Here is a 136,404-nt window from a genome sequence, read left to right as displayed (position 1 = left end):
ACAAGAGGGTTTAATTGAGACCACCGGAACTTCCCCAGGGTTTGACCTTGGCTCTCAGCGGAGGAAGCCGGAGCATTTGTTTAAAGGCTTTGTTCGTCTCCGTCGCTCTGAGCGAGCTGAGGGAAGAACTTCCTTTATATTCATCAAAGCCACAGACTCCTCTCCGCCTAGCGTCCTTGAGGTCGCAACATCCTCGCTATTGGTCACTCCCCGATACTCGGGCCAGCCCTCGCCAGTGGTCCCTCCCTCGCTATTACTCCCTTCCACGCCCACAGATCCTGCCCTCATCTATTGGTCCAGCCGTTGCCTACTGATTCAGCCCCCATTCTCTGCACACAGCTACTGCACACTTGCTGTCCTCCGACCGTGCTGTGACGAGGGTATCCTGATTGCTCCGGCTCAGGGAGCTGCGGGCCCTGCGGGCTGCTTTCCTGGATGTTTGACGGGTGGCGGCCGGAGCTGCCCAACATCACCGGAACTGGTGCACACCTTGCCTCTCGCCAGCCTTAGGCGCGGCGACACCCCTGCCTCTCCCGCCTGCACCGCGCCGGGAACCCTCCGCTCACCACGACCCTCCCCAGCCCCGCAGGCTCCTCCCTCTGTCCTCTCCTTTTCTCCAGGCCGGAGCGCCCAGTCTTCTGGCTGCGCTTCCTCACGTTTGCAGAGTGAAGACGCTGCTCCTCTCTAGAAAACCCTACTCCGCCAAAACACCTCCCCTTCGCCTCCCTTATCTCGCTCTAAAGCTGCTGCTGGAAGTAACCCCCTCCCCACTTCCGGGGCTCCGGGCAGATGCAGGTCCAGGTCTTCTGAGGCCCACCTGCCCTGGGCTTCAGGCATTTCCCACATTCTCCGCAATTTCTACATCCTCTGCGTCCTCCAGTTCTCCCACATTCCCTTGTACCCTCCTTCTCCTCAAGTCCAAATATCAGCAGAACCCGAACCCGCCTCCAGAAAGGCTCCCTGGTCTCTCCCTACCCTGGCTTTGCAGATCCCTGCTTCCCACCCTCGGTTCAGCAGCGACGGCTTGCACAGTCCTCCAGCCCTTTCTCACGGCCAAGTCATTTCCTGGATATTCTCCAGGGTCATTCAAAGGCCTTCATGACTTTATTTGCCATAATCTATTAATAATCCACTAACTACTGGTTGTTTCTAATTTTATTACGTTATAAATATCTTTGTATCCAAACTTCTGACATTTCTGATTATCTCCTTTTCTGAAATTTCAAAAAAGGGTCTAGTAAGACAAGTATTTTTAAGGGCTTTTTAAACATGATGCCAAAATTTTCCCCAAGGACGTGCACAAGCTTGGAGTGTGATGTCTGGATTCAAATCCCAGCTCTGGCATTGGCTAACTGTATGACAAGCAATTCCTTTCCCTGTTTGTGCCTCAGTTTTTTCATCTGGTAAGTGGGAATAATAGTGTCACCTCTCCAATGGAGTAATTATGAGAATTCACGGAGTATTGTCATGTGGGTCTTGGGTTCTAACATTCATATTCCTTAGTCCAGCTATTCTCAAACATTTGGTCTCAGAACCCCTTTATTACTTTTTTAAAAAATTTAACTATTTTATTTATTTTGGAGGGTCTTTGATTTTTTTTTTAATGGAGGTACTGGGGATTGAACCCAAAACCTCATACATGTTAAACATGCACTCTACCACTGAGCTATACCCACCCTCCAGAACCCCTTTGAAGAGTGATTACACTCTTTAAATTATTGAACAGCTTAAAGAGCTTTTGTTACATGGGTTACATCTACCAATATTTACAATATTAGAAATCTAAGCATTCAAAATAGCAATAATAAATTCACTGTATAACTATATCTTCAAATTAAAAAGTGAATGAGAAGAGTAGCAGTGTTCTATTTTTAAAAAAATTATTTAATCTGACTGGGTATAGCTCAATGGTAGAGCCCATGCTTAGCATGCATGAATCCTGGGTTCAATCCCTAGAACCTCTATTAAAAGAAAGAGAGAGAGAGTAAAAAGTCTATTTAATATCACATTTGAGAAAAGAGAGCTGGATTCTCATATCTGTGTCTACTTTCACTCTGCTGGGATATGCTGAAGTACATGAAGAAAATTTAGCTCACACAGATAAATAATTGGAAAAGGAAGGAGTATTTTCATAGCTCTTCAGATAACTGAATATTCTTCTTTGATACTACACCAACACTCAACACGTGGTACTTTTTTGAAGGTTAGCTGCAACATGGGATCTGAAATGGTATCAGTACCCTTTTTGTATTCCATTACATTAAAATCCACTGATCTATCTTGCACTTTGAAAGGATCTTTTTACTCACATGTGATTTGGTAACATGTGTTGGTCTTTTTGAAAATATTGGTTCACTGAAAAAAAGTAAGAAAATGTTGGTTCATTGACTTATACAGATATTGCAAATGTTGATACATTTATTAAACAATATGGAAAAATATGTAACATTTATTAATGCTGCCACCAATCTTAACACAGAAATCTGGCAATACTGGGAAGCTGTGAAGCTAAAGGTGGCAGATACAAGTTTTGCAAAATTTTATTTTTTGCCAGAAGGCTAGAATTTTATCATTGGCAACAAATCCTATCAGTTTGGTGTCACTGCCCTGATTCGCACTAAGAACCACCATTGCTTTTGCATCACCAGTGCAAAGCCATCACAGAGAAAAAGGCAAACATTGATTTAGCATGACTATGAAAATAATCATGCACCTCCTGAAAGGGCTCTGGGAACCCCTAGAGGTCACTGGAACACACTTTGAGAAATGCTGCACTATTCATTTTCTATTGAGTTGTTCATCTTTTTCTCACTGATTTAAGAAAGTTTTTATTGAACTGAGATTAACCCTAGCATTCCACATGTGATGGAAATATTATCATTTGCATTGAGGGCGGGAGGAAACTGGGGAAATACGTGTATGTGTTTACATAGCTAAATTTAATGGTCTTTTCCAATTTGCATTTCTTTCTTTCTATAAATTATCCTAAGCAAGTTCTTCCCTTACTGACTTGAATAAATATTGGATAGTTTCTATATTAGTTTGTCAGAGACACTAAACAAAATGTCACAAACTGAGTGGTTTAAACAACAGAAGCTTATTATCTCATAGTTCTGGAAGCCAGAGTTTGAGATCAAGGTGCGGACAGGGCTGGTTCCCTCTGAGGTTTGGGTGGGAGAATCGATTCCAGGCCTCTCTCCTTGGCTTGTGAATGCATCGCCCCGATCTCTGCTCTTATCTTCACATGGTGTTCTCCCTGTGTGCGTTTCTGTGTCCGAATTGCCCCTTTTCATAGGGACACCTGTTATTTGGATTAGGGTCCACCCTAATGACTTCGTCTTAACTCGATCATCTGCAAAGACCCTGTTTCTAAATAAGGTCACATTCACAGGCACTAGGGGTTAGGACTTCAACTTCTCTTTTGTGGGGTACACAATTCAACTCATAGCATTTGTTTTTACTTTCTTCTAGTGGCTTGATAATCGCTCCCTTTCCACTTGATTCTCTCATGTTTTGGAATTTATTTATTCAATAAATATGTGTCCAATAGCTACTATTTATCTGGCACTGTGAACTTGAGAACCTCAGTGAACAAAATAAAAATCCTTTCCTCTGGGAGCCCACATTGTAGGGGCAACGGAAGAGACATAATAAAATAGATATAATAAGTGATCAAGTTATATAGTTTGTATAAATGTAAGCGCTACCTGAGGGAATATTTTGGATAGTGGAAATGTTCCATGCCTTGACTGGGGTGACGGTTATGTTTATATATATGGCCAATATACATTTCCAAAGGGCAAATTTTACTTTATGCCGACTGTACGTCAAGAAAATTGATTTTGTAAAAAGTGAGTGTTTGGAGAAAGAAAGAAAGAAAGAAAGAAAGAAAGAAAGAAAGAAAGAAAGAAAGAAGAGAGAGAGAGAGAGGGAGGGAAGGAAGAAAGGGAAGGAAGGAGGGAAGGAAGAAAGGGAAGGAAGGAAGAGAAGGAAGGAAGAGAAAAAGAAAGAAGGGAGGGAGGGAGACCGAACAGGAGCCTGCACTTAATATTAAGATTTATTTTGGAATTCGGGGTGGAGTATGGATCTTACCCGCATCCTTCGGGTGCCGGTCATCTGCTGGGTCATCACTGAGGAACCCTGCCGGCCCAATCGCCGCCGCCTCGCACCCCTGCAGAAGGCACGTTGAAGGACCCAGGTGGGCGTCCGGCGTCTGCTGAGGCAGACGGCACTCCTGGCGCCCTCACCGCCTGGGAACTGGGGAGTCCGCGCGCGCCCCCTCCCGGCTGCCGGGAACATCAGTCACCAAGTGTCCGTGGATGGGAAACGTGGATGAAGACCGTGAAAAAAAACAGAGGTCGTGTGCAGAAGGCTGAAGGAGGGTTCGGTTTGTCTGGCCTTACCCGTCGCCTCCACCCGATCCCCAGTTACTGAATAATCAGAAGACGTCCTGTTTTTCCTTGTGACACAGTTGTCTCATCGCAATTTCACTCCTTGGCCTATCCTGATGCGACTCGGATTTTGCCTCAAGGGTTTTTGAATTATTTACAACAGTGAGGCAAATATGAACTGACTCAGATGTCCATCGGATGTTGAATAGATGAACAAATGTGTTCTATCCCGACAATACAATATTATTCAGCCAAAATAGGGGACAAAGTACAGATACCCGTTACAACAGGGATGAACCTGGGAGATTCTGCTGGGTAAAAGAAGCCAGACACAAAAGGACAAATATTGCATGATTTTACTTATGTGAAATGCCCAGAATAGGTAAATCCAAAGAGACAGTAGATTAGTGATTGCTGGGGGCCGGAGATTCGGGGAGGAGAAATGGGGAGTGACTGCTAATGGGTCCTGGGTTTGTTCTGGGATAAGGGAAATGTTCTATGATTGGATAATAGTGATGGTTGCAGAATGTTGCAAATATACGAAAAGCCACGAAGTTGTACGCTTTAAAATGATGGATTTTATGGCGTCTGAATTAAATCTCAATGAAAAAAGAAGGGTCAACAAGTGGCAGATATATTAAAATTCCTCCCTCAAAAATGGTTTGAATATCTAGTTTCCTTTATTTTATATAGTTTCATTTTAAATACCAAAAAGTGAAAATAAAATATTTTTGTTCCTTGATTCTAGACATGTACTTTCTGCATATTTTTCTAGCCTCTTTCACATTAAAATCATTAATTGTTTCAGCAATACTTGTGAATATCGCTGATCCTGATCTTGTTACGGTTAGTGGATCCTGGCTCCACCAAATGTACATTTTTCAATCAGATGGTGTAATTGTTGAAAAGTCGTGGCTTTTACATGGGTGAAGAAGGGATGTGTACTCTGGCAGGTATGCCATCAGAATCAGATTACAAATGTGCCTTAAGCCAGGTGCACATATCCACACGAGATGGTTCTCATTTCTAAAGTATTCAGTTTCTGTTTCAATTCTGGGATAAATATGGCTCTAAACTCTCTCCCTCCCTCTCTCCTTTTTAGTAGCTTGAAATTTAAACCAAGCTATTGTTATGTGGAAGCTGGCAGATGAGAACACACATTCAATACCCTGGTTCATTTTTGTTTGCTTGTTTTTGTTTCGGGGGAAGTAATTAGGTTGATTGATTGATTGACTGATTGATGGAGATACTGGGGATTGAACCCAGGACCTCCTACATGCTAAGCACACACACTAACACTGAGCTATACCCTCCCCCACCCTGTTCATATTTTTAAAATAAAATAGGACTGATGAAAATTTGGATCACACATACATTTCAAATTACTAATGTCTTACAAATATTCTAGCTGGCTATCACTGATTGGAGGGGGCTAAGGATGCCTGACATAAATGCATTTGGGATCCTGGATTATATCCTGGACCAGAGAAAGACATTAGTGGAAAATCCAGTGAAATTTGACCAAGTTTGGGAGTTTAAGGGTTTAGATAATGTGATTGTATCAATGTTCATTTCTATGATTAATTACTTGAGTTGAGTAAGATGGTAACATATATTAGAGAAATGTGTGTTTCCCACTTCATCACGGAAATTAACAGATTTGTAGTATGATCTCCCTTGTGTGTAAAAAAATGTATGATTGTGTCCCCCAAAAGATACATTCAAGTCTTAATCCCCAATAGCTGTGAATGTGCATTATTTGGAACTAGGATCTTTGCAGATGTAATTAGTTAAGGATCTCAAAAGACAAAATCATCATAGATTTCAGGTGGGCTCTAAATCCAATGACCAGTGTCTTTAAAAGAGAAAAGAAAGGGAGATGGGGACGCAGATACAGAGACGCAGGGAAGAAGGCATGTGATGATGGAGGCAGAGATTGGAGCGATGTATCCACAAGCCAAGGGACAGTGGAGACACCAGAAGCTGGAAGAGGCAGGAAGGATCCTCCCCTAGAACCTTGAGAGGCAGTGACAATTATAGATTTTGGACTTCTGAACCCCAGAACTGAGAGAGAATAAAATTCTGTTGTTTTAAGACACATAGTTCATGGTAATTTATTACCACAGCCCCAGGGGACAAACGCATCTACTCTGGATTGTCTTTGCACCAAAACATCCAGAGGAAGAAGGTCCAATCTACTAGAAATGAGGATTGTAATTGGGGCCAATGGGATGGAAAGACTGTGCTCTTACTTCATACTTACTTCATAAAATTTCTCTTTTGTGTGGACGGTCTTAGGAACTGAAAATGACAGAGACAGTGAAGGCTGGAAAAGCGGTCACCAGGGGAAGGTGATGCTGGAGGTCCTGCTACCCCACCCCCAGCCAACCCAGGACCTCCCTCGATGCAACCCCAGGCTTGCTCTGACCTTTGTCCAGAAGTAGAAGGCGATCCCGGCAAGCACCACTAATGCAGTGGGCCACACTGCAGATCCTGTGGCCAGTAAACTCAGAGACACATGAGCCTCTGTCTACATGGGAGAAAAATGGGGTGGGGTGACCTGAGTGACCCCAGGGTGACCCTCCAGGATAGACACAGTTAGGGGATTTTAGGGCTCAGGGTCGCAGGTTGACAGGTGGGGGGCAGGAACCAGAGAAAAGACAGGGACGCTAAAGATGCTCCCGTTCCACAAAGCTCAGCAGAATGGATGAGCTCCAAGTCAGATGGCAGCCTTGCTCTGCCCTCTGTGGTGACAATCTGGTGGCCTCAGGGCAGTGACTTGGCGCCTCTGAGCCCTGCCTCCCACAGACCATGAAGATGACACCATCCACCCCCTGGGCTGGTGGGAGGACAGAAGTGGACGTGTGGCAGCATCTCAGGCAGGACTGGCTGGTGGGAGTACTTCCGGATAAGCCAGGTGTGGGCTGCAGGGTCTGGGGGAATGAGGTCCCTCTGACTCCTCAGGCAAGGCTCCAGCCAGGCCTGGACCCCCAGCAGGGGATGCAGGCTGAGGACTCCCTCTCCCTTAGGTCCGCTGAAGCTCCTAGGTGTCCTGGGGTCTCAGTCCGGGGGTACCAGTGCCCCACCTTCCTCCCTCCCCAACCAACACAGGTCCCTGGGGCCTTTGTTTGTCCTGGAAGCAACCAGGGTCCTGCTCCTGTCATGGTAGCTGGTGGCTGGGCCTGGTCAGGCCTGGCTGACGGTAAGGAGTGGGGACTCTCATCTCTTACCAGGGTGATGGCCCTCATGGGTACCTCTCTTGCCACCATCTTCTCAAGGTATTGGAGCTCACCCCTGTGGGGAGAACACCCCAGGTCATCTTCCTTCCCGCACACTTTGATTCCCCCAAGACTCTTGGTATCCCCTCCCCAAAGGCCGAGGCTGGGTCCCAACCTCACAGGGACTCTGCCTGAAGAGGGTCACCTGGACAAGAGACACAAGTGTGCTTGGCCTGGAGTCTATGGGGCTGCCCTGGGCACCTTCTCCATGGGGCTCTGTGGAGGCCTCAGGGCTCTATTGAGGTCTCAGGACTCTGGGCTGGGGGCCCATTGCCTCCTGGGCTCCTCAGGCCTGCTGGAGGCACGGTCCTCTGACACACAGGTACCACACAACAGGGGCCATCATAGCAGCTACTCTCTCCACCCACCCCACACCCTGGTTCTGCCAGGGGCCCTGGGTCTCTGGTGGTTCTGACCAGGGAGGCAGCAGCAGAAGGCTGGAGCTGAAAGGAGGGAGACCAGCCTGTCCTGCCTTGCCCCACTGGGCTGGTGGCTCTCTGCTTCTGTCACCCCTTTCAGCTATATCTCTGGCTGGACTCTTCGCAGGGCCCCTTCAGGCCTGTGGTTGGTGACCGCTCCCCCTGGGGTCAGCCTTCATGGCTACCTGAATCCTGACCCACCTCAGGAGACTACCTTCTGAGGCGGCTCCTGCAGCCACCAGCCCAGCCCCCTCCCCTCCGCCCTCTCCTCCTGCCCACCCTCCTCAGCTTCCTCCAGCTGTCCCCTCCACCTTGCAGCCCCAGGCTTGGCCCCTGGGCTCCTCTCCTCTCCTCTGAACACCCACCAGCAGCCCCCTGACCTCCCTTTCCTGCACCCCAGGCAATTTCATCTGGCTGCTCAGGCTCCCGACATCCCCTCACCCCTCTCATTGCTCCCAGCAGGACACGCTTGTCCTGAGAACCTGCCATGGGACAAGCCTGGAGCTGGCCTGAGGGGCGATGGTCTTCTGGTAGGTGACTGTGGGGTGGGGGAGGGCCACCCCAGGGATTGCTGGGAGCAGTGAGAGGAGCAGCTTTGGACCCATCCCTCCCCGCCCCCCGACTCTCTGCCCAACTCCCCCCTACCCTCCAGCCAGTTCCAAGATACAGAGGCTAAGGATGTGTGGATGTCCCAGCTGACCCTGGCCCTCACCCTTTGTCCTCTTGCCCCTTCTGGAGGGAAGGTCTGATTCCTGCATGCAAACATCTCCATTCTACCTAGGCTTCCCTTGGCTGAAGACTTCTCCTCAGCTTCCATCTCCACCCCTACAGAGACCCCACTCATTCTTGGAGGCTAACCCTGCTGCCCATCCCCAATAACGGAGCACATCTTGGAGGAGCAGCTCCCCCGCCCTGGTCCCCTACCTGTCACCCTGCCTTCACCTTTTGAAGAAAGCCAAGTTCTCTCCTCTCTGGCTCTCAGATTCTAGATGGGCTGCCAGACCAGAAATGGACTTTGGAGTGATATTTCCTGGTTCCTCTCTCTTGTGTGCTCATGATGGCTTCTTAGAAAAGCAGTGGTTTCACGAAAACCATGTGACTTTTTTTGAAGTCACTGTGGTTCATTCTATTTTTCTCTTTCACTTGCTCTGAAATAAAAGCATTTAAAATGTACCTAGTTGTGAGACAACTAGGGACTCCATGTGCGGGTGAGGGAGAGAGGGAGAGAGCTGGCACCTGGGCAGGCTTCCCACGGAGCTGGCAGAGAAGGAATGTAGCAGGGCAGTGCCACTGGCTGCAGGGAGTGGGGCCAAAGACTCCAGAATTCTGAGCCATTTGAAGAGGACGCTGAGCTCCTTGTGTAAACACAGCTTCAAGTCCAGCCTCTAAATCTGATCACCCCTACCCCCTCTGCTCAGTCTGCAGCTCCAGGCCATACTCCTCATAATCCCCGGAGGGCCAGCATTTTTGGCAGAAGACACTTACCCTGGGAGTTCAGACAGGAGGAGGCTTCAGTCCTGGCAGACTTCCTGGAGGAGGTGACACTTGGGCCTGGGAGGGGAGGGCTACCAGGAGGAAGCCTGAGGCCTTCTGGGGACAGGTCCTGCAGGGGGAGGCCCAGGAGGGGCCAGGGTCCCTGACACATACAAAATGCCACTCGCCTTAATCATTTGTCATCCACCACCCACCATCCCACTGTCTCTGCATCTACCTACCTACCTTTGAGGAGACTGCAGCCTGCCTGACTTGTGTCCCTTGAGAACCAGGAGAATAAAGAGTTTCTCTTTTAAGGCGAGGTTATTTCACAGCTACTTTAATATCCGATAGATGGGCATTTTTTTCCCATTCTTCTTGTATTATGAAGTTTTGCCAACACTACGCATGCACGAATGTCTCTGTCTGAGCTTCCGCCCATGCAGTGCTCTGTGGCCCCTCCAGCAAGCAGCTCCCTCCAAAGTCTCTGAGGGCGCTGCAGTGGGGGGCACCAGTTGGGGAAGCACCACTTTATATTTTACAAAATATATTTATATTTTATCATTTTTAAGTAATGAGATTTTGGTTAGTTGATCTTTTACTTTTCAGTGTTTTTTTTTTTTTTTCTCAGTATTTTTTAAAATAAAAAGTTGCCAGGCCTGGCAGTTATAATTCATCTGCATTTTCATAAAGCCTCCACTGCTAACCTCTCGAAAGAGACTAAAGAAACAGTCCCAAGCAAATAAAGTTGGTGCTTTAAAAGCTCCAGAAACTCCCAAATTACAGAGAGCATCCAGCCTGAGAAGGAAGGAGTGGGCAGTCCAACGCTGACCTGGGCCAGGGCGCCCTGCACAAGGGCTGCCGGGTACAGGAAGGAGGCGGTGCCCGTGAGGGCTCAGGCTCAGGACCAGCCTTGTTGCCCAGGGAAGGCTTTCCCTTATCCGGGTCCTCGCTGGGGGTTGACTTCTTCCTGTCCTGGGCACAAGAACAGGGGCACCTTCCAGGGGCTCTAAGGTTTCTTTGGGTGCCAAGTGCTGCCAAGAGGCTGCTCAGGCAAGCACTCTGCTTGGTGTGTACCCAGCCCCACCTGTGCTGAGCCAGGCCATGGAGCCCACACAGGGCCTGGAAGCTACCAGGCCTAGCCAGGACCGTCTTGCAGGACTATGGGAGGGGCTGGACTGGGACTGAGGTCTCTAGATAAAAAAGTGATGTTGGAAACCTTCACAAGTGGCCCCAGAAGCTGCTCTTCTGCAGGGATCTGGTCTCCCTCTGGAGGCGAAGGTGAGATCCTTTTCCAGACCTCCACACCTACCCCCCCGCCACTCGTGCCCCATTTATGTCCTCCTTAGCCTAGCCGTTCCCATGCTTGGTAATTGCTTATGTATTTGTTTGTTTGTGGTCTGCATTGTCTTGGTGGAATGGCAGCTCCAGGATACCCAGGTCCAGAAATCAAGAAGTGGAAGTGGGAGCCGCTTCGCCCACTCCCGCTGCAGGGGTCACCGCTTGACGGGCCCCACCGTCCAGCGGCCTAAATTCCAACAGGAGGAGTGCTTCCACAGGCCGGGGGGGGGGGGGGGGGGCGCTGCAGGTCGGCCGGGGAACCAGAGGTTGAAAGCGCAGGCAAGGCCTGTCCACCTGGGGAGCAAGCAGAGGCCAGTGTGCACGTGGCTTCTTAGACTGGAAGGAAAAGAGGCTTGAAAAAGGTGCGGTTCTGAGAGGCCCTATTAAGCAGTTTCAGATTTTATCCTGAAGACATTTGGGACAGTGTCAAGCATTCCAGGAGGTTGCATTTTAGAAATATGACTTCTGAGATAGACCGAAATGTTAACTATGGTTGTCTCTGGGGGTGGGACTGCCTACGTGCGGTTTTTCCTTTCTTTTCACTTATCTGTATTTTCTCATGTTTCCTACGATGAACATGGCTTACCTATGTGTATGGGTTTCCTGTGGCTGCCGTAACAAATTGCCACAAACTGGGTGGTTTAAAACAACAGGAGTTTGCCTCTCACAGTCTAGAGGCCAGAAGTCCTAAATTAAGGTGTCGCAGAGCCTCCCACCCTCCAGAGGCTCTATGGGAGGCCTATTCCTGCCTTTTCCAGCTTGCTGGCATTCCTTGGTTTGTGGCTGCATCACTCTAACCTCTGTCTCCACCTTCCCATGGACTTGTCTCACTGTGTGTCTCTGTGTCTCCTCTTGTAAGGACACCAGTCATTGGATTTAGGACCTACTCTAAGTTCACAATTCATGATTTCTTCTGGAGATCCTTAACTGATTACAACTGCAAAGCCCTTTATTCCAATAGGATCACATTCTGAGGTTCTAGAGGGACATGAAGTTTTGGGGGGGCCACTATTCAACACCCGACAATGTAGGATACAAATAAAGTTTCAAAGGAAAATTTAAAAATCTTTCTGGAGTTCTCGTGAAGACTGGAGGTGAAGCCCAGAGGCCCAAAGAGGAGGCCATCTCTGGAGTACAGAAATGAAAATGTTTGTCCATACAGGATTTGCATACAATGTTAGCAGCTGCACTAGTCACAAAACCCAAAATATGGAAACAAGTCAAATGTCCATCAATGAATGAATGGGTAAACAAAATGTGGCATATATGCATTCAATGAAATATTTTTCAGCATTGAAAAAGAATGCTCTGTTAAATTAAAAAACAATAATAAAAAATAAATAAACCAAATTACCTACTTCCCCAAAAAACCAAAAAACAAAATTTCAAAAAAGAATGAAATTCTGACACATGCTAGAACACAGATAAACCTTAAAAACAGTATGCTAAGTACAATAAGCCACATGTGAAAAGACGGCTATTTTATGGTTCCACTCATACTAGAATAGGCAAATTCATAGAAACAGCAGAATAGAGGTTAGCAGGGGCTGGAGTTGCAGGGAATGAGGAGTTACTATTTAATGAGTTTCAGTTTGGGGAATGAAAAAGTTCTGGAAATGGATAGTGGTGAAGGTTGTACAACCTTGTGAATGTAGTTGATGCCACTGAATTGTACACTTAAAAATAGTTAAAACGGTAAATTCTACATTATTTACATTTTACCTCACACAAAAAATACTGACAGTGGAATATCATTTCTCATCTATCAGGTTAGCAAAAATTGAAAAGCATAGTAACCTACTCTGCTGGTGAGGCTGTGGGAAGGCAGGCCCTCTTGTGTTTTACCAGGGGGAATGCAAATTGGTATAACCCTCACTGAGAGGACTGTTATTACTAACAAAACTACATTTGTTGGGAACTATATTTAATATCTTGTAGTAACCTATAATGAAAATGAAAAAGAATGTGAAAGGAATATATGTATGTATATATATATGACTGAAACGTTATGCTGTACACCAGAAATTGATGTAGCATTGTAAAATGACATTCCTTAATTAAAAAAAAAACCCCAAAACTCTGAAATTGAAAAAAAAAAACCTACATTTGTCTTTACCTTCTGCCCTAGCAATCCCACTTCTAGGAATTTACCTTGAAGATTTACAGCTACCCCAACAATATGAAAACACACGTACACTTGGTTACTCATTGCAGCATGGTTTGTGATTACAAAATATCAAAGAATTTAGACACCCATACATCTAAGAGTAGTTGAATAAAAGTCCACCCACACATCTCTGTGAACTGATATGGAATGATTTCCATATACTGCTAAGTGAAAAAAGTAAAGTGCACAAGAGTATGGCTAGTATGCTACCCTTGCATAAGAAAGGGGAATTAAAAAAATATATACATTTGCCTCCTCACTTGAGCAAAAAGAAAGCTATGGAGCAAAGAGCGGAGAGGACTGAGATCAGTTAGCAGAAAGTAGTGGGCAGGACTTGCATGGAGAGGACAGAGGGAATGGCAGAGAAGCCAGTTCTCTGAGTATAATTTTTCATACAGACTTGCATTTTGGAACCATGTTATTGTTTCACATTTTCAGAAAAATAAACTAAATAAAATCTCCAAGGTTAGGAGAAAAAAAATCCTAAGATTTAATACAAACAGGAACAAATGAACCAAAGCATAAGAATAACATAAACACACTCAAAGGTGAGGAAAATTAACACCAAGTAACTCAAGTAACTTTTGAATATAGTATTTATTTATTTATTTATTTTACTGACGCATAGTCAGTTTACAATGTTGTGTCAATTTCTGGTGTACAGCCTAATGTTTCAGTCATACATACACATACATATATTCCTTTTCATATTCTTTTTCATTATAGGTTACTACAAAATATTGAATATACTTCCCTGTGCTACTGTTTATAAACTTGTTTATTTTATATATGGTAGTTAGTACCTGCAAATCTCACACTCCTAATTTATCCCTTTCTACCCTCTCCCTGCATGGTAACCATAAGTTTATTTTCTGTTTGTGAGTCTGTTTCTGTTTTATAAATAAGTTCATTTGTGTCTTTTTTTATTTGTTTTAGATTCCACATATAAGTCATATCATATGTATTTTTCATTCTCTTTGTGGCTTACTTCACTTAGAATAGATGATCTTTGGGTCCATCCATGTTGCTGCAAATGGCATTATTTTATTATTTTTTATGGCTGAGTAGTATTTCATTATATAAAAATACTGCAACTTCTTTATCCAGTCATCTGTCGATGGTTATCTGGGTTGTTTCCATGTCTTGGCTATTGTATATAGTATTGCTATAAACATTGGGGTGCATGTATCTTTTTTAATTAGAGTCTCCTCTGGATACATGCCCAGGAGTGGGATTGCTGATCAATGGACAATGATGATCAATATGGTAACTCTATTTTTAGTTTTTTAAGGAACCTCCATACTGTTCTCCATAGTGGCTGCACTAAACTACATTCCCACCAACAGTATAGGAGGGTTCCCTTTCTTCACACCCTCTCCAGCATTTACTGTTTGTGGACTTTTTAGTGATGGCCATTCTGACTGGTGTGAGGTGATACCTCATTATAGTTTTGATTTGCATTTCTCTGATAATTAGTGATTTGAATATAGTATTTAAATAGAACAGATACCCTCAAGCTAAAGAAAAAAAGAACTCTAACCAAATAGACTTTTTTTTTTAAAGAATAATGGATGAACAATCTTGAAGATACTTTTTGGAATTCTAGGATTGAGCAAACAAGTAAACATATTGGGGAAATGGAAGCCAAGTTCTTCACAGTTGGAGAATGGTGTTACAAATGTGGATAAAGAGAAGAATGGAATACACTCTGCAGCATTAGATTGGAATTGGGGATATGAGTATAAACTTTTGGACATATACATCTCAAGCATTTTTCAGCTCTATCCTTCAAGAAGGCCTAAAAGTAACTTCTTTACTTTTGACACCACAGTAACTACAAGTACATCTAGAACCAAGATCTTAAGTTTCTAAATACAATTTCCAGTAGGTAACTTTTTTTTTTTAATTACTTAAACTAGATATTCTATGTTAGAGGAACCTGGTTGACTCCTCCTTAACAAAATGATCAAGGTCAGATCAAAGTCAGTGTCATCAGTAATTGGAATTATTGGGCAAGATGTATGTCTTCCGACTCTGCACTGAGAATGCATATCACTTCCGTGGTCTTCCTGCCAAAAGCGTCTAATCTGAATTTAAACGTGATGAAACATCAGACAAACCCAAACTGAGGGGCATTCTACAAAATAAATGGCTTGTATCCTTAAATGGCAATGTCATGACATACAAAGATCAGAAACTGTTCCAGATTAAAGGACAGGTCAACTGAATGCAACATGCATGATTCTGAATTTTCTTTGGCTATTAAGGATATTATCAGAACAACTGATATCACCTCCATCGTCTGTAGATTATAGTATTTCAATATCACTTTCCTTATTTTTTAAAACGGTAGTCTGGTTAGGTAAGGGAATCCTTAGCTGTCCCCATAGGAAAAGGAGAGTAACACCTACCCCACGGGGTTGTCATGCGAGTTTAATGCAGTGATTCCTGATCAGAATTTAGCACAAAATGTTCAGTAAATACAGTGAAGAGTATCATTGGGAATTTGGTTACAAGAAAGGGTCTCACTGAAAGTGGTGGGTTTTAAGAAACCAGCAAACTCAACCTCAACCTCAGAAATACCAGCTTAAGCCCCAAAAGACAAAGGCTTTCCCACTTTGCCATAAATTACTCAGCTCATGGAAGCAACATCCAAAGGTGCCCAAGTTCAAGGCAGGGTTAGAACAACATCCTGGGCACTGTAAGCCGAAGCTCCAGCTCCTACACAGAGCGGTGAGTCTCCCAGTTCCAGCATCTGAGATGAGTTTATCCTTCCGTGGGCAGCTTACAAAAAAAAACTGAGTAATACCAAATACAATCCCTCAAATTCAAACGGACCAGAGTTCATCAAGTAGGTGCCATATGCTGGGTACTGCTGAGAGTTCTAGACTCCACAGAAAACCAGGACCGCTCAGTGCGAGTCCGTAAGTCGGGATGAAACTTTGGCCTGCCTGAGAAGCCCAGCTTCTTTCAATTCTGCTCTGAGGGAAACTGGCTGGTTCTCAGGTTTGGGGGGGTGTGTGTTAAAACAATTAACATAAGATTCTGTAAAGGGGTGAAATATCTAAGAGCGTTTCTAACGTTCTTGTCCGCCCTGTCACGTATATAACACGTCCGAGGTTCTGAAGGAGTTAATCACATCGCTGCCTGGCCGCCTTACTCGAAGGTAACAAAAATTTTTCTCTACCGGTAGCCGGCCCTATTCAGTACCGTCTAAGCGGGTGTAAACTGCTAACACCACGGCCTGCTGGCTCGGCTTTTGGCTCGGGCCCTGGGCCTGAAGCTGGGCTCTGGGGTGTCAGGGGTGTCCGCTGGCCCGGCCGTGGGGCGGGATTCTGCCTGGTGCGGGATTCTGCCTGGTGCGGAAGGACGAGTGCGGCGCGGCCCCGCTCTCGCCCTGGGATGCCTGTGGTCACATGGAAACGGCAGTGTAGTTAGGTTCGGGCCCATCGACTCCCAACATGGGGAGACAAAATGGCGGTCGTGGGGGTGGAGGGGGAAGGGCGCAGCTACATACGGGTTCCGCGCCCCACTAGAACTACAACTCCCAGAATACTCTGGGACGAAGGCGGGAGGCCGGGGAGAGCGCTGGCGACGCTCGCGATGTCGCGTTTGCCGCGTGCCGCTTCCTCAGCGGAAACTCTCCGGAATACGCTACTTTCTCCGGTCCGCTCCCATGCCCTTACTTGCAATTGACCGTTTGGGAATCGTAGTTTTTCCATTACAGAGTTGACCCTCCTTCGGGCTTTAAAAAACTACACTTCCCGGTACAGCTTCAGCGCCTGCGCACAACGCTGCGGGGTGTACTACGGTTCCCGGCGGGCCCTGCGAAGCGCGCGGCTGCGTGCTTACGTGCTTAGTTGGTCGTGCTGACGTGCAGCGCGACCCAGGCGGGTGCGAGTGGCGCAGTCAGAGCCCGCTGCGGCCCCTGAGGAAGCGAGGAGGCGTTGGTGTCGGCAGAGGCAGACGGACAGGCGAGGCGAGGCGGCGGCTCCAGGCCCCGAGGGACTCAGGAGCTCGAGCAGCGGCAGCACCTCTCCCCCTCGGAGGCAGCGGGCGGAGGCGGCGGCGGCGGCGGCGGGTGAGAGGGTGAGGGAGCGCGCGAGCCGGGTGGGGGAGGGGCGGCGGCCCCGGCGCCAGGCCAAAGCCCGCGGAGAACGGCCTAGGCCGCCGCGCGCACGCGCGCTCGCCGCCCCTAGCTCGCGCGGACGTCCTCGCTCGCCTGCCTCCCCTCCCCCCTTCTCGCGGCTCCTGTCGCGCGCGTGCTCTTATTTTCCTCCCCCTCCCCCATGGCAACGGCGCGCGCCGCCGACTGCACTTGGACTCGCGCGCGTCCTCTGCGAGGAAGAGGGAGCGCGCGACTCGGTTTCTCGCCTCCCCGAGGCGTGCGACCGAGGAGGCCTTCCTGCAGCTGTCCTTTCCGACATTTTCTCGGCGGGAAGGGGGCTGCGGCGGCGGCGATTCTGCCCCCGTATTCTTTCCCCCTCGCCTCTCCCGCTTCTGGCCTACCCGTCCCTCCTGGCGACCTGTGGTCCGGTCCTGAGCCACCGAGACTGCGGGGCGCCGCGCAGCCCCCTCCCCCATCCCTCAAGGCCGAAAATAGGTCTTGGCCGCTCTGCTAATGCAGAGAAGGCCTTGAACTAGATGCCCGGGAGAATGAGACCGTTTGGACTCGTTACTGTCCGCCGTGAAGTGTTAGAGAAAGCGCTAAACCTTTAAAAAAAATTACGCACTAAGCTTAGATGTGTAAAGGCGGTCATGTGCTCCTTTTTTTCTTACACTTTTCATCATCTTCCCAAAAGTTGTGTGAAAGCTGGGGACGAGGCTTTTGGAGCCCTTCCTTAAGAAGAAAAGTCTGGACTTTGTCATTATTTGGCATACAGCTCTTCTAAGCCTTGGTTTCCACTCAAACGCTTATGAAAGATCTCCTGGGTCAAAAAAAAATTGAGAAGTGTTTTGTTGTCTTTCTTCTTAAGTGTGGGAGTCTAGGTTTCTTTTTAAGTTAGTGTTTTAGCTTTCTGGATTCTGTAATGTCCACTCAGCTGTTAAAGTGCCCCAGTGCTGAGCTTGCTGTGCTTATTTAGATCCATTTTCCTGCACACTCCTCTCCCTTTTTGGTGCGATTTCCCCCTCGATATCGTGATACTGAATTTCAAGACTCCCTTCTATTTCGTTATTTTGGCATTGTGATGATTTTCCAACAGAAAAAAAAAACTTGCTTTTTTTTTTGCAGCTTCCTTTTATTTTCTGCTTTTAGCTTGGGTGACTTTTGCATACCCACAGTCCCTGGCCTGCAGCTTATGAATCCCTGTTTTATAAAATTGCCTGGTTTTGGTGACTTGTGTGTGCATTGTTGATATCCTCCGCCCGTTTTTGTTTTTGTTTTTAGTGTTTTGAGCACTGTCTTGGATGCTGTAGTATTTATGTGGGTTTTTTTTTTTAAGCACATTCCCTGAAAGTTTAACCTACTGTGACTTAATACCCTTTGCTTAATGGTTTTCCTTCTCCAAGGAGTGGGAGGATTATTGTGTGAGGTGGTATGGAAGTGTGGGTGAATGGTTATGCTGAAGAATTAATTGCAGGTCAGAAGCATTTTGCAAGGGCAGCAGAAACTAGGTGGGGTATAGAGAACCAAAGGAGACCTAGGTTTAGAGTGGGGAGGATTGGTATTTGAGAAAAAGTGAGGGTTGGAAGATTTCTTGTGTGATAAATATTTCATTTCTTCACACAATTCCATTTGCCTTCCCTAGATTTAGCTTCATCTGTCACTCTTTATTCTAGTTTGGCTATATTTTTAAAAATTTTACTTCTCTGAGTATGCTACAGGAAGTGGGCAGGGATCCAGCCTTAGAGTTTGGGGGTAGGGAGCTCCAAACTGTGCTAGAGTTGGGCTGTCTCCCTTTCATTAAACATTTTCCTAAACTTTGAGAGAGGACTTAAATGTATTTTTCCTATTATTTGTATGATGTTTCTTCTGGAATTTTTAAAAATAAAGCCTTCCCTTTTATCCAGTTCTGTTTTTTTCCCTCTACTTCACTAATCTCTCCACTTTATTCTTTGAGTTCTTCCCTGGGGTTGTTTTCCCTCATACATTTCCCCTGTGAAACTATCTTCGACAGGATGAGTTGGAGAAAGAAATAATAGTATATATAGCAAGAGAAAGTAGTAGAGTATGTGTAGTCAAGAGTTCTGATCAGAAAAATTAGAGTCTGAGGGCTCTTCAGAATCTTGCTGGGGTTGGGATAGATTGAGAGGATAGAATGTGGTGGTAGGCACGTGATAACACGTGAGAGGGTTAAGGCAGGGCTGGAAAACTAGAAAGTGAGATAACAGGACTGTTAGGGAAAGCTGACAGTTTGACTTTAATGAAAGTGAGGTATAAAAAGTGGGAGTTTTCTGAGTACTTATAGGAGAAGGAATGTAGAGAAGGTATGGGGATAGTTGGAACAGAGGAGGCTGGTGTGATGTGTTTAAAGCATTGAGTTGAAAACCAGTACTATTTAAAAGGAGCAAGGTGAGCTGCAAATCACATGAGAAATTCTATTGGGAAGGAATTTGAGGGAATACATATCAGTCAGTATAGTTGATAGGAAATGGCTCCTTGAGAGGCGAAGGCTAAGAGGATAACATCCAAGGTTCATGTGTTTCTGATGTTCATGCTGGTGTTTAGTCTGGTCATGAGGCTGCACAGGACACTTTCGGTTTATCTTAAACAATCAGTCTGCCTGTTTGGATATCTAGGGGCTGTTCAGTTTTTATTCATAATTTAAGGCTATCTTTAGGGTAGCCTGAAATCCATAGGTCAGTTTTTGGAGGAGTCTTTAGACTTGGACTGCAGGCCCTTGGGTGCCACAGATCTTTGGTGTTTGTTCTTCCCTGTTTGGAGGCCTCAGTTAGTCACCAGAGGTTAGGAGTTAGAGTGGTTGGTGAGGATATTGCTTGTGCTTATTGGGGCCAAAGGAGAGTAAGGGACAGTGTGGAGAAACTTGGGAGAAATAGAATCTTTGTCTGGGATGTGAAAGAAAATCTAGGTGCAAGCAGGAATGGCGCTTGCACACTGAGGGAAACGGTTATCTGGTGGAAAGAAAAGTTTGGGAAGGATGAAGAAGGGATTTTGTTAGGAGACCAGGAAGATAATGCAGCTAAAAGAGGTTTAGTGTGGAGATACATATTGAAATAGGGTTGAAGAAGAACAGGGATTTGTGGGTGGTAAGTGGTTAGTTTGGGGCCAGGGGCCTGACCCGTGTCTCCCCGCTCCCCTTCAGGAGCGGTGGTGCCCCCCCCGGGCACGGGGCCATGTACAACGGGATCGGGCTGCCGACGCCCCGGGGCAGCGGCACCAACGGCTACGTCCAGCGCAACCTGTCCCTGGTGCGGGGCCGCCGGGGTGAGCGGCCTGACTACAAGGGAGAGGAGGAACTGCGGCGCCTGGAGGCTGCCCTGGTGAAGCGGCCTAATCCTGACATCCTGGACCACGAGCGCAAGCGGCGCGTGGAGCTGCGATGCCTCGAGCTGGAGGAGATGATGGAAGAGCAGGGGTGAGGGAGGGCTGGGGGAGAGCCAAGCACTGAGTGAGTGCAGAGCTGGGGGTGTTAGGTGGGATATGTAGGGAGCTTAGGGCTGGTTGAAAGAGGCCTGAGAGGAGTTGTAGGAGGGGAGGAGGTAAAGGAGCTAGCAAAGTGAAAGGAGTTAAGGGACAGTTCGAAGTGGGAGATGGAGAAACTGTGTCTAGGACATAAGAGGGAAAGTGAGGGAGTCTGAATTAGTTAGATGGAGGCACACGGGGAAAGAGGGAGGCCACTGAGAAACAAAAATGTGCTTTAAGGGAGAGGTGGGAAAGCAGACCAAGCAAGAGACAAGAGTTAGATAAGTTGAAGCTGATACGTGTTGTCATTGGTAGAGAAAAAGGAAGGTAAATGGATTTAAGGATTGAGGCCTTGGAGAATAGCAAAGGCAGGAAAACAGGGAGGAGTAATACCTGGAAAAGGGGATCATGGGTTGGGTAGGAAAGTGAAATTTTGGAAAAGGAGCACATTCAGGTAGAAAACCTTTTAGAGCAGTGGTTTTCAAACTTCAGCAGTGGTTCCCCTTTTAAACAACGCACATTACTTTGGAATCCCAGGAAATGAAAGATCTGTTCTTGTTGAAGTTGGGGAGGAACACCTGGAACTCTGCCTGCTTAACTTTTCTCTCTTGACCCCTGGAGTGTAGCATGTTTAAAATCCACTGTTCTAGAGGGTGTAGTAAGTGGAGGGATGAAAGATGACAGGAATAGAGCAGGATTTAATAGAAGGGCCCTTTGGGTGACAGTGAATGAAAAATTCTGTGTGTGCATGGAGAGGGAAGGGATCCTGCTGGGAATGAGGGAACTGTAAACGTGGGACTGGGGAAGAGTGTCTAGTCAGACTCTAACCCTGAAGGGATTTATTCTTTAGGTACGAGGAACAGCAAATTCAGGAAAAAGTGGCGACCTTTCGACTCATGTTGCTGGAGAAGGATGTGAACCCTGGGGGCAAGGAGGAGACCCCAGGGCAGAGGCCATCGTGAGTGTTTTCCTCTCTCGATTTTCTCGGGACTCTGTTCTGCTGCTTTTGCTCTCCTCTCCTTTAGACTGTCTCCCTGCTCTCATCTCCGTTTTCCCGTGCCCTGACTACAGTTGTATGAATATGACTCTGCTTTTTACTCTTATCTCCTTCAGACCTTTGACCTTTTCTCCTCTAGGGTAACTGAGACTCACCAGTTGGCAGAATTGAATGAGAAGAAGAATGAGCGACTCCGGGCTGCCTTTGGCATCAGTGATTCCTATGTGGATGGCAGCTCCTTTGATCCTCAGCGTCGTGCTCGAGAAGCTAAACAACCAGCTCCTGAGCCTCCCAAACCGTACAGGTACACAAGACAAAGAAACCAGTGTCAGTTTCTCTTAATTCTAAGCACTAAGTGCTTTTTTTTTTTGGTGGACTATTTCTTCCTAGAATCTTCAGATTTTGTTTTTCTGAAGTTGAAATGTTTAAGAAAATTTGTCTTAGCACCCACCTCTGCCTCTTCATCTTTTTCCAGCCTTGTTCGGGAGTCTAGCAGTTCTCGCTCACCAACCCCAAAGCAAAAGAAGAAGAAAAAGAAGAAAGATAGAGGACGGTAAGTTAGTTGGAAAGTTATTCTAGTAGCCAGAGGACCAATCCTGTCATGTTCTGTCTCTGGAAATAGAATTTTTGTTTCTAGGAAGCAGGAGAGAATTGTCAGAAAATTTGGAGAAGAGGGAGTTACCATTTAAGTCTTAGTCAGGAGAGGTAATGTGTGCAGCTTTAGGAGGGAATGGTTGATTCTGCAGTTCTTTCAATAAGGACTATCGGCAGAATTTTGGATTTTTTTTTTTTCCCCATTTTGAGGTTTGTCGACATAATAGGAGGTACTTAACGCTTCTTGGAGAATAAATAGTTCTGGGCTTAGGTCTGGCATATTGATGCTGTTCGAGTTGTTCTGTGCTTTAGAAGCCTTTTCTTGGGATTGATTATGAGTAAGTGGGCCAGGGAAGGAGCCAAGCTGAATAACTTTGTCTCATCTCATTTTTAGCAGGTCAGAGAGCAGCTCTCCTCGACGAGAGAGGAAGAAGAGCTCTAAGAAGAAGAAGCACAGGTATGAGGTGGGATTATGTGGAGTAATTGGAGAAGTTTGGTAAGTCTAGGCATAGATAGTGGTTTATGTTTTTTTTTTTAATTAATTTATTTTTAAACCAACAGGTCAGAATCTGAATCCAAGAAACGGAAGCATAGGTAAGAGCTCTTTGTGGCGGGGAAACATGGTGGCATGTGGAACCCTGAGCCATTGCTTGATGCCCTTACTTGCTCTCCGGGGGGTTTCTTTTTCTTGAAGTAAAGATCAGTCTGTTCCTTGATTTCCTGCTGTCAGAAACTCTTTCCATTTCACTTTTGATTTTCTTTCTTTAAAAATTACTATTTTAAATAATCTTGCTTTATTTCCCAGGTCTCCTACTCCAAAGAGCAAACGTAAATCTAAGGATAAGAAACGGAAGCGGTGAGTGAATTTGTGAATTAGAGTGGAATTTGCTTAAGGGGTAGTTGAATGCACCTGGGGGATAGGGTAGACTCAGTCATGCCCCTTGCTGGTAAAGGGTTGAGGGCTGGATGAAGGGGATCCAGTACATGTGTGACAGTACCCTGAGCTGTGGTGTGGTCTCCCATCAGGTCTCGAAGTACAACACCAGCCCCCAAGAGCCGGCGGGCCCACCGTTCAACTTCTGCTGACTCTGCTTCCTCTTCCGATACTTCCCGCAGTCGGTAAGGGGTGGTCCAGGAGGAAGGGAGGGAGAGGGACTTGTGGGTTAATCAATTTAATATTTATTGAGCGCCCACGGTGTGCTAGGCGCTGCACAGACCATTCGGAAGACACGGTCCCTGCCCTCTAGGAGCTGACAGGCTAAAGCAACAGGATGGACAGACATATACATTTCCCCTTCTCTTTTTTTTGTTTTTGTTTTTTTTTTGTTTGTTGTTTTAAATTTTGTTATTTTTTGTTCTGTTCTGATGTATATGGACTGCCAGAATAGGGGGGGTGGTGGTTTGTTCGTGGTGTCTGGGGGAGGAAGGAATCCTTACCCCGGCTTCCTTAATCGGGGAAGGCTTCCTGAAGGAGGTGGGCTCCGAGGTGAGTTGTAAATGAAGTGGGTAGGGAATGGACTGGGTGGAGGGTTTGGGGAGGTTTGGGGGAGGTGCAGATAAAGGGGTGATAAAGGGGTAGAGGGAGAACATTTGGGGGAATTGTTGAGAAGAGAAGGAACAAAGTGAACTGGACTTAAATTTCGATGTGAGGGATTTGAATCTTGTGAATGAGAGAAGGCTTTTTGGAAAAGGGTTGTAGTCAGGAAAGGTGGAAGGGAGCTGGGGAGGGGGTTTTCCTGTGCTCCCCTGAACTGATTTCCTTTCTCTCCTCCCATCCTCAATTACCTCCCTCAGGTCTCGAAGTGCTGCAGCTAAAACTCATACAGCTACCTTGACTGGGCGAAGTCCTTCCCCTGCTTCTGGGCGTCAAGGGGAGGGAGATGCCCCTTCCAGGGAACCAGGTACCACCAACACAGGACAGCCTAGTAGCCCAGAGCCTTTTACAAAGCCTAGCAGCCCTTATGAAGACAAAGATAAAGACAAGGAGGTATGTTCCCCAGTTGATGGTTGTTCATTAGGTTGCAGGGTGTGGACTTAGGATAGGTGTTTGAAGTGAAGGAAAGAAGGAAGAGCTGATTAAGAGAAATGAAATCAGTTTTGTTTTCTGCATTCTTCTCTCAGTTATTCATAAAGTTCTTTTTTGCATCTGCAAATCTTTCAGAATTGTGGCTTTCAAATTTAATTGGATATAATAGGTTTTTCATCACTGTTCTGTTTATATGTGTACCTAGGTAGAACTTGAACAAAAAAATTTTTATAAACTGCATTCAACTTTACTGCTTACCATGTCTCTAGTATCTGTTTCATTAAGTGCTGGTTGTGTCTCATTAAAATTTTTCAACTCAACCGTTGCTGCTTACAGTCTGAAAATACTACTTTAGAAAGGTCTTTTCAGTACCTGTTCTTTTATACTTGTTATTCTAATTTAAGCCCTAATCGTGTTTTCTTCCCTCAACTATAACAGTGTATTTTTAATTGTTCTTTGCTAAACTTGTAGCTCTCCTGTCTGTTTCCCATGTTATCCAGAGTTGCTTTTCCAAACTATAAATTGAATCACCTGAGAAACTTAATTTGCTTCTTACCATTCTTGACTTACGTTTAAGGCTTTTGTGAGTTTTTCTTTTTTTATATTTTCCTGTATGTCATCTTCGTTTTTAGAGTCACATAAATCATGTTTTCAAGTCTTTGTTTTTATTTTTTTACTTCAGTAGTTGTTTTTTAAGAGTGAAGTCAGCCATTTGGGGAAATTACTTTGTCTTCATTTTAAAATTTTAAAATAACCTTTTTTCTGCACTCAGCATTATATGGTTATCTTGTGAAATGTAGCACATTCTGTTTTTCTTTAGTCTGTAAAATTCTTGAGATCCGAATCTTCTGTTTCTTCTTTGTGCTCTGTGATCTCTTGTTATTGAATGAAAATGACTGCCTGTGGTGAGGAAAAGGATCAGTTAGTATGATGGGATGTGTGGAGGAAAAGTTTCATTGAAAAGGGTGTTGGGATTTTACAGGGGTGAAGAAGTTTTGGTGCTTACATACCCCTATCCCTACTCTCTTTTCTACTCTTAGAAATCTGCAGTTCGACCTAGTCCCTCTCCGGAAAGGAGCAGCACAGGGCCAGAACCATCTGTTCCCACTCCGCTCCTTGCTGAGCAACATGGCGGCTCCCCACAACCCCATGCAGCTATCCCCTTAAGTCAGGAGCCAGTGAACCCCCCATCTGAGGCTTCCCCTATTCAGGGACATTCACCACCTAAGTCTCCTGAGAAACTTCCCCAGTCTTCTTCAGAGAGCTGCCCACCATCCCCTCAACCTACCAAAGTTTCTCGGCATGCCAGCTCTTCCCCTGAAAGCCCTAAACCCACACCAGCTCCAGGGTCCCGCCGAGAGATTTCTTCTTCTCCTGCATCCAAGAGTCGCTCACATGGCCGAACAAAACGGGATAAGTCACATTCTCATACTCCTTCTCGTAGGGTGGGAAGGTCCCGTAGCCCCACCACCACTAAGAGGGGGAGATCTAGGTCTCGAACCCCTACTAAGAGAGGTCATTCTCGGTCCCGGTCCCCTCAGTGGCGTAGGTCCCGGTCTGCACAGAGGTGGGGACGATCTAGAAGTCCTCAGCGACGTGGCCGCTCTAGGTCTCCTCAGCGACCAGCCTGGTCCAGGAGCAGAAATACCCAGAGAAGAGGCAGGTCTAGATCAGCAAGGCGAGGGAGGTCACACTCTAGATCCCCTGCCACTAGGGGTAGATCTCGGTCTAGAACACCAGCCCGGAGGGGCAGGTCTCGGTCTAGGACACCCGCTAGACGGAGATCACGATCTAGAACACCCACTAGGCGCAGGTCTCGGTCTAGAACACCAGCCCGGAGGGGCAGGTCTCGGTCTAGGACACCTGCTAGGCGCAGATCTAGGACCCGATCACCGGTACGACGGAGGTCTCGTAGTAGATCACCAGCCAGGAGAAGTGGCAGGTCTCGATCTAGAACCCCAGCCAGACGTGGCAGGTCTCGGTCTAGAACCCCAGCCAGACGTGGCAGGTCACGGTCTAGAACCCCGGCCAGACGAAGTGGTCGGTCACCATCTAGAACCCCAGCCAGGAGAGGGAGATCTCGATCTAGGACACCAGCAAGACGAGGACGATCCCGTAGTAGAAGTCTAGTTAGACGGGGAAGATCCCATTCTAGAACACCACAAAGAAGAGGCAGGTCTGGTTCATCATCGGAGCGGAAGAACAAATCTAGAACGTCACAGAGGAGCAGGTCCAACTCAAGCCCAGAAATGAAAAAATCTCGAGTTTCTTCGAGGCGGAGCAGGTCTCTCTCTTCACCAAGGTCCAAACCAAAATCCCGCTTGTCTTTGAGGCGAAGTCTTTCAGGGTCCTCTCCACGCCCTAAACAAAAGTCTCAGACACCAAGGCGCAGTCGCTCTGGGTCATCCCAGCCTAAAGCTAAATCTAGAACACCACTAAGGCGAAGTCGCTCTGGTTCTTCTCCGCCTCCTAATCAGAAATCTAAAACACCATCAAGACAAAGTCATTCCAGTTCATCTCCTCATCCTAAAGTGAAATCTGGAACACCCCTGCAGCAAGGGTCTGTAACAAGTCCTCAGGCAAATGAACAATCTTCAACACCACAAGGACGGAGCCGTTCTGAATCATCGCCTGACCCTGAGGTGAAGTCTAGGACCCCTTTGAGACATAGCTGCTCTGGGTCGTCTCCTAGAGTGAAATCTAGCACACCTCTAAGACGGAGCAGATCTGGATCGTCATCTCCACAACCCAAAGTGAAGGCGAAAACATCACCAATCCAAAGCCAGTCTGGCTCCTCTTCACCAAGTCCTAGTAGAGTAACATCTAAAACACCTCCAAGGCAAAGCAGATCAGAGTCTCCCTGCTCCAAGGTGGAATCTAGATTGTTGCAAAGACACAGCCATTCTAGATCCTCCTCTCCAGATACCAAAGTGAAACCTGGAACACCACTAAGACAGAGTCACTTGGGGTCTACTTCTCCATGCCCCAAAGTGAAGCCCCAGACTCCACCAGGGCATAACCTTCCTGGGTCAAAGTCATTGTGTTCCCAAGAGAAGTCTGAAGATTCACCAGCACAAAGTTGCTCTGGATCCTTCTCCCTCTGTCCAGGAGTAAAGTCTAGCACACCACCTGGAGAGAGCTATTTCAGTTCCTCATCTCTGCAACAGAAAGGACAATCTTCAACTTCACCGGACTCTAGATTGGGTATTTCAAGTCCAGAAATGAGACAGAGTCATTCTGAATCTCCATCTCTGCAGAGCAAATCTCAAACACCTCCTAAGGGTGGCCAGTCCAGGTCCTCATCTCCAATCACTGAGCTGGCACCCAGATCTCCAACAAGACAAGATAGAAGTGAATTGTCAGCAAGTCCTAGGCTGAAATCTGGAATGTCTCCTGAGCAGAGTAGGTCTCAGTCTGACTCTTCCCCATATCCTGCAATGGACTCTAAGTCTCTTCTGGGGCAGAGTAGATTGGAGCCTTCTGAATCTAAAGAGAATGCTGGCTTACTCCTTCAGGAAGATGTTACTGCATCATCTCCAAGACCAAAAGACAAATTGAGTCCTCTTTTGGTGCAGGATAGGCCTGAGTCCTCACCAGTACTCAAAGACACCCCTAGAACACAATCAAGGGAAAGTGGTGGTGTTGGGTCATCTCCAGATACAAGAGACCAAAGTAGTGCTTTAGCTAAGCCAAGCCAAGATGAGGAATTAATGGAGGTGGTAGAGAAATCTGAAGAATCATCAAATCAGGTCCTGCCCCATTTGTCTCCAGAACTTAAAGAAATGGCTAGAAGTAACTTTGAATCATCTCCTGAAATAGAAGAAAGGCCTGCTGTGTCTTTGACTCTTGACCAAAGCCAGTCGCAGGTGGCTTTGGAAGAAGTCCCTGCAGTGGCCTCAACTTGGAGTGGGCCACATTTTTCTCCAGAACGTAAAGAACTGTCTAACTCCCCTCCCAGGGAGAATAGCTTTGGATCACCTTTAGAATTTAAAAACTCAGGTCCTGTTGCAGAAATGAATACTGGATTTTCTCCTGAGGTTAAAGAAGATTTGCATGGACCTTTTCCTAATCAGCTAGAGACAGAACCATCTCTAGACATGAAAGAACAATCAACAAGGTCCTCCAGACACAGCAGTTCTGAGTTATCCCCAGATGCAGTGGAAAAAGCAGGAATGTCCTCAAATCAAAGTGTTTCGTCGCCAGTGCTTGATGCTATACCCAGAACACCCTCAAGGGAAAGAAGTACTTCTGCATCTTCTCCTGAACTGAAAGATGGTTTACCCAGAACCCCCTCAAGGAGAAGCAGGTCTGGGTCTTCCCCAGGCCTTAGAGATGGGTCTGGGACTCCATCAAGGCACAGCTTATCTGGGTCCTCTCCTGGAATGAAAGATATACCTAGAACACCATCCAGGGGAAGAAGTGAATGTGATTCCTCTCCAGAACCAAAGGCTTTGCCTCAGACTCCTAGGCCAAGGAGTCGTTCTCCATCATCCCCAGAACTCAACAACAAGTGTCTTACCCCCCAGAGAGAAAGAAGTGGTTCAGAATCATCAGTTGAACAAAAGACTGTGGTTAGGACTCCTCTTGGGCAGAGACGTCTGTCTGGATCTTCTCAAGAACTTGATGGGAAACCCAGTGCATCCCCTCAGGAGGGAAGTGAATCAGACTCTTCCCCGGATTCTAAAGCTAAGACACGAGTGCCACTTAGACAGAGGAGTCGCTCAGTATCATCTCCAGAGGTTGACAGCAAATCCCGGCCTTCTCCTCAGCATAGTAGGTCTGGCTCATCCCCTGAAGTTAAAGATAAGCCAAGAGCAGCACCCAGGGCACAGAGTGGTTCTGATTCCTCTCCTGAACACAAGGTTCCTGCCCCTCGGGTCCTTCCTAGACGAAGCAGATCTGGTTCATCAAGCAAAGGCAGAGGCCCTTCTCCTGAAGGAAGCAGCAGTTCTGAGTCCTCTCCAGAACACCTTCCCAAATCCAGAACTGCTAGAAGAAGCTCTAGGTTGTCACCAGAGCCCAAGACCAAGTCTCGCACTCCACCTCGCCGTCGCAGCTCTCGATCATCTCCTGAGCTGACTAGGAAGACCAGACTCTCCCGTAGAAGCCGCTCTGCATCGTCCTCACCAGAGACTCGCTCTAGAACTCCCCCAAGACGCCGAAGGAGTCCTTCAGTTTCTTCCCCAGAGCCAGCGGAAAAGTCGAGATCCTCACGCCGGCGCCGTTCAGCTTCATCTCCACGCACAAAGACAACTTCAAGGAGAGGCCGTTCTCCTTCACCAAAGCCTCGAGGGCTCCAGAGGTCCCGTTCCCGCTCAAGGAGGGAGAAAACCAGAACAACCCGACGTCGAGATAGGTCCGGATCTTCTCAGTCAACCTCTCGGAGAAGACAGCGGAGCCGGTCAAGGTCTCGGGTAACTCGGCGCCGTAGGGGAGGCTCTGGTTACCATTCAAGGTCTCCTGCCCGGCAGGAGAGTTCCCGAACCTCCTCTCGACGTCGAAGAGGCCGCTCTCGGACACCCCCAACCAGTCGGAAGCGGTCCCGCTCACGTACATCACCAGCCCCGTGGAAACGCTCCAGGTCTCGGGCCTCTCCAGCCACTCACCGGCGATCAAGGTCCAGAACACCTCTGGTCAGCCGACGTAGGTCCAGGTCTCGGACTTCACCAGTCAGTAGGAGACGATCAAGGTCCAGGACCTCAGTGACAAGAAGAAGATCTCGATCAAGAGCTTCCCCAGTGAGTCGAAGGCGATCCAGGTCCAGAACACCACCAGTAACACGCCGTCGTTCAAGGTCCAGAACACCGACTCGCCGGCGCTCCCGTTCTAGAACTCCACCAGTGACTCGGAGAAGGTCCAGATCTAGGACTCCACCAGTAACCAGGAGGCGATCTCGAAGCAGAACCTCTCCTATCACTCGCAGAAGATCGAGATCTAGAACGTCCCCAGTCACCCGCAGGAGATCAAGATCTCGCACATCTCCAGTAACTCGAAGGCGATCCCGCTCTCGAACCTCTCCAGTGACACGCCGCCGATCTAGGTCCCGAACACCTCCAGCTATTCGGCGCCGCTCTAGGTCTCGAACCCCACTGTTGCCACGCAAGCGTTCACGGAGTCGCTCTCCGCTTGCTATTCGCCGCCATTCTAGATCCCGTACTCCGCGAACAACTCGGGGCAAACGGTCCTTAACAAGATCTCCTCCAGCTATCCGCAGGCGTTCTGCATCTGGAAGTAGTTCTGATCGCTCACGTTCTGCTACTCCTCCAGCAACAAGAAATCATTCTGGTTCTCGAACGCCCCCGGTAGCACTCAATAGCTCCAGAATGAGCTGCTTCAGTCGTCCTAGCATGTCACCAACTCCTCTCGACCGCTGTAGATCACCTGGAATGCTCGAACCCCTCGGCAACTCTAGAACACCCATGTCTGTCCTCCAGCAAGCTGGTGGTTCCATGATGGATGGTCCAGGTCCTCGCATTCCTGATCACCCAAGAACATCTGTGCCAGAAAACCATGCTCAGTCTAGAATTGCACTTGCCCTGACGGCCATCAGTCTTGGCACTGCTCGACCTCCTCCGTCCATGTCTGCAGCTGGCCTTGCTGCAAGAATGTCCCAGGTTCCAGCTCCAGTGCCTCTCATGAGTCTCAGAACAGCCCCAGCTGCCAGCCTTGCCAGCAGGATTCCTGCAGCCTCTGCAGCAGCCATGAACCTGGCCAGTGCCAGAACACCTGCCATCCCAGCAGCAGTGAACCTGGCTGACTCAAGAACACCAGCTGCAGCAGCAGCCATGAACTTGGCCAGCCCCAGAACAGCAGTGGCACCTTCGGCTGTCAACCTCGCTGACCCCCGTACCCCAACAGCCCCAGCTGTGAACCTAGCAGGAGCCAGAACCCCGGCTGCTTTGGCAGCTTTGAGTCTCACGGGCTCTGGCACACCCCCGACAGCTGCAAATTATCCGTCCAGCTCCAGAACACCCCAGGCTCCGGCCCCTGCAAACCTGGTGGGTCCTAGATCTGCACATGCCACAGCACCTGTGAATATTGCCAGCTCCAGAACGCCTCCAGCATTGGCCCCTGCAAACCTCAGTAGTGCTAGAATGGCTCCAGCCTTGTCTGGTGCAAACCTCACCAGCCCCAGGGTGCCTCTCTCTGCCTATGAGCGCATTAGTGGCAGAACCTCACCACCGCTCCTGGACCGAGCCAGGTCTAGAACCCCACCAGGAGGCCCAGGCTCCAGAACTCCACCATCTGCCCCAAGCCAGTCTAGGATGACATCTGACCGGGCTCCCTCCCCTGCTTCTAGAATGGCCCAGGCTTCACAATCTGTTCTTCCTCCAGCTCAGGATCGGCCTAGGTCCCCTGTGCCATCTGCTTTTTCTGACCAATCCCGATCTTTGCTTGCCCAGACCACCCCTGTAGCAGGGTCTCAGTCTCTTTCCTCCGGGACGGTGGCAAAAACCACCTCCTCTGCTGGTGACCACAATGGCATGCTCTCTGGCCCTGTCCCTGGGGTGTCCCACCCAGAGGGTGGGCAACCACCTGCCTCTACGGGGGCCCAGCAGCCTTCTGCAGTGGCTGCCCTGCAGCCAGCAAAGGAGCGGCGGAGTTCGTCATCATCCTCCTCCTCTAGCTCCTCCTCTTCGTCGTCGTCATCGTCTTCGTCATCCTCCTCTTCCTCTGGCTCCAGTTCTAGCGACTCGGAGGGCTCTAGCCTTCCCACTCAACCTGAGGTAGCACTGAAGAGGTGAGGGGACTTTTAGAATTTGTCTACGGGGAAGGTTTAGGGGATGGTTGGTGGGGGTGGGGAGGGAGAAGCCCTATCCAGAGGTCCTTGGCTCTTTGAGGAGGTATGGGGACCCTGACCCTTAAGCTGGGGGTAGAAGAGAATGCTGGGTGGGGGCAGTGGTGGGGGGAGGAGTGGGACAGATAAAAGTCTCAAAAGGTTAATTCTCTAGAGGATAATGATAAGTTTTCCGTCTCTACAGAGGACAGAACTAGAGGAAATGGACTTAATTTTACAGCAGGAGGGATGGCAGTTAGACCTCAAGAGGAACTCCCTGGGCTGGAAGGATCTTCAGAGGTCATCCTATCCCTCTCCCTGCCTCCAGGCAGGACGGCCCCACCCCCAGCCAACCTTCACGCACAGAGGCCTCCCCAAGCTGCGGCTCTCCTCTCCGAGGAAGGAGACCACCCAGCTCGGCTTCCACACCTGAGCCCAGGGGCCTTATTCCTCCATCAGGGACATTCTTGAGGTTTAACCTTGATCCCTTTTGCTGCGGGCCCCAGCCTGTTGCTTGTGTTAGCAGAGGTTGGGTCAGCTGGGGCCACTGCTCTCCAGAGAATGCAATGCGCTCACCAGCTCCCGGCTTGGAGAGTTCCCAGGGCCTTTCTCAGGCACCCCTCCCCCACTGCCGTTCCTCCAGGCCAAGGAAGGTAGGGTTGGGGCTGGGGCAGCTTATCTCCTTGTAACACACTCTTCTCCCACAGGGTCCCTAGCCCCGCCCCAGCCCCAAAGGAGGCTGTTCGAGAAGGACGTCCTCAGGAGCCAACTCCAGCCAAGCGGAAGAGGCGTTCTAGCAGCTCCAGTTCCAGTTCCTCCTCTTCTTCATCATCATCCTCTTCTTCCTCCTCTTCTTCCTCCTCTTCCTCCTCTTCTTCCTCCTCTTCCTCCTCCTCTTCCTCCTCTACTTCTTCCTCCCCTTCCCCTGCTAAGCCTGGTCCTCAGGCCTTGCCCAAACCTGCAAGCCCCAAGAAGCCACCCCCTGGTGAGCGGAGGTGAGTGCTGCCTTGTTTGAGATGGAAGGGGTGGGATGTGACCCTGGGGTGTGAGATCCCTGTTGGGCTGTCTTACGTGGACTGTGGTGTCTGGTTGTATGGGAGAAGTTGGGCTCTTCTCTCCCTGCTACTCCATTGTGCCCTGTTCTGGCAGAGGGCTGTACCATCAAAGTGAGTGCTCAGGCCAGAATTGGGAGTCATAGGTTCCTTCCTCTCCCTACCCCTAACATGCTCCCAGGTTCCAGGGATTCTAGCTTTTAAGTCTCCCTGTTGCTACAGCCAGGCCTCTCTGGTCTGGCCACCATCATCTTCTCCGGACTCTATCCACAGCCTCTTCCCTGTCTCCCTGCCTCCACGCCATTCTCTTCCACACGTAGCCAGAGGGATCTTTCTAAAACGCACATCTGGTTACTCCCTTCACTCCACAAATCCTTCCGGGACGCCCTGTGGCCTGCAGGATAAAGCCCCACCTCTGCGGGAATGGCGTGTGAGGCTCTTCACCAACTGGCCTTGCCTGCCCTGTGTTCTCCTCTCCTGCCCGCCCCCCACACATGCCCTGTGCTCCAGCCACACTCAGCGCCTTGCAGTCTAAGGAGAACCCCATGCCTTTGGACATGCTGTTCCTCCTGCCTGGAATTCCCTTGTCCGCCTGGTGAACTCCTCGTTCTGCAAGACTCCGCTCAAACAGCACCTTCAAGAAGACTACCCTGCCCCTTCCCTGCCCCGCCCTGCCCCATCCCCTCCCCACGTCTCCCTCCCCTGGGTCCCCTGACCCATGTATATCAGTCCTTCGGGGCTGCTTCCCACACACGGGGCCAAGCAAGCCTCCCTTGGCCTGCCATCACCATCAGACTGAGTCCCTCCAAGGGCAGGGACTGTCTTTATCTTTGCCTCCCCCCGCTGCACCCCGTACCCCGCCCGTTCGGGCACTCGGTGGATGGTGTGCGGGCGGATGGGTGAGTGAGCGGACGAAGGTGGGTCTGAGGTTGGCCCCGTGTGGTATGAGGTTTGGTGGTCAGGACCTGGGGTGGTGGTCCTGAGTGCTGGCTGGTGGGTTTGGAAGAGACCGGCACTATGGGGACCTACTCTGATTCCTAGGTCCCGCAGCCCCCGGAAGCCAATAGACTCTCTTCGGGACTCCCGGTCCCTCAGCTACTCACCTGCCGAGCGCCGCGGCTCCTCACCCCAGCCCTCGCTACGAGACCAGCAGAGGTAGGGTAGCCAGTGTGTCTCAGTCTGGCCACCACTGACTAATGAATTTTTGAGGGCCCAATGTGCCAGGGGTTGGTGGTGCCCTGTACATGGACTCATGTCTGTTGTTCACTGCAGCAACAGCGAGCGGGGTTCCCGGAGAGGCCAGCGTGGGGACAGCCGCTCCCCAGGCCACAAGCGCAGGAGGGAGACACCTAGTCCCCGTGCATCTGCCCGGCACCGGTCCTCCAGGTCTGTCTTAGTCACACTCTAGGGTTGGGTTCCCTTCCTAGAGTTCCAGGCTTGCCTCCGCATTGATAACTCGCTTCTGTTTCAGGTCTCCGTGAATCTTTTTGGGGGAAATCCACCACACCCCAAGTTCTGGAGCCACAGGGAGTGCCCCCTTTCACCCCAGCAGAGCCGTGGGAGGGGTCCTTGTCTGCCCACCCCCTCCCTGAACCCTGGCAGCACCTTGTGAGGAGGACTCCCTTCTTTCCCTCCCTCTTCCTTTTTTTGTTTTTGGTTTTTTTTTTTTTTTTGTTCCTGTGAAATGTTACTCTGTGAGTTTTTCCTGGTTCACATGTTTTGGGGGGTTTGGGGTGGGTGGGAATGAGAATGGGAGTTGTGGGAGGGGAGAATACAGCTTGGAACTCCCAGCTCTTGAGTTAGAAAGGGCCTGGGAAACACTGCCCCCCTTTTATCCTCAAGTTTCTGGGGGGGCAAATGAAGGTTTGGGTCTTGGGAACCTGAGTGAGGTATTCCTGGAAGAGGCAGGAGTTGAAATTAGTTGGCCTTTCCTGGCCTCCCAGTAAGTTTGTGGCCCCCTCCCCCCAACTTTTCTTCACGTTTCTTAAAGGCATTTTGGTTTTTTAAAATCTGTACAGCAAGAGCAACTTTTTCTGTCAAATAAAAATGAGAAATGCAGTAACTGGGTCTACAGACTGTTTATTGAGGGAGGAGCCACTTGGGGTGGCTCTAGGCTATGGATCCCCACAGAACCCTCTCCCAAATCGACACTGGCTTTCTAGCTGATAACCAGCATGCTGGGAGGGGACCACTCTGAAGGCTGGCTTGAGGGATAGGATAGCTGGATCCAGAGAGCTTGTCCAGAAGGCCAGCCTGGTAAGCCTGAGGAGTGGGCTGTAGTGGGTCCCACCCCAGTGAGGGTGTGCAGAAAGAGGCAGCAACCAGGCAGACACCCAAATCTTTTTATTGGGGGAGAAGTGGGGACGCTGCGGCGGCCCACTCACTGCACAGCTTGTTCATTGGCGCTGCTTCCCGAGTCCTGTGGCTTCATCACGTCCGGCAGCTCAGGGGGGCTAGAGAAGGGCTCAATGCGCAGGGCCTCAAAAGCATCATCTGGTGGAGAGGAAAGTAGAGAGCTGGAGGAGGGGTGGCCACTACAAAGGACCAACCTGACCCTGCTCCCTTCCCCCATCTTGGGGCCCTTCTCACCCTCTTGCTTCCCTCAGTGAGCCTCTGGGCTGACCTGCATCCACCTACAATCTCCCCCTCCTTGCTCCCTTAACACCTCTTACTCCTCCCCTATATAGCTTCCCATCGTAATTTGAAGAAAAATCTCAAGTTCATGCCATTACATCTCTCCACCTGTCCTTGTGCTCCCCATGTTCCCACATCAAGTTCTTTTCCTGCCTCAGGGCCTTTGGTGGTCCTTAGCCTGCCACTCAGAATGACTGGCTGTTCTAGGCATCCATGGGCACTCAAATATCACCTCTTCAGAGACGCCTTACCCAGTCACTCTATGTTACACTACTATCCCCACCTGTTTTGACCAGCTGCTTTCCTCAATGAACAGTGGCCCCAGGAAGACTTTCTCCTGTCTTGTTTCTGCTGTCACCTCAGCACAAAGCAAATGAACGCTACAACTTTTCTATTGTACTTCTACCTGGGAAACTCTCAACCTGACTTGGATTTCAACTGATTAGATTGCCCAGGGAGGAAGCTGGTCATGTCTGAGGACAGTTTTAACTGTCTTAACTTCTGGGGATTGGGGGCACTGCAACTGGCATCTAGTGAGTAGGTGGCCACCTTTGGTAGTGGCAGAGATGCTAAATAATCCTGCAATGCACAAGACAATCTCACCCAGGATTATCTGGTTCCAAATGTCAAACAGTGCTGAAGTTAAGACACCAAGGCCAGCTTAATCACTAATTCATCTTCCAAACCACACATCTGCAATGACAACTCTTGCCTTCACCTCTCTCCATTCTTTGGAAAGTCCAGATGATGCCATTTAACACCTGACACTGTCATCTCCCTAACTAAGCAACTACTTTGGGGGTGGGGAGAGAGACCTGTCTCACCTTTACTGGAGCTGCAAAAGGAAACAAACCAGAAGTGTGTTTTTGCAAGTGGAAGTAGCCTGTGAGGGAAGCAAAGAACAGCCAGTCCACAGTCCACACTGCAGCCTCATAGGTGATGCCACCTGGGATCTAGTCACCACCACAACCTATGCCATAACGTTGTCATGGGGAACAAATAATCACCTGCAAGTCTACAGGGTGATTTTGTTCAAGTCAGAGAGGGATACTTTGGGAGAATGCAGCCTGGCCTTGGCTTAGAATGAGATGTGCCTTCAGCCCTCGCCTGCCTGCCTCAGAAGGGCAGCCCTGTACAGCACCCAACCTGCAATCTATACAAAGTCTGTACCAGTCCTGCACCTGCCTCAGCGTCACTGTGAGGGTTGAGGGAACCCATGTAAAAGCCCCTAAAAGGTTTCCTTTTCCTGAGCACTTGCAGTTGTACAGAGGCTCACGCTGCCTCGCTGTGAGGCCAGTCCTTTACAGAGAGGGGCATGAAGTAGCTGCCCCGGGACACAGCTGCTAAGGCCTCACAGTTACCCTTTTGTAACTGAGAAGAGTGGCTAAGGCTGTACGCTCCCTCCTGAACCCTCGATACATTTTCTTACTATAAGTCAGAAAAACAACTCCTTGTAACTTTATCCAAGTCTACTCAGCCATTCACACAGCCCCTGCCTGGGTCCACAGCTGTGGAAACTCCGTACAACCCCTTTTTAAATTTCCAGAGACAAAGAGAAAATTAAAATTATTTTTCTTGGGAAAAGGAGGTACACTGGAGGGAAATAAACCACCTCTACCCCTCAGGGTTTTAAACTTCGGGCAGGGTGGCAGTGTGGCTGATGAGAATACAAGCTCTGGGGCACAAAGGGGCTGAACCTGATCTAACCTCCCGAGGCTCAACTTCCCTATCCTTAAAATGTTCATAACACAAGTCTGGCCTGTACAGGGATGCTGCCGAAATGCATCATGGAGACAGTGGCTGGCACAGTGCACAGCTCAGGGGAAGTCCCGGCAGCCTGCATCTGAACCGCGGCTCCCCGCCATGACTGCCAGCAAGCCTCGGTGTCTGTGTCTCCAAAATGGGGAGGAAAGTGCTTGCCTCTCGTGTTATCAAGAGGATTAGATGGGACAAGGGAAATAAAATGCAGAGCGTAGGGCCAGGTGATAGTCAAAAAGTTCTCTGTAAATGGAAGCTGGTACTGTGACTAGGGACCATTGAGTCCTCCATGAAAAAGGCTTCAAGATCTACAAGAATCTCATTGTGGTTCTCGTTTCTAATGGGGAAACAAACACTATCACAAGATAATGCCTGCACTTTGTGGACTGTGGGAGACACTGTTCACCAGGCTTAGAGGAACAACTGCAGCCTCCCTGACAACCCCTTTCTTTGGCCATCTCCGCCTTGCCGCAGCCTCCTCACCTGCCCGGAAGGCTAGCCCCACAGTGGCTGGGGCCTGCGGCCGAGCCGTCTGGCTGGTGAAGCCACACTCGCCCAATGTCTTGCTGTCGTCCAAAAGCTGGTCGTCCTGAGGAGAAAGGCAAGCAGGGTCTCAAGAGAGGACCCAGGAGGGGCCAGTCCCAAAGACTTCTCTATTCTCTGGTCAGCAACTATACTGCAAGTCAGAAGAGAGACAAACCCCAAGTAGGACCCAGAACCAACTCAGAGTATATCAAAGACAGTTTTGAGCTACACCCAAAACTTCCCAAATCAGAACCTCCTAGGATAGGGCTCCAGAGTCCGATTTTTTCCTCTCCAAATTCCAGGTGAAACTAATTTCAACTGTCAGTGACCCAATCTGGCCACAGGCAAACCTCGTTGAATATCAACTCTGTCATCTTGGATAAAGTTTTTTTTTCCCCCCAACAGAGGCACTGGGGATTGAACCCAGGACTTTGTGCATGCCAAGCCCACGCTCTACCACTGAGCTATACTCCCTATCCCCTGGTTGATCTTTTTGATGTGAAGTTTCCTATCTGCAAGATGGGAATTCCTGGAATTCACAACTCACAGAGAAACCAGGTATCAATGAGCAAAGGACACAGAAAGCACGAAGCACAAGGGTTAGGTGGTGGTGGTACGGGTCAGTGCCTGGGGTGCACAAGGTCCTGGGTTCAATCCCCGGTTAAGGGGAAAAGTAAGTAAATAAAAAAGAAAGCACAGCAAGTGGAACGAGCTCAGGCAGCAGGAAGAGTCCTAAACACCGAAGCCCCAGTAGGTTTCAAGAAGGAAAGATCTTTAGAGACAAAGAAAGTGAAGACTAAGTCTGGAGCGAAAGACCAATTTCCCAGTTTCTAGCCCGAATCAGATCAATGCACTTAAGTGAGGGACCTCGTGCTGCCAGAGGCCTGAATAAGGGGATGACACGCCGAATTCCCCAATGAAAACACCAAACCCCAAGCCATCCTTGAATAATTGCAATTGGTTTGTAAGGAGGAAAGGGAGGGCTTTTAGAACATGAGAAGGTTAGAAAGTAATAAAGTTTGTTGGGTGAAAAAGTGGTGGGACCTGACTCATCTTGATCAACACTATTTCTTTGTATTAAGGAGTGGGGTGGGCTGATGGTGGCATGGTATGTAATGGGCCTGCAGAGGATTACGGGCATCGGGGTTCAAATCCTAACTCTGCCAATGACCTTGGGCTAGTTAAGTGGCCAACCCCGAGTCTCAGTTTCCTTAATCGCGGAGCAGGGATGTCAAGAGCCTGCACGTTGCGGGTGGGGCCGCTGTAGATTAGATGCGACGCTGGCCCTCGGCGTTCAGCAGCCTGGCGCGCGAATTTAAAGTCATCCTAATCGAGACCCCCTGTACAGCGAACGCTCTCGGGGCTTCATCGCCCCGAGTCCGAGCAACGGCCCCACGCGGGGGAGTTCCGGCCAGCGGCCGCCGCTGTTTACATCAACGAGGCGGCCGCCGTGTGCCCACAGCTAGGCTCGGGCGGCTGTTCCCGGCCCCTGGACGCCCGGAATCGGCGAGACCGCACCTTGTACAGCCGCTGCTCGTCCGGCGGCCGCTTGAGGATGCCCTCGACGATGCGCTTCAGCTCAAACACGGTGCTCGACTCCTTGGCGTCAGTGAAGATGGTGGTTTTGTGGCGCCGGATCATGAGAAACACGTCCTGGGGTGGGGGGGGAGGGCAGGCCGGCGTGAGCTTGGTGCCCGAGCTCCCCCACAACGCGGCCTGCCGCCCCCGCCGCCCCCGGCCCCGGCCCCGGCCCCGGCCCGGCGCCCCTCCCCCCGCACCCGCTCACCATCGCGGCGGCTGCCTCTCCCCCTCGACGCGCCGGCGCAGCCGCGCTCCGCCCCGTTCCGGCAACCCGCGCGCTGGCCCCCAGCATGCCCCGCGGCCGGCGGCCCCTCCCCGCTGCTGCCATTTTAAGTAATCGGCAAGTGGGGGCGCTCCTGCTGAGCGTCCGGCCGCCATCTCGGCGCCGTGGCGCAGGGCAGTTCCGGTTGGCGGAGTGGCTGAGCTGGTGGAAATCCGGAAAGGACCGAACGCAGGCGGGACGCAGGAGGCGACGGCGCCATCTTGGGTGTGGCAAAAGCGACGTCCCCATGTTGATGCAGTGATGGGGACGCCGGGCCGCAGGCCCCATCGTTCTTTTGGGGACGTCGGGGTTAACTTCGCCAGCGCAGGGTACCTCACACTCCTAGAGACAGTGAATGAATGATGTGTGTCTTAGTCGTCGGGACGGCAAGACATTCGCATCTCAGAGACACCTGGGCTGCCATGTTGGGGAGTCTGACTCATGGTTATGGGTCTCCCTGGCGGCCATTTTGAGGAGGTGTTAATTCTGGTTCTTTCGGCCACCGTATCGGAGAACTGTCCCCGTTTCCCCGTCGTAGTAAGGATTATTTAATCCAGTTCAGAGGCTTTGTGGCGCGGCTGTTGGGGTTAGGGAGTGGGCCTGGCCAACATCCTTGGAAGAAGCAGCATGCGTGACTAGAGTGGGTGCTCGCGTTTCCCAGGAGGAGGAAGGGAGAGCCCCCTGACCCCTGGGGCCCTGGGCACTCAACAGCTTCCGTGCCCTGGTCCTTCCCTGGCTGCCCTCTACAGGGGTATCCATACTAACAACTTAGGCCTTCCATGTTGGTAGTTGGACGCTCTCCTGCGTCGCCCCAAATTGTCGTTACACCAGAGTGAGGAAAGGAGGCTTTTCTCCCAACTACTGGCCGGGAGAGGGAGAGCCTCAGCTGGGTCATTGCTGGTGTGTGCCAGAGAAGGCCTGTGCGTGGCACCAGGCGAGAGATGAGCCAGCGGGTGACTCTGGACTCCGAACAGCTCTGTAGTTGTTGGGGCCACAATTTGAGAATTCTTCAGAGTGGGTAGAATCTGAAGATGCTGCCGCTTTAGCCCTTAATCAAGCTGGTGGCTAACCGTGTGCGCTTTGTGCTCAGACCTGCCGGGATTCAAATCCATGCTCTGCACTGACTATGCAGCCCAGGGTGGTTAACCTCACCGAGGCCCAGTTTCCTCCTCTTTAAGACTGGAATATAACCGTTTGTAAAGTTTGTGGAGCCTCACTGTAAGCAGATAGGGTAGGGGGCGCCTGGAGAAAGAGAACCAGGCATGGCTTTCTTGACAGAAGAGAAGCCATTTTTGGCCTATGCCATTTTGTCATCTAAGCCTGGCCTCAGTGTAAGCCCCTGCATGAATATGCATGTACCCTTAGTTTAAATCTTCCCCAGTTTTGCTGTTCGGAGAGACATTGCTTTGGGAAAGATCCCTGGTGTTCTTAACTTGTTGCAAGTAAGTCCTTCCTTCACCTGATCTTTGGCTTGGTTGTATCTTTTGGTTCGACAGCCACCAAGAGGTGAGCCCAGTTTTTGGGTAACACCACTAAGAGTTAGCACTCAATAAATGTTTCCTAAGCTAGAGCTATCGTCATTATTTTTGACTGCCAGCCTTTGACTCCTCAGGAGTCCTCTGAAGTCCCTTTCCCTCCTGTGATTTCCCTCCCTGAGCTCAAGGCAGCCCTTCCCCTCAGAAGGGATCTCTGTGCACCCCATGGTGCTCTCCACTTGGGTCAGTTGCGGGAGGTGACTGCAGGCCTCCGCGTCTTTCAGTACAGTGACACCTCCTGCAGTGGGAATGGGGTCAGGAGAGGTCTGAGGGAGGAGCAGGGGCTGAGCTCCCAGCACTTGGCTCTGTGGTCTAGCTCCGTGCAGGCTCTCCTTCCTGGGAACAATGACAGACAGAATGGGAGTCTCAAGATGGTGGGTGAGCCAGCTGGTCAGCTACTCCTGCTTCTCTGCGCAGGAAATCCTCCTGGGCCCTTTCTGTCCCATTGCCTTAATCACCCGACGCTCATGATGGGGTCCCTCCCTGGCCTCCAGACTTAGCCTATAGGGTCTCAGCATTGTGAGCCTTCTCCTCTGGTCTACTAAAAGCACTGAAGAATAAAGAGTAATAATCAATGACCACTAGTCACTAGTGTACCTCTCATTTGTAGTATTTTACAACTACTTTCATTTCCATCAGGGAAGTGACATAACTCAGTGTGGAACTGAAGTCAGTCACCCAGATTCAAATCCAGTTCCACCTCTTACCTGCTGTGGGTCTTAGGGCAAGTTACCTAGCCTCTCTAGGCTTGTCTCTTCATTCATGAAATGGGAAATGAGACCACTTCATGGGCGTTAGGAGATCAACTGAAAGCCCACCTGTGCCTGGCGAAGCATACATGCTCTGTGGGCAGCACTGAGTCATCTCCACTCTCCCTACAGCCATGATGGGGTAGGTGTTACCAGTTCAGACTATAGATGGGGAAACTGAGGCCATGTCAGTACTCTTGGGAGAGGCTGGGCCATCTGGTTGCAGCACTAGCAACTGGAGCAGGTGAGCAGTTAGAAAATGCCTGCTTGGATAGAAGCCCAGTGTCCTCAAGGACTACCCTTTCCGCCCCAGGGGCTCCCTTGTGGCAGATCAGGCAGCTGTCCTAAGGCCAGGGACAGGATGCCACTGATGCAGAGCCAGGACACTCCTCCCACCTCCCAGCCCCACCACTGACCTTGCTAACAGGCAGGATGCAGCAGCACAGGGTGCCATGCCACTGAGCCTGCTGGGCAGAGGACAGCTGCGACTTGTCTGACCCCATGAGGCTGCCACACCACGAATGGGCCGAGAGGAAGGGGGCCTGGAGGCCACACTGCTAAGGTGGGAGGAAGTGGAGAGAACAAGGGGGCGGGGGTAATTCCCTCTCTACCACTACCAGCTGCCTCCAGAATTAGACCATCTGGGTTCGAATCCCAGTCTACCCATCTACCAGCTGTGTGACTTTGGGCCTCAGTTTTCTCATCTGACAAATGGGGAAAGCCCACCTCACAGAGTATCAAGTGAAAATCCTGTGAGCTGGTGCAGTAGAGGCCTCCGAATGCTGTCTGGGGAGGGCTTGACAAGAAGTAGCTGATTTCTTCTCATTCCTTTCCATGGGCAGTCCCCGCCCCTCTGCTTCTAGGACGCCCCTCCTTAGCTTCCAGGTTATGTTTCAGAAACACTGGGCTCTAAATGGGAGCCCATTCCTCTAATCATGGTAGGTTCAAGGATGAGGCAACCTGGCTCTCAGCCCCTGGCTTGTTCTGGTCTCAGTGCCTTGGGAGTTGTCTTGAGGAAGGTCTCTCAACTGGCCCCAAGCTGAGGGAGGGATGGGAGGACAGCCAGCATCACCCAGCAGGGGCTACCAGGGTCCTGCAGCAGATGTGCCCACAGCCACAGCCACACCCCTTTCTTGGTACCCTGGTGCCCGATAACCCCCCGCCTGCCAAGGGGCAGCCAAGCTCTACTACCCCAGATAGATGCCCACCCTCAGCCTGGGAGAGACAGCAGCCTGGAGCCCCCTCAATGCCCGTCCATAGTCCCAGCCTCCCAGCCTGGCCTGGTCGGCAGCCACCACCTGGTATAGCCACTTTCTTCCCTGGGAGAAAGGGTGGGAGAGGACACCAAGGCCTGTGTTGGTGGGCAGCTGCACGTGGTCTTGTCCAGCCAGGTCATGCCTTTGATGACGGCCTCTCCTGTTCCCCCCCTCCCCCGCGGCCCCTGTCAGCTCCAAGGTAAGGCTTTGGAATTTTCAGGTTTCGTTCAGGTTCTTGTTCCTTCTGCTCTTCTAGAAACTGAGCTCTGTCTATAGCATGGCTATTCCTTGGCCTGGGGATGAGAGGGTGGCAGAGAGGGGATATGACACCAGCTCCCAGGCACATGAGGGTGGTCAGGGAACTGCAAAGGGCCTAGGCCGGTCTCCAGATGCAGCTGGGGAAAGAGGGGTTCTGGGCCTAGGGGCCTGGCCAAGGCTAGGACATAGACCCAGACTCTCTAGGGCATGGGTTGGGTAGTGACGGAAAACACAGGGATAGCAGAAGCTATGGCCAGGCCTACCTGAGGGGCTCCTGGCTCCTCTGGGCAGAAGGCATGATGCCAGGTGCCCAGACTCCTGAGCCTCTTAGAGTACACGGGACGGCCAGGCCTGGTGGCCAGCCACCTACCTCCCGGGGCACCTCCACTACAGCAGGGCAAAATAAGCATTTTCTATTGCTCTCTAGCAGATGACTACCAGTATAGCAGCTTACACAACACAAATTTATTAAATCACAACTCTGTGGGTGGGCTTCGCTGGGTTCTCTGCTTAGGGTGTCACCAGGCTGAAATCAAGGCCTTAGCCTGTCAGGACTCTCATCTGGAGGCCAGGGGAAGAGTTCGCCTCCAAGCTTGTTCAGGTGATTGGCTGGGTTTGGTTCCTTGCAGCTGTGGCGCTGAGGGCTCCCTTTCCCTGCTGGCAGTCAGCTGAGGGCTGTCCTCAGCTCCCTGCCACATGGCCCCACCATCTTCAGAGCTAGTAATGGAGAATCATCTCCTTGGTGATGAATCCCTCTCCCATGTGAATCCCCCTGACTTCCTCCAGAAAAGAAGGGCACACAGACCAGAACAAGTACCAACTCACTTGCCTGTCTTTGGGTACCCTGGTCAGAGCTGAGAAGAGTAAATATGAGCAGGAAGTGGAGGAAGGGAGTGTGAGACTCCCGGACATACGGGAGGCTCTTGGAGGAGGGTTGACAGCTCCAGTTTGGTGCACCCCAAAGGAGGAGGCTGGGGGATGGATGGGTGGATGGCCTCTTAGCTTTATCAAGCCTCTGAGCCTGAAGTCAGAAGGGCCGGGGATGAGGAAGGGGATGTGCGGATCCCCAGAAGGACCAGGCAGCTGAGGGACCCCCAGTGTCTGGTTTCAGGCCAGTATCACTTCATCAGAGGCTGAGGCGAGCCTGAATCCAGGGGCTGTAAGTGGCCACATTGGTATAGACACCTGGACGGTTGGGCAGGGCACAGCCCTTGCCCCAGCTCACCACACCCACCAGGACCCAGCGCCCAGACTTCACGCAGGTCAGGGGTCCTCCAGAATCACCCTGTGGGAGAAAGCAGAGTTTAGGTCCCAGCCTTCCAGGGACTTTGAATAAGAGTCCCAGGGCTTCAGTCCTTCAGGTGGTGCCTCGGGGTTGGGGTCCAGGACACTGAGCCTGAAAGTGGTTCTAGGGAGGCAGGGTGCTGGCCACAAGGAGCACGAACTCTAAAGGTTCCTGGCAGCTTCTCGCACCTGGCAGGCATCCTTATGGCCCTCGACGTAGCCGGCACACAGACTTCCTGGCAGCACTATGTGCTCGCCACGGGGCACGTTGGTGCCCTTGTGGTATAGGCGGTCACAGGTGTGAGCATCCAGGAGTGGCACCCTTACTCCCTGCAGAGGTCGCCACTCTGGGAGTGGCACTGGAGAAGAAAGCGGACTTCTAAGAGCTGGGAAAGGGTGAGGTGGAAACCAGAGTCTGACCGGCCAGGCCAGGACTCCCTGGGCTGACTGGGAGGACATTTGGGTCCCTGGAGGTCGTGCTGGGTCCTGGATTGGGCAGTGAGGGAGTTGGGGTTCCTAGTCAAGAGAGATGGAGAGAGATCGCCTGTCCCTCCCCTGAAGCCCCCGTGCCCCGCCCTCTTGCTCACCTCCCGGGTGGAGGCTGCCCCAGCCAGTGACCCAGCACGGTGTGCCGGGTGGCGTCCGAGTCCCAGGCTCCGGCAGGCAGACGGGCTGGACTCGGGCGCTCAAGGGCACTGGGCGGCGCAGCTGCAGCAGCGCCAGGTCGCCCCGAGCCCCGTCCTCCGAGTAGTCCGGGGGCAGCAGCACCCTCCGCACAGGCGCCAAGAGAGCGCGGGGTGAGGCGGGACCCAGGTGCAGCGCACCAAGGCCCACGCGGTACTGCGACGGCAGCGCCCTCCTGCGGGACAAGAGCGGAGGTACAGTCGCCCCTCCTCCGTCCTGAGGAGGGCCTCAGTCTCCGCCTCCGACTCACTCAGAGCCTGGGGATCACGCCTCCACCAAGTGGTGCCCCGCTTTCCCTGGTCCTGGCTCCCCCAACCCTCTACGTTGAGCCCTCAGAGAGTAGGGGAGTGCCCCTCGTCCGAGCCTGGTCGGCCTGCTAACCTCGGGAAGCAGTGTGCCGCCGTCAGCACCCACTGGGGGGCTATGAGCGCGCCCCCGCACACGTGTGCGCCGCGGTGCTGGATGCTCGCCTGCCAAGGCCACTCTCCGTCTCGGGCGTCTCGGCCCCCCACGATTCGACTTGAAACACGAGGCTGCCCGCAGGCTGGCAGAGGACAAGGGGGACGCCGAGGGTGGGGAGAGGAGTGGGAGTCTGGAAGGCGGGTGGGGGCGGGGAGACACAGGACCAAGGTTAAGGGGGGTTGGCACCAGGGCACTCTGAGGCTTCCTTACCTGCAGACGCCAGTGTCCCAGCAGTTCCTGGAGGAGGAAGCAGGAAAGGGACGGGATTAAGGGTTTGGTGTCAGATAACGAGGAGAGCAGGAGGGAGGTCAGAGATTAGGAAGGAGGGTGGAACCCTATATACGTTCCACTGACCCGATGCCAGGCTTTTGTGCAATCAGTTACCCGGTTAAACCCTCCCCAGAGTACTGTGAGTTGAGGACTTACACCCATTACACAGATGAGCACATCCGGATTTGGAGAGCTCAAGGTCAGTGATAGAACTTGAACACTTGGAGCCAGGAGTAGGACACCTTAGAGTGCTCTAGGGGAACCAGGAAAAATGGGACAGATGCAAACCAAAGTTCCTGTGGTCAGCACCCCTCGCCCCTGCCCACCACTCACCCTGAAGCAGTAGGAGTAGGACCTGGAGGCAGGAAGCTCGCCTCATTCTGTCTTCAGGGCTGCGCCAGGTAGGGGTAGTACTGTCTGGGGCTTGCCCTCTGGTTGAAGCCTGCAGAGAATGGAGAGGAGGGTCCTAGCCCAGGTCACTAGCCCCCAAACCCTACCAGACCCCAGACCCTTTAACCCCTGGTTGGTCCCAGACCTGTCCCTGTGGCCCAGCTCTGCCCTCTGCCCAGACCGCCCCCAAAGATTACCCCTGCCCCCTAAATGCTGCTAGATTTGGGCACCATTTGTGCCATACAAGCCCTTGTGCCCAGCCCCTCCCCCACCACATATTTCCACCACCTGACAGCTGCTCCTGACCCCCTGGCAGCCCCTAACTCTACTCTCACCCTCCGCAGCTGGTGTCCTCCCTGCTGACTGCCCTGGGGGAGGACCTGGGGGCTTAAAGAGCCAGGAGTGGGTGGGGGCCTGGCCAGGGGGTAATTAAGGAGGTCAGGGCAGGGCTGCGGCTTCAGTAGTCCCAGCCTGGAACAAAGATGCTTTGAACAGTGATTTTGAGGTGGCAGGAAAGGGACACCTGGGTTTCTCCAAGGAAGCTTGGCTTGGGCCACAGTGCTGAGAACTGGGGGCAGGAGCCTGGGCCCAGCCTGGCAAAGGCAGGGGTGGAGGTTGGGGGTTGTTGTGGTCAGGCCAGGAAGCTCGGGAGGAACTTTGGCAGCTCATCTCCAAAACCAGTCCTGGCTCTGGGCTTCTATTGTTCTGTCCAGGAGCCCAGTCTCCCATCCCTGGCCATGCATAGCTCCTCCTGGCCTGGGTCTGCAGAGTTTGGGAGCGAGAATGAATGGCTTGTTCAAAGCTGGCCTCTCTCCTCACTTGACCAGAGGTGGGAGCAGACTTGACCTTTGGGAAAGTCTGCTCTTCAGTTTGGAGTGTCCAGACAGCAAGACTGCCAGTCTCTGTTGAGGTGGGGAAATGCTAGGGACAGGGCTCAGTGGTGGTCAGGGTCTGGACTGTGCCCACCTCCTGGAAAGTTCTGGAACCTCCTTCTATCAAGTTGATACTCCTCGAGCAGCCTTCCACTTGGTTCCTCCTCCTGGGGGTCCTTCCTGGCCACCACACTTCCTCCTCAGCCACGTCACCATGTGAATTGACAGGGGATAGAAGCAGTTTGATCTGCATCTGTCTGGGGACTGGGTCTCTGTCGATGTCTTAGCTCAGACAGCCAGAACAGAATACCGCAGACTGGGTGGCTTCAACACAGTTGATTTCTCACAGGACTGGAGGCTGGAAGTCCAAGGACAGGGTCCTGGCAAGATGGGTTTCATTCTGAGGCCTCTCCTCTTGGCTTGTAGGTGGCTTTCATCTCACTGTGTGATCACATGGCCTCCTCTTTGTGTCTGCCCGGGGTGGGGAGTAGAGGAGGGCTGGCTGGTGTCTCCTCTTAGAAGGACACTAATCCTATTAGATCAGAGCCCACCCTTATGACTTCATGTAACCTTAATTACTTCCACGAATGGCTTATCTCCAAAAACAGTCAAACTGGGGAGGCGAGTGATTAAGGCTTCAACATATGAATTTTGGAGAAGACACAGATTCAGTCTCTAGCGGTCCTCAGTGGCCAGAACAGTGCCCAGCAGAGAGTGGCCACTGAGTATTTGGAAGTGGCTGAAAGGGGCCAGCAGGGCATCAGGCTGGGGGTGAGGGCGAAGGTTACAGATGAGGGGACATAGTGGCGAGCCAGCCGCAGCCCCTCCACACGTAGTGAGGGAAGGCAGCCTCAGGCCTGACCTCTACTGTCCATGCTCGGTCTCTGAAGCCAGGTTGCGGCCACCCTCCCTCCAGCTCTGAGACCTTGGGGGATTTTCCTCTTCTGTAAAACCCACCTCCTGGCTAATGGTGAAGATTAACTGGGTTCACCTATGCAGAGCTTGGACTCGTGCCTGGCTACTGTGACTGCTACAGAGGGCTACAGGAATAAAAGCACCCTCTCATCCTTCCCAAAGCTTCTGAGCTTTTGTTTCCTGCATTCAGCTTCCATTAGAGGGCTTGGCAGGAGTGGAGCCAGGTGGGTGGTGTTCCCTTTGGTGCACAGCTGGGGGCAGCTGGAGAGGCTGGTGGGAATGGGAGCAGCAAGGGACCCTGGGAACACAGCCATCTCTCGGGACATGGACCAAACATTGAGAGGGGAGTTCGCTGGAAGGCTAGATGCCCTGTTCAGCAGGGGAGCTGGGTCTCTACCTGCTGGGATTTGGGTGAGGCAGGAAGGCTTCAGGACACTTCGGGGCATGGATGAGGAAATAAATTGCCACTGAGAAATTGGCTTAGGGTGGGAGGATCTGGAACTGGCTGAATAATGGACAGTCAAACCTGAGGGGGCTAAGAAAGGAACACCTATCCAGGGGTTCACCCAAAACCATGCCCCTGTCTCAGAATGAGAAACTGAGGCACAGACCCCTGCTGAACCCCCATCCCCTTCAGCCTCACCCTTGAGTCACACTGCAGAAATGGCTCCTGGGCAAATGTCATCTACTTGCCCTTCTCACAACCACCCTTCTTGGGGCCACAGCTGAGTCAGCCCCACCTTTTTTCTGGTGCCAGATCTGCCCCTACTCCCAGAGGTAGGCAAATGGCCCAAACTGGGGCCGTCAACCCACCATGTCCCCCAGGTCACAGTGATTGGTCAAGAGGTGACACGTGACTCCAAACCAGCCAATCAGAATTCTTCCCTGGGATTTTTTTTTTTTTACCCTGGAGGGGGAGAGAAAACCCCTCAGGGCCCAGGCAGGGGGCAGGCATAGCTGTGTCCACAGATTGAGGACTCTCAGCTGGCCTGAGAGCCTGGAACCTTCCAGGCTGAGAAAGAGTGTCCTGTGGAGTTGGAGCTCCTCCTTCTAGTCATCCTTGCCTCTGTGGGCTGCCCTTTATCCTTCTAAAGCAAATTTCCTTCACTCACACTAGCTCTAGGGGATTCTGTTGCTTATGACCAGTGTTTAAATGCCAAGGCTGAAAACAAAAGAACAAAATAATAGTTCAACAAAGGTGGAAGGGACATACACCCACCCCCTCCAAGCTGGCCACCTTGCCTGAGTGTGTTTCAGTTTGGCAATGCCCAGCCCACTGTCTACAGCACAGGACTCATCTCAGACAAGTGCCCTGCCCTGTCCTTGGCCAGACTCCAAGGTCACCCTGTAGACCTGGCAGCAGGAGGAGGTAGGAGGGGGTGTCCTGGGGAGAGCAGGCAGCAGCAGCTTTTCCAGGATGCTGGCTGGTGTGCTTGCTGGTGTCACAGCAGATCCCAGGCCCTTTGGGACAGCCACAGCTCGAACCCAAACCACAATGACCCACTGACCCCCTAGGGGTCATCCAAAGCAGCCTGAGGGACAAAAGTGTGGGGGTGAGCCAGGCCACCAGGGTGGGGGGCGTGCTGCAGCACCTGATGGGGGTCCTCCTGAGCCTCTGGATAGGTGGCCCTGCAAGACCCTGTGGGGGACATCTGCCAGGGCGAGCTCAAAGACGTTCCTGTGGATGAGTATGCCACGCAAGCACTGGACCACCAGAGGCTACTCTGCCTGCTGCTGGAGAAGGAGCAGTGACAACCCTGCCAGGCAGCCCTGTAGGGCCAGTGTCACAAGGTGGCTGGTCTTGGGCCAAGCGCTTAATAGGCGTTAAATAGCACTGTCCTCCAGTAACATAGGGGACACCAGGGCAGTAAGTGCTCTGCTTGGGGTCAACTCCGAGAGCCTCTGGGGGAGGCGAGCAGGGCCGCCTTCAGGTTTTGGCTGCTGGGGAGGTCAAGTGGAAATCTCAAAGCAGGCAAGTCCCACAGGATACTGGGGAGACCCCACCCCCCAGGGATCTGCTGGCTCCTCCGAGTCAGACCTGGACAGGTCCACGTGCTGTAAGAGGTGGACATAGGCCCTCGTGAGCTAGGTGATTTGAGTGACCTTGTCACCTTCCTGAGCCTCAGTTTCCTCACTATGACTAGGGGGAAGGGAAGCTCCAGCCTCACAGGGCTGCCCAGGGGCATGAAGTCCAAGCGGGGTGTCCGGCAGCCTGGGCTGCTCTTGGGGTTGGGAGGCACAGAGGTGAGGGGGGCACCACTCCCAAGACTCCCTCCCAACCTCTCCACAGTGGGGCGTGGAGCGAGGGCAGATCTAGACCCAACAGAGCCCCTCACGCATTCCTGCACTCACAGTGCTCGTGAACCTGGTGAAAACGCAGAGCTGCCTGGATAGTTCCGAGGTGCCCGAGTCAGCCCCACAGGCCTGGTCCCTTGGCTGTGCTGAGGCTGGGTTCTGGGACCCCAACTTGGAAGAGGGGACGGACACTCTGGATGCTGCCCCTTCCACCCAGGCAACCTTGTGGAGCTTAGAGCCCTCACGCCCCCAGGACAACCCTCAACCTCAGGGAATCAGGAGAGACGCGGTCATTGTCCTCAGGCGATGCTGAGGCGCGTCCCCGCGGTTTCTCAGGGGCCCCCAGCCAGACTGCACCTCAGGTACCCACAAGGGTAACCTCCACATCTGGGTCTCACTGGTTTCGTCCCTCCTTGCCTCGGTTTGCCCACTCTTCCCTCGGGCTTCTTGGCATCACCTCCCAAATAAACTACCTGCACCCTCGTCCTGGTCCCAGGTCAGCCTTTGGGGGACCGTGGCAAGACCAGGAGCATCTGCGTCTGTGTGATGGGGAACAGGGCAGGAGCGCTAGGAGTGCTGGGGTGTTTCCTCACAGCACCCCCACTCCAGCCTCCCTAGTCCCCAGGGACCCTGGTGCTGCTACTGTCCTTCCATAAATGATCTTTCTGATTGAGCTAACCTGAGAGGGTTCTGTTGTTTGCAACCCAGACCTATACAGCGCAGATGGGTGGATAATGACTTAGGAGTTAAGGAGTGATCTTGAGGTGGACGGGACCTGGGTGACCATGAGGGTGTCCAGGAAGCCACCCGGGTCCACAGAAAGCTCTGCAAGGCATCGACTTGAACATGCACATATGTTTATTACAAAGGAGACAGAAGGGGGCCAGAGCCTCGTCCAGCAGGCAGTCCTGCCACAAGGGTGCCCCTAGTCCTGGTTGAATGTGCCCAGCGCTGCAGTAACTACTGCACCCGCACGGGCTCAGGTGTGCACAGGCCAGCTACAGGAGTCGGGGAGCCCAGAGCAGAGCAAGAGGCAGCAGCAACTGAGAGGGCTGTGGCCTGGGTGTGCTGCGCGCTGTCACCATCTGGATCCAGTTGAAGTGATTACTGACGTTGGTGTAGACGCCGGGCCGGTTGGGCCTACCACAGCCCACTCCCCAACTCACGATTCCAATCTGAATCCACAGGTCCTTCTTTTCACAGACCAAGGGTCCGCCTGAGTCACCCTGGGGAGCAGTGTGGGTGAGCAAGACCTGGGGTGGGCTAGGAGGGGACCAGTGGAGAGTCTGGAGAGCAGGAGAGGCTGTGGAGCTGGGCAGACTGGGTGCAAATCCCACTCCACCCCCTGGCAGCAAAAAAACCTCAGTTTCTGCACCTGCAAAGTGGGGCAATAGTCTCTATCCACTGGATTTCACATAAGGATCAAAGGAGGTACAATGAATATAAAATTGGAAGCTTGTTTTCTTTAGGAATAAACTCTGAGGGTGGATTGGTGGGTCATTGGGGTGGCTCTCAGGCCCATGATTGGGAGATGTGGTACCTGGTTTCAGTAAGGCCCTCCCTGGGGCAGGGGCACTCACTTTGCAGGCATCCCTTTTGCCATCCTCAAAGCCAGCACAAATCACGTCATCCTCGCCGTCACTGCGCACATCAGGCTGAAGGAACAGATACATGCATCTTGATTTGTTTATGACAGAGACCTGTACTTCCTGGAGACTGTGGGGATGTGGTAGACCTGCCAGAGGTTGAGGGTGGGAGAGAGAAAGACAACAACCTTAGCCTCTCTTCTGCCATCTGGGGAAAGGGGGTTATGAAGGGGAGAAGGGTCCCTGGGGCATCCACAGTGGCTGGGGGCTGGGACACTGCCCTTGATTCCTCTGCTCAAGCCAGCCCCCAACACATCATGGGTGATGAACGATATCACAGAAGGACCCAATGGATGGACAGGCAGTTATAGCTCCTCCCTGAGGCTCAGTTTCCCCATCTGTAGCAGGCAGATGACAGGCCCTAACTGAACCAATGGGGAGAGAACTTGGCTGAAACATACACTGGGGGAGGGGCTGGTGCAGCTGAGCTTGTTTATAATTAATATACTATAGCTGCAGGCTGATATTTCCCAATTCAATGAAAGATACGAATCTACCTACTCAAAAAGCTGGACAAACTCCAAGTAAGATAAACACAATGAGATCCACACCAAGATACATTTTCATCAAAATATCAAAGGGCTTTTGCATAGCTAAGGATACTATCAACAAAATGAAAAGACAACCTACAGAATGGGAGAAAATATTTGCAAATGATGTGACTGAAAAGGGACTAACTTCCAAAATATACAAACAGCTCATAGACCTTAATATCAAGAAAAAAGCAACCCAATCAAAATATGGGCAGAAGACCTAAATAGACATCTCTCCAAAGAACACATAAAGATGGTCAATAAGCACATGAAAAGATGCTCAACATCACTAATTATTAGAGAAATGTAAATCAAAACTACAATGAGATTATCACCCCCCACCAGTGAGAATGGCCATCATCAAAAAGTCTACAAATGATAAATGCTGGAGAGGGTGTGGAGAAAAAGGAACCCTTCTACACTGTTGGTGGGAATGTAAATTGGTGCAGCCATCATGGAGAATGTATGGAGGTTCCTTAAAAAACTAAAAATAGACTTACCACATGATCTAGCAATCCCACTCCTGGGCATACATCTGGAGAAAAATTATAACTCAAAAAGACACATGCACCCCAATGTTCATAGCAGCACTATTTATAATAGCCAAGACATGCAAACAACCCAAATGTCCATCGACAGATGACTGGAAAAAGAAAATGTGGTATATATATATGCAATGAAACATTATTCAGCCATAAAAAGAATGGAATAAAATAATGCCATTTGTAGCAACATGGATGGACCTGGAGAACATCATTCTAAGTAAAGTAAGCCAGAAAGAGAAAGAAAAATACCATGTGAGATCACTAATATGTGGAATCTAAAAAAAAACAAAAACAAAAACAAAAACAAAACAAAACTGACACAAATAAACTTATTTACAAAACAGAAACAGACTTAGATACACAGAACAAACTTATGGCGACCAGAGGGTAAAGGGGGTGGGAAGGGCTAAATTGGGAATTCGAAAATTGCACCTCTTGGGGAGTGATGGAAATGTTAGCTATCTTGATTGCAGTAGTGGTTTCATTGGTGTGTACATCTATCAGAAGTCATCAAATTGTACAGTTGAAATATGTGAGCTTACTGTACAGGAACCATACCACAATAAAGGTGTTAAAAAATATCAAAAGGCAAAGACAAAGGGAGGATCTTGTAAAGAGCAAGAGGGAAGCTATACGTCAAGGATAAGGGATCTTTAACAAGATGAACAGCCAGTTTCTTTTCAGACAGCCTGGAGAAGAGGCAGTGTGACATATAAAGTGCTAAAAGAATAAAACAATCAATCAAGAATTCTCTATCAGGCAAAACAACCCTTCAAAAAAATGAAGGCGAGATTAAGACATTCCAAGATAATGAAATACTGACAGGGTTCATCACTGGTAGGCCTGCCCTACAAGAAATGGAAGCAGGATCCCTTCAGTCCGAAATGAAAGGACAGTGGCCAGTAACTTAAACCCAGAGGAAGAAATAAAGAATACTGGTAAAAGTAACCATACAGGTAAATGGAAAAGCCAGTATTATTGCAGTTTTGGTTCATAACTTTTTTTCCCTATATGATTTAAAAGACAAATGCATAAAACAATAATTATAAATCTCTGTTAATAGTCACACAATATATAAAGATGTAAATTGTGACAATAACAACTTAAAGGAGAAGAACAGAGTTGTATAGTAACAGAATTTTTGTATGCTACTGAACTTAAGTTGGCATTAATTCAAAATGGATTGTTATATGTTTAAGTTATTAACTGTAATCTCCAAGGCAATGACTGAGAAAATAACTGAAAAATATACAGAGCAGGAAATGAGAAGGAAACCAATACAGTACACTAATAAAAATCAATTAAACATAAAACAAGGAAATAAGAAACAAAAAACATATGACATAGGTATATAGATACATGATATGAGCTGTAGATATATCTGTGTCTTCTATTGACGAGATACAGAAAAAAATGGAATGATGGTAGCAGTAAATCCTTCCTTACCAGTAATTAATTTTAATGCAAGTGGACTGAACACTCCAATTAAAAGGCAGAGACTGGCAGAGTGGATTAAAAACAAGAATCCAACTAATGCTGTCTCCAAGACAATAATTTTAGATCCAAAGGTACACATAGGTTGAAAGTGTAAAGTTGGAAAAAGGGATTCCATGCAAATAGTAACCAAGAAAGAGCTGAGTTTGCTATACAAATGTCAGACAAAATAGATTTTCAGTCAAAACAGATTACAGGAGTCAAAGAAGGACATTACACATTGATCAGTGTCAAGTCATCAAGAAGATATAATAATGATAAATATCTACAAATCTAACAACCAAGCCCCAATATATATGAAGCAAAATTGATGTAACTGGTGGGAGAAATAGTTCTACAATAACAGTTGGAGACTTCAATAACCCACTTTTAATAACAGAACAACCAGAGAGAAGATCAGTAAGAAAACAGAGGACTTGAACAACACTGTACATCAACTAGACCTAACAGACACATACAGAACAATCCACCTAAACAAGAGCAGAATACACATTCCTCTCAAGTGGATGTGAGACATTCTCCAAGGTAGATGATATATCGGGCCACAAAATAAGCTGCAATAAATTAGACAAGACTGACATCATAGAAAACAGTGGACTGATGTTAGAAATCAGTAACAGAAGGAAAACTGAAAAATTCACAAATATGTGGAAAGAACATACTCTTAACCAATGGATCAAAGAAGAAATCACAAGGAAAACTGGGAAGTATTTTGAGATGAATGGAAATAAAAACATACTATTCTAAAACTTATGGGATGCAGCAAAAGCAATCCTCACAAGGAAATTTATAGCTGGAAATGCCTATGTTAATACAGAAGAAAAATCTCAAATCAATCATCTAACTTAGGGAACTAAAAAAGAAGAGCAAACTAACCCCAAAGGTAGAGTAAGGAAGGAAATAATAAAGAGAGGAATGGGGAAAAAAATCAAACTAGAGAACAGAAAAATAATAGAGAAAATCAACAAAAGCAAAAGCTGGTTCTTTGAAAGATCAACAAAATTGACAAGGAAAGTGGGGACATTATTAGTAACTTTATAGAAAAATTAAGGACTATAAGTGAGTACTATGAACAATTATATGCCAACAAATCAGACAACCTAGAGGAAATGGACAAATTCCTAGAAACACAAAAAATACCAAAGTAGACTCAAGTAGAAACAGAAAATCTGAACAGACACATAAGTAGAGAGATTGAATCAGTAATAAGAAATCTCCCAATGAAGAAAAGCCTTGGGCTAGATGGCTTTAAGTAGTGAATTCTATCAAACATATGAAGAAAGTACCACCAATCCTTCTTGAACTCTTTCCAAAAACAGAAGAGGAAGGAATACTTCCTAACTCATTCCATGTGGCTGGCATCACTGTGACATCAAAGCCCAGACAAGGACATCACACAAAAAATGAAACTACAGTCCAACATCCTTTATGGATACATATGCAAAAATCCTCAACAAAATACTAGCAAATTGAATCCAGCAGCACATTAAAAGAGTTCTACACCCTGACTGAGTGAGGTTTATCTGATGAGTGCAAGGGGGGTTCAACATATGAAAATCATTTAATATAACATACTACATACTACATTAACAGAATGAAGGAAGAAAACCACATGGTCATCCTCACTGGTGCAGGAAAAGCATCTGACAAAATCCAATACTCTTTCATCATAACTAGTATATATAAAATAAATAAACAAGTTTCTACTGTATAACACAGGGAACTATATTCAATATCTTATATAAACTATAATAAAAAAGTATTAATATAGGAATACTAATATAATGAAAAAGAACATATGAAAAAAGAATAACCTATAATGAAAAAGAATACAACAAGGAATATACATGTGTATATGTATGACTGAAACATTATGTTGTACACCAAAAATTGACACAACATTGTCAACTGAATATACTTCAATTAAAAAAAAGATATAATTAGGAGATGAAAGACCTGTACACAGAAAACTACAAAATATTGCTGAAAGAAATTAAAGAAGACCTAAATAAATGGAAACATATTCCATGTTTATGGATTGGAGACTTAATATTATTTAGATGACAATACTCTCTCAAGCAATCTACAGAGTCAATGCCATCCCTATCCAAATTCCAACAGCCTTTTTAGCAGAAATTGACAAGCTGATACTAAAATCTTTACAGAGTATCAAGAGATCCCAAATAAAAAAGCAGTATTTGAAAAAGTAGAACAAAGTTGGAGGACCCACACTTCCCAATTTCAAAACATACTTTGAAGCTACAGGAATCAAAAATGAGTTCCTGGCATAAGGATAAACATACAGACCAATGGAATAGAATTGTGAGTCTAGAACATAAACCCATTCTTCTTTGGGCAATTGATTTTTGACAAGGGTGCCAAGACAATCCAATGGAGAAGAGAACAGTCTCTTCAACAAATGGTGTTGGGATAACTATATATCCAAATGTACAAAATGAAGTTGGACCCCTACCTCACACCATAAACAAAGATCAACTCAAGATGGATCAAAGACATACATATAAGAGCTAAAATCATAAAACTCTTTAAGAAAACATGAGGGTAAATCTTCATGACCTTGAATTTGGTAATGGTTTCTTAAATATGACATCAAAAGCAACAACAACAAAAATAATCTTCATCAAAATTAAAATATTGTGTGCATCAACAGACACTCTCATGAAAGTGAAAACAGATGTGGTCCATGAGCCTTGGCTCAGTCCTGCATCTGAAGTGCTCTTCCCCAGGGACTGACAACATGGAGCAACCTTGAGAGAAAGGAGCTATGATCTCTATTTAGAGGAAACTGAAGAGTTAAGTAAGAGCATTCAAAACGCACAACTTTTTGACACTAAAGCCTACCTATTCCACAGAACTTCTGCTAGGTCTTTATTTCAACTTTGAAACTTGTAGCTCTTTGTCCTTTTCCTGGAGATTATCATCTCCTTCATGGCATCACTTGGCTCTCTACCCATCATGAACCCCATTCAGATCAGCTGGTCTTACTTTGAGCTACATATTAGAATCACCTGGGAAGCTTTAAAATACTCCAATGTACATGCCACATCCTGGACTAATTAAATCCATGGGGTGAGATCCAGTGAAAAGAAAGGAAAGGAAAGGAAAGGAAAGGAAAGGAAAGGAAAGGAAAGGAAAGGAAGGAAGGAAGGAAGGAAGGAAGGAAGGAAGGAAGGAAGGAAGGAAGGAAAGAAAAGAAAAAGAAAGGGAAAGGAAGAGAAAGAAAGAAAGAAAGGAAGGAAGGAAGAAAAAGAAAGGAAGAGAGAGAGAAAGAAAGGAAGGAAGGAAGAAGAAAGAAAGAAGAAAGAGAGAGAAAGGGAGAGAGAGAGAAAGAGAAAGAAGGAGAGAAAGAAGGAAAGAAGGAAGGAAGGAAGGAAAGAAGGAAAGAAGGAAGAAAGGAAGAAAGAAAGAAAGAAGGAAAGAAAGGAAGGAAGGAAAGGAGAGAAGGAAAGAGAAAGAAAGAAAGAAAAAGAAAGAAAGAAAGAAAGAAAAGAAGGAAAGAAAGGAAGGAAGGAAAGAAAGGAAGGAAGGAAGGAAGAAAGAAGCCCACAGAATAGAAGAAAATATTTGCAAATCATGTATCTCAAAAGGGTCTAGTATCCAGAATATATTAAGAATTATTACAACTCAACAACAAAGACGACTCAATATAAAAATGGGTAAAGGACTTAAATAGGCATTTCTCCAAGAAAGATGTACAAATGGCCAACAAGCACATGAAATGATGCTCAACATCACTAGTCATTAGAGAAATGCAAATCAAAACCACAGCAAGATAACACTTCACACCCACTAGGATGGCCAAAGTAAAAAAACTGGGAAATAACAAATGTTGAGGAGAACGGACAGAAATTATAATCCTTGTTGTTGATGGGAATGTAAAATGGAGCAGCTGCTGTGGAACATTGTTTGTCGGCTCCTCAAAAAGTTAAACATAGAATTACCATGTGATCCAGGATTGCCCTCCTATATAAACAAAAGAACTGAAAAGAGGTATTCAAGCCAAAATGTGGATAGTAATGCTCGTGGGAGCTCTTTTCACAATACTCAAAAGAGAAACAACACAAATGACATCGATGGATGAATGGAGAAACAAACTGTGGTCCAATCACACCATGGACTATTATCCAGCCATGAAAAGGAATAAAGTTTTGATACATGCTATAACATGGATGAATCTTGAAAACATTATGCTAAGTGACAAGAAGCCAAACCCAAAAGGGGACATAGTGTACGACTCCATTACATGAAATATCCCGAAGAGGTATCCACAGAGACAAAAAGCTGCTTGGTGGCTGTTAAGGGCTAGAGGGAGAGGGCAATGGGGAGTGACTGCTTATTGGTTATGGGATTTCTACTGTGAGTGATGAGAATGTTTTGGAAATTGACAGAATTGATAGTTATACACTGTGAATGTACTAAATGCCGTTGAATTATATACTTCAAAATGATTCATTTAATGTTACAGGAATTAAAGCTAAAAAAAAAAAAAAAAGGAACAAAGTACAGACAAATGCTAAAACAGGAATGAAACTTGAAGATGTGCTGAGGGAGAGAAGCTAGGCACCAAAGACCGCATATTGTATGGTCGCATTTATATGAAGTGTCCAGAGTAGGTAAATCCATAGAGACAGAGAGTAGGTTAGTGGTTGCCAGGGGCTACGACCCTAGGACACCGGGGAGTTGGGAGTAATGGCTAGGAAGCATGGGATTTCATTTTGAAATGATGAAAAGCTTCTGTAATTAGATAATGGTAATGGTTGTACTACTTACTCTGGGAGCCTACTTCTTAAAAAAAACACCAAATTGCATGCTTTAAAAGGATGAATTTTATGGTTTGGGAATTATATCTCAATTTGAAAAACGATGCCTGATGCCTTTCAGACAGGTCCACCCCCCCAAACTCGCATACCCCTGCGGGCTGGGGATGCAGGCCTGGGCCAGTTGGCCTCCCTCTCAACTCTGCTACTGGCTCACAGTCTCCAGAAGGGTGCGGGTGCTGAGTGTGGGTCCAGACAGCCCTGTTCTTTAAGGCGGGAATGAGTGGAAAGCAGGTGAGAGGAGAAGGCTGAGCAGGCTGAAGACAGGGCACAGAGGTGCCCACACCAAGGTGGAAGTAGCTGCAGCTGGTATGGCTGGGACAAGGGGTGAAGGAAAATGTTCCCCTTCCCCACCCATCTGTCCCCAACCTCACTCTTCTTCTCACTGATGTACCCCCAGCCAGTCACCCAGCAGTCATTCCGGTTCTTGAACTCGGAGGAGGAGGTCAGGACACAGATGGGCTGAATGTGCTTATTATAGGTGACGGAGGTGGCCAGCCTCAGCAGGGCAATGTCGTTGACTGAAGACACCTTGAAGTAAGGGTTTACAATAATATCCCGCACCCTGTAACGATGGAAGTAGGCCCATATGTTCCATAACGATGGCTTGGAAGTCAGCACACCAAACTGGACCGTCCACTTCGAGGGATTCTGGTCCCTGGTGGGGGTGGGGAGCAGTCAGGGGTCCTCAGAGGGACAATGGGCCACCTGAGTGCTCTGGGGCTGCTCCCTGAAGGGAAAGGGCCAGGGCTGCTGCGGGGCTCCCCCCGGACCATTAGCAGGTCTTTCTATCCACCAGAGTCCAGGGCAGAAATGGTGAGGGCCCAGAGAGCCTCCAGCAAAGTCCCACGACCTGGGGACTTGGGGGAGAGCTGGAAGTGGGGGAAGGAGGGTGCCTCTTCTGCCAGCTCACCAGGCCAGGTACTCAACCACCTGGCACCTCCCGGAGCCCTCCTCAGAAAGGAGGCGCCACAGCAGACTGGACTCAAAACAGCTTCCATGGTGACCATCCCCACAGGCCAGGCTCTGTGTCCAGCACTGACTCACCTCCCCTCACTCCTCCCAACCCAGGGCTCACCTCCACTGGGAGGTGGGATGAGGAAGGTGGAGGCTGGTGGTGCCATTTGGGGAGAAGTGAAAGAAAGAAAGAAAAGAACAAGACACACAAATGTGCATGGGAATGTTCTGGAAGAACATTCTGGAAGAAACTGCACAGGGTTTCCTCCAGGAGCACCAACGGGGACCTTGTGGGTGTAATCGGCTGCAGCCCGGCCTGGGGCTCACCAGCACACCCGGGCCGCATCCAGTGCGATGTGCGGGCAGATCCCCGGGTGCAGACCCCGGTCAGCGGGCCGCCCGCCCCCAAACTCACTTTCGGAAGCAGTGCGCGGCCGAGAGCACCCAGCGGCGGTTGAGCAGGCTCCCTCCGCAGTGGTGGCTTCCCCAGAGGCGCAGGCTGGCCTGCCACGGCCAGCGCCCCAGCTCCGCGTCCTTTCCACCCACTATCCGTGGCTGGATGCTCCGTTTGCCGCAAGGCCCTAGGATGGACAGACGGACACGGGGCTGAGCTGCAGAAGGCGGGTCCACCTCGCCCACCCTCAGCCACCGGGGTGCGCGAAGGGAAGGGACTCCCTGGGGAACCGCGTGTCCTGGGGTCGCGCAGCAGAGGAAGACAGGGACGCTGGGGACCCGCCCCACGTGGGCCGCAGGTGCCCGCCCCTCCCCCAGGGGCCCATCAGTTACATGTGAGCAACGACGAGTTCTGGAAACCTGAGGCGGGGGAGAGAGGAGAAGATGAGGCGCCCTTCAAGCGCCGGTCCAGGTGCCCTGAACAGAGAAGTGCGCCTCCTGGAGGCCTTACCTGGAAGCAGCAGTTCCTCATCCTGCAACGCTGGGTGGGGAAAGTGGGGGTAAGAGAGAAGGTGAGCTCCCTTCGGTCTCCACGCGCCCCGTCCTCCCCCATCACCCCTAGTTGCGCCGGCAGCCCCCGCCTGAGCTCACCCTGCCTCCCGACTTCGATCTGCACCAACAACTGCGCCAGCAGCAGCGCCCCGACCCGCGCGTCCATGGCCTCTTCTCTCGCCGCTTAGCGCCCCCTCTTCTTCCGCCTGCTCCGGTGCTGGGCTGGGGCGCCCCCTGGGGGAGAGGGAGCCACGGGAACCCTGGCCCTCGCCTTACCCCAGGTTGACCTCTCTGGTTCAAGGGCTGTTGGCGAACGTGGGACCTCACATGCCCCAGCTTTGAGCTTCTGCTGGGGCTGGGTCCCCTAGCTACATATCAGGAACCAGAGCACCCAAACAATCCCTGTAACGCTGGGGTCCTGGCTACCCCCCTCTGCTGCCCTCTTTTCTACCCACTCCTTCCTTCAGGATGGACCAAGGACCTGGCTCACAGACAGGACTCCCATGACAGCAAATGTTTAACAAGTCCTCACCAAGTGCTGATTGGAGGTCTAGCACTGTGTCACTTGCTGTTAAAGTTATGATCCTTCATAGGACCCACATCATAAAGGCAGGCCTGATTTTGATCATCTGGAGGACTTTTAGCCTCTGTGTCTGCCTGCTGCCTGGGGAACAAGCCCCACCTAACTCCATAGAGCCTACAGGCAGCTTCCCTTCCTGGCAGGCAATGCTGCAGGGTACCAAAGTCACCAAGGTGGCTCTTAGTCATAGACGTGAACAGACAACAAACTGGGGTCCACAAGATCACCCTCAGAGTCAATGATTCATTAGGATTCACAGAACTCAGAAAAGCTGTTGTGTTCATGGTTATGTTTCCTTACAGCGAATGAATAACATCAGTGAAATGTAAAAGGTGCAGAGGAGAGTCTGGGGGAGATCAGATGCAAGCTTCCAGCTGCTTTCTCCCAGGGGAGCCAGGGGGACAGTGCTTAATTTTTCCAGCAACCACGTGTGACAACACTCATGAAGGTCTGCCAATCAGGGAAGCTCACCTGAGCCTTGGTGTCTGGAGTTTGGAGATTTCATCGCCTAGGCATGGCGTGCCTATGTAACTGACGTTAGTTCTCAGCCCCTCCAGAGGTCCAGCTGATACGTGTGGCCCAACGCCCTGCCATATATCACATCATTAGCATCAACTAACTATCTGGAGTGGCCCAAAAATCCAGGTCTACAAAGACAGTCTTCAGGCAGGACTTTTCAAGGGCTCAGAGGTTATTTCCTAGGAGACAGTCAAGGGCCAGTCCTTTCCTGGACTGTGAAGGCTTTGAACATCCTAGGCCTGTTCATTTAACCTTTTACTTTGCAACAACCAAGGATGAAGAAATGTTTGCAGAAAACCTGCATGTGCACCAGAAGGATCTGTTTGAATAAACTGAATTGACTCCAGAGAAAACTGAGATAATACATGGAACAGCAGACCACCAGGAAAATTCTAACTGGTTTCCTGTTTATAAGTATTAAATAAAAGCTGTTTATAAGCTTTAAATAAGAATTAGACTATAAAGTGAGAACCAAGAAAAAAAATACAAAAACAAACAAACAAAAAGGACTATACTTTGGAAGACCAATTGGAGAACAAGAAAGTGTTTGGAAATTCAAACTATTGCTGAGGTAAAACATTTTAGCCAAAAGGCAGAATAATAACATGGATATAGATAAAAAAAAATGAATTGGCGCACTTGATAAAATAGGGAAGCGTGGTCAGAATTTGGAGCAAGGGGGAGGGTATAGCTTAAGTGGTAAAGCTCATGCATGCATGAGGTCCTGGGTTCAATCCCCAGTACCTCCTCTAAAATAAATAAATAAATAAACCTAATTCCCCCCAACCCCTGCAAAAAAAAAAAAAAAAAAAAAAGAACAAACGTTTAAAAGGGGTAGATTCCATAAGAGAAAAATGTAGAAATGTGGAACAATATTCAAGGTTGGTTCTTGTCTTATCCATTTCCCATAATAAAAAAGGTTTTACATAAAATAAAACAAGAGGTTGAGAAAAGATGAAGACCAGGCCAGGCTACGGAATCCCCATTAGCAGATCCTTAGAAAGGCACGTACCTGTTGGCCAGGTACCTGTCTCCAGCACGGGGAGTTCTCCTAGCTTACGTGAGTCAGAAGAGAAAGACGCATCTCCTCCCCCCTGTACATTCCTAACATAGGCAGAAACATGCTCACAGGATGTGATGAGCACATTTGGAAAAGAGAATCGTGCCAAATGCTTTGCTGGGTGTTCTAAGGAGCATTTGATGACAGCGATGATAAGGACTGTCAGGATGTCTTCTAATCAGATTTACTGAGAAATGTGTGGGCTCGTACATAATTCTGATAATCTAGGACTTCTCAAACATGATTTCTGGGACCATACAACAACAAAATCTCAAGCAGGCCGGATGTGCCTTTATCCCCATAAGGTATCAGTGAATCATATGAAACTTCTGTTTCTTTGGCAATCACAAAAATCCATAATACTGTTAGTGGAAGGAATTTACTATTTTCCAAGGATTCCAGCAAGTATATTGCAGTAGGGATCAAGCATAAGGAGGTTAAGAAATTTAACATTTGTAATTTCTTTCTAAATGTCTTCTTTACTTTTTAAAATTTTTTTTTATTTTAAAAATTTTTTAAAAATTTTATTTATTGAATTTTTTTTGGGGGGGGGGTAATTAGGTTTACTTGTTTATTTTTAGAGGAGGTACTGGGGATTGAACCTAGGACCCTGTGTATGCTCAGCATACACTCTACCACCTGAGCTATACCCTCCCCACTTCTTTCCTTTAAAAAAAAAAATAGATTTGTTTATTTTTTAAATGGAGGTACTGGGGATTGAACATAGGACCCTGTGTATGCTCAGCATACACTCTACCACCTGAGCTATACCCTCCCCACTTCTTTCCTTTAAAAAAAAATAGATTTGTTTATTTTTTAAATGGAGGTACTGGGGATTGAACATAGGACCCTGTGTATGCTCAGCATACACTCTACCACCTGAGCTATACCCTCCCCACTTCTTTCCTTTAAAAAAAATAGATTTGTTTATTTTTTTAAATGGAGGTACTGGGGATTGAACCTAAAACCTCGTGCGTGTTAACCATGCACTCTACCACTAAGCTATCACCACCCGTGCTCTTTTTTTTTTTTTTAATTGTAGTATAGTCAGTTTACAATGTTGTGTTAATTTCTGGTGTACAACGTAGTGATTCAGTTATACATGTGTATATATTCCTTTTCATATTCTTTTCATTACAGGCTATTACAAGGTATTGTATATATTTCCCTGTGCTATATAGTAGCACCTTGCTGTTAAATACCTTCTTTTTATTTCTTTTTGATTGATGAATATATGTGGGAAAATTGCAAAAAGATGAAAGTGGCTGTGGATGATCACATATCAGATAACCTCAGATAAAAGAACCCAAGGCTCACAGTCTTAAGAATGAGATACAGGGGTATTTTACATTGATAAAAGTTACAAGCCGCTAAAAAGATGTAAGAGGCATTAGCCTTTCTGCACCAACAACAGAGTTTTGTATGATCTAAAGCAAAAAATGTCCTACATACTCGAGAAACTAATAGATCCACATTTTTTTTTCTCAGAAATCAAGAGATCAGGTAGGGGAAAAAAGCAATAATAGAGTATTGGAGTATTCACTGAGCATAATTTTTGACCTAAGTCAAACATTTGCGGCTGCTCTGAGACCCAATGTGCCCTCCAAGGGTAAACAGCTCCTCGAGGGGGAGCTGCCCAGACACTAGGTTGATGCAGGGGCATCGAGACAGATGGGTACTTTCTGAGAAGTGGAAGAAACTTAGGAATTGGAAAAGCCTCCCACATTCCTTCTCCCTGCCAAGCCAAAGGCTGGGCAGCTCTCCTTTCTTGCTCATACAACCTCTGTAAGGCCCCTGATCCAGAGGGCTGGGGCCACAGATGCAGGCCAGGCAGGGATGCTGGGCATAGGGTGCCTGCCATTTGTGATCAGATTTGCAGGTTGAGAATCCCGTGTCTCCTTCAGCGGCTCCACCTTCAGTCCCCTGGCTGGGCACACGGGAGAGTGTTGGGGAGACAGACCCAGCCCTGGACCTCCCATTGTCCACCTCCCAAGAAATAATTCATTTCCCCAAAACCTAAAGCTCCCACATCAGAACGTCCTTTGGGAACCCAAGCCTCAAGTCCACTGCTCACTAGCTGGGAGGACTTTGGACAGGTGGCATCACCTCCCAAGCCTGTTTCATGCCCACTGAACAGAGCAAGTAATGGGTGCCTTGCAGGGTTGCCTCGAGGATTAAACAGGGTGCTTGTCATTGCTGGCAGGGGCTCAGCTCAAAAAAAGGCGATTTGTAATGTTAGGACCTATGAGCCAAGATCATCCTTAGGCCCTGCCCATGGGATCTTGGCACAGCCTTCACCACCCCCTGACCTCCCACCCCCAGGGACCAGCTGCTGCCTGCCTACTTCATGCTGCTGGGCTCCGTCTCCTCCTACTCCCAGGCCAACAAGCCCCAGGGACTCCGAGCCCCGGTCCAGTTCATCACCCACCTGAGCTTTTTGGAAGAGCAGGGCACTGGGGACATCGCCCTGCTGCAGCTGGCCTTACTTGTCACTTTCAGCGACCTCATTCTTCCAGTCTGCCTTTCCAAACCCAGAGACCCTCTGGATCACCACACCTGGTACTGGGCCACCAGCTGGGGGAATATCAGAACAGGTCTAGGTAAGGACGCCCAGAGCTGGCAGGGTAGGTGAGGGGGTGACCCAGTGGGGGCCAGTCCTGACCCTCTGTAGGGCCAGCTGCATCTGCCACCACCCTCATACAGGACAGACGTGGAGTCTGCAAACACTGGTACGGCCACAGCAGGGGGAGCCACTGAAACACTGCCATGCCAGCTCAGCAGCAGCCTGCCACCCCACACCGTCCCTCAGGCTCCCAGTCTGTCCTTCCTATGACCAAAGGATTAATGCCAAGCCCAGCAGAGGGCTCTGGGATGCTGGTCCAGTCTGGGGTCCAGACAATTCTGATGGGCCAGTGCCTGTACCAATAATGCACTTAGAGTATTTGCATATTACCCCTGTCATCACAGGGTGGGTCCAGAGCCTGGCTGCTAGGTCTCAGACCTGGCTGGGTGACCTCCACCATCTTAACCAGGTCATGGTTTCCTCCTCCGGCAAGTGGAAATCTCAAGGTCCAGCCTCATGGGGTTAATGTGGGTTACATGGAATGTGCATTTCCCATACTCCCGACAGGGCTGGGCAAGAGTGAGCTCTTAACATATGTCAGCAACTATATCATTGTCATCATCATCATGTTTGTAATATCACCTCATATTTGTCTCTGGGGGCTGCCGGAACAAATGACCACAAACTGGGTGGCTTAAAACAACAGAAATGTACACTCTCACGGTGCAAGAGGCTACAAGTCTGACACCAAGATGTTAGGAGGGCCGTGCTCCCTCTGAAGGCTTCAGGGGAGGATCCTTCCTGCCTCTTCCAGCTTCTGGTGGCTCCTGGCAATGCTCAATGTTCCTTGGCTGGTGGCTGTATCACTGTGATCTCCGCCCTTTCACATAGTCTTCCCCATGTGTCTCTCTTGTGTCTTCTCCCTTTCTGTCTCTCATAAGGATACTCTCACTGTAATCCATTATGACATCATCTTAACTAATCACATCTGCAAAGCCCCTGTTTCCACAGAAGGTCACATTGTGAGGTTCCAGGCGGATGTGGATTTTTGAGGGGCACTATTTGACTCGCTTTTGAGCTGTGCTTTGGAGAGCCAAGAATAGTAGGGTCATTGGCTGGACCACTGACTAGTCCACAGCCAGAGAGGGGCCCTGAAACCAGGTCCTGGTTCTTGCCCCACACCTCACTCTGTGTCCATCCCTACCCACCGCCCTGGCACTGGGAGGGCAGCCGAGTCCCATGGTGCCTCCACACCTCTGTGTGCTCTGCCAGTGGGAGGAAGGGAACAGGTCTTCCTAGCTTTTTTTTTTTTTTTGATGTAGGTACCGTGGATTGAACCCATGACCACGCTCATTCTAAGCAAGCGCTCTACCACTGAGCTATACCCTGTCCACCCCACCCCAAGCTGCCTTGGCATGTTCCTCCGGGCTTGGTGAGCACAAACTCAGGGCCCTGTTCCTTGGGAAGTAGGGGAGCCACATGCAGAAATGGCTTCTTGCTGTCAGTCCACCTGAATGTGGGCGAGTAGGGACCAGCAGGCTGAGAGCCAGGAGGTGACCGCCTCCCCTCTGAGCTCTTCTCTCTGCTTCCCAAGAATCCCTCCACCCTTCACCCTGAAGGTGCTCCATCTGCCCCTTACTGATGTCCAGACTTGGGACATCTATACCACAAGTACACCAGCATCCCCAGCCAGGAGCCCAACATCCTTCAGGACCAGAAGGACATCTGTGGGGTGAGCCAGCACCTCTGGTGGGCCCCCAGGGCAGAGGATGGCAACACTGTTTTAAATACAATCGTCAATTCAAAAAGAAAAAAAAATGTTCCTGGAAATTGTCCCCCTTTCAAATATCCTATAAATCTTATCAAACGTGAAATTCCTGCAAATGTGCTTAAGCAAACTGTGACCATATCCCTATCCCTGAAGCTTTTCCTTTTGGGCCAGAAATCTCTTTTCTTTCCAGAAAAACAAACATTTGGATCCTTTGAACCAATTTTCCTGAGGAGTGGGTCACTTCTAAGCTGGGTTGACCTCGTCTTCCCTTGTTGGCTCTTACAAGTAAAGCACGCTTTATCTCACATCACCTCTTCGTGCTGCTTCATGTCAGATTTTTTTTCCATCAAAAACAAAGCCAAGAACCTTATTAGCCACACAGAAGCGCTCCTCTGAGCCCCTACTGGGAAATACACAGTGATTTAGAGACTAGAGGTCTCCTACTGTGCTGTGTATCCCATCTGCTTGGGATTTTGCTCCTAATTCCCCTGGTCAGTACGCCAAGGACACTTCACCCCCTGCAGCTCACCTGTCACTTTCCAGAGCTTTCTCCATGAAGCCCCGTCCCTGCTACATAGCTCACCTGAACCTGGGCACCCCTCCCTCGAGCTTTCTCTGGACACACATGTCCCTGTCACCGCTGTCTGTCTCCAGGGTCATATCCTGATGGCCAGCCAGCCTGGGAGGCACCCCCAGGTCCCTGGACCTAGTTGGGCTGAGGGGCAGCTCGGTGAGAAGCAGCCATGCAAGGAGGATGGGGGCTGTAGCTGTGGAGGGCCATCCCTAGACTGGATGTTAGAGCGTGCTGCTGAGTTCATGGCCGACCCTGCAGGAAAGGAGCCTGAGCTTGGTCTCCAGGATCATCCAGCATCTGGAATACAGCTGCAGGCTGAGCACCAGGGACATCACTGCGGTCACCACGCACACCAGGCTCCATACACTCCTGTATCCAACATGCGAGCCAGGATGCCATGCTAGGGAATCAGCTGGGACATACCGGGGAGGAGTGAGACCCCCTCCCTCTACCCTTACCTGGATGACCCCTCCCCCATGGATGTGAACTCCAACTGCTGTTGCCCACCGTCCCCAGGAAGCTTTTCCTGCGGGGATCCAGTGGAGTGGCAGCCAGCTGTGACAGTGTGGATGAGGGAGGAAGAGGAGGACATGCTAGCCCCTCATCTACCTGGGGGGCCCTGGTGACCTCTGAGGGCTTTCCCGAGACTTGCAGACCCTGCCTCTTGATTCCAAAGAGCTGACAGTCACCAAGGGGTATCGAGGGGCAACCTGGTGAAGTCCATGCTCAGGGACATTCCTTGCCACTGTCCTCTTCCTGATGCCACCTACAGTCTTCCTCCTGGGCCAGGAGACCAGCAGCTGCCTCTCTGATGGTGACCACTGGAACCTCCTGAGCCAGAGTCCCTTCCCCTTCCCATCCTCTCTAGGGATGCTCTGCCAACAGCATCCCTGCATCCTTCCTTTTTCTCCTTCATTTTCCCTCCCGGTGCCTCCCTTCCTTTTGTCCTCCATCACTCCTTCAGTTCCACAAACATTCACCAGGTGTGTCACACACAGCCCTTGCAGGCAGCTGACAGCTACACACACAAATGACCAAACAAGATCCTGTTGGAAATTGCTAAGTTCTAGGAAGAAAATGCAACAGGTCAGTGAGAAAGACAGTCAGTGGGGGCATATGGGGTTTGCTTTAGATGGGCAGGGGCAGGCAATGCCTTGCTGAGGAGGTGACATTAGTGCTGAGACCTGAGTGGAGAGAAGAAGCCCATTGTGTGACCACCTAGGAGAGGAGTCCACACGGAGAGGCCACCCCAAGGCTGGAGCAAGCTTGGTGTTCACTAGGAAAGGACAGTAAGAGGAGGGGACAGGCAGGTGGTCATGGGGAGGAGAGAGCTGGAGGAAGAGGCCCTCAAGGGAGGGGGGCCGCCTGGAGGATTTGCGCAGAACCTGTGGCTTAAGTGATCCTTCCGGTTGCGGTGGAGGAGGAGTTCCTGGCCCCTCCCTACAGCACCAGGAGGTGGTAGCTGGCACTGTGTCTCATGCAAGAAGCCACACTTATCCCTGATCCAGGGAGCTCACAGGGGGTGGGTCAGGCACAAGTGCTGCAGTGCCAAAGGCCACAGAGGGGGACCATCTTAGGGGAAAACTTAATCCTCTGTCCCACCCAGGGACCTAGTCTGTCCCTGAGTCCAGCAGCCAAAGCCCATGCCCCTGGCACTTCTGCAGTGTGTGAAATCAAGGTGTGGTAACAGGTCAGCTTCACTCTCTAGAGAAGTTTCCATAGTCACTGAGCACCTCGCATCTCCCCCAAATCTCCCCCAAGGTGCCCTGGGTCAAGGACACCATCTGAGAACCCTCTCTTCTCCACCAGGCAAGGTCTCTGGCTCTGCCTGCTCCAGCCTTGAGCAGTTAATTCCCATGGTACTCACCACCCAGGCCCTGCTGAGGGTGCTGCCAGGCTAGGCTGGAGACCCAGGGCTCCCCGGGGATACTCCTGCAAGTCCACACTGGCTTACTGCCTGGAGGGACCCCCCCCCCCCCCCAGAATCCAACGCTGGGGGACTGTTCACTCCATGAACCTCACCACGCCCCTGATAGTGTTCAGGACACACAGAGGGGCACCCAGCAGGCACAGCCCTCCCAGGCCCCATCTGTAGAGTCACCAATCTCCAGGGCCTTGGGTGAACCTAGTGGTGTCTCTCTCTTCCTTTCTCTGGGAATTTCCTTCCCCCTCTGGATCTGGGGCAAGAAAGTTCATGAAAGTTGGTTACAACTTTCAAGGTTTAATCTTCAGGAGGGTGATACAAAGGGCTGGGACCTGCCGCTAGGGGGCAGCCTGGCCTGGCGGGGACTAGCCTGAGGCCAGCTCAGGGAGGGACCAGACCCAAGACCATCATTTCCCCAAGAAATGTTTGTGAGGGATATTCTCCTCCTGGCTCACCTCAACAGAGTTCGGCCTCTATCGGCACTCAGGGAGGACTAGGCAACTGCTGTCATGGGAGTCCTGTCTGTGAGCCAGGTCCTTGGTCCTTCCTGAAGGAAGGAGTGGGTAGAAAAGAGGGCAGCAGAGGGGGGTAGCCAGGACCCCAGCGTTACAGGGATTGTTTGGGTGCTCTGGTTCCTGATATGTAGCTAGGGGACCCAGCCCCAGCAGAAGCTCAAAGCTGGGGCATGTGAGGTCCCACGTTCGCCAACAGCCCTTGAACCAGAGAGGTCAACCTGGGGTAAGGCGAGGGCCAGGGTTCCCGTGGCTCCCTCTCCCCCAGGGGGCGCCCCAGCCCAGCACCGGAGCAGGCGGAAGAAGAGGGGGCGCTAAGCGGCGAGAGAAGAGGCCATGGACGCGCGGGTCGGGGCGCTGCTGCTGGCGCAGTTGTTGGTGCAGATCGAAGTCGGGAGGCAGGGTGAGCTCAGGCGGGGGCTGCGGGCGCAACTAGGGGTGATGGGGGAGGACGGGGCGCGTGGAGACCGAAGGGAGCTCACCTTCTCTCTTACCCCCACTTTCCCCACCCAGCGTTGCAGGATGAGGAACTGCTGCTTCCAGGTAAGGCCTCCAGGAGGCGCACTTCTCTGTTCAGGGCACCTGGACCGGCGCTTGAAGGGCGCCTCATCTTCTCCTCTCTCCCCCGCCTCAGGTTTCCAGAACTCGTCGTTGCTCACATGTAACTGATGGGCCCCTGAGGGAGGGGCGGGCACCTGCGGCCCACGTGGGGCGGGTCCCCAGCGTCCCTGTCTTCCTCTGCTGCGCGACCCCAGGACACGCGGTTCCCCAGGGAGTCCCTTCCCTTCGCGCACCCCGGTGGCTGAGGGTGGGCGAGGTGGACCCGCCTTCTGCAGCTCAGCCCCGTGTCCGTCTGTCCATCCCAGGGCCTTGCGGCCAACGGAGCATCCCGACACGCATAGTGGGTGGAAAGGACACGGAGCTGGGGCGCTGGCCGTGGCAGGCCAGCCTGCGCCTCTGGGGCAGCCACCACTGCGGAGGGAGCCTGCTCAACCGCCGCTGGGTGCTCTCGGCCGCGCACTGCTTCGAAAAGTGAGTCTGGGGGCGGGCGGCCCGCTGACCCTGGGCTCTGGGTCTGCACCCGGGGATCTGCCCGCACATCGCACTGGATGCGGCCCGGGTGTGCTGGTGAGCCCCAGCACACCCACAAGGTCCCCGTTGGTGCTCCTGGAGGAAACCCTGTGCAGTTTCTTCCAGAATGTTCTTCCAGAACATTCCCATGCACATTTGTGTGTCTTGTTCTTTTCTTTTCTTTTCTTTCTTTCACTTCTCCCCAAATGGCACCACCTGCCTCCACCTTCCTCATCCCACCTCCCAGTGGAGGTGAGCCCTGGGTTGGGAGGAGTGAGGGGAGGTGAGTCAGTGCTGGACACAGAGCCTGGCCTGTGGGGATGGTCACCATGGAAGCTGTTTTGAGTCCAGTCTGCTGTGGCGCCTCCTTTCTGAGGAGGGCTCTGGGAGGTGCCAGGTGGTTGAGTACCTGGCCTGGTGAGCTGGCAGAAGAGGCACCCTCCTTCCCCCACTTCCAGCCCTCCCCCAAGTCCCCAGGTCGTGGGACTTTGCTGGAGGCTCTCTGGGCCCTCACCATTTCTGCCCTGGACTCTGGTGGGTAGAAAGACCTGCTAATGGTCCGGGGGGAGCCCCGCAGCAGCCCTGGCCCTTTCCCTTCAGGGAGCAGCCCCAGGGCACTCAGGTGTCCCATAGTCCCTCTGAGAACTCCTGACTGCTCTCTTTCTCCAACCAGGAACAATGATCCCTACGAATGGACAGCCCAGTTTGGTGAGCTATCCGCCATGCCATCCATTTGGAACCTACAGGCCTATTACAACCGTTACCAGGTGGAGCAGATTTTTTTGAGCCACGGATACATGGGGGGTTCCTCGTCTGACATTGCCCTGTTGAAGCTGTCCACCTCTGTCAACTACAATAAGTACATCCAGCCCATCTGTGTCCTGGCCAACAACTACGAGTTCGAGAACCGGACTGACTGCTGGGTGACCGGCTGGGGGGACATCAAAGAAGATCAAGGTGAGGCAGGGGCAGACGGGTCTGGTGGGGAAGGGGGCCATGCCACTGGCCACTTGTTTTAGCTGCACCGACCTCAGTGGTCCTCACCTGGGCTGTGCCTCTTCTTTGGCATTCTCTCCACACTTGCTTTCCACTCCTGCTCCTCGCTAACAGAGTAGGCCTTCCTGGACCCACACTCAGCTCCCCAGCCCTTCCGGAGACTGTGAGCCAGAAGCAGAGTTGAGAGGGAGGCCAGCTAGCCCAGGCCTGCACCCCCAGCCCACAGGGTCAGAAAGGCCTCAGGGATTATTTATTCAAGCATTCTCCCCTCCCCCAGCCATTCAGTCTTCCCACTCTGCATCCTCCCCCATTCTTCTACATCCATCTCATTGTCTCTCCTTGCATTTTCAAGCCTCACTCCAGCCTCAGCTCTCTGCTAAATCTCTGCAGGAGTCCTTGGGCTTGCGGGAGCTCTCACCCACTTCTGTCTCACCAAGAATCCTTTGAAACTCTAGCCCCACCAATTAGACTGCCCTTCACTCCACTCCCTGGCCCAGCCCACTCCTTCATCACCCTTAACCACAGCGATCATAACAGATAAAGCTCCTTTTGTGCACTGTGTATACTTGGCCCTGTTCTGGGCTCCAGGGACTCTCTTCCTTCAGGAGCCTACCTACAAATAAGGCTGGAAACATTTTTATACCTACTTTACAGATGAGGAAGCTTGGAGAGACAAGGAAATTGCCCAAGGCCCCATGGGTCAATGGAGAAGCCAGAGCGTGGGCCCAGAGAGGGGAATGTGTCCCCGATGTCACACATCTGGAATTGGCAGGGGGGATAGAGGAGTCCACAGGAGACACAGCCCATCCTTTCCCTTCGCTGGGAGGGGCTAGAGAAAGGGCTTCTGTGCAGACTCCCTGGATCCAAAGAGCTGAATGGGTGTGAGCTGAGGGGCCCAGCCAGGCAGACTCTGTGCCCTTCCCACCTCAGCTGACTGGTGGTCACATCCAGCTCCCTGCTCAACCCTCATTCTCACAGGTGACTTCTTGAGCCCCACCTCCTCATCCCCAAACCAGATGTACTGTGTGCTGGCTGGGAAACTTTGGGCAAGGCACTTCATCTAACTCAGCTTCCTCATCTATAAAATGGGGTAATAATAGTTCCCACCTGAGATGGTGGTTCCAAGTCTTGAAAGTGTCCATATATGAGCGTTTAGCAGAGTGCCAAGCAGACTGGAAGCTCTACTTACACATCAGCTTTTGGTGTAATTGTGGTCACCGTTCTCTGCGGGATAAGGAGGTGATTTGGGCCCAGACTTAGGAATTGGACAGACCTGGGTTCACATAGGCTCTGTCACTACTCTGGGAACTGTGCTGGGGTCAGGGGAGGGCATTTCTGCCCCGGAATCTTTCCTTACTTGAGAACTGGGCATGACTGCACCGCATCCTAGGGGTACTGCAGGAGCGCATCGTAGAGCTGTGGGCTCCGGCCCCGGGAATGTCCAAATGCACCGAGAGAGGCCCAGGGTGGTTCCACCTGCTCAGGCACTTGGGTGCTACTGTGGGACTGAATTAATCCTAAACCATCTCAGCTGCACTAGCCCCGCCCCTGCGAGTGTTAAGGTCTGTCCTCATTGCCTGGGACAGGGCCTGTCATCTGCATGCAACAATTAGGGAAACAGAGTCTCAGGAAGGTGCTGTATCCACCTGCCCATCCATTAGATCCTTCTGTGATATTGTTCTTCACCCATGACGTTCTGGGGGCTGGGCTTGAGCAGAGGGATCAAAGGCAGTGTCCCAGCCACTGTGGGTGCCCCAGGGACCCCTCTCCCCCATAGCCAGTGCCATTCCTCCCAACCAGATGGCAGAGGTGAGGCTCAGGATGCCATCTTTTTCTGTCCCCTTAACTCCTCGGCAGGACTGCCATCTCCTTACATCCTCCAGGAAGTGGAGGTCGGCATCATAAACACCACCATGTGTAACCACCTGTTCTCCCTGCCCTCTTTCCGCCATGACATCTGGGGAGACATGGTTTGTGCTGGCGATCCTCAAGGCGACAAGGATGCTTGCTTTGTGAGTGTTCCATCCCCAACCAGGGCTCCTGGGCCCTAGTATCCCACCACCCCAGCCCCAGGCCTGAGAGAAATCTGTATCCCTGTACTTCATTTGGTCCTCATGTTGACCCTGGTGGGGAGTAGAGACTATTGCTCCATTTTGCAGATGCAGAAATTGAGGCTTGGTCACTTCCAGGGGGAGGAGGGGGTTTGCATCCAGTCTGTCCAGCTCCACAGCCCCTCCTGCTCTCCCAGCCTCTCTGCCCACCCCTCCGGCCCTGCCCCAGGCTGGGCTCACCCATGCTGCTCCCCAGGGTGACTCAGGCGGACCCTTGGCCTGTGAAAAGAAAGGGGTGTGGTATCAGATTGGAATCGTGAGCTGGGGAGTGGGCTGCGGTAGGCCGAACCGGCCCGGCGTCTACACCAACGTTAGCTCGCACTACGAATGGATCCGAATGGTTATGGTCAAAAACAGCATTCACAGGCCAGACCTCAGCCCGCCGCTGCTGCTCCTCCCTCTGCTCTGGGCTCCCCCATTCCTTCTGCTGGCCTGAGCCCAACAGGTGTCCCCTGGGAGTTGGGGCCATCTGCTGAGTCAGGCCTGTCCCCTTCTGTCTCCTTTGTAATAAACATATGTGCGTGTTCAAGTCGATGCCTTGCAGAGCTTTCTGTGGACCCGGGTGGCTTCCTGGACGCCCTCATGGTCACCCAGGTCCCGTCCACCTCAAGATCACTCCTTAACTCCTAAGTCATTGTCCACCCATCTGCGCTGTATAGGTCTGGGTTGCAAACAACAGAACCCTCTCAGGTTAGCTCAATCAGAAAGATCATTTATGGAAGGACAGTAGCAGCACCAGGGTCCCTGGGGACTAGGGAGGCTGGAGTGGGGGTGCTGTGAGGAAACACCCCAGCACTCCTAGCGCTCCTGCCCTGTTCCCCATCACACAGACGCAGACGCTCCTGGTCTTGCCACGGTCCCCCAAAGGCTGACCTGGGACCAGGACGAGGGTGCAGGTAGTTTATTTGGGAGGTGATGCCAAGAAGCCCGAGGGAAGAGTGGGCAAACCGAGGCAAGGAGGGATGAAACCAGTGAGGCCCAGATGTGGAGGTTACCCTTGTGGGTACCTGAGGTGCAGTCCGGCTGGGGGCCCCTGAGAAACCGCAGGGATGCGCCTCAGCATCACCCGAGGAGGACAAGGATCCAGGCGAGGCCGCATCTCTCCTGACTCCCTGAGATTGAGGGTTGTCCTGGGGGCGTGGGGGCTCCAAGCTCCACAAGGTTGCCTGGGTGGAGGGGGCAGCATCCAGAGTGTCTGTGCCCCATTCCAATTTGGGGTCCCAGAACCCAGCCTCAGCACAGCCAAGGGACCAGGCCTGCGGGGCTGACTCGGGCACCTCGGAACTATCCAGGCAGCTCTGTGTTTTCACCAGATCCATGAGCACTGTGAGTGCAGGAAGGCGTGAGGGGCTGTCATCCGTCTAGATCTGTCCTCACTCCCCACCCACAGCGCCCATCCTCCTTACTCACCTGTGAGCCCCAGGAGGAGGCCTGGTTCCCCAAACAGGGAGGGTGGGTGAATGCTGGTGGGCGACCCCCAAACCAGATGGAAGTCTCCACTCCCTGCCTGCCAGCTCAGCACCCCTGACTGCTTCCCAGTGCTCCTAGGGTCCTGGCCCAGCGGGCACCCCACCCCTGCAGGGACCCCCTTCCATCACCCCCGTCACTATGTCCCCCCTCGGCTCTGGCCGCCTCCATCCTTACAGGTGCTGCTCCCTTGGTCTAGAATGTTCCTCTCTTTCCTGGTTGACTCCTGCCTTCCTCCAGGCCTCAGCTGAGACCTTGCCTCTTTTTGGGTGCTTGCTGCTCCCTCCACCCCATCACTCCTGCTCATCACCCCCTTTACAGCCCTCCAGGCCGACTGTCACAGTTTATCACTAACGTGGGCTTTCCCACATGGAGGGCCCTCAGCCTGCAGGCTTGGTGCACGAGGCCACAGCGGGACTGAGTAGCACATGCTCTCCCTGTGAGTGACACAGCAGGCCCACTCGGTGAAGACATTCAGCGACCCCACTGGGAATCGGTGCCCAAGGCTGGGGAGACAGTGAACCCCTCGACACTCTGTCCCGGGGTCACTGCAGTCATCTTGGGCACAGACCCAGGTAACCATGGGCCTAGCTGGTGCACACGGAGCCCCAGGAGCTGGGTAAGCACAGGCAGGGGCAACCCTCAACCCCGGTGGCCACTGCCCTCGCTCCCTGTACTTGTCCTGGGAAAGGCCAAAGATGGTAAGACCTCTCCAGCCGACCTGGGAAGGCAATTGGGGAGCTTCAGGTAGGAGTGATGGGGGAGGGCCTTTCCTAGGTGGGGAAACTCAGGGTTCATCACCCCACAGCACCTGTTTCCGGAACCTTCAGCATTCACATTCCAGCTGCTTTCCACCAAAAAGGTGACCCAGCCCCCAGAGAGTGGCCTCTGGCACTCCTGGACACAAGGGCTGCACCGCCCCCAGCCGGGACCCCATCACTGGCCAGTGGGCACTGACCTGGTTTGCAAGTGGAATTGCCTGTCCTGCTACAACTGAAGCTGGGAGTGCACGACCGCTGGGGGGACGTGCATGGTGGGGACATGGCGGACCCTATCTGACGGGGGTGGGGGTAGCTAGACCATAAGTGACCAATATCCTATGGTATGTTTTCCCACTGTCCAGGGTTAACAGGGCCTTTCTCTAGTTCTCAAATTTGCTTAGACAGTTAAACCAGCAGCTTCATCCTGTTGAGTCATAAGATGCTTTTTTTGCCTTGTTTTTTATAGGTTACTTATCAGTTTATTGAGCTCATGCTTGTTATTTTTCACCACATATTATGGGTGGCACCACTTCTACATTTTTTTCCCCTTCCTTTTCTTTTTCTCCAAAAAGTTGTAGAAAGCCAAAACAGATCTTTGGACAGCCCCTAAGATTATTATTTCCCTTTTGACAAATGTTTCATAGAATAATTACAGAGAAATTGAAGTATTTCTGGCAGGTTCTAAATGGAAACACAATTCAGAGTGTTGTATATATTTTATTGTACGGAGAGCTGGGTACCCGTATAGAGACACTAAAATATCAACACTTGTTACCCTGGGATTACCACCTTTTTTATTCCTGTTAGTCCTTTCCAGATTTTTCCTTTAGCCACTTACTTTTGTAATCAGAAAACCAAAACAAGAATCCAGTTGGTTGTGTGGTTTGGATGAGCGATATTTTCACAGGCTCAAGGAAGAGACTCTCATAGCTGCAGATTCAAGCCACCTACTTCCAGCCAAACTATTGTTCATGCACCACTTCTAAGTAAAAATTTCAGGACCACTACTATTAGTAACAATAGAATGCTAATTTTCTAGAATCGGACACTAGAAAGTGATACAGCCAGGTCTTCCAAGGTCTGAGAGAAAATTATTTTAGATTTAAAATTCTAAACCCAGCGAACCATCAACGAAAGGCAAGATTTTGTCATTCCCAGGCAGGAAAGCTTAGAAGGTTTATCTCCTACCCGCCCTCTCCAAGGAAGTCACCTGTATGAGGGAAGATAATGGAACTCAAGTATGTCTGTTTCCTAATCTCCAGAAACTGTGAACAGATTACTTCATGTGGCAAAGGGATTCTGCAGACTTCAGGGCAGGAGATGAGATTATCCCAGATTATCTGGGTGCGCCAGTGTCTCACAGGGTCCTTAATACCAGAAGAAGCCGGAGGACGAAGGCAGAGTGATGTGATGTGGGAAGGCACCATCTGCCACTGCTGGCTTTGCCGATGGAGGAAGGGTCACGAGCCAAGGAATGAGGGTGGACTCTAGAATCTGGAAAAGGCAAGGAAATGGATTCCCCCATAGCTTCCAGAAATGTACCCATCCCACCAACACCTGGATTTTTAGCTCAGTTTAGGTACTTGTCAGAATTCTAGCCCACAAACTTTAAGACCCAGATCCGCCAGGCATCAGACCCAGCATGCGTCAGTTGGGGCAGATTTAGGGTTCAGGGGCGACCTGAGGACAGGAGAAGGGTGGAGAGAGGGAGCCCTCAATGGGATCTACCCGCAGAGGCACAGCTCCCTGGGATGTCAGAAAAGGAACAACAAAGGCAGAAGTACCAGGGGACCGCATCTCAGCCCCAGTGGGCTGGGAGGCTCATCATGTGAGAGCCCCGCAGTGCTGTCCTGGGAGGACAGGGAAGCTCCCTGTGGGGCCAGAATCAGCCATCAGGCTGGGGCAGGGGTACAGGAGGGTGGAGGAAGGTCCTGGAAGGTGGGCAGTAGGGCCCAGTCATGTTCGCCCAGGCCCAGCCGTCAGGACACTGTGCGAACAGGAGGGGATGAGAGACCCTCGACTCGTCCCTTCCTGAGAACCAGTACCAGGACCTGGGCCGGGCCAGGAGCCTGTAGGGCTGGCAGGGGTTGGGCGCAGGAGCATCAGAGTCAACACCAGGAAGACGGGCAGGCCCAGCCTGGTGGCCACACGTAGTGAGGGCATCTGGGACATGGGGATGTGGGGGAGCAGAACAGGACAGCCAGGGCCCGAGGGGACACGGAACCCAGGCTGAGGATCCCTAAGCCCAGCACAGGGCCTGCTATGGGGTGTGGTGGGGGTGGGAGTGGAATCCTGTCTTCCAGAGCTGGTGACGCATGAATGACCCAAACAGACCCCGGCCTGCCCTTGAAAAAGTCACCTCCTAATTGGGAAGAATGTCCAGTCAACAAATAAGTGCACAAAACCAAGAAATAGTCACGCCTCGCTTCTTTTCGGGTTTCCAGGGTAGGCTAGTGCTGGGAGCCAGGCTGGGCAGGGCTGGGCAAAGCAGGATTGACTCGACCTCTTGGCTAAGCAGGGTGGGGACTAATTCTGGCCCCATGGGGATTCCTGGGGTGACCCCCTGCACAAAGTTCCGGATGGCCTCTGAGGGCCTCACCTCTCCCTGACTCTCCTCCTCGGGGGTCTCCCACACAAGGTTGGTGTGGAGGGCAGGGAGGTGGGTGAGGAGGGGTTGTGCCCAAAGGGCTCTGCCCTTCCCAGGCGGCTCATTTGGAACTGCGTCCTCTCCTGGCCCTGAGAGGAAATCCCCACGTCAACCTTGCCAGGCGCTGTGGGCGGAGCCAGAGGAGGAACCCTGCCCCCAGCCCGGCTGCCTCCTGCCTAGGCCGGATCCCTTGGGCTCTGGGCGGTGCCCTTCTTTCAGAATGAGAAGGGGGCTGCAGCCAGCCACCCCGCCGTGCCCACCCCGCCCTGGCCCTCCCTTCCTCTCACCTGATTCCCCTCAGCATCTACCTCTGAGGAATCTCACCTGAGACAAGTGGGTCTGTTCCTTCATCCTCTCAGGAGGCCTTCTCTCATTTGAAGGGTCAATTCCCTCGGGGCATCAGGTGACCCTCCCCCCAACCCCCGTGGGTGACCGTGAAGGTGTTATTTTGATTTAAATGTGTCCCAAAGCGTGCAGCGGCCGGAGAGTACCAATTTTGTTTTCCCACAAGCAATGGATGAGGGTTCAGCTTCATTTCTTTTCCTATCTAAAAATGTATACCTGCCTTCTAGACTGTCAGAATGACACGAGTTAATAGATAAAGTGCTTAGAGTAATACCTGGTCTAGAGTAAGCACGACGCATTTGCTATCGCCACCACAATCATCATCTGACCGGCCTCCCGACCCCTGAGGCCCCGGCATGAGAACTGAGCCAGGATCTCTGTCTCACGTCTCCTCCAAATTGATCCTGGAGCAGCCCAGCCCTCCTCCTCAACCATGGTTCCTCCTGAGCCCTCCTCCTCAACCATGGTTCCTCCTGAGCCGTGTTCCCAATGTGCGTTCCTTTGGAATGTTATTTCCCAGGGATGTTAATGCACTTCATTTGTGAAAGGATTCTATGATCACAGACTTTGGGGAAAGTTAAACTGGTTTCTTTGATGCAGACCTTTTCAATGACTTTGACATGCTAAAACGCAGCAGGAATCTGGAAGAAGAAATACAGCAGGCAGCGTTTCCCAGACTTACTTGACCAGGGGACCCTCGCTTTTGAGGAATTTCACCAGGGCTGTGTGAGAGGCTGCCCCACCGTCTCTAGGATCCTGTCAGTTTCCCTGGTCTCTCTTTTAGAATCCCCTGATCCTACAGCCTACATCTTCTCAGGTGGAATTTTTCTCCAGTGAAGCCTCCCTTCCTTTCAGCACCTGTCCCTGCCATGTGCCAAATCCAACACGAGGGGGCGCAGGTTAGCTGAGACCAGGCTGCTCAAAGGGTCCAGGTGTCCATCTAGAAGTGGGGAAATGGCCTGGTGTCCTTATTTCCTCATTGGATGTTTACTAAATAAAGCAGGTAGATGGAAATGCAGGGAATTAAGGTGCCTGAAGCAATGCTTATGTCCATGAACTTATTTCTATGTTGTGATAACTCTGCCCCCACCTCCACTCCTTGCCTCCCCGTTGCGGTCACCTCATTCTGTCTCCAGCTGCTCAGGCTCTCTGTGTAGAGTCCTTCTTCATGGAAGGGTCTCCGTTTTTCTCTACCCCAGGAGCCCCTCCCTTGTTGAGTCTTATGAGCCACCAAACCATTTGCCTATAAAGGGGGCTTGTTTTTCCTTCTAATGTGAGAGGTGGATTGTGGCTGGAAGAATTGGCATGTGCCCTGCCTGGGGCAGCTCATCTGCCCATTCTCATCAGCCTCATCATGCCACTGCCCTGGACAGGTGTTTCAGATGATGGGAGAAATTGTTCTGCAGAACCAGACTTCTTAGCAAAGGAAAAATGGCTTTACGAGTATTATCAAAGTAATGCATTCTTGTTAGAAAATAAAAGTCAGCAAAAGGAATGTCAAGAAGAAACTTAAAATCACCAGAACCAAACTTGTAATCAATCTCCTAGTGGTGGATATTTGGGCTGTTGGCAAAAGGTTGTCATTAAAAGTGATCTCTTCATGAAAATCTTCATTTATAAATCTTGGCACACCTTCCTAACCATTTCTTAGGATAACTTTTCTATGGGTGCAATGCTTTAGTCAAACGGCTTCATGTTTTTGAGGTTTTTAAACCAGGAGAAAGTGCCCAGTCCACTCTGCCAGGAAAGTAAGAGGCACCCACTTCCCACACTGTCCTTGACACTGAGGGCTTCCACATTTATATCTTCTGAGAACTTACAAGTTAAAAAGTGTATCTCATTTAAAAAAAAATCATTCTATCTTTGTAAAATTAGTACAATCTTATTAAAAAATCAAAGCAATACAAAAAAGAAAAGGAAATAGAAAAATGTTCCAAATCCCACCATCTGGAAAAAACCCTAGTTTTGTTTGAATATTATTTCAGTAGTCTGTTTGGAAAGGCAAGTTCAAGGACAGGCAGATGGAAGGATGGGTAATAGTGTGCGTCAGCATGGAGGCCTAGACACTTGTGTTTGCTTCTCCCAGGTACCTCCAAACCCTAGAAAACAACACAAAATTTACAAAGAGAAGAATTCTCTAGGAATGCTGGATCCCCGCGATATGGTGGAGCCTTACAAAGAGGGAGGCAGATGGGGTTGAGTTGACAGTTAATAGACTCAGTGGGTCTAGCATCTTGGAGGCAGGATACAGCAGATCTGGGATTCATAAGGGGCTTCCAGGAACATCTCAGGCTATTTGGGTAACTCCCTGTAGTGGGTTGAACCAGAAATTGAGCCCTCACCAAGAACAGACTCTTGACTCGGAGCCTTGATCTTGGACTTCAGCCTTCAGAACTGTGAGAAATAAACCTCCGTTGTTTAAGTCCCCTAGTCTGCAGTGTTTGTTACAGCAGCCCACGCAGACATGTACACCAGGTATAAACACTTGTGCCAGGGCAGCCTCGGGGAACTGGAACCTAGATATCCTGCCTCTCTCAATTTGACCCTTGGGTATAGTTCATTTTATTTTCAACACTTGCTCTAATCGAATTTTAATTACATAAAAGATTAGATGCAATGTGTGGTTGTGTGTCTTAGCTTTCCAATAAATGCATTGAGTCTCTCCTGGGGAAAAGTGGAGAAAAATGTTTTGCTTAAAGCGTGGTATCCAAGGAGATTTTGAATAAGTGAGTAAATGGGGGAGAGTTGAGGGCTTCAGACATGCACAGCCAAGCTGTCCCCTTAGGGTGGGCCTTCTTGTTTGGCCGCAGCCACCCAGAAGCAGACTCATGCACAAAGGCCAGATTTGGACTTCCCTTGGGACTGCGACAGAAATGCCCCTTCCCTTCTGATATTCCTCCCTCACTCAGCAGGATCCTCCATCTGATTCTAGGGTCTAAGGCATAAGATGAGACCATGTAAAGGAGCCAGCACCCCCACCTCACCCCAGGAGTCTGAGCACTGCCAGACCTGCCCCCAGACCAGAGCCAGGGACACAGGATCCAGCCTCTGAGTGAGGCTGGGGGCTTCCTCCAGAGGGCTGCAGGGAGGGGCCAGCCAGCTCTGAGTAGGCTGGGATGGAGACCCTCTTGTCTGCTATGTCTCAGGCTGCAGGGGGATCTTCCCAAGCCCCACAGCCAGGGACAGGGAGACAAGAGGTGTCAACCCTGACCCAGCTCTGACCCACAAGCCAGCCTGGCCAGCGTCTGCCTCTACCAGGAGAAGGAGTTCCAGTTGTTCTGGGATCCTGGCAGAGGGAGGTCCAAGGCATGCCCAGAGAGGGGATTATGGTTAAAATGCTTGTAAATCCCCTCCTGGGGAGCTCTGATCCCAGGGGACAAAGGGCCTGTGTTGAGTCTCCCATGCAGGCTTAGGGCCAGCACTGGGCCAGGGTGGACGAGCGGGTGGGGCTTCTTCAGGTGCAAAAGCTCTAGCATAGGTGTGCACGGGTGTCTGGGGCGAGTGCAAGCCCCTGTGTGTGGGGATAGCTGGGCAGCTGTGTGTGTTTTAGGGTTCATCCACATGTGAGCCATGGTGCACACCTTCATTTTGAATGCACGTGTGTACATGTGCATTCTTTATAAGCATGCTCGTCATGTACTCTATGAAAATGTGCCTCCTGTGTGCCCTTGGGCAAGTCTTGTCATACTCTCTTTGTCCAGACTGGCAACTGTGTCTTCCTCCAATTTCTATGTCAGGGACTGCTTCCTGGATTCCTGGCCCAGACAGACCTTCATTCTGAGCGACAAACCCTGGCAGCCTGCAGCTGAAAGGATGGCATCTGAACTGGCAGCATTGCCAGAAAAAGTGCCTGAGGCTGGGCTGGGACAAGAACACAAGCCTCCTTTGTGAGACCTCTGGCCCCCTTCCTGTGGGAGTTGTACATGCCAAAGCCCTAGGTCTCTTCCGCCTGCGCCCGCCCCGGAGACTCCAGGGCCTCAGGAGGGGTTCTCTGTCCCTCTGCAGCCTGCTGACCCTGCTGTTTCCAGCCCACCCTCTGCTGTGTTTATCAGGCTGGGGTGGGGTGAAGAGCTTTGGAGGACAGGGTGTGGGGCTCTCATCTTTGCAACATGAGTCAGTGGGAGCCTAAGTCCCTAAGGAGCTCTTCCAGGGAGACCAGTGCAGGGCCAGAAGAAAGGGTGCAACTTTCTGGACAAAGCTCCTCTCTGCTCCCTTCTCCCCACTCAAGGCTGGTTGTTAAATGAAGCCCGTTATAAACCCCCTTTCCCCATTCCCTGCCGCCAGCACCATGGACAGGGCTGCATCAGTTCCAGGGAAGGGAATAGGGATCCACTGGCGATCCTGACTTTGTGGGTGAAGGGCCACATGTTTTAGGTATTCTGGGTCATAAAGTCCTGTCACAACTGGCCAGCTTTGCCTTTGCTGCTAGGATGCAGCCCCAGACAATATGCAAATAAATGGGCAATAACATATTTATGGGCAATGCCATTGGAATTTCAGGGTATTTCACTTGTTACAATTCTTCTTTTGAATTTTTTGATAATCATTTACAAATATAGACAGCATTATCAGCTCATGGGTTGTGTAAAAACAGGCAAACTGGCCTGTGGGCCATAGTGTGCTGACCCCTGGCCTAGGTCCCTGATGTAAGGAATGGAGGGCCAGTAGACAGGGCCTTCCCCTGCCAACCCCAGACCCCACAGTCCTGCTCTCCTGATAAGGGCAGTGTCCTCAGCTCCTGGTGAGCCAGCACTTCCCAAGTGAGGCTGTGAACACTCCAGGCCATGCTCTGCACCTCTGCTCCCTGTAACCAAATGGGGTGTTCTGGACACTCTAGTCCACACCCAGCCTGTCCCCTATGGCCACACATCAGCACAGCCTAGGGGATGCATTCCCTTCTCCAGCCTGTGCATTTCTCCACCGCAGCGAGGTCATCGTTCGTGCAGCCTGGGGGACAAGTCGGTTGTTTCTAATTTTAGGCGATTCCAAAATCTGCTTAAAGAACATCCTGTGCACCTGCCTGGAGGCATAAAGACTTGAGTGTTCAGGCCCTTGGATGGAGAAGGATCTCAGTGAATTCTCAGAGCACCTTGCAAGGAGCTTCTATTGCTGACTGCATTTGTAATAGAGGGGACAGTTGAAGCACACGGAGGTGACTTAAGCTCCCCAAAGGGCGTGCCTAGAAAGCAGGACGCCAGTATTCCGACCTGATCTGATCCAGCTTCACACCCACAATCACACCCTTGGTTGATGATTGTGACCCTGTGGCTCTTCCCAATGGCCAGGGAGGTCCTGCTGACTTCCTTAGCTCCATCCAATCACAGAAAGCCTGGACGTACTGCACCAGCAGGGTCCCCAGATTGGGAGCCCTCAAGAAACACCTGTAACCTCCCAGATAAACTCTGACTCCTCATCCTGGCCCCAGGTGCTCTCAGAAGAACGGGCCTAGAGAATCTCCCTCTGCCCCATCTGCTGTGCCTCCTGTCAGCACATCCTAGCTGCCGGTCACCTCATAGCACACTAAGTCCATTTCATCCCCAGCAACGTTGAGACCCAGCACAAAGGAGAGATCACAGATGTCTGCCAGTGACAGGCCATGAAAGGCCAGCATCTGGGGTGTCTCCACCACATGGCACCAGGTGCAAAGAACTGCACTGTCCACTCCGACTTTCTGAGGGTCAGGGGGAAATCCAGGGGCACCCAAGGCTTTGCCCAGGCCTGAATAAGTCCCTGAACCGGGTTCTGCAAGAGACAGGGGCCTGGGCTTCATGAAGCTTCTGGGCACAGCGGACCTCTACATCCCCCTGGGGTTGAAAACTTTTTGACCAAGCTGGAAAAGGCTCTCAGGAAACTCCCTTACTTCTGAAGTCAAGGTCACGTCTGGGTGCAGAGGACAGAGACCCAGACGTAACAGATAAATGCCTCTCATATCCCATGTTGTTTGTGTAGGCCACGGGGCCAAGAAAGTAAACTAAGCATGTCCGGGAGCCTCCCCCAGGATGGCTCTGGGGATTCCCCCAGGAAGAGCTCCTACGTTCCAGCTATTCCCTGTCCCCCTGCTCCTCCCTTCTGGACAGGGGCCCACAGGGCCCAGGAGGGTATAAAGGGCCAGATGGAAGGGGGACCAGGCACCGCAAGAATCCCCAGTGCCGGGACCAGGCCACAAGACTCTCCAGGCCAGGTAAGATGGTGCCCCGTGCCATGGATGGGGCCCCTCGAGGTTGGCGAGGCCACTAAGAGTCAGATGGCCTGTCCTCTTCTTTACAGGAGCTCTTGACTCCCCAGCTAGAAACCATGCTGCTGTGGCTGACCCTCGCCCTCCTGTGGAGCAGCTCCTGCTGGGCAGGACGTAAGTCTGGCTGGGTCTGCCCCCACCAATCCATCCCCCCCCTGTCCCCGATGGTCACCCTCACTTCCCTCCACCCAGAACCTGAGGTCTGGTCCCAGCCCTTGTCACAGACTAAATCTAGTCTCAGGACTGTCCCATCCTCTTCTGGGCAGAGATCACCGGCATATCATTGTGTCTTTTTTTCTCTCTCTCACCTGGTTCGTTCATCCTAGAGACCTATGGACCCGGAGGAGGCTGGTATTTCAGTACCTCCAAAGACAATGCAAATGAAATAACCGGGATTCGAGTGTGTATAGGTGCTGTGGGCATAGTTAAGAGGTGAGTAGGACCAGGCCACGTGGCCACATCACTGTGTTCCCACTCACACCACAGCCTAGGGAACTTGGGGAAGACGGCTGAGGGCCTCTTCCCCCAACATCCTCACTGGGTTCCTGATGACTCTTTGAGGCTAGTTGAGGCCTCAGAGTCGTGTGGACACCAGCCATCCCTTCCCTTTGTCCCTTTTCCTCTGCTGCTTCCTCTCCTGCACCCCAGCACCACTTCTTTCTCTCTCCACCTACAATTCTGGCTTCTGCTTCCTGGGTTGATCTAAAGGGAGGCATAGATGATGCTTCTCCCAACTTTCTCCTTTCAACCCCAATTCAACAAATACTGGTCTCTCAGTATGAGAATGCCTCATGGGAAAAGCATGGGGAAGGTCTTCTCAGGTTACGATCAAAGAGAAGAGGAAGTGAGGGTCAGAGTGGACCACTGATTGAACACAAGAATTGTGTAGAGGCAGCAAGTCCAGGGGCATTCCTCTAATGTTGTGGGGAGTGTTTTGCTCAAGTATGGGGTGGATCTTTGCTCTGCACTTATAGGGTCCCAGGGACCTGGGCAAGGGAATGGGACAGAGCAGGAGGCACCAAAGGGGACAGAATGTGGGTGGGATCAGGTGACAAAGGAAGGCTAGGGGATAGAAACCAAGGTTGGGGAAGACCACAGATCAGCCCAGAGGGGTAGAGTGAGTGGAGCTCCCCCACATGAGTGTGGGAGTCCCCTGCTTCTCAGGCCTGCTACCTGGTCTGGTGGCAGTGACTGGGGCTCCAAAAGCCCAAGCTTGGCCAGGGGACAGCTCCCTGCTCTGAGTAATGAGAGCAGCTGGCACCTCCTGAGGGTCATGGTGACTGGGCACCTTGTGGAGCTCTCCTGCTGGAAGATGTCAGTGACTCCCTCGACCCTCCAAATCACTCCCCCTTTGCAGATGAGAAAGTGAGGCCTGGAGAGGCTGGTTAAAAGCCCAAATCACTGGGTCTGAAAGAGACGGAGCAGGGGATGGGGAGCCACGTGCCTGTCTCAGAAACCCAAAGTCATGTGCTCAGGGACTTATACTGCAGTCACAGGGCTGACCTCCTTGCTGGTGCCCAGGGGGTGAGGGTAGAGGACGTGGGTCTGGTGAGTCACCTTGGATCCCGAGCTTTTAGAGTTCCCTTTTCCTCCCAGCATCCAGGTGAGGTATGGCTCCTCCTGGAGTGAACGCTATGGAGTTGCAGGTGGGACGTGCCAGGAATTTCTCCTGCAGCCAGGCGAACACATTACAGCAGTCTACGGCTCCTACAGGCTTTTCCTCCGGTACTTGCTGATTTACACTGACCAAAATAACTGGACTGTATTTGGAGAGAATGGTGGCAGGAACTTTTTTGCCTTACCTGATGGGAGTGAGAAGGTGCTCACTGGAATCTTTGGGCAGTATAAGTTGCTGGGCATCTCCAGCATAGGCTTTGAGTGGGATTATCCTCTAGTAGAGGTGACCACTGTTCAACCATTTAGTGCCTCAACCTGAGGAAATTGGTCACTCTTTGTCTGCAGGGCTGGGTTGTGGGTTACCCTGTGATGCTGTCTGGCTGGTTGTGGGCTGACTGCACAGGAGTCTAGATTGAGACCTTGAATCAGAATCCGCAAATAAATAAAGCTTCTGCTGGAACAGTGCATCCAGGCATGGTCCTTGAGTCTGAGATACGAACAGAGCCTTCTGAGCTTGTGGGGGGTGAGGCCTCCGGGCTGGAGATCACTGAGCAGAGTTGCAGGATGAGGCAGACGGTGGGTCTGACACCCCAGGCCTCGGTGATTCTGCCCAGGATGAGGGATGTGCCCATGCAGACCCTGGTTGATTCCATAAAATATGAGGATTCAGGGCTCCAAGGGTGCCCCATCCTGCTCCCGGCCCCCATCCCATCCAGGTGGCCTGTGCTGCCCAGGCTCAATTCCAGGATTCTCTGCATGTGCAAAAGGCCTCAGAGAATCCACTCATTCATTCAGTGACTCATTCACTCACTCAGCATAGGTCTGTCAAGGCCTGGCCCACAGAAGTCCCCTGGGACCACAGAGGAATTAAAAAGAGGCCAGATGTCCAGCTGGGGGTACCCAATGGGGGACAGGTTAGAAGCAGATACTGGCAGTTGGTTGTGGCATCTGTGTTGATAGGGACAGATACAGGGTGTTGTGCATAGAGTCTTGCCCAGCGGTACGGTGGTGGGGTGTGCTTCAGGGAAGACTTCCTGGAGGAGTCAATATCTGAGCTAAGTCCTAAAGGCTGAGTGAGAACTGGCCAGTTGGGTACAAGGGGAGAGGGGCATTCCAAGCCAAGTAATCAACTTCGGCAAAGGCCAGCGCCAAGGGTAGCCAAGGACAGTATTCTTGAAAGATGGTCATTTGTTATAGCCCAATAATGTAGACTCCAGACCTTGCAAATTCTTTGTTTCTCCCATCCCAAACTGGGAATCTCCAAGAGGGCTTGCCAAGGTCTGAGTCTCAGAGCCCTCCAGACTTCCAACATTTTGGACTATGACCCACAGGAACACATTGTGCTGTGACACAGAACACGCACACATCTGTCAAACTGCACCAGCCAAACACTCGGCGATTCTGCACAGTGCCTGGCCCCATCCCACCTAAACTCCCTGCCACAGCAGCCCTCAGAGGACAGGACATCTATTACTCCCATTTGAAAAGGAAGAAGCCGAGGCACAGAGAGCACAGTGGTTTGGCCTGGTCACACAGTACTAAGTGGCAGCATTGGGATTCAAGTTGAAGTAGTCTGGGTGCAAAGTCTGGGCTCAGAACCCCAGACCAAGCAAAGATTTCCCCACCTGTCTCTCTCTCTCTAGGGGAGATGCACACTGACATTTTCCTCTTCTCTACTTTTATTTGAATGTTGAATGCTGGTTGAGAGCCACTTAGTGGTTCTTAACCTGGAATCTGTGGGAACAATTCAGGAATCCATTAACCTGGATGAGGAAAAAAAACACCAATATTTTTATTGTCTTCTATTGGTAACTGTATTCCTTCCCTGTGAAAGGGACCTTGGACACCTCTCTAACAGCGCTTGTGACCTCATCATATCAATTACAGTCGTCCCAGACATGTTGAAATTCACACACAGCACTATTTCAAAATTATGGGTGTTTGCAGATTTGCCTTTTTCTGTGTCAGTAATAAAAGCACAGGTGTTCAGAGGACACACGTGAGATGGGTGTGGACGGTGTATCTGCAGGTGCTTTGCAAATGTTCCTTCCTGCGTCAGGGAGAAGCCACCAGGCTGGGCTGGGGACGTCCCATCCCACCTTGGCAGCTGTTCCCTGATGCCAGAGGGCCAGCTCTGTTGCATAATGAATTCCTTGCCCCTGGCTTGCTAAAGGGGAAATTGGTTTCAGTCCTGAAAACACTTGACCCCTTTCACGGTGCCCACCTTCTTGGAGCTGGCGGCTGTGACGGGGGCCACGTCCCCTGAGTCCTGGCGCAGCAACAACGAAGGTCAGAAATGGGACAGTGTTGATTGGAAGAGTGACAGCACTGACCCTCCAGCATCACTGCTTGGATCAGGGTTAGGCAGGATAAGAGGAGGATTTAGAGGAGAATGCGAAGAGGAGGAGGAGGGGAGGAGGGGGAGGAGGAGCAGACAGTGGCGCCAGCTCAGGGGCCATAGTGCAGATGATGTCACAAGCATGGTGAGTGGCATAGTCCACCCTTGTATGTGAGTGGGTTCTCGGGAGTTCCTTCATGGATCCCACAGCAAACACTGAGGCATCCTCCGCACAAAGCCCTGCCCTGGCCCCATGGAAGCACCCGTGGTGCAGACGCTGCACATGTTCTCAGGATGCAATGCTAGGTTAGAGCACAGGCCAAGGGCCAGAACATGGGGTGAGGGAGCTTGGGGGCGACTGGACCCACTCCCTCTGGTGAAGAGAACCAGGCGGGCTCACGTGTATGCAGAACCTTCACTCAACACGGGCATTCAGCGTCGCGCTGGCCTTGCCGATTGGTACCAGCCTGGGATCACCTGGCCGAGAGGGAAGCTGCGTGCAGTGGGACCCAGGACGGGCTACGGACTGAGCTGGGCCTCGCGGAGACCTGCTTTCCCTCGCGGGTCGTCAGCTCTCTGGTCACCGCGGCAGGCTGACTGGGCGGACGGCTTCTCAGGGACAAATCCCCGCTTGAAGCCGATTCCCAAAAGGCAGAAGAGCCGGTGCTGGCCTTTGGCGGACAGGAGCTCCCACCGCCGGGAGGCAGGACGATGGGCATTGACCCACCTGCCTGCGCGGCGCCTGGTGGTGGCCTGACGCCCTCTGCTGGTGGTCCAGCGCAGGTGCCAATGCAGGAGGGCTGCCGGCCTCCGCGGGGACATGCAAGCGTGTCCTGCCTGTGGCCGCTGGGGTTTCCTGACTGCGGGCTCCAGTGTTCCCCAAACCTCAGTTGGATGCTGGGAGGGAGGCGGACTCACCGCCTGCCCACTATTCCTAACTCCAGCACTGATATTTGCTCTGAAACACCCAAGGTGCCTAGAGCCATGTGTACATGGGGAGGAAGAAATCAGGCAGGCCTTGGCCTAGGTGACCCCCAAGGGGCTGGAGACACAGAAGCAACTGATGGAGACAGAAGTCCAGATGCAGAGAAAGTGGGGGACAAGGCCCCACACTTCCCTCATTTGGGCAGATTTGTCTGAGCTCTTTTTAGATTCCCTACTTAAAAAGTCTAATCCCACTGCCCCGTCCAAGGACTCTTCATTATGCCACTGGTGGAGCACCACTGGGACCAGGCCTCTGAACCAGCTGTCCTAACCCTGTGACATGTCACTGCTTTATTCTGCTGTACACCTGAAGGGATAGAGGCTGGGAGAGGTTCAGCACCTCGCCAGAGGTAGTATGGGGAGATGGTGACCAAGGCCAGACAGTATCCCAGGGACAAGTCCAGAGCCTGACAATCCACCACACCTCGTTGCCCCCGATTTACGAGATGCCTGCTGAGCTCCACGTGCCCCTGGCTCATCTGTCTTTTCCCAGCCAGCGTCCAGCCCCCTTCCCTGCCCCTGGTCCTTGCAAACATCCCCCAGCCAGTGGACACATGCAAAGATCAGCACAGTCCAACCCACATCCCTAGGGGCACCAGGTGGGAGGGAGGACAGGCTGTAGGGGAGGGTGTTTTAGCAGAGCCTGCTCAGCCCTCAGCAAACAGCACACTGGGAAGCAGCCGGCAGACAAAGAGCTGGAGAATCCCCTCAGCCAAGCCTGAGGCTGGGGAAGCTCCTTGGTGAGTTTTGTTGTCCTTTCTGTTTCCCTCCTTCTGCCCCCCCCACCCCCGCCCCACCAAGGTGGCTTCCTGGGAAGAGGGATAGTTTGGGAGGGATGGTTTGGGAAACAGGTCTGGCTGGGAGTCCCGAGGCTTTACTAGGGGGCAGGCCCGGTTTTCTTCATTGTCGCCATGTGCCAGTGGTGGGGCCAAGTGCTAGGTAGCCTTCTCACTGGATCTGGCAGCAAACTCAGTGGGTGATGCTCGTTCCATTTTACAGATGAGCAAACTGAGATCCGAGGAAGGAGATCACCAGGCTCGGGCCTTGTACCTGGTGGGCAGTGATCCTGAAGATCCTGAGGTGGAACCTGGCACCTGCGTTCACAAATGAAGGGGCCAGAAACCCACAGCACTTAGTACCCACCAGTCGGAGGTCAGTGTCCTCAGGGAGGGAACTTGCCTAGGGTTTCCAGAGCCTTGTCTCCATTAGGAAGCTGGAGAAACCTACCCAAGGGAACTGGCTGATCAGTGGAATTTCTCTGTTGATGGAGGATGGTTTGGTTAGAAAGCCTGTCACCCTCCTTTAGAGACAGTCCAGGTAGGAGGGAGCCGGGCAGGACCCTGACCCCGGGGAGACACCGCTTCGTGTGGAAACTGCTTTTACTAGGGGATTCACAGATTTCCCCAAAGTTGGACCAACCCCCCCGACACAGAGCAGCGGTTGTCAGTTGGGGTTGATGGTGACCCAGAAGACATTTGTCCGGGTCTGGAGACACTTTTGGTTGTCACATCTGGGTGAGTGTTCCTGGTGTTTAATGGGTCGAGGCCGGGGATGCTGCTTAGTGTCCTACAGTGCTCAGGGATGCCCCACATGCACACAAGTAACAAAGAATGATCTGGTCCAGAACTTCAGTAGGCCAAGGTGGAGAACCATGAGCAGGTTGCTTTGGTCTGTCCTGCACCCCACTTCCTGAGGTGTGCCCCTCTTCCTCTCACCCCATGTTAGCCTCCTGGGGGTACCAGAGTGGGGTCCATCTCCCCAGAGCTTCCGACCTTGGAGCCAGGGTCTGGGGCCCCCGCCCCCTGCCATGCCGTTGGCCGTGGAGGCTTCCTCTGCGCCATCCTGCACAATTTCCAGATCCTGGTCCCTATCTTTCTGTGGGCTTCCAACTAAGCAGGGGTTCTGTGAGGTTTTCCACATCTATTCATCTGTTGGATGAAGCTGGCAAATATTTTTATGGTGGGTAAGTACACCTAATGTAAAATTTAAATCACTTTAAAGTATATAATTCACTGGGGGAGGGGCTAGAGCTCAGTGGTAGAGCCCGTGCTTAGCATGTACAAGGTCCTGGGTTCAATCTCCAGTACTTCCATTTAAAAAAAAGTGTACAATTCAGTGACATTAAGCACATTCACAGTGTTATGCAATATTACCACTATTAAGCTCCAGAAACTTTTCACTCCCCCTCAGAAATCCCGAACCCCATACCCATTAAGTAGTCAGTCCCAATAATTTTATGTCATTTATATAATTGACCTTAAAAGTGGTTTTGCATATAAAAGTTTTCTCTTTCATGCTGTCATCTCTCTCCATATTTTCCTTTATGGTTTTGTCCACCTCTTCTAAAGACAGGATCATACACCCTTCTATGAGTTTTGATATTCAACTGTATCCTCTGCCTGAGTTTTCCTGTTCTGTCTTTTTATTTTTTAATTTTTTAAAAATTTAAAAATTTTTATTTAATTCTTTAAGTGGGGGAGGTAATTAGGTTTTATTTATTTATTTACTTAGGAGGTGCTGGGGCTTGAACCCAGAACCTCATGCATACTAAGCATGTGCTCTACCACTGAGCTATACCCTCCCCCACCATTTATTTTTAATCAGCTTTATTGAGGTACAATTTACATACAATAAAATTCACCTACATCAGTGGTACAGCTTGCGTTTTGACCAATATATACAGCCATGTATCTACCACCACGCTTAAAATGTAGAAAGTGCCTGTCACCCCAAAATGGTTCCCCATGCCCTTTGGCATTTGGTCCCCTCCCGAACTCAGTCCCAGGTAATCACTGGTGTGCTCTTTGCCCTATGAATTCGTTTTTTCTTTTCTAAAGTTTCACATCATGGAATTATGTAGTATGTTCTCTTTTGTGTCTTTCAGTGTTGTGATTTTGAGATTCACTATGTTATTTGCATTTCAGTAGCTTGTCCCTTTTTATTGCTGAGTTTTATTTCATTTTATTTCTACCTCATATTAATTATCCATTTACCAATTGAACATTTGGGTTGTTTTGGGCTATGGTGAATAAAGCTTTTATGAACATTTGTGTGTAAATCTTTGTGTAGACATAAGTTTCCATTTTTCATGGGTAAATATCTAGGGGTGGAATTGATGACTCATATGGTAAGTGTGTGTTTAAGTTTATAAGAAGCTGTCAAATAGTTTTCCAAAGTGCTTGTTCCGTTTTCCATTCCCACCAGCAACATGAGCTTTCCAGTGGCTCCACATCCTTGCTAACATTTGTCATTGTCAATCTTTGACATTTGGGCCATCCTGTAACAAACAAGCATCTTTTTGTATTCATGTTGGCCACTTATATACAGTCCCTTGTGAAGTCTCACCCCAAATCTTTGTCCAGATGTTTGATTTTTTTTATATTGAACTTCTTTCTTCAAGCCGTCACTTGGTGTATCGAGTAAAGGGAAGATCTAATGACTCACAGACAATGCAGCAAAAGAGAGCTTCTTCCCACTTCCAGGCTCCATCTAAGTCTGCTGGGGCTCACCCCTGGGCCCCACAGAGCCCGCAGAGAAATGCAAACTTGTGCAGTCAGGTGTGCAGGTCGTCTGTTTTTCCACAGAAGATGGATTTCTGAGATCTTCATTTTCTCATTTGAAGTATGAAATGTCCCTGCTACCTTAACATAAAGGTCCTTCAATGAATGTGCTAAAACATACCAGATGTCCCAAATTTGGCAAAACAGAAAAAAAATGTTTTGGCAGCAGGAGGAGAGGGAATAGAAATTGAAATTAACTCTGCTAGGAAATACAGTTTAAAAATATTCTTTTGCCTGTTACAAAAATCATACATACATACTGCAGGAATTAGGAAAAACTGCTCAGTTGAAAAAAGTCCCATTACCTAGACCTACTCGCTGAGGACTTTTGGCGAATCTAATGCCACTATTTTAAAACGCATTTAGACATGTAAAAGGGCTTAACTTTGATAAATAGGACATCCAGCCATTGAAGTTGGCTTTAGGGAAGAAAGAATCTGAGGACAAGAGGAGGCATCCAGAAAGAAAAGTTGCCCAGGGCGACTTAAAACAGCAAAGAAGAGATAACAAAAACCAGACTTTGGTGTTTTGAGAGGACCCTGTTTAAAGTTGAGGATTGAGAGGCCCTAAGGGAGGTGGGGAGAGCAGGCAGGTTGAGATCATGAGAAATTCTAGGATTAAAGCAACCAGGGCAGCTTGTGAAAACCGCTTCCTGCTGAAGTGTATGTGTCTTAGTAATTCTCCCATGATTTGAATTTATTCCTGCAATGAGGGGGGATGGATGGACGGACAGATGGATAGAAGGAACACTAGTATTCCATCGTGCACCTATTTGGGGCCATGCCTAATGCTAGGTGGTTTTGCAATTATCTCATTTAATTCTAAAAAAAACCTCTCAGGTGGGTATTAATCTTCTGTTTTTACAGATGAGGAAACCCAGGCTGAGAGATTTGAAGTAACTGACCTAGTGAATTGTGGAATTTAAAGCCATGAGCCCTCTGCCACCCACTGTTTAGATGTCTGCCCAGTACCCATCTGGGCATCACCTAGGGGGAAAGCTGTCATTTCCTGTGTGTCCCCACACCCCAATTGCCCAAACACTTTAAAACGCAAGCAAGGGGTCTCTTTGCAGGTTTTTTTATGCTGCTCTGGGAACTCGGGGCCCAGACTCGCCCAGTGCCTTTGGCAGAGCTGGCCTGTCCCTGTGAATTCCTTCTCAGTGGCTTTCTACAAAAGCTCAGAGACAAGGCACAAGCCAAACCTGAGCCCTGGAGCCCAGGCTGAGGAAGGGACTGTTTATCTTGGGCTCGGTTCTTCCTCCTCACCCTTGGCCAAACATTCTGGCCTTTGGACAGAAGTCAGCCTGTCAGCCTTCAGAACATCAGAGTCAATTCTCCCCACTCCCATACCCACATCTGGCCAGGCCATGGAGGGACGTTTGTGTGCTGGATGTGAAGTGTTTCTCCTTTCACAACACTGAGCTGTGCAGCTGCTGGCCCCTAACCTGCCCCTAGACAGTGTCACCAGTCCCGGGCCTGCCAGAGGCTGATCAGAGTACACAGACCAGCCAGCCATGGCGGGGAGGCCTTTGAAAGACATTTAACAGTGCAGTCAAGATGCGCCAGGCAGTTAGATGCCAAGAGGAGCTGCTGGAGGTGGGGCAGTGCCCTCTCCACACCCACCCCACCTCCTCCAGGAGCCAGCACCCGCCCCCACCCCCAACCCAGGCATCAAGAGAACCCTCTTTGTCTGTTGCAACAAGCCAGGGTTGGGGTGGGGTTTTTTAAGCACAACTGTCAGTCTTCTAAATCCTCTGCAAACACCCATCTGGAAGGGGCCAGGGAAACAGAAGACAAAGGGGGCTTGTGTTTGTATCACAACCAAGGTCAGGCTGGAAAATCTCTGTGGGTTTTGCTCTTGGTTCAGATCCTTCCTTCTAACTCATGGTCAGCATAAGTGGGAGGCCTTGGGGAGGAGGGAGAAGGGGGTCAGGAGGCGCCCCTGGGGGTGGGAGTTGAACAGTTTCTGCTATCAGTGGCCGGTGAGTGTGGGTAGGCTCCGAAGAACACACACACACACACAAGATACATACACACAAACAGAAAAACACACATATACACAGTCTACACACACACACACACACACACACAAACACATACACATGCACATAGACATATGTACGATGTGATTGGCTTAAGTGAAGGACCACAGTTCCAGGACTTAATGTACACAGTCACTCTGAGCCCCAGTCATAAACCTCCTGGGCGTCACCTTCAAATCCCACATGTGAGATTCCTTTTTCTGTGTCACATCCAAGACTCCCAAATTGCAAATCCCACAGAAAGGGTAAACCTAGATCCCATTACTCAGGGTTCACAGGGACCCAAGCAAGAGGAAGGCCAATGGCTTCAGCGGGGGAGCTATGGGGAACCTGGACATGCTTGAGTGACACTCAGTCTGGGTCTCCCAAGCCAGTCTGTGTATGTTGCACATGAGTGTAGACACCGAGCCAGTAAAGCCGAGCACATCCAATTCCCAGCTTACAGTCCTGACCTGCATCCAAGTCCCACAGATGGGAAAGACAAACAGCCCCCACACTCACCCTGAGGAGGGGGAGGGCTGGACCCGAACACCAGGCCTCCTGGGGCCCACGGGCTTGGGCACCCTCTGCTGAGGCCACAGGGCCTGGGTAAGGAAGCCAGTACTTCTGGACCCCAGTGTGTGGGGTGGGGACAGAGCCAGGACACAGTGAACCTGGAGGGTGGCCAGAGCGGCTGTCACCTGGCAGGAGGTTTCCTTGCCCACACAAAGAGGCACAGAACGTATTATCCTGGATGAAGCACTTCCTGGGGACACTGGGCTATTCCAGGTGGTTATCTCCTGGCACATCTCCCAGACCAGGACAGGTACAGCCACCTTCTGGAGGACACCCACTAAGATCTCCTGATCCCTGCCCACACAGTTCCTCCGACCGCCCAGAGTCAGGAGCAGGGGTTCAGGGAGCATCTTTAAGCCCAAGGCAGGAAGGTTCCCACCTGGGAACCAAGGAGCCCCTGCTAAGCTCTCAGCCTCTCAGCATCACCTTAACTGGTCCTACCACGGGCAGAATCCTGGACATCGGCTCAAGGCCCAAAACTCCCACCTGGGTGGTCACCTTGGTCAGGGGGCTCCCACAGTGGGGAGAGCATGGTTGCTGGACTAGAGTGCTCCCGGCCTCCATGGTGGGCCAGGCAGGTAAGATGGATCTACAAGTCATGGTTGAGAATCATCCTGGGCAGACCCTGCTGGAGAAACATCATCAGTGCCCCGGGCCGGGGGGAGGGGCAGGTGAGGACCCATCCTGCTTAAGTCTCCCCTAAGTGGACCCCAGCTTGTGATCTACCACAGGGTCCCCTCAGTGAGGGGGACATGGGGAGTGGAGGGCTGCCCGGGGAGTCCAGCTGCACCAGGGCCACATCCCCACTGGACCACCGCTGCTCATGGTAGGAGGGGGGACAAGGGCCCTCCAAGCAGACACGGAGGCGGACGCGGGATTGCAAAGGAAGGGGCCGGCCCACCTGCTTCAACACAGTACAGTACAAGATTGATCCAATGGATCCCCACCAGGGGTGTTCTCATGGTCCAGACTTCCCTGGTAAGTCTGCCACCAGCGCGTGTGTCCCTCTGTTGGGCAGCATCCCCCTCTGCTCTCCAGGAGACCCTCCGAGACCAGCAGGGGAGCAGCAGGGTGGGGTGCCTTCCGCAGGAACCCCGGCACATGGCCCAGCGGACGCACAGCAGGTCTGAGGGACGGTCTCACGTGCGGCTGCAACAGCCCCAGCGGCACCACAGCAGCCCCAGGGCCGCAGGGGACAGCCACCTCCCAGAGTCCTTGGTGGGGATGGCAACCACCGGAGCAGCAGTGGTGAGAACCACAACACAGCAACGAGTCAGCAACCACAAGGACCACGGCAGAAGCAGCAGCCATGGCAGGAACACAAGGACCCGCCACAGCAGGAGTCAGCGCACCCGTGCAGCTTCCTACCTGCCCAGACCCGGGGCCTTCCGACCCGAGCTGCGTCTCAGGCCGCGGGGTAGAGACGCCCCTTCACTCTCCCTGACCTTGCCGTCCTGTTTAACAAAACGCAGCTGTTCACAAACCACCAAATGAGAAAATAAAGAGCTAGGAGAGAACAGGCCAGAGGTGCTGGGGCCCAGGTGCTGGGAGTGAGGGGAGGAGCCCCGTGGCCGCCCTCCAGCCACCCCAGTCCCCGGAGGAGGCAGTAACGCCCCGGGCACCCAGCTGGGGAGGGTGAGGCATCCGCACCACGTGCCCCTTGAGCCCACCTCAGCTGACCGGTCCTTCCTGGGCACCTTGGTCCCCACAATCTTCCTGGCATCCCTGAAGCGGCTGCACAGCGTGGAGGGACCGCAGGTGGAAATGGGGCCCAGCCTCGCCATCAGATGTGTCCCCTTCTCTCAGTTTCTACTCCAGCACCTCCTAGGCACATGGACCCTTTGCTGGGACGTCCAGGGCTGGTCCTGACCTGGAGGCAGCTCATCCCTGGGGACCCTAGAACAAGACAGAACAGGGAGGCTGGGTCACTGTTCTGGTCCTACAGTCACTCTGTATGAGGAGGCCGGGGGAGAGCACGGCCATCTGAGGCCAGTCCCTCCTAGGGGCCAGTGGTCAGCGGACCTGGTCAGGCCGCCCCCGCCTGACACATGGAAGGCTTGTCATCCTGCAGGCGACTGGCCACCCGCTGTGTCTGGGAGACCTGGGGTATCTGCTCACTGCTAAGGGACAGCCAACTCTCTCCTCCCCGACCCACCCAGGGCACTTGACATCTCTATAGGGACTGGCTGACCCCTTCACTCCCTTCTTTCCAGATCACGAGGCAGCTCACAGACACCATGAATCCTTGAGTTTATGATACCACAAAAAAGATTTCACTTGTTATTTGTGGAGTAGGCTAAGGAAATAACTCATTATTTTGCAGATTGGTAATTAAGCATGTAAAGTCAATCAATCATCAAGCACTTTTTGGTCTTTCTTATAGTTGGTGAACTTTACCTCAGGATAATTATGTAGAAGAGGAAAAATTACTCTTTTGGAACCAATTCTAGCTAATAAGCAGAACAGGAATGAGAGAATAGCACCGTGTTGCAATGGAATGGATTAACTGATCGTGGCAATGATCTCCGACAGCTGCTTCCATTACCAGGAGACGAGTGTGACCCGAGTACCCTGATAAAAGACACACCTCCAGCTCTGAAGGATCTTGTGCAGGAAAATCAACTTGAATTTGCTCAAGCTTTTGGATACAACTACCAATTTGCAGGAAACAGAGAGGCAGGGAAACACATTAGAGATGGCATAGAGATACTGTTGTGAACTGAATGTTGTGGGTCCCCTCCAGACGCATATGGTTGCTGAAGAGTGATGGTTGTTGGGAGATGGGCCCTTCGGGAATTCCATAGGGTGAGGTCCTGTCCTAAGGGTGGGGCCCTCAGGATGGGATCAGAGCCCTTATTAAGGAGATTCCAGAGAGCTGGCTATCTCTGCCACAGGTGGACAGAGTGGGAAGGCAGTTGTCTGCAAGCCAGGATACAGGTCCTCCAGGATGGGGCTTCCTGCTTAGGTGTGCATGGTGCCCACGTGTGAGATATGCATGTGCAAGCCACCCCAGCCACCTTCCTCCAGGAGCTGTGCTTGCCAAGGTCCTAGGTCTCTTCTGCCTCCTTCCCACGTAGGAGATTCCAGGGCCTCAGGAGGGGTTCTCTGTCCCTCTGCAGCCTGCTGGCCTTGCTGTTCACAGGTTATTTCTGCTGCATTTATGAGGCTGAAGACCTTTGTGGGTGGGGTGAAGAGTTTTGGAGGACAGTGTGGGGCAGTCTCATCATTGCACATGAGTAATGGGGTGGTGGGGGACATAAGCACTAAAGAGCTTCTCCAGGGAGACAAGCGCAGGGCCAGAAGAAGGGTGCAGCTTTCTGGACAAAGCTCCTCTCTGGCCCCTACTCCCTACTCAAGGCTGGTTATTATACGAATTTCACCACTCCCTCAACCCCATGTCCTCCAGCCTCCAGCACCACGGACAGGGCCGGGTCACTTCCAGAATAGGAAACAGGGATCCACCAGGGATCCTTTGTGGGTGAAGGGCCATACATTTTAGGTTTTCTGGGTCATAAAGTCTCTGTCACAATGGCCAGCTTTGCCTTTGCTGCTTCGATGTAGCAGCTGACAATATGCAAATAAATGGGCAATACATACTACTGGCATTAGCATTGGACTTTCAGGGTTTTTCACTTGTCATAATTCTTCTTTTGAATGTTTTTATAATCATTTAAATAGTAGACAGCATTATCAGCTCACAGGTTGTGGAAAAACAGGTGGAACTGGCCTATGGGCCACCTTGTGCTGACCCCTGGCTTAAGTACCTTATGTAGGGAATGGAGGGCCAGTAGACAGGGCCTTCCCCTGCCAACCCCAGACTCCCCACTGCTGCTCTCCCAGTGAGGGCAGTGTCCCCAGCTCCTGGTGAGCCAGCACTTCCCAAGTGAGGCTGTGAACACACCAGGCCATGCTCTGCACCTCTGCTCCCTGTAACCAAATAGGGTGTTCTGGACACTCTGGTCCACACCCAGCCTGTCTCCTATGGCAACGCATCAGCACAACCTAGGGGATGCGTTCCTTTCTCCAGCCTGTGCATTTCTCCACCGCAACGAGGACACCACCAGTCCTGTAACCTAGGGGACAAGTCTGTTGTTGCTAATCTTGGGAGATTTCAGAGGCTGCTCAAGAACCACCTGCACACCTACCTGTGGGTGTAAAGATTTCGAACCATCCAAGGCTCAGGTCCTTGGATGGAGAAGGATCTCAGTGAATTCTCAGACACCCTGTAAGGTGCTTCTATTGCTATCCACATATAACAAGGATACAGCTGAAGCACATGGAGGTGATTTGTGCTCCCCAAGGGCACACCTAGAAAGCAGGGAAGCCAGGATTCCAACCCGATGTGACCCAGTTCCACACCCATAATCACACCTTTGGTTGATGATTGTGACTCTGTGGCTCTTCCCAATGGTGAGGGAGGCACTGCTGACATCCTTAGCTCCATCCAGTCATAGAACTTCTGGACGTGCCACACCAGCAGAGTCCCCAGATCCTGAACCCTCAAGAGGCACCCTGTTATCTCCCAGGTAAAGTCTGACCCCTCAGCATGGCCCCAGGTGCTCTCAGAAGAACTGCCTGGAGAATCACCCTCTCCTCCATCTGCTGTGTCTCCTGTCAGCACATCGTAGTTGCTGATCCATAATTCCATAGCACATTAAGTCCAGTTCATCCGCAGCAGCTTTGAGACCCAGCACAAAAAGATTACAGACGTCTGCCAGTGACAGGCCATGAAGGACCAGCACCAGAGGTGTCTCCACAACCTAGCACCAGATGAATAGAACTGCATTGTCCACTCTGGCTCTCTGATGGTCAGGGGGAAAGCCCAGAGGACACAGGGCTCTGCCAAGGCCTGCATAAGTCACTGAACCTGGTTCTGCTTAAGGTAGAAGTCCTGGGGTCCGTGAAGTTTCTGGCTACAGCGGATCCCTATACTCCCATGGAGTTGAAAAATGTTTAGTCAAGCTGGGAAGGGCTCTCAGGAAACTCTCCCACCTCCAAAGACAAGGTCAAGTCCAGGTGTGGACAGGGACCCAGAGGTGACAGACACATGCCTGTCATGTCCCGTGTTGTTTGTGTAGGTTACGGGGCCAAGAAATTAAACCCAGCACGTCCGGGAGCCTCCCCAAGGGTGGCTCAGGGGACTCCCCCAGGAAGAGCCTCCACTGTCCAGCCCCTCCCTGTTCCCCTGGTGACCCTCTGCTCCTCCCTTCTGGACAGGGACCCACTGGGCCTGGGAGGGTATAAAGGGCCACATGGGAGGTGGACCAGGCACCACAAGAATCCCCAGTGCCAGGACTCTACAGGCCAGGTAAGGTGATGCCCCTGTCAAGGATGGGGCCCCACGACGTCGGGCGAGGCCCCTCTCTGAGAGGCAGACGGCCTGTCCTCTTCTCTCCAGGGGCTCTTGACTCCCCAGCTAGAAACCATGCTGCTGTGGCTGACCCTCGCTCTCCTGTGGAGCAGCACCTGCTGGGCAGGACGTAAGTCTGGCTGGATCAGCCCTCCTGAAGTCCATCCCTGCCCCCACAGTGGTCACCCTCACCTCCCTCCATCTAGGACCTGAGGTCTGATCTCAGCCCTGTCACAGACTAACTCTAATGTTGGACTCATCCATCTGTTTAGAGGGGGTGCATTCAATTTGGACAGAAATCACCACCATGTAACCCTGTGTCTTTATTTTCTCTCTCCCACATGGTTCATTCATCAACCTAGAAACGTTTGGTTGTGGAAAAGGCAAGCATTTCAGCATCTCCAGAGGCAATGAAGATGAATTAACTGGGATTCGGGTGTATACAAGTCCTATGGGACTAATCAAGAGGTGCGTAGAGAAGGACCACGGAGCCACATTACTATGTCCCAACTCACATCACAGTCTCGGGAACTTAGGGAGGAGGGCTGAGGGCCTCTTCCCCCAATACCTCAGTGGGTTCCTGATGACTCTTTGAGGCTAGTTGAGGCCTCTGGGTCCTGTGGACACCAACCATCCCCTTCTCTTTGTCCCTTTCTGTCTGCTTCCTCTCCCACAACCCAGCTCCAGTTCTATCTCTCTCCACCTGCAATTCTGGCTTCTGCTTCCTGGGTTGAGCTAAAGGGAGGGGTAGATGATGCTTCCCCTGACTTTCTCCTTTCATCCCAAATTCACCTCAACCAAAACTGGTCCCTCAGTTTGAGAATGCCTCATGGGAAAAGCAGGGAGAAGTTCTGCACAGGTTAGGGTTAAACAGAAGAAGAAGTGAGGGTCAGAGTGGACCACTGATTGAACATAAACAGTGTATAGAGGCAGCAAGTCCAGGGACATTCCCCTAACATTGTGGCAGGTGATTTGCTCAAGTTTTGGGTAGATATTTGCTCTACACTTACAGGTTCCTGAGGATCTGGGCAAGGGAATGGGACAGAGCATCAGGCACCACAAGGGACATAATGTGGGTGGGGTAAGGTGATGAGGGAAGCCTGTGGGATAGACACCAATGTAGGGGAAGGTCACAGATCAGCCCATAGGGGTGGAGTGAGTGGAGCTCCCCCACATGAGTGTGGGAGTCCCCTGCTTCTCAGGCCTGCCACCTGGTCCAGTGGGAGTGACTGGGGCTCCAAAAGCCCAAGCTTGGCTCGGGGACAGCTCTCTGCTCTGAGCGATGAGAGCAGCTGGCACCTCCTGAGGGTCATGGTGACTGGACACCTTGTGTAGCCCTCCTGCTGGAAGATCTCAGTGACTGTCCCTGAAATCACTCCCCTTTGCAGATAACAAACTAAGGCCTGGAGAGGCTGGAGAAAGAGCCCTAATCACTGAGCTTGTAAGAGACATAGCAGGGGATGGGGGCCCACAGGCTTGTCTGAGAAACCCAAAGTCATGCGCTCAGGGACTTACGCTGCAGTCACAGGGCTGACCTCCTGGTTGGTGCCCGGGGTTCGAGGACCTGGGCTTGGTGAGTCACCCTGGATCCCGGATGTTCAAAGCTCCCCCTTCCTCTCAGCATCCAGCTGAGGTATGGCTCCTCCTGGAGTGGACAACATGGCATCCCAGGTGGGAAGTCCCATGAACTCCTCCTGCAGCCAGGTGAACACATTACAAAAATCTATGGAACGTACAGGAGATTCATTCAGCATCTGACCATATTCACCGACCGAAATGGCCAGGCATCATTTGGAAAGAAAATTGGCGTGGGCTTCTGGGCCACCCCTGACCGGAAAGGGAAGGTGCTCAGTGGGGTCCATGGGAGGCATCAGCGCCATGGCCTCACGAGCATCGGCTTCTTGTGGGACTATCCTCAAGGAGGGATGACCTCTACTCAAAAAATGTCAGCCGTTTCAAAAAAATAGTGCTCCTGGGTCTCCAGGGCTAGGGAATAAGTGCCCCTGCCAAGGCCATCTGGCTGGTGGTGGGCACATGTCCCTGGGTGTCTGAGTTGCAACCGTCAATCAAAATCCACCAATAAATGAAACTTCTGATGGAACAGTGCATCCAGGCATGGTCCTTGAGTCTGGCATACGAACAGAGCCTTCTGAGCTTGTGGGGGGTGAGGCCTCTGGGGTGGAGCTCACTGAGCAGAGCTTCAGGATAAGGCAGGTGGTGGGTCTGATGTCTCAGTGATTCTGCCCAGGATAAAGGACTTGTCTGTGCAGTCCTTGGGTTGATCCCATAATCCATGAAGTTTTGGGGCTCCAAGCCCTACTCATTGCCTGCAGCCCATCCAGGTGGCCTCTGCTGCCCAGGCTCAATTCCAGGATTCTCTGAGTGTGCAAAAGGCTTCGAGGAAACCACTCATTCATTAATTCACCCATTCAGTCCCTCACAATACATTTGCCAAGACCTGGCCCGCAATAGGCTTTCTGGACACTGGAGGAATGAAGAATGGTCCAGGTGTTCAGATGGAGGCATATCATGGGGAAAGGATGCAGAAGCAGATGGTACCAGTTGGTTGTGGCATCTGTGTTGATAGTGACAGATACGGGGCTTTGTTCATAGTCACCTGCCCTGAGGCAGGGTGGTGGGTGTGCTTCAGGTAAGCCTCCCTGGAGGAGGCAACGTCTGACCTAAGTCCTAAAGGCTGAGTGAGGACTGGCCAGATGGGCACAAGGGAGAGGGGCATTCCAGACCAAGAGATCAACACGGCAAAGGCCAGAGCTTGGAGTAGCTAAGGACAGCACTCCTAGAAGGGCGGCCATCTGTGATAGACCAAGGGAAAAATAAGAAGATCCCAGACCTGGCACATTCAATCCAACACAGCTACCAAACTGCAGCAGCCAATCATGCAACAATGGTCAAAGTGCCCGGCCCCGCCCCACCGACACTCCCTGCCAGAGCAGCCTTCGAAGGACAGGACTTCTATTATCCCCACATACATGAGGAAGAAACTGAGGCACAGAGAGCAGAGTGGGTCGGCCTGGTCACACAGCACTAAGTGGCAGCACTGGGTTTCAAGTTGAGGTGGTCTGGGTGCAGAGTCTGGGCTCAGAACCCCAGACCAAGCAGGTATCTCCCCACCAATCCTCATCTCTCTGGCTGGCATTTTCCTCTTTTCTACCTTTATTGGAATTTTAAGCACTGGTTGAGAGCCACTTAGGGGTTCTTAACATAGAATCCGTGTGAAAAATTCAGGAATCCGTGAACTTGCATGAAGGAAAAAGCACTAATATTTCATTGTTTTCTGCTGGTAATTTCATATTCCTTTGGTCTGAAAGGGACCTCAGACACCACTTTAACAGCGCCTGTGACCTTGTCATATCAATTACCATCATCCCAGATATCTTGAAATTCACTACTTACAAATTATGAGTCTTTGCAAAAACAGACATAAGAATCAATGGATCCAAATCGAGAGCCCAGAAATAAACCCACACACCCATAGCAAATTAATCTGCGACAAAGGAGGAAAGAATACAGAGAAAAGCCAGTCTGTTTGGAAGGTGGTGTTGGGCAAGCTGGACAGCTGCGTGTACATTAGGGAAGGTAGAACACTCCCTCACACCAGACACAAAAATACACTCCAAATGGCTTAAAGACTTAATAAATAGGAGACAGGACACCCTAAATCTCCTGGAAGAGAACATAAGGAAGACATCCCTGACATAAATCATAGCAATGTTATCCTGGGTCAGCCTCCCAGGGCAATAAAAAGAAAAGCAAAAAAAAAAAAAAAAAAACAAAAACAAAACGGACTTAATCAAACTTACAAGCTTTTGCACAACAAAAGAAACCATAAATAAAATGAAAAGACAACCTATGGACTAGGAAAAAATATTTGCTAACCAAGTGACTGTCTAGAAATTAATTTCCAGAATACACAAACAGTTCATATAACTAAATAACAAAAAACCAAACAAAGACAATCAAAAAATGGGCAGGAGACCTGAACAAGCAATTCTCAGTGAAGACATACAGATGGCCAATAGGCACAGGAAAAGATGCTCAATATCGCTAATTATCAAAAAATGCAAATCAAAATACCATGAGGTATCACTTCATACCGGTCATAATGGCCATCATTAAAAAGTCCACAGACGATAAGTGCTGGAGAGGGTGTGGGGAAAGGGAACCCTCCTACACTGCTGGTAGGAATGTAATTTGGTACAGCCACTATGGAGAACAGTATGGAGGTTCCGTAAATAACTAAAAAGAGAGTTACTGTCTGATCCAGCAACCCCACTCCTGGGCATTATCAGGAGGAAACTCTAATTCGAAAAGATCCATGCATCCCAGTGTTCAAAGCAGCACTATTTACAGTGGCCAAGACATGGAAACAACCTAATGACCATGACAGTAGTGATATATACACACACCCCCCCCACACACACATATACACACACACAGTGGGATATGACTCAGTCAATAGAAGCGAATGAAATAATGCTATTTGCTGCAACATGGATGGACTTAGAGATTATCGTACTAAATGAGGTAAGTCAGAAAGACAATTATTATATGTTATCACTTACATATGGAATCTAAAGAATATGATACAAATGAATTTATTTATAAACAGAAACAGACAGACAGACATAGAAAACAAATGTATGGTTACCAAAGGGGAAAAGGGGAGGGGGAGGGATAAATTAGGAGTTTGGGATTAGCAGATACAAACTACTATATACAGAATAAACAACAGGGTCCTACTGTGCAGCACAGGGAGCTATTTTCAATACCTTCTAATAACCTATAATGAAAAAGAACATGAAAAAATAATATATACATACATAACTAAATCACTATGCTATACACTAGATACTAACACAACATTATAAATCAACGAAACTTCAATTAAAAAATTATTGGTTGTTTGCAGATTTGCCCTTTCCTGTGTCAATAATAAAAGCACAGGTGTTCAGAGGACACACGTGAGACCTGTGTGGACGGTGTATCCGCAGGTGCTTTGTAGAGACTTTTTCCCTTCATGCATCAGGGAGAAGCCACCGGGCTGGACTGGGGACGTCCCATCCCACCTTGGCAGCTGCTCCCTGATGCCAGAGGGCCAGTTCTGTTGCGTAATGAGTTCCTTGCCCCTGGCTTGCTGAAAGGGAAATTGGTTTCAGTCCTGAAGTCACTTCACCTCTTTCACGGTGCCCACCTTCTTGGGGCTGGTGGTTGTGAAGGGGGCCACGGCCCCTGCGTCTTGGTGCAGCAAAATCGAAGGTCAGAAATGGGACAGTGTTGAATGGAAGAATGACAGCACTGACCCCCAGTGTCACTGCTTAGACCAGGGTCAGGTAGGATAAGAGGAGGATTTAGAGGAGAGTGCGAAGAGGAGGAAGAGGAGGGGACACAGAGGTGGAGGAGGAGCAGACAGTGGCGCCAGCTCAGCGGTTGTAGTGCAGACGACATCACAAGCAAGGTCAGTGACACAGTCCATTCTTGTTTGAGTCTGGGGTCTTTCAAGTGCTCTGGAAATGTCGCCTTCAAATCCCCCGTTTGAGATCCATTTACTTTCAAGCCTCCTGAAATTCAAATCCCACCAGAAGGGTGAATCTAGACTCCAACACTCAGGGTCCACAGGGACCCCAATAAGAGGAAGGCCAATGGCTCCAGCGGGGTCGCCAGGTGGTGTCAAAGGTGCTTGAGTGACACTCAGCCCAGATCTCCCAGCCCAGTCTGTGGAGGTTGCACATGGGTGTAGACACCAGGTCTGTAAAGCTCAGCAAATCTAATTTCCAGCTTATAATCTTGACCTGCATCCGAGTACTACAGATGGAAGAGGCCAGCCTTCCCGTCAGTCCCTCTGAGAAGGGAGAGGGGTAAACCTGGGCACCAGGCCTTCTGGGGCCCATGGGCCTGTGTACCCTCTGCTGAGGCCACAGGTCCTGGGCAAGGAGGCTGGCCCTCTGGACCCCAGTGTATGGGGTGGGGACAGGGCCAGGAAGAGGTGAGCCTGGAGGGTGGCCAGAGTGGATGTCACCTGGCAGGAGGCTTCCTTGCCCACACAAAGAGACACAGAATGTACCATCCTGGACAAGGCACTTCCTGGGGATGCTGGGCTGTCCCAGGTGGTCATCTGCTGGCACATGTCCCAGACCAGGATGGGCACAGTCACCTCCTAGAGGACACCCACAAGGACAGAACCTCCGTGGTGGTCCCAACAGAGAAGTTGGACCCCTGAGCTGTCTAGAGAACTGTTCTGGGCAGACACTGGTGGGGAACTGTGATCCGCGCCCTCGGCCCAGCGGGGGAGGTCTGGTGAAGATCCATCCTGCTTAAGTCTCCCCGGGTGGACCCCAGCCCATGATGTTTCACAGGGTCCTTCACTGAGGGCAATGTGGGGAGTGGCAGGGCTGCCCAGGGAGTCCAGCTGCACCAGGGCAATGACCCCACTGGACACCCCTGCCCATGGTAGGAGAGGGGGAAAGGACCCTCCAAGCAGACACGGAGGCTGAGTGGATTGCAACAGAGAGGCTGTCCCACCTCCTTCAGCACAGTAGAGTCTGGGATCTAAAGACCTCAGACGGGCTGATGATCAATACGTCAGTCTCCAGGGGTGTTCCTGCTGTCCAGTCTTTCCTGGTATATCTGCCACCAGCGCGTGTGTCCCCCTGTTGGGCAGTGGCCCCCTCCCCTCTCCAGGAGACCCTCCGAGACCAGCAGGGGAGCAGCAGGGTGGGGTGCCTTCCGCAGGAACCCCGGCACATGGCCCAGCGGACGCACAGCAGGTCTGAGGGACGGTCTCACGTGCGGCTGCAACAGCCCCAGTGGCACCACAGCAGCCCCAGGGCCGCGGGGACAGCCACACCTCCCAGAGCCCTTGGTGGGGATGGCAACCACCGGAGCAGCAGTAGTGAGAACCACAACACAGCAACGAGTCAGCAACCACAAGGACCACGGCAGAAGCAGCAGCCGTGGCAGGAACACAAGGACCCGCCACAGCAGGAGTCAGCGCACCCGTGCAGCTTCCTACCTGCCCAGACCCGGGGCCTTCCGACCCGAGCTGCGTCTCAGGCCGGGGGGTAGAGACGCCCCTTCACTCTCCCTGACCTTGCCGTCCTGTTTAACAAAGCGCAGCTGTTCACAAACCACCAAATGAGTAGATAAAGAGCTAGGAGAGAACAGGCCAGAGGTGCTGGGGCCCAGGTGCTGGGAGTGAGGGGAGGAGCCCCGTGGCCGCCCTCCAGCCACCCCAGTCCCCGGAGGAGGCAGTAACGCCCCGGGCACCCAGCTGGGGAGGGTGAGGCATCCGCACCACGTGCCCCTTGAGCCCACCTCAGCTGACCGGTCCTTCCTGGGCACCTTGGTCCCCACAATCTTCCTGGCATCCCTGAAGCGGCTGCACAGCGTGGAGGGACCGCAGGCGGAAATGGGGCCCAGCCTCGCCATCAGATGTGTCCCCTTCTCTCAGTTTCTACTCCAGCACCTCCTAGGCACATGGACCCTTTGCTGGGACGTCCAGGGCTGGTCCTGACCTGGAGGCAGCTCATCCCTGGGGACCCTAGAACAAGACAGAACAGGGAGGCTGGGTCACTGTTCTGGTCCTACAGTCACTCTGTATGAGGAGGCCGGGGGAGAGCACGGCCATCTGAGGCCAGTCCCTCCTAGGGGCCAGTGGTCAGCGGACCTGGTCAGGCCGCCCCCGCCTGACACATGGAAGGCTTGTCATCCTGCAGGCGACTGGCCACCCGCTGTGTCTGGGAGACCTGGGGTATCTGCTCACTGCTAAGGGACAGCCAACTCTCTCCTCCCCGACCCACCCAGGGCACTTGACATCTCTATAGGGACTGGCTGACCCCTTCACTCCCTTCTTTCCAGATCACGAGGCAGCTCACAGACACCATGAATCCTTGAGTTTATGATACCACAAAAAAGATTTCACTTGTTATTTGTGGAGTAGGCTAAGGAAATAACTCATTATTCTGCAGATTGGTAATTAAGTATATAAAGTCAATCAATTATCAAGAACTTTTTGGTCTTTCTTATACTATATGAAATGTACCTCAGGATAATTAATTGAAAGAGGAAAAATTACTCTTTTGGAACCAATTCCAGCTAATAAAGAGAGGAGGAATGAGAGAATAACACCTTGTTGCAATGGAATGGATTAATATGAATTAATTGATCGTGGCAATGATTTCCAACAGCTGCTTCCATCACCATTAGACAAGTATGCACCATGCACCCCAATAGAAGACACACCTCCAGCTCTGAAGGCTCCTGTCCAGAAAAATCAACCCCACTGCTGCCCCAACCCCTGCCGCCAGCACCACGGACAGGGCTGGATCAGTTCCAGGGAAGGGAATAGGGATCCACTGGGGATCCTGACTTTGTGCGTGAAATGCCAGATTTTTAGGTTTTCTGGGTCATAAAGTCTCTGTCCCAATAACCAGTTCTGTCTTTGCTCCCTGGATGCAGCCCCAGACAATATGTAAATGATGGCAATAAAATATTTACGGTCAATGACAATTGAATTTCAGAGTTTTTCTGTTGTAACAATTCTTCTTTTGAATTTTTTAATCATTTACAAATGTAGACAGGATTATCAGATCATAGGTTGTTCAAAAACAGTTGGAACTGGCCTGTAGGGCACAGTGTACTTACCCCTGGCCTAAGTACTTGATGTAAGGAATGGAGGGCCAGTAGACAGGGCTTTCCCCTGCCAACCCCAGACCCCACAGTGCTGCTCTCCCAATGAGGGCAGTGCCCCCAGCTCCTGGTGAGCCAGCACTTCCCAAGTGAGGCTGTGAACACACCAGGCCATGCTCTGCACCTCTGCTCCCTGTAACCAAATGGGGTGTTCTGGACACTCTGGTCCACACCCAGCCTGTCTCCTATGGCAACGCATCAGCACAACCTAGGGGATGCGTTCCTTTCTCCAGCCTGTGCATTTCTCCACCGCAGCGAGGACACCACCAGTCCTGTAACCTAGGGGACAAGTCTGCTGTTGCTAATCTTGGGAGATTTCAGAGGCTGCTCAAGAACCACCTGCACACCTGCCTGCAAGTTTAACCCTTCTAACCATCCAAGGTTCAGGTCCTTGGATGGAGAAGGTTCTTGGTGAATTCTCAGAGCACCCTGCAAAGAGCTTCTCTTGTTGTCTGCTTATAATACTTAGAAAAGTTCAATCACATGGAGGTGACTTGAGCTCCCCAAGGGCATGCCTAGAACAAAGGGACCCAGGATTCTGACCCAATCTGATCCAGCTCCACGCCCACAATCACATCCTTGGTTGATGATTGCGATGCTGTGGCTCTTCTCAATGGCCAGGGAGGCACTGCTGACAGCCTTAGCTCCATCCGGTCACAGAAAGCCTGGACGTGCCACACCAGCATGGCCCCAGGTGCTCTCTTAATGGGCCTAGAGAATCCCCCTCTCCCCATCTGCTGTGTCTCCTGTCAGCGCATCCTAGCTGCCAATCCATAATCCCATAGCCCTTTAATTTCAGTTCATCCTCAGCTACTTCAATTCCAGCACAAAGGAAACATCACAGATGTCTTCCAGTGACAGCCACGCAGAGCCAGCACCTGGGTTGTCTCCACCACCTGGCACCATGTGCACAGAATTGCATTGTCCACTCTGGCTCTCAGATGAGGGGAAAGCCCCAGGTACACAGGGCTCCACCCAGGCCTGAATAAGTCCCTGAACCAGGTTCTGCACAAGGTAAAAGCTCTGGGCTCCATGAAACTTCTGGGTACAGCAGACCTCAACTTCCCCCTGGGGTTGAAAAGTGTTTGGTCAAAGGTGGGAAGGGCTCTCATCAAAGCTCCCTGACCTCCAAGGTCAAGGTCAAGTCCAGGTATAGACAGAGTACAGGAGGCGACATACACAAGCCTGTCATGTCCCTTGTTGTTTGTGTAGGGCACGGGACCAAGAAAATAAATCCAGCACATCCGGGAGCCTCCTGCAGCGTGGCTCAGGGGACTCCCCCAGGAAGAGCCTACAACATCCAGCCCCTCCCTGTTCCCCTGGTGGCCCCTCTGCTCTTCCCTTCTGGACAGGGGCCCACAGGGCCCAGGAGGGTATAAAGGGCCAGATGGAAGGGGGGCCAGGCACCATAAGAATCCCCAGTGCCAGGACCAGACCACAAGACCCTCCAGGCCAGGTAAGGTGGTGCCCCTGTTATGGATGGAGCTCCTGGAGTTTGGCGAGGCCCCTCTCTGAGAGGCAGACGGCCTGTCCTCTTCTCTCCAGGGGCGCTTGACTCCCCAGCTAGAAACCATGCTGCTGTGGCTGACCCTCACCCTCCTGTGGAGCAGCACCTGCTGGGCAGATGGTAAGTCTGGCTGGATCGGACCTCCTGCAGTCCATCCCCCCTCCCTGGTAGTCACCCTCACCTCCCTCCATCCAGGGGTCTAATTCCAGCCCTTGTCACAGACTTAGTGTAATGACAGAACTATGCAAACTGTCCGGAGGGGGTGCATCTAACTTTGAAAGGAGATCATCAACAGGCCACTGTGTGTCTTTTATCTCTCTCTCCCACCTGGTTCATTCAACAACCTAGAGACGTTTGGTCCCGGAGGAGGCACATATTTCATGATCTCCAAAAACAATGAAGATGAATTAACTGGGATTCGGGTGTTTATAGGTCCTGTGGGACTAATCAAGAGGTGGGTAGAAAAGGCCCATGGAGCCACATCACCATGTCCCAACTCACGACAGAGTTTTGGGACTGGGCAGGGGGCTCAGAGCCTCTTCCTCCAACATCCTCACTGGGTTCCTGATGACTTTTTGAGGCTAGTTGATTCCTCAGAGTCCTGTGGACACCAGCCATCCCTTCCCTTTGTCCCTTTTCCTCTGCTGCTTCCTCTCCTGCACCCCAGCACCACTTCTTTCTCCCTTCACCTGCAATTCTGGCTGCTGCTTCCTGAAATGATGCTTCTCTTTTCATCCCAAATTCAACTCAACCAAAACTGGTCTCTCACTTTGAGAATGTCTCATGGAAAAAGCAGGGAGAAGTTCTGCTTTGGTTAGAGTCAAAGAGAAGAGGAAGTGAGGGTCAGAGTGGGCCACTGATTGAACACAAGTGTGTACAGGGAGCAAACTAGGGGTGATCCCCTAACATTGTAGGGGCTGCTTTGCTCAAGTCTGTGGTGGATCTTTGCTCTACACTTGTAGGTTCCCGAGGACCTGGGAAAGGGAATGGGACACAGCAGGAGGCACTAAAGAAGCAGAATGTGGGTGGGGTCAGGTGATGAGGTGAGGCTGTGAGATAGATATCAAGGTGGGGGAAGGTCACAGGCAGGTCAGCCCAGAAGGGTGGAGTGAGTGGAGCTCCCCCACATGAGTGTGGGAGTCCCCTGCTTCTCAGGCCTGCCACCTGGTCCAGTGGGAGTGACTGGGGCTCCAAAAGCCCAAGCTTGGCTCAGGGACAGCTCCCTGCTCTGAGCAATGAGAGCAGCTGGCACCTCCTGAGGGTCATGGTGACTGGGCACCTTGTGGAGCTCTCCTGCTCTCAGTGACTGCTCCATCCCAAACCACTCCCCCTTTGTAGATGAGGAAATGAGGCCTGGAGAGGCTGGGGAAAAAGCCCAAATCACTGAGGCTGAAAGAGACAGAGTAAGTGTTGAGAACCCATGTGCCTGTCTGAGGAACTCAAAGTCATGCACTCAGGGACTTACGCTGCAGGCACAGGGCTGACCTCCTGGCTGGTGCCTGGGTTTAGGGGACCTGGGAGTGGTGAGTCACCCTGGATTCTGGGCATTCAAAACTCCCCCTTCCTCCCAGCATCCAGGTAAGGTATGGCTCCTCCTGGAGTGAAAAATATGGAATCCCAGGTGGGAAGTCCTATGAACTCCTCCTGCAGCCAAGTGAACACATTACAAGAATCTTTGGGAGGTACAGGAAATTCATCCAGTGCCTGACCATGTACACCAGCCGAGGAAACAAGACCTCATTTGGAAAGGAAATTGGCAAGGGCTTCTTTGCCGCCGCCAGTCAGAACAGGAAGGTGCTCATTGGAGTCTATGGGCAGTACCGCCTCTATGGCCTCACGAGCATCGGCTTCCTGTGGGACTACCCTCGAGGGGGGATGACCTCTGCTCAACACAAGTCAGTCTCTTCCGAAGAATGAGTGTTCTTGGGTCCCTAGGGCTCAGGTACATGTGACCTTGTAGAGGCCACCTGGATGGTGATGAGTACTTGGCCTTAGGTATCTGAGTTGCAACCCTGAATCAGAATCCTCCAATAAATGAAGCTTCTGCTGGAACAGTGCATCCAGGCATGGTCCTTGAGTCTGGGATATGAACAGAGCCTTCTGAGCTTGTGGGGGGTGAGGCCTCTGGGGTGGAGCTCACTGAGCAGAGCTTCAGGATAAGGCAGGTGGTGGGTCTGATGTCTCAGTGATTCTGCCCAGGATAAAGGACTTGTCTGTGCAGTCCTTGGGTTGATCCCATAATCCATGAAGTTTTGGGGCTCCAAGCCCTACTCATTGCCTGCAGCCCATCCAGGTGGCCTCTGCTGCCCAGGCTCAATTCCAGGATTCTCTGAGTGTGCAAAAGGCTTCGAGGAAACCACTCATTCATTAATTCACCCATTCAGTCCCTCACAATACATTTGCCAAGACCTGGCCCACAATAGGCTTTCTGGACACTGGAGGAATGAAGAATGGTCCAGGTGTTCAGATGGAGGCATATCATGGGGAAAGGATGCAGAAGCAGATGGTACCAGTTGGTTGTGGCATCTGTGTTGATAGTGACAGATACGGGGCTTTGTTCATAGTCACCTGCCCTGAGGCAGGGTGGTGGGTGTGCTTCAGGTAAGCCTCCCTGGAGGAGGCAACGTCTGACCTAAGTCCTAAAGGCTGAGTGAGGACTGGCCAGATGGGCACAAGGGAGAGGGGCATTCCAGACCAAGAGATCAACACGGCAAAGGCCAGAGCTTGGAGTAGCTAAGGACAGCACTCCTAGAAGGGTGGCCATCTGTGATAGACCAAGGGAAAAATAAGAAGATCCCAGACCTGGCACATTTAATCAAGCACAGCTGTCAAACTGCAATAGCCAATCCTCAACTATGTTCAACGTGCTCGGCCCCGTTCCACCGACACTCCCTGCCACAGCAGGCCTTCGAAGGACAAGACTTCTATTATCTCCACATACATGAGGAAGAAACTGAGGCACAGAGAGCAGAGTGGGTCAGCCTGGTCACACAGCACTAAGTGGCAGCACTGGGTTTCAAGTTGAGGTGGTCTGGGTGCAGAGTCTGGGCTCAGAATCCCTGACCAAGCAGGGATCTCCCCACCAATCCTCATCTCTCTGGCTGGCATTTTCCTCTTTTCTATTTTTACTGGAATTTTAAACATTGGTTGAGAGCCACTTAGTGGTTCTTAACCTGGAATCTGTGTGAAAAATTCAGCAATCCATGAACTTGCATGAAGGAAAAAGCACTGATATTTCACTGTTTTCTATTGGTAATTTCGTATTCCTTTGGTCTGAAAGGGACCTCGAACACCACTTTAACAGCGCCTGTGACCTCATCATGTCAATTACCGTCATCCCAGCTATCTTGAAATCCACACTAAGCACTACTTCAAAATTATGGGTCTTTGCAAAAACAGACGTATAGATCAATGGATCCGAATTGAGAGCCCAGAAATAAACCCACACACCTACAGCCCATTAATCTTTGAGAAAGGAGGAAAGAATATACAATGGAGAAAGGCCAGTCTCTTTGGCAAGTGGTGTTGGGCAAGCTGGACAGCTGCGTGTATATCATCAGTGAATGTAGAACACTCTCTCACACCAGACACAAATATACACTCAAAATGGCTTAAAGACTTAATAAATAGTAGATGGGACACCCTAAACCTCCCAGAAGAGAACAAAGGCAAAATACTCTCTAAAATAAATTGTAGCAATGTTATCCTAGGTCAGCCTCCCAAGGCAACAGAAACAAAAGCAAAAATAAACAAATGGGACCAATCAAATTTATAAGCTTTTGAACAACAAAGGAAATCATAAACAAAACAAAAAGACAACCTATGGACTGGGAGAAAATAATTGCAAATGATGTGACTGTCTAGAGATGTGACTGTTTAGAACTTGATTTCCAGAATACACAAACAGCTCATATAACCAAATAACAAAAAACAAACCAACCAACAAAGACAATCAGAAAATAGGCAGAAGTACTAAATAGATGTTTCTCCAAAGATGACAAATAGCCAATAGGCACAGAAAAAGTTACTCAGAATTGCTAATTATCAAAAACTGCAAATCAGACTACAATGAGGAATCACCTCACATTGATCAGAATGGTCTTCATTTAAAAGTTCACAGATGTTAAATGCTGGAGAGGGTGTGAAGAAAAGGGAACCCTCCTACACTGTTGGTAGGAATGTAATTAGGTGTAGCTCCTATGGAGGACAGTATGGAGGTTCCATTAATAACTACAAATAGAGGTACTATCTGATCCAGCAATCCCACTCCTGGCATGTATCAGGACAAAACTCTAATTCAAAAAGATACATGCACCCCAGTGTTCATAGCAGCACTATTTACAATGGCCAACAGATGGAAACAACATAAAGTCCATTGTCAGATCATTGGATAAAGAAGTGGTGGTACGTATATACAATGGAAAACTACTCAGTCATAAAAAAGGATGAAATAGTGCTATTTGCAACAACATGGATGGACCTTGAGCTTATCATACTAAGTGAAGTAACTCAGAGAGAAACACAATTATCATATGATAACACTTACATGTAGAATCTAAAAATTATGATAGAAATCAACTTATTTATGAAACAGAAACAGACTGATAGACATAGAAAACAAATGTATGGTTACCAAGGGGGAAAGGGGAGGGGGAAGGATAAATTAGGAGTTTGGGATTAGCAGATACTAATTCCTATATACAGAATAAACAACAGGGTCCTATTGTACAGCACAGGGAGCTACATTCAATACCTTGTAATAACCTATAATGAAAAAAGAATATATACATACATAACTAAATCACTATGCTATACACTAGATACTAACACAACATTATAAATCGACAAAACTTCAATTAAAAAATTATTGGTTGTTTGCAGATTTGCCCTTTCCTGTGTCAATAATAAAAGCACAGGTGTTCAGAGGACACACATGAGACCTGTGTGGATGGTGTGTCCGCAGGTGCTTTGCAGACATTTCTCCCTTCAGCATCAGGGAGAAGCCACCGGGCTGGGCTGGGGACGTCCCATCCCACCTTGACAGCTGCTCCCTGATGCCAGAGGGCCAGTTCTGTTGTATAATGAGTTCCTTGCCCCTGGCTTGCTGAAAGGGAAATTGGTTTCAGTCCTGAAGACACTTCACCCCTTTCACGGTGCCCACCTTCTTGGGGCTGGTGGCTGTGATGGGGGCCATGTCCCCTGCGTCCTGGTGCAGCAATATTGAAGGTCTGAAATGGGACAGTGTTGATTGGAAGAGTGACAGCACTGACCCCCTAGAGTCACTGCTTAGGCCAGAGTCAGGTAGGATAAGAGGAGGATTTAGAGGAGAGTGCGAAGAGGAGGAGGAGGAGGGGACACAGAGGTGGAGGAGGAGCAGACAGTGGCGCCAGCTCAGCGGTTGTAGTGCCCACGACATCACAAGCAAGGTCAGTGACACAGTCCATTCTTGTTTGTGAGTCTGGGGTCTTTCAAGTGCTCTAGAAATGTCACTTTCAAATCGTGCGTTTGAGATCCATTTTAGTGTGTTATCTTCAAGCTTCCTGAATCTCAAATCCCACCAGAAGGGTGAATCTAGACTCCATCACTCAGGGTTCACAGGGACCCCAATAAGAGGAAGGACAATGGATCCAGTGGGAGCACCAAGTAGTCCCGGTTGTGCCTGAGTGACACTCAGCCTGGGTTCTGCCAACCCCGTCTGTGTAGGTTGCACATGGGTGTAGACACCAAGCTGGTAATGCCCAGTGCATCTAATTCCCAGCTTACAGTCCTGACCTGCTTCCAGGTCCCATAGATGGGGAAGACCAGAGGCCCTCACACTCACCCTGGGGCGGGGGAAGGCGGGACCTGAGCACCAGGCCGCCTGGGACCCACGTGTCTGTGCAGCCTCTGCTGAGGCCACAGGTCCTGGGCAAGGAGGATGGCCCTCTGGACCCCAGTGTGTGGGAAGGGGACAGAGCCAGGACACAGTGAACCTGGAGGGTGGTAAGAGTGGCTGTCACCTGGCAGGAGGCTTCCTTGCCCACACAAAGAGGTGCTGAATGTATCATCCCGGATGAGACACATCTTTGGGATGCTGGCTGTCCCAGGTGGTCATCTGCTGGCACATCTCCCAGACCAGAATGGGCATGACCACCCCCTGGAGGACACCCACTATGACCTCCTGCTCCCCTGCCCACACAGTTCCTCCTGCTTCCAGAGTCAGGAGCAGGGGTTCAGGGAGCATCTTCAAGCCCAAGGCAGGAAGGTTCCCACCTGGGAACCAAGGAGCCCCTGCTAAGCTCTCAGCCTCTCAGCATCACCTTAATTGGCCCTACCATGGGCAGAATCCTGGACATCGGCTCAAGGCCCCCAAAGTCCCACCTGGCTGGTCACCTTGGCCATGGGGTCTCAGTGGGGAGAGCATGGTTCTTGGACCAGAGTGCTCCCGGCCTCCAAGGTGAGCCATGCAGGTAAGTGAATCCATAAGCAGTGGTAGAGAACCATCCTAAGCAGACCCTGCGGTGAAGTGTCATACCTGCCCTGGGACAGGGGGAGGGGCTGGTGAGGCCCCATCCTGATTAAGTCTCCCCTGGGTGGACCCCAGCTTGTGATCTACCACAGGGTCCCCTCAGTGAGGGGGACATGGGGAGTGGAGGGCTGCCCGGGGAGTCCAGCTGCACCAGGGCCACATCCCCACTGGACCACCGCTGCTCATGGTAGGAGGGGGGACAAGGGCCCTCCAAGCAGACACGGAGGCGGACGCGGGATTGCAAAGGAAGGGGCCGGCCCACCTGCTTCAACACAGTACAGTACAAGATTGATCCAATGGATCCCCACCAGGGGTGTTCTCATGGTCCAGACTTCCCTGGTAAGTCTGCCACCAGCGCGTGTGTCCCTCTGTTGGGCAGCATCCCCCTCTGCTCTCCAGGAGACCCTCCGAGACCAGCAGGGGAGCAGCAGGGTGGGGTGCCTTCCGCAGGAACCCCGGCACATGGCCCAGCGGACGCACAGCAGGTCTGAGGGACGGTCTCACGTGCGGCTGCAACAGCCCCAGTGGCACCACAGCAGCCCCAGGGCCGCGGGGACAGCCACACCTCCCAGAGCCCTTGGTGGGGATGGCAACCACCGGAGCAGCAGTAGTGAGAACCACAACACAGCAACGAGTCAGCAACCACAAGGACCACGGCAGAAGCAGCAGCCGTGGCAGGAACACAAGGACCCGCCACAGCAGGAGTCAGCGCACCCGTGCAGCTTCCTACCTGCCCAGACCCGGGGCCTTCCGTCCCGAGCTGCGTCTCAGGCCGGGGGGTAGAGACGCCCCTTCACTCTCCCTGACCTTGCCGTCCTGTTTAACAAAGCGCAGCTGTTCACAAACCACCAAATGAGTAGATAAAGAGCTAGGAGAGAACAGGCCAGAGGTGCTGGGGCCACAGTTGCTGGGAGTGAGGGGAGGAGCCCCGTGGCCGCCCTCCAGCCACCCCAGTCCCCGGAGGAGGCAGTAACGCCCCGGGCACCCAGCTGGGGAGGGTGAGGCATCCACACCACGTGCCCCTTGAGCCCACCTCAGCTGACCAGTCCTTCCTGGGCACCTTGGTCCCCACAATCTTCCTGGCATACCTGGAGCGGCTGCACAGTGTGGAGGGACTGCAGGTGGAAATGGGGCCCAGCCTCGCCATCAGATGTGTCCCCTTCTCTCAGTTTCTACTCCAGCACCTCCTAGGCACATGGACCCTTTGCTGGGACGTCCAGGGCTGGTCCTGACCTGGAGGCAGCTCATCCCTGGGGGCCCTAGAACAAGACAGAACAGGGATGCAGGGTCACTCTTTGGTCATACAGTCACTCCCCTCCCTCTTTTAGACCAGGATGCAAGAACAATGTGAATCTCAATTCTCTTTTCTGGCTGGAGAAGCCATCTCAGATTGAAGAGGCTTCTAGGATTCCTCCTTGATTCTGCCTCCTCCAGCCTCCCTAGAGGGCTTGCTGGCCACCCAGGGCTGGACCACTGACCCTAGCCCTGTCCCAGCCATCCAGCAAGATCCTCGGAGGATGACAGGAGGCCTGCCCAGACCCCATGGCTCCTCCACCTGCAGACACCACTCAGGGTCAGCGTCTTGCATGATACCCCAGGGAGAGATTGTCAGGTCCCTAACCGATGGCAGTCACTTGGAGCCCTCGCTGGTCAGGATCCAGCCTGCTTCTCAGATGCATTCTTCTCAGGCTCCTGTCCTGCAACTTCCAGGGAGATGGCTTAGAGGAGGCCAGGGGTGGCATGGCCCATCTGAGGCCAGTCCCTCCTAGGGGCCAGTGGTCAGTGGATCTGGTCAGGCCACACCCAACTGACACATGGAAGGCTTGTCATCCTGCAGGCGGCCAGTCACCCACTGTGTCTGGGAGACCTGGGGTATCCACTCACTGCTAAGGGATGGCCAACTCTCTTCTCCCCATCCCACCCAGGGAAATTGAGGTCTCTATAAGGACCAGCCAACCCCCTGACTCCCTTCTTCCCAGAGGACATGACAGCTCACAGACACTATAAATCCTTGAGTTCATGATGATGCCACCCCAAAAAAGCTTTCACTTGTTATTTGTGGAGTAGGCTAAGGAACATTGAATTTAGTGAGTTTGATATTATTAGAATTTCTGATGTATTGGGACAGTCCGAACCGGGTCCATTAGCAGAAATTAACTCCAAAGACTCCAAGGCAATAATTTCCCTGAATATCCTGCATCAACACAAGTATGCTAAGGGTTCGAGGCCAGCATCTCCTTTGAACACAGCCACTCAGGCACTCCTCTCAAGGTAATGGTGACTAGGTAGGTGTGCCCTTCAAGATCCACCACCTTACATCTCACATATTTGCACCAGGCAGGCTGGCAGTGAGCTAGTGAGTAAGAGCATAACCCAGGCATGTGGGGAGGGTGGTGTCTGTGAGACCATGGGGGCCGTGTTCAGGGGCATCACCACTTGACCTTGACCCAAGCAGAGGAACTGAATGTAAGAACAATGGGCCTTAACGGTTCTCACAGTGTTGGTCCCTATGGACCGAATCAACCTCTAGGATTCTTGGATAAGGTGTGGACAGAACAGGTAGTCTCAAGAGGACATGCTTGAGCAAATAATGAGAAAAACAAAAGAAATGTGTCCACATTGTTCACCACACTAATGACACAGATCACACTCATTACCATTAACTCCTGAGATATTTACTAACATTGGCTAGTTTGCCAGGCCCTTTTTCTGGACACTGACCATATCAAGATGGGTAAGATAAAAGGTCTCACCTTTAATATGTTATGTTCAGAGTACTTCCTGGGAAAGATAATCAACTTAACAGACAGTAATAACAGAACATAACAAATGCAGGGACAGAGGCTTACCTTCTCATTGTGTGTATGGGAGGGGCAATAAACCACGGACAAGTCAAATATGTAGTATGTTACAAAGTCACAAATGTCCTGGAAAAAGAGGGATGAAACAAGAGTGGAGGGGGGGGAACTTTGCTGTTGTAAAGAGGATGGGGATATGGTGACATCTGAGCAAAGATTTATAAGCAGTGAGGGAGTGGGTCATGCAGTCATGTGGAGGAAGAGGGAGAGCTGTAAGTGCAAAGGCTCTGAGGCAGGGGCTTGCCTGTTGTGTTCCTAAATACAGTTGGGAAGCCAGCGAGGCTGGAGCAGGGTGAATGGGGAGGAGAGAGGTGTGGTGGGTGGCAGGAAAGACGATGTCATTTACTCTGAGTACAGGAGGGAGCCGTCACAGGGTTTGACAGGATCTGACTTAGATTTTAAGACCACCCCTCTGGCTACTGTGCTGACAACAGACTGATGGGCACAACAGCAGAAGCAGGCGGACCAGTGAGGAGGCCATTACAGAAATCTGGAATAAAGAAGAGAGTGGCTCAGGACAAAGTCTATTTTGAAGATAGACTAGAACCCACAGGATTTGCTGATGGCTTGAATTTAGAGAATGAAAGAAAGAGGTGTCAAGGAAGACTCCACACTTCTGTCTTGTTGGGTTTTTTAAAAAATCAGTCAGTTTTATGGAGGTAGAGTTACACACTGTGAAATTCACCATTTTTAATGTAGAGTCCTATGAGTTTTGATAAATACATCCAGTCATGTAACCACCACTGCAGTGAAGATATAAAGCTAGTTCCATCACTATAGAAAACCCCCCCCCATGCCCCTTTGTGGGCAATCCTTCCCCATCCTAGCCCCTGGCAACCACCGATCTGTTCTCTGTCCCCACAGCTTTGCCTTTTCCACAGCATCATATAGAGTCATGGTGTGGACCCTCTTGGGGTTTGGCTTCCTCCCCTCAGCATCATGTGCTTGAGATTTACCCCGTAGTGTGGAGTTTGCTCCTTTCTGTTGCTGAGTAGAATTCTACCGAATGGATTGCCACAGTTTGCTTTTCTGTTCACCAGGTAAAGACCATTTGGGTTGTTTCCAGTTTTTGCCAATTCTGAATAAAGCTGTTATAAATATTTGCATACAGATTTTGTATGAATACGTTCTCTTCTCTTGGATAAATCTTAGGAGTAGGATTGCTGCGTGTATGTTACATGTTACCCGAAATGGTCAGCAGGTTTTTCCAACAAGGGCAGTGCCACTTTGCACTCCTGCCAGCAACATATGAGCATTCCAGGTGCTCTGTGTCCTCGTCAACACTTGGTGATGTCAGTTCTCCAAGGTTCTGAAATGGAGCAGTTGGAAGGAAGGACTCTTGCCTTGCCTTGTGTTGAGATGGGAAATTCTGCTGGGAAAGCAAGTTTGGGGGGGGAATATTGGGTTTCATTTTGGGTCTTGTTAAGGTTGAGCTGTCTATAGGATATTATAAGGGGATGTTGAGTGGACATGTGGGAGAGAACTCTGGAGTTGCCTCTATGGATGGTGTAGAAAGCTATGAAACCAGATGATATCACCCAGAGAAAGGGTACAAGTAGGTGAAAGAGGAGGAAAGAAGCCACAGCACTGATGCTGGGGCAACCATCACACAGAGGTTGGGAAAATGAGGAAGAACCAGCAAAACAGACTTTGTTCTGTAAAAGTGATTATTCCTCTCTCAATATGAATTGTCCCTGAACATGGTTACTTGTCCTGGTTTGCCTGTGCAGGATTGTTCAGGAACCGCTGACAGGAAATCAGACCCACGGGCCCACTGGGTCAAAGTCAGATGGTGATGCCAAAGAACACAGCCCCCACAGTCTGACAGACACTGCCCTCACCACCCAGTTATTTACTCACTGGCTCTCTGCCACAATTTAAGTACGGTCTGATTGTACTGATGAAATCTCACCTCCTGTTTCAATAACAAAAAGAGTGTTCTGCAAAAAAAACAAAAAACTTTTCTATAAAACTTTCTTTTTCAGGGGTGAGGAGTAGGTAATTAAGTTTATTTATTTATTCATGTATTTTTTTAAATGGATGTATTGGGGATTGAACCCAGGACCTCAGGCATGCTAAGCAGGCACTCTACTACTAAGCTGTACCTCCCCCTTCTGCCAAATTTTTCTATAAACCTAAAACTATTCTAAAACAGAGGGTCTGAGGCAGGTATATTGGTTATGAATGTATTTAGCTTCAGTAAAAGAAGATCCGACCAACAGGGCTTAAAAGCACACGAGAAGGATGGAGGTGGCTGTCTAGGATGGGGGGGGGGTGCTTCTCAACCATGTCCTCACGTCTGCAGCTTCTGAAGCTTTGTTCACTGTCATTTTAGCATGTTAACGTGCAGCCTCATGGTGATAAGATGGCTGCTAAAGTTCAGTCATTACATCTGCATCCAAGACTAGAAGGAGGAGGAACGTGAGAAAGGATAGTGCCAGCTGAATATGTCCCTTTTATGGGGAAAAGGATCCAAAGTCTTCCCAAGAAACCACCCATCAGACATCTATTTTCACAGAGATCTTGTGGGAGACAGTGGAAGGAACATTTAGCTTTTCCAGTCTCCAAGGAGCAGGAAGCAAGGGAGGGGTGCTGGAATGGGTTTTTGACTTAGCCAATCAAAGAAGTCGGCCACCAAGGGAGGTCATGGGGTTAAATGTGATTTACACACTTGTTCTGGATGCAGAGTGGAGAAGAGTTGGCCGGTCCCTGGCGTGGGACTAGAAGTCTTCTCAAGGGTTAAAGATTTGAGGAGGGGCTGTGTGGAGGAGCAGTAGCCAGACCTCATAGCCTGTGGCTAAGGCAGTTCCCATTGTGAAGACATCTGTCACCAATGGCCCCACCCGTGCCCCTGGGGAGCGAGAAGGCTGTTCCATGTGGGAGGTCGGATAAGAGTGGAGACATCTGGGCGCCCAGGATGGGTGTGCCAGCCCCTGCCCACTGGGACTTTCTTGAGGATACAGCCAGGCAGGCCCAGGGGTCTCGGTGTGTGGCGCCCAGAGGCAAGTGGTGTGGGGGGAGCTGAAGCAGTGAGCCCCAGCCGCCCCGGCCACCCAGATCTGGGGCGCCCTCCTGGGCCCAGCTCCAACGGGCAAAGGGGCTCTCTGCGATGCTGGTGTGATCTGCTGGGCCTGGGCTGCATTTCCACTTCCCGGACCCCTCACCTGATCGGGGAGGGGGGGGTCATCGGAAATCCTGTTGCCAGAGACCAGCTCTGCAGCGCACAGCCCCGCCTGTCCCTGGGCCCCTGGGGTGCGGGGCGAAGGTGCCCTCCGCCCAGGGGCCCCCTGAAGGGGGAGAAAACCCACTTTCATTTGGGTGTCCTGCATTAATGGGGCAACGCTTTCCAGCAGATGTTTCTAGGTGTCACCTTCTCAGGGGCTTCTGCGAGGACACCCCTGGAGGCGGATGGGGTGGGGGGTGAGAGACAGAGGCATGGGAGAAACTGAGGCACAGAGAGCCAGGTGCCAGAAAGACAGGGACAGAGACAGAAGAGTGAGGGGGCAGGGACGGGACGTGCGGGAGCCAGGAGCAGGAGAAAAGCCTGGAGAGCAGACGTGCACACTGAGGGAGGGAGGAGGGCAGCAAATGGGGGTGGGGTGGGGACTGAGGCCAGAGAGGAGGGACCAGGTCCCAAAGGGGAGGGGCCTCACCTGAGCTGCCTTCTTACTCTCCAGGCTGATTCTCTGGTGAGCGGGAGGCCAGGTTAATGGGTTGTTGTTGTTGTTTTTTTTCAGTGTTTGTTTTTAAATAACATCAACCCCACGGCATTTACTGTGATCTGGTAATAACATGGGGGTAATCAAAATAACATGACTAAACATTTTGGAACAGTCTCCCAATAAAGGACACCAAAACCCAACCTAACCACAGCCCGGGCTGCCTTCTCAGAAGCTCGCTTCACTGACTGTTTCCTGTCAGAGACACTGAGGCAGCTGCTCACCTTCTCGGTCCTTCTGCTGAGTTGGGCCTACTTGTCTTCTTGACTCTGTGTGAGAATAAGTCTTTCTTGCACATACTCAGCAAACCAACCATACGGCTGTCTGCATGTTTAGCTGTTTCTGGAAAGCCCAGGTAGGATGGGACAGAGTCCCAGATGGGGTGGGATGTCCTGGGCCCTGGGAGAAAGGACAAGGCTGGTCCAGGAGGCCAGAGGCCTGGCTGCAAAAGAATGGGCGGTGGGAAAAGGGAGCATTAGCTGGGTCCCCCAAAAGGCCCTCTTTGGGCCTGGAATGCCGCTCTCAGCCCCACCTCTGTGGGGGCAGGTGCGATGACTCAAGCCCAGTGCACAAACCTGCTGTCTCATTGTTTTGCTCCTCCCTCCCTGGGGAGGATTCAGATTCAGCCATGAGTCAGTCTATGAGTCAGCTCCTGGGAGTGCAGAGGCCCGGGGGCTGCCTCAACCCAAATCCGAGAGACTGGGCTCTAAGAAGAGGGAAGGGGAACACCCCACTGTCATAGAGTGAGTTTCACCTAGCCTGCCCTGTTTTGGAAATCCAACTGGCAGTTTGCAGGGTGGGACTGGCCGTGTAGCCCCCAACGCCGTTCACGTGGCAGAGGGCTAAGAAAGGGCAGTGCCAAGGTCAGGGGTCAGATGTTGAATCCTAGGTGGACAGGACATCTGGGGCCCTGATCAGACCAACATCAAACTCATCCCTGCTTGCCCCGATTTTAACCCCAACTGGACTTCCGCTTCCCAACGACCCCTACCCGGAGAAGGAAAAACAAAAGCTGAGGAATAAATAATTTATTGAAATTGGAGGAATAAATAAGATAAGTGGGCAGGGTTACAAATAACTGTAAAAATAATTAACATGTATATACACAAAGGCACTCCCAGCCCAGGAGGTGGGGCCTGAGCCCCGGGCCGGGCGGGGCCTCCCAGCGAGGCGATCCGGTGCCGGCACGCGGTCGTCCCCAGGAGGTAGACGGCTTATTTACAACGGAGGAAACAGCGGGGTCTTCCTAGATCCCTAAGCCCGGCGGCTCCCAGCGGCCCCTGAACGGAGCGGGGATCCCAGAGCCCGGCCCCGGCGCCCTGCAGGCCCGCTCCCCTGCGAGTGCCCGCGGAGCTGCACCCCTTGCACGATCCTCTGCACCCAGGAGCGGTGGGCAGCCAGGCTGATATAGACGCCGGGTCGGTTGCGTTCCGCACAGCCCTCGCCCCAGCTGATGATGCCCGCTAGCAGCCAGGTGCCCCCGACCTGGCACATCAGGGGGCCCCCGGAGTCGCCCTGCGAAGAAGAGGGAAGGTTAGGGGCCAGCGTGGGGCAAGGGGTAAGCAGAGCCCAGGAGCTGCACCACAGCGGGTGGCAGACGGTTCCCTTCGTGGGGGTGGCTGGGGGGGTTTCCTCCCACCTTGGAGCATCCTACCACCACCGGGGCCTGGAAGGCGGGGAAGGACACACTGCTCAGGCTCACTTCTGGTGAGAAGCACTAGGTGCTAGGCCATGTCCCTTACAGCCCTGGAAGCAGGGAGTATCGTGATGATTCACAAATGAGAAGCCCAGGCTCAGAAAGATGTAAAGTGTCCCAGCCCGGGTGTTGACCACTACACTGTCCCTCCATGCCCCACCACAGCGACGGAGCTGGAGCTGGCTCTGGCGGCCAGGACCGTGGAGCCCCCTGAGGTCTGGCATAGCAGGGGTACTCATGTATGTTCGATGTATGAACAACTGTACGAAAGGCGAAGCCAGGCTGAGGCTGGGTTCTGGAGGCATCTGGGAAGGGGGGGGACTGCCATGTCACAGCTGATTCTGGGAAGAGGCCCAGCGAGTGGTGATGGAGTTCGGTGGGGCAGGGCTGGAAAGGAGGTGGGGTGCTCACCAGACAGGCATCCCGCTCCCCCTCCAGGTAGCCGGCACACAGCATGTCCTCAGTGATGGCTCCCTGCCCAGCTCCCCGCCAGTACAGGCGGCTGCAGACCCCCGAGTCAATGATGGGAACCTTCAGCTTCTGGAGGGTCTGAGGGTGGGGCAGGGGCACTGGGAGCAGGAAGGAGAGAGTCAAGCTTCAGAGGCTGTCCCCCTGGTGGCCTCCTCAGTTCCCTCCATTCCCTCAGCAGCATTTCTCAAAGGTTAAATGGATCGACTCTATCAGGCTCTCCTGTGATGCTTGCAGAAAACCCAAATTCCAGGCTCTGCTCTGGACCTACTGAATCCCAACATGAACGTGCAGCCTGAAACTCTGCATCTTTAACGAGCTCTCTCATGCCTGCAAGATGGTTAGAACTAAGGGTCAGGGCCTGTCCCATCTCAGGCACTACTTTAGCCAGCCTGGCAACCACTGGCCACTCAGTGTTGAATGTTACAGGGACTTGAGGAATCCACCGCTCGCTCAGGGCATGGTAGACCCTAAGGTTGGTCTGTAGACCTTCTCCAGTTCATAATTCCAGCTCTCACAGGAGCCCCTCAGAATGACTGTGGGGAGGCTGGCTGAAACTTTAGAGTCACTGGGGTTCCCAGACACCCAAACTGGTGTCATTTCTCTTAATTCTTCTGGCATCTGGTTAAAGTCTCATTTTCTTACATTTTGTCCTTTCTCAGTAACTCTTTTTTTTTTCTCTCTCTCTCCCTATGCACAAATATATATATACATATGCATATATAGCTCTCACTGCTGCTCTGCCTCCTACTTTATACAGTCTGCTTTGGGTTTCTAGATGATGTTTTCCAAGCCTCCAGACTTGGTTTGCCAGTTATATTTTACGATTATGGAGACAGCACTTTCTCCTGGGCATTTTGCCTGCAATTGTGTTACGATGCCACCGGGAGGTGACTGTTCTTGATTTGGAATCTCAGGCCTGTTGTATTCACCGGATTCAGCTCTGCCCCATGCGAACCTCCTCTCAGCCATCCCTATATCATTTAATAGCTCAGCTGATCTGGCAGTTTTGCCTCAGAACGCAGCCAAAGGTACCTTTTAACTAGAAATTATCTCTCACTTAACTAGAATGATCTCTCATCTTTTAACTAGAAGTGATGTCTCATTGCCCACCTAGGCTCCTGTGACATCATGTTGCTGGATCGCAGCCCATCTTGTCTTCTATCTCTGTCGGACTCTGCCTCTTTTGCTGCTATGGCACCTGTGTCTCTTGAGTGTTCACCACCCCATCCCCACCCATCCCCAAACCCCTGGTGAGGAAGAAGCCGCACCTCCATCATTGATACTCCCCCAGCCAGCGATCCAGCAGTTGGTGTCCGGAAGGAGGCGGACGGAGGAATCAGGCAGGCAGATGGGCAGGACTCGTTCAGAGAACTGGATGGAGTGCTCCAGGCGAACCAGGGCAATGTCAGCACTGGAGCCTTCCTTCCAGGAGTACACAGGGTGGGGCTGCACCCAGGCGATACCCACCTCCTGGGACCTCAGGCCAGGGTTCCCCAGCTGCCAGGCCCCCAGCAACACAGAGAACTGGGCTGGTTTGTTCAGATTGCTGGAAGGAAGAAGGCAGGGGTGGGATCAGCCAGGCACCACTGGGTGGCGGCCAGGAAGGGTCTGGGAAGGATGTCTGGGGGAACAGCCTGCATATGAAGGCCCCTGGAAAGCCAGAGAAGCTTCCTGGCAGAAGCAAGGCTTCTCGGGAGGGGCCCCAGGACTGAACTGAGGTCTGGAAGCTGGGGCTGAGTGGGGAGCCCAGGGTCTGGGGTGGGAAGCCTGGAGAACGGAGTGGAGGGGACCGGCCGTGAGTACCCCTTGAAGCAGTGGGCCGCCGTGACCACCCAGTGCCTGGTGAGCAGGGAGCCCGCGCAGTGGTGGGTGCCGTTCTTCCGGATGCTCACGACCCAGGGCCACTCGGCATCAGTGCTGTCCTCACCACCCACGATCCGGCTCAGCCGCTGGGGCCTCCCACAGGCTGGGGGCTCTGGAGGGGAAGGTTCCCAGGCTGTCACCCCCTCAGGCACAGTCCTCCCTCTTCCAGCTTCCCTTCCAGCCTCCAGCACTTAGACCTGTGCTGCACTCCTCCCCTAACCACCTCCCACCCTGTCCTCCTGCCCAGCCCCTCCCCCTTCCTTCCCTGCTTCCTTCCTGGACCCTACATCCAATGCCCTCCCCTCTGGCTGGGCACTTGGTTCTCTATTCCTTTTACCTTCTGGGGCCACTCGCCCATCTCCACGTCTGATTCTCTGGCCCTCCTTTCCTGCCTGCCTTCCTCCAGCTCAACCCCTCTCTTCCCCACTGCCCACTTCTGATCTGTCTCCAAAGACACAGACACTGCCCCACCCTTCGGGCTGCTTCCCTCCCCCTTCCCCGCAGGGCAGCTCCTACTTACCAGTTGTCTCGGCAGCAGCAAGGGTGGCTGAGGGCAAGATAAAGAAAGGGTCAGGCCAGCGAAGAGGAGCCCTTCCACCCTCTTTGCCTAGTGATCTCCTCCGGGGGCTCATTCCCTGGGGCCCCTCCAGGCCGCCCTGGCAGGGGCATTTCCTGAAGCCTGAGTAGGGCGGACAGAAACCTCAGGCCCTCACCATAAGCTGCAGCCTTACCCTCCCACCAGCTTCCTGTTCATCCTGTGCCCAGGCTCCATCAAGCCTGCCTGAAGGATGAGGGACTAGCTCCTGGGGCATCTCACTGAGGGTGAGAATGAGGACCACCTCCCCACCACCCACAAGCCCAGGCCAGAGGCCGGGATGCTGCTGCCCCAGCAGTAAAATGTGCAGAGCCCAGGAGAGGGAGGGAGAGATGAAGATGGTAAATAACAACCACCCGAGCTGAAGCCCACTGAGTGCTGACTGTGTGCTAAGCCCTGTCCTCGGCGCCTACATGGAGAGTTTCATGTACTCCTGACAGCGGTGGAGGAAGCTGAGGCTCAGAGCAGTCAAGTAACTAGAGAGGGAGAGGGGAGTGAGAGAGAGAGGACAAAACAACAGATGGGAGGGAGAGGACACTGGATTCAGACAGGACCTAGAGGGAAGGCAGCTGGGTGGACCGGAGGGAGGGGAGGAGGGAGGGGCAGCAGGTCCTTGGGACTCACCTGTAGCAACCAGAAGCAGCAGGGAGGTTAAGATCCTGGGGCAGCGCCCCCCCAGGGCTGGAGTCCCAGGAACCACCATGGCGGATTGGGTCGCAGCTGCCAACAAGAGTGCGCAGGGTTCTCTGCAGGCCGCACCAGGTTTTATCCTGGGAGGCGGAATGCCGTCAGACCAGTCCCCCAGGTGAGTGGCTCAGTCCCTGCCACCCTGGGCTGTGGGTCACAGGGAGGAGGTGGGGCTTCCGGGAGGAAATAAGCCGTTAAGGGGACTTGGGGGCTCTAGCTGGGACCCCTACCTTGGGCCTGGATCTGGGGCTCAGGACCTGGCCTCTGGAGGGGCAGACAAGGGAACCGGGCCCCACAGGTCTAGGCTCTGGCCTTGACCTTGACTGGGGAGCAGGGCAGAGAAAGTTCTCCAGGGCTTGGAAGGGAGGGGGTCCGGGTGGGGAGGGAAGGTGCTCAGACCCTAGGGCCTGGGTCTGCAGTGGCAAAAGGCTGGGGGGTGGGCTGATGGGGAGGCCCCAGGGCCTTGGGGAGAGATGGGGGCGGGTGAGGGGCTGCCCAGAGGCTTGGTAACGGCTCCTATGAATCAGCAGGAGACTTGGCCCAGCCCGGGACTCTGGGATCCCGTTAACCCACTTCCCAGAAGGCTGTGAATCAGGCCCCCAATGGCCTCCCATCCCTAGGCCATCTTCCTGTGGGCCTTGTCACCTGAGGACTCATCTCTCACCTGGACTCCCGGGAAGCCCAGGCAGGGCCAGCCAGGTTCCCCAGGTGGCTGTGACAGATGCAGCTGCCATGAAAGGGTGCCAACCCCAGCCCAGCCCCTGTGCTCCTGGGATCCCCTGGACTCCCCGTTGGGGTCAAAGGGCTCCTGGGCGATGCTTGATGGGGGAGCCCGGGTAGGAGGTGTCAGATGCAAGGTGCTCCCCCGTAGAGCCTACCCCATGACCCAGGAGGCCCCATCCTGCAGACACCCACACCCCAAGCAGGAGGGTCAGGCTTCTTCCAACACAGACTGTGTATCTTTGTCTCTCAACCATGTGATAAACAAACCCCTCGCTGGGCCCTGGGTATGCCTGGGGCGGGGCATGGAGATAACAGCATTTGTGGGGAGCTTCATGAGCCAGGCGCCACCTCATTTAATCTGCAAGTTCTCTTATTCTTATTCCCATTCTGCAGCTGAGCAAACTGAGGCCACTGGGGGAGGTTAGTGACTTACCCAAGGGCCCCTAGCTGGTGAGTGGTGGAGCCTGGATGTGAACCCTGATTCTGGAGAAAGGCAACTGGACTAGATTCAGGGAGCCCTGAGGGAGTCAAGCCCAGTGGATGGATGATTACCACCCAGGGTCAGAAGTGCTAGGTGGGTGGGAGCCCAAGGGAGGCACCTGAAGACTGCTGGGGGGAAAATGAGGGTTGCCCAGAAAGGAGGACCTCGAAAAGGAGGCTGAAGGAAAAGCTGGAGTTGGCCCTGCAGAGGCACGGGGATGGGGGCCGGTGGAGATGTCCTAAGTTGGAGGAGAGAGGGAGTGAGTGCCTGGTGGGTGAGTCAGGGCACTGGGAGGGGCTGCTGTGTGGGTCCTAGGTGGGCAGACCGCCTGTCATAGCTTAGCTAACACACTCTGTGTCCCCAGACCCTGCCCTGGGGTGGACTCCTGTGCTCCCCGCCTCCTGGGGCTGTTAGGGGTTCTAAGAGTCTGCAAGAGACAGATAGCCCTGGATGTTGTCAGTACCAAGGAGGATTGTCACTGTATTTAACTGGGCCCTGCTTCTGTTAGGAGGGCAGGAGACCCTCGGGCTTAAACCACCAGCTAGACATGCCGTCCTGCTCCGTGGAGGTCCCTGCCCCACTCCAGCCAAAGACAAGGCAAGGATGGTGTGCTGGAGCTGGAAGCTCCTAGCTGCTGCATTCCTCTCTGTCCCAGGCCTGGGGATGGAGAGACTGCAGGGAAACAGAGTGGCCAATGAGAGAAGCACTTTTGGTGTCAGCCAAGCAGAAATGCCAGCTGGCTAGGGGAGGGCACCTCCCTGACCTCTCTGTCCTGGGTCCCCCCTGCACCCCGTGGCTGGCCTGGCCCCTCGTGCTCCCCCAACCCACTCCCTTCCTGAAACTAAGGTGGTTGGCCTCCCCAGCTCACCCGACAAGCATTTACTGGGCACCTGCTCTACTGCCAGGTCCCATGCTGGACACCAGGACATGATGGTGAATAAGACACAGGTCTTATCCTCAGGCAGCACATATCTTCCCCGGGGGTGGGAGGCAGGTGAGCAAGTGATTACTGCAAGATGTCACAGGAGGATGGGCACAGAGGTCTGGGGCCTGGGGTGGGGGAGGAGTGTCAGGGAAGGAGTGGGAGGTGGGCATGGACCCTGGAGGGCCACCCTGAGGGTGGGTGCTGAGTGCTATGACTCCTCAAGGGGAGGGACAGTGTGAGGAGGTTCCTCATGGGATCCTGGGGATCTAGATTGGTGTCTGGTGCACACTGGGTCTCAGTGGATATTTGTTGAATGAATAAACAAACGTGGAAGAGGTGGGAGACTGACTGCTCCAGCCTCCTGCCTCTCCAGTTCCTCTCTGTTCCAGCTTTTCCTGCTGTTCATGCAAGCTGGATCACTGCCCAGGTGACCCAAGAGGCAGGCATGTGCCCCAAGATGTTGCTGTCCTCAATATAGGGTGGACAGGAAGATGGTTCTAAGGAAGAGGGCCTGGGAAGAACCAAAGGGAGTTCTGAAAAGCCAGCGAAGACTTCCTGGCACAAGTCCTGAGCAAGGGCGCCACAGACTGGCTCTCCAGTTCCCAGGGGGTGGAGACCTCGCATGATTCAACATTCATTCCACAAAATATTCGACTGACCGTCGTACGCCAGACCCAAGCCGGGCATCATAGCTGAGCATCTCTTTGTCTGGACAGAAGACAGATGGGCTGCCCACGTGGCAACCCACCCTCCCGTGTCCCTGCCTGGCCATCTCAGGGCCACTGATGGCTTTGGCGGGAGGTAGGGATGACAGACAAGTCTGCAGAGGCATTACATGCAACAGGAGCTGGAGCTGCCGATGCTCAGTCCGAAGTGACTCACCCTCAGCATTTCAGACATGGGCATCAGAGTCAGGGCAGATATCTCACCGGGGTTTCCATTCACTATGCAACCCAACCTACCGAACACCTGCTGTGATACCGCTGTGAACAAACCGAAAACAATCCCTGCCCTCATGGCAGGGACACTGGAGGAAGCAGAATAAACAACATAACTAAGTACATCATTTCCTCGACAAGAAGATAAAGTCTACTGGGAAAAGCAAAGCCGGAAGGGGCCCTGGGATAGAGGGTGGGGATGGGAGGGGTAAGAGGGGGGAATGGGAGGTGGGGGATGGGGAAGGGGGTTGCTGTCTTAAATCCGGAGCCCAGGGGCAGTGCAAACCTTGCACCGAGACTTGCAGGAGGCGGGCAGAGTTGTGGGTGCGGTCAGAGGCCATTCCAACCCCAGGAAGAGGAAACTCAAAGGCTCAGGTGGGTAGAACTGGAGGATTTGAGTGACAAAGGAGAGGTGCAGGGGATAAGGGCTCTGCCACCCGGCCTCCCTGTGGGGGGTACACTGAGCCGGGCTCCAGAAGATGAGCTGGGGACACTAGGAGAAGGGGCGGCGTAAGCGTTCCTGGGTAAGGGGCCAGGGTGTTCGGGACAGGACCTACCAGGGATATTGCGGGCCCACCCAGGCAAGGGAGCCTTGGCTGAAGGGCAGGGTGGCGGCTGAGTCTCTCTGCATAGTGGTGCTGGGTTGCCACATGGATCAGAGGCGCAGGAAGGGGTGAGGGGAGACAGGTGGGAGGCAGGGTTGTGTCCAGGTGAGCTGGAGCAGGGACTCTCTGAGTGGCCATGGAGATGGAAGGAGGTGGATAGGCAGGTGCTAGTGGGCAAGGCAGGTGATATGGTGACAACCAACCAAGCAAACCCGGACATCTGGTCACCCTGGACAGTGTCTTTGTCTTCTCTCCCTCTGTGATTGGGGAGAGGTCGGCAGGGCGTTTCAGGCCCAAGGGTTCCCAGGGTGGGAATTTGGGGAAAGTAGGAGGTCAAAGCCCAAAGCCCAGGGTGCTCTGACCTGTAATGTCATCAGTGTTCCTCTGATCCCCGGAGAGAGAGGCTCTTTTGGGGAGCCCTGCAGACGGAGGGACCCAGCAGAGAACAACAGCAGGTGGGACCTGCTCTCTACTCTGTGCTTCATTTTCCTGAGGTTCCGGCCCTGGCTCCAAGATGGTGAGCTGTGTTTTCTGTAGGGAGAGGCTGGATCTCTCCAAGCTGGGGAGGGAAGCCTGGGGGTGAGCCACGCTGAACTCCAGGCAAGCCCCTGGGCCAGAGGGGGCCCCCCGATTCCTCGGCTCTGAGACGAGCACTGCAAACCAGGTGTGGAATCCAGCCCTCCAGTGGGTTCGGTCAGATCTGCAGTCTTATGTTTGTTTTCTCAATTGGGCAAATCCACATTTTAAAAAAAA

General features: G+C 51.5%; 10 protein-coding genes and 1 long non-coding RNA gene across 30 annotated transcripts in view; 5 read left to right on the top strand and 6 right to left on the bottom strand.

Annotated features, from left to right (window-relative positions):
- The window catches only part of FLYWCH2 (FLYWCH family member 2), a 6,826-nt gene extending 6,781 nt beyond the window's left edge, over positions 1-45 (bottom strand). The window contains exon 1 of the mRNA XM_032460261.1: positions 1-45. This exon is cut by the window's left edge and continues 351 nt beyond it. The gene's annotated coding sequence lies outside the window, so the exon portion shown is untranslated.
- A 6,185-nt stretch (positions 46-6,230) lies between these two features.
- On the bottom strand, positions 6,231-9,119 carry LOC116657538. 2 transcript variants are annotated; one of them, XR_004312659.1, is made up of 5 exons: positions 9,013-9,119; positions 7,622-7,685; positions 6,820-6,921; positions 6,655-6,692; positions 6,231-6,407 (listed from the first exon to the last, which is right to left on the bottom strand). It is a non-coding gene; the product is annotated as an uncharacterized LOC116657538 (long non-coding RNA). The 2 variants fall into 2 exon arrangements; XR_004312658.1 differs by lacking the exon at positions 9,013-9,119 and having other exon boundaries at positions 6,820-7,842.
- Positions 9,120-16,926: 7,807 nt separating this feature from the next.
- SRRM2 (serine/arginine repetitive matrix 2) lies at positions 16,927-35,158 on the top strand. 12 transcript variants are annotated; one of them, XM_032460249.1, is made up of 15 exons: positions 16,931-17,150; positions 20,335-20,607; positions 21,505-21,612; positions 21,791-21,955; positions 22,127-22,204; positions 22,643-22,702; positions 22,807-22,839; positions 23,051-23,101; positions 23,272-23,364; positions 24,040-24,232; positions 25,312-32,012; positions 32,756-33,043; positions 33,374-33,999; positions 34,142-34,255; positions 34,373-34,400. In XM_032460249.1, exons 2-13 carry the CDS (start codon positions 20,366-20,368, stop codon positions 33,633-33,635), a joined length of 8,274 nt encoding a protein of 2,757 aa, XP_032316140.1. In that variant the 5' UTR covers positions 16,931-17,150; positions 20,335-20,365; the 3' UTR covers positions 33,636-33,999; positions 34,142-34,255; positions 34,373-34,400. The 12 variants fall into 12 exon arrangements, with proteins under 12 accessions (XP_032316150.1, XP_032316140.1, XP_032316142.1 ...); XM_032460251.1 differs by having other exon boundaries at positions 22,640-22,702; positions 33,611-33,999; XM_032460246.1 differs by having other exon boundaries at positions 22,640-22,702.
- A 266-nt stretch (positions 35,159-35,424) lies between these two features.
- Positions 35,425-40,163, bottom strand: ELOB (elongin B). The gene is made up of 4 exons (XM_032460260.1): positions 39,804-40,163; positions 39,536-39,670; positions 37,976-38,081; positions 35,425-35,593 (listed from the first exon to the last, which is right to left on the bottom strand). Exons 1-4 carry the CDS (start codon positions 40,146-40,148, stop codon positions 35,481-35,483), a joined length of 699 nt encoding a protein of 232 aa, XP_032316151.1. The 5' UTR covers positions 40,149-40,163; the 3' UTR covers positions 35,425-35,480.
- A 3,946-nt stretch (positions 40,164-44,109) lies between these two features.
- Positions 44,110-46,338, bottom strand: PRSS33 (serine protease 33; the record flags this gene model as incomplete). The annotated part of the gene is made up of 5 exons (XM_032461057.1): positions 44,110-44,943; positions 45,132-45,301; positions 45,530-45,801; positions 46,008-46,170; positions 46,299-46,338. Coding segments are annotated over 5 exons (804 nt in total), but the record flags the coding sequence as incomplete, so codon positions are not given.
- A 5,205-nt stretch (positions 46,339-51,543) lies between these two features.
- Positions 51,544-62,211, bottom strand: LOC102524325 (testisin-like). 6 transcript variants are annotated; one of them, XM_032460244.1, is made up of 7 exons: positions 61,888-62,211; positions 61,748-61,777; positions 61,630-61,656; positions 61,259-61,424; positions 60,261-60,544; positions 52,411-52,565; positions 51,544-52,056 (listed from the first exon to the last, which is right to left on the bottom strand). In XM_032460244.1, the coding sequence occupies exons 1-7, from the start codon at positions 61,952-61,954 to the stop codon at positions 51,829-51,831; spliced, it is 957 nt and encodes a 318-aa protein (XP_032316135.1). In that variant the 5' UTR covers positions 61,955-62,211; the 3' UTR covers positions 51,544-51,828. The 6 variants fall into 6 exon arrangements, 5 of the variants coding, with proteins under 5 accessions (XP_032316135.1, XP_032316136.1, XP_032316134.1 ...); XM_032460245.1 differs by lacking the exon at positions 61,630-61,656; XM_032460243.1 differs by having other exon boundaries at positions 61,630-61,777; positions 61,888-61,972.
- Positions 62,212-71,370: 9,159 nt separating this feature from the next.
- PRSS21 (serine protease 21) lies at positions 71,371-75,998 on the top strand. 3 transcript variants are annotated; one of them, XM_006174068.2, is made up of 7 exons: positions 71,371-71,694; positions 71,805-71,834; positions 71,926-71,952; positions 72,158-72,323; positions 73,036-73,319; positions 75,216-75,370; positions 75,666-75,998. In XM_006174068.2, the coding sequence occupies exons 1-7, from the start codon at positions 71,628-71,630 to the stop codon at positions 75,903-75,905; spliced, it is 969 nt and encodes a 322-aa protein (XP_006174130.2). In that variant the 5' UTR covers positions 71,371-71,627; the 3' UTR covers positions 75,906-75,998. The 3 variants fall into 3 exon arrangements, with proteins under 3 accessions (XP_006174130.2, XP_032315350.1, XP_032315349.1); XM_032459459.1 differs by lacking the exon at positions 71,926-71,952; XM_032459458.1 differs by having other exon boundaries at positions 71,610-71,694; positions 71,805-71,952.
- Positions 75,999-86,786: 10,788 nt separating this feature from the next.
- On the top strand, positions 86,787-89,006 carry LOC106730151 (zymogen granule protein 16 homolog B-like). The gene is made up of 4 exons (XM_014562799.2): positions 86,787-86,870; positions 86,957-87,038; positions 87,251-87,356; positions 88,521-89,006. The coding sequence occupies exons 1-4, from the start codon at positions 86,802-86,804 to the stop codon at positions 88,858-88,860; spliced, it is 597 nt and encodes a 198-aa protein (XP_014418285.2). The 5' UTR covers positions 86,787-86,801; the 3' UTR covers positions 88,861-89,006.
- A 14,391-nt stretch (positions 89,007-103,397) lies between these two features.
- Positions 103,398-105,336, top strand: LOC106730146 (zymogen granule protein 16 homolog B-like). Its single transcript, XM_032461056.1, has 3 exons — positions 103,398-103,499; positions 103,732-103,837; positions 104,991-105,336. The coding sequence occupies exons 1-3, from the start codon at positions 103,445-103,447 to the stop codon at positions 105,334-105,336; spliced, it is 507 nt and encodes a 168-aa protein (XP_032316947.1). The 5' UTR covers positions 103,398-103,444.
- An 8,089-nt stretch (positions 105,337-113,425) lies between these two features.
- LOC102513769 (zymogen granule protein 16 homolog B) lies at positions 113,426-116,185 on the top strand. Its single transcript, XM_006174067.3, has 4 exons — positions 113,426-113,531; positions 113,621-113,702; positions 113,931-114,036; positions 115,154-116,185. The coding sequence occupies exons 1-4, from the start codon at positions 113,463-113,465 to the stop codon at positions 115,497-115,499; spliced, it is 603 nt and encodes a 200-aa protein (XP_006174129.3). The 5' UTR covers positions 113,426-113,462; the 3' UTR covers positions 115,500-116,185.
- Positions 116,186-127,685: 11,500 nt separating this feature from the next.
- On the bottom strand, positions 127,686-133,986 carry PRSS22 (serine protease 22). Its single transcript, XM_032460240.1, has 6 exons — positions 131,917-133,986; positions 131,218-131,244; positions 130,638-130,809; positions 130,103-130,380; positions 128,775-128,932; positions 127,686-128,182 (listed from the first exon to the last, which is right to left on the bottom strand). The coding sequence occupies exons 1-6, from the start codon at positions 131,993-131,995 to the stop codon at positions 127,922-127,924; spliced, it is 975 nt and encodes a 324-aa protein (XP_032316131.1). The 5' UTR covers positions 131,996-133,986; the 3' UTR covers positions 127,686-127,921.
- Positions 133,987-136,404: the final 2,418 nt, after the last annotated feature.

Source organism: Camelus ferus, chromosome 18 (genome assembly GCF_009834535.1).
Source record: "Camelus ferus isolate YT-003-E chromosome 18, BCGSAC_Cfer_1.0, whole genome shotgun sequence".
NCBI lineage: Eukaryota > Metazoa > Chordata > Mammalia > Artiodactyla > Camelidae > Camelus > Camelus ferus.
This window is presented reverse-complemented; position numbering and strand designations above follow the sequence as displayed.

What these genes read in the sequence shown, in the direction of transcription:
- LOC102524325 (XM_032460241.1), bottom strand. Translation starts at nt 61,954, where the DNA reads ATGGACGCGCGGGTCGGGGCGCTGCTGCTGGCGCAGTTGTTGGTGCAG. An exon ending in GAACTCGTCGTTGCTCACAT is followed by an intron (nt 61,425 to 61,629) that starts GTAACTGATGGG and finishes TGTCCATCCTAG; the next exon opens with GGCCTTGCGGCAAACGGAGC. An exon ending in GTACATCAGTGAGAAGAAGA is followed by an intron (nt 52,566 to 60,260) that starts GTGAGGTTGGGG and finishes AACCTCTGGCAG; the next exon opens with GTCTACCACATCCCCACAGT.
- LOC102513769 (XM_006174067.3), top strand. Translation starts at nt 113,463, where the DNA reads ATGGAAGGGGGGCCAGGCACCATAAGAATCCCCAGTGCCAGGACCAGA. An exon ending in CACAAGACCCTCCAGGCCAG is followed by an intron (nt 113,532 to 113,620) that starts GTAAGGTGGTGC and finishes TCTTCTCTCCAG; the next exon opens with GGGCGCTTGACTCCCCAGCT. An exon ending in CCTGTGGGACTAATCAAGAG is followed by an intron (nt 114,037 to 115,153) that starts GTGGGTAGAAAA and finishes CCTTCCTCCCAG; the next exon opens with CATCCAGGTAAGGTATGGCT.
- LOC106730151 (XM_014562799.2), top strand. Translation starts at nt 86,802, where the DNA reads ATGGAAGGGGGACCAGGCACCGCAAGAATCCCCAGTGCCGGGACCAGG. An exon ending in CAGCTCCTGCTGGGCAGGAC is followed by an intron (nt 87,039 to 87,250) that starts GTAAGTCTGGCT and finishes CGTTCATCCTAG; the next exon opens with AGACCTATGGACCCGGAGGA. An exon ending in GCTGTGGGCATAGTTAAGAG is followed by an intron (nt 87,357 to 88,520) that starts GTGAGTAGGACC and finishes TTTTCCTCCCAG; the next exon opens with CATCCAGGTGAGGTATGGCT.
- ELOB (XM_032460260.1), bottom strand. Translation starts at nt 40,148, where the DNA reads ATGGGGCCTGCGGCCCGGCGTCCCCATCACTGCATCAACATGGGGACG. An exon ending in GAGAGGCAGCCGCCGCGATG is followed by an intron (nt 39,671 to 39,803) that starts GTGAGCGGGTGC and finishes CCCCCACCCCAG; the next exon opens with GACGTGTTTCTCATGATCCG. An exon ending in GGGGCTAGCCTTCCGGGCAG is followed by an intron (nt 35,594 to 37,975) that starts GTGAGGAGGCTG and finishes CCTCTCCACCAG; the next exon opens with ATGATGCTTTTGAGGCCCTG.
- SRRM2 (XM_032460246.1), top strand. Translation starts at nt 20,366, where the DNA reads ATGTACAACGGGATCGGGCTGCCGACGCCCCGGGGCAGCGGCACCAAC. An exon ending in GAGATGATGGAAGAGCAGGG is followed by an intron (nt 20,608 to 21,504) that starts GTGAGGGAGGGC and finishes TTTATTCTTTAG; the next exon opens with GTACGAGGAACAGCAAATTC. An exon ending in TCTAAGAAGAAGAAGCACAG is followed by an intron (nt 22,703 to 22,806) that starts GTATGAGGTGGG and finishes TTAAACCAACAG; the next exon opens with GTCAGAATCTGAATCCAAGA.
- PRSS21 (XM_032459458.1), top strand. Translation starts at nt 71,814, where the DNA reads ATGAGGAACTGCTGCTTCCAGGTAAGGCCTCCAGGAGGCGCACTTCTC. An exon ending in GCCGCGCACTGCTTCGAAAA is followed by an intron (nt 72,324 to 73,035) that starts GTGAGTCTGGGG and finishes TTCTCCAACCAG; the next exon opens with GAACAATGATCCCTACGAAT. An exon ending in GGACATCAAAGAAGATCAAG is followed by an intron (nt 73,320 to 75,215) that starts GTGAGGCAGGGG and finishes ACTCCTCGGCAG; the next exon opens with GACTGCCATCTCCTTACATC.
- LOC106730146 (XM_032461056.1), top strand. Translation starts at nt 103,445, where the DNA reads ATGCTGCTGTGGCTGACCCTCGCTCTCCTGTGGAGCAGCACCTGCTGG. An exon ending in CAGCACCTGCTGGGCAGGAC is followed by an intron (nt 103,500 to 103,731) that starts GTAAGTCTGGCT and finishes TCATCAACCTAG; the next exon opens with AAACGTTTGGTTGTGGAAAA. An exon ending in CCTATGGGACTAATCAAGAG is followed by an intron (nt 103,838 to 104,990) that starts GTGCGTAGAGAA and finishes CCTTCCTCTCAG; the next exon opens with CATCCAGCTGAGGTATGGCT.
- PRSS22 (XM_032460240.1), bottom strand. Translation starts at nt 131,995, where the DNA reads ATGGTGGTTCCTGGGACTCCAGCCCTGGGGGGGCGCTGCCCCAGGATC. An exon ending in GCGGCCCACTGCTTCAAGGG is followed by an intron (nt 130,381 to 130,637) that starts GTACTCACGGCC and finishes TCTTCCTTCCAG; the next exon opens with CAATCTGAACAAACCAGCCC. An exon ending in GGGAGCGGGATGCCTGTCTG is followed by an intron (nt 128,183 to 128,774) that starts GTGAGCACCCCA and finishes TCTTCTTCGCAG; the next exon opens with GGCGACTCCGGGGGCCCCCT.